We start from the raw sequence: 122314 nt of genomic DNA, 5'->3' as shown, positions 1-122314 counted from the left end.
CGGTGAAAGCCCTGTTTCACCTGTGGTGTTGCTGCTGTTTGGTGCAGGGGTTGTGGGACACTACAGGGGCCCACATACAGAGCCAGCGCTCTGTGCCAGTCCGGCAGGGAGGGTTTTGCTCGTGCTGTGGCGATTCCGAGATGTTGTGTACGTTGCTCTGTCTCTGATCTCTTGGCCCTGTTCGCAGGTGCCGTAAGTGTTCAGCAGGCACGTCCACCGGGAGCCCTACACTGGGCACGGGTGCTGCTTTTTTAACGATCACAGCCCTCCTGCCAGCCCCATCGCCTTCCCTGTACTCCCCTCACGCTTTCCATCCTGCAGACGCTAGTGACTCTCATGAGATCTCACTGATCAATAAACCATGTTTTTTTCTCAAAAGCTGTCTTCTCAGCCAAATGCTAGTGGGAGCCAGGTTCAGGAGAAGAGAAATAATGAAGGCCCGTACACCTGCTGTATTCCCGCAGCTGCATGTAGAGAGCTAGCTTAGCATTGACATATATATGCAAACCCCTCTGTATTTCCTGGACAAAATCAAGTATTTATTTAAACATAACACGTGTCAGAGCTAACCTTAGCCAGTGCGACAGAACCTATTTATTGGCTTGCTGTCCCTACTGGGGTTGTGAGGAGCATCCGTGCCCGCTGCCGGCAGCTCTGCAAGAGGCAGTGCCAGACCCGCCGCCCCCAGCCCCGCTGCCCGCCGCCCCGCAGCCCGCCCGGCGGCCCCGCAGTCCCCAGCCCCGCCGCCCCGCAGCCCGCCCGGCGACCCCGCAGCCCCCAGCCCCGCTGCCCGCCGCCCCGCAGCCCGCCCGGCGACCCCGCAGCCCCCGGCCCCGCCGCCCGCCGCCCCGCAGCCCGCCCGGCGACCCCGCAGCCCCCGGCCCCGCCGCCCGCCGCCCCGCAGCCCGCCCGGCGGCCCCTAGGGGGGGGCCTCTCCCCGCCGGAGCCGGGGCCCCGCTCTCGCAGCGCCGTTGGCGGCAGAGCTGCTTTCCGTGCAGATAGATGTACGGCTCTCCCCCAAAGGGGTGAAAACACCCTTATTTTAGTTACCTTAAAAATAGCGTGTCAACTGCGCAGCCGGGCTCGCTACTTTATCGCAGGCTGCAAAGTTAACTAAAAATAATGGGATTAGGAGTTCATGACTGACAGTGCCATCAATACAAACGTAACTCACATGAGGTTACTGATTTTTTAGTGTGCAAGTGTTACCCACATAAATCTGCTGTTGGTATGAAAGCAAATAACTTGACACTAGAAATGACAAATCAGGAAGATAAAGCTAAAAGAAATGGAAGAGGAATAAACACCGCGTCATCTAAGAATTGTATGGGTTTGCTTATTGCCTTCAATTTATAAATTAATTTCTATTATACATAAATAAAACTAATTTTCAGGTTTATAAAACCTGATTCACTGGAGGGATTTGCAAATAACATAAGTACTTTAGTATCTTCTCTTCTAGTACTTTGGTGTCTTTTCTTTTTCTTACTGTATGCGTGACACCTAAATAAGCAATCTAATGATTTTTAGTAACAAAGATTAGCAACTATCAAAAAGGTTTGGCAATGCAATTCAGATAAGCTAACCAAAATTCAAATTAATACCTGCATACTAAATCTATATTGCACAAGGTAATTCATACTGATATTGAATTTATCATTATTGCTTTAGCCCTGCTTTGGTTAGTGGATTGATCCTACTATTTTTTCAGGTCTGTTTGTTGTTATGAGAGAAAATTGGATGAAGAATCTTCAAGTCAGGATTGTTTGTGTGTAGGTCATTGGGCTGCTCGCCCTTCGCAATCCATGGCCCGTGATGTGCCCTCGGCCACCTCAGTCATCTCTAGCTGGATAACAGAAGCCTTCCAAGTAAGAGAACAGACAGCAAGAGAGAAAAAATTGTAATACACTTCTGGTGTGACTCTTTTTAAAATTTCTGTATTCCTTTGGTGCAATGTAATCAGTGCTTCCTAGAATTTTGAGATCAGCAGCTATTTCCGTGCATAATCACCAGTCTTTAATCAAAGACAGAACACCCTACATGTTTCCTATCTCAGCCCACTCTGTGTAAAATGAAGACAACAATACTCCCCTTCCCAATCTGTTGCTGTGCTCCAGTGACAGTGATTGTGGTCTCTCTCGGCGCAGTGTATTCAGGTCTCTCAGTCTATACGGGACCCTGTTGCAGTGGTCTGGCGTTGACACAAATTGCCACCTGCTGCAGGGGCAGCGGCACAGGTGTGTTTGGGTATGCCAAGGAGAGGTTGGAGCAGCATGTCTTTAGTTTCAGAGGGTTTCTTGCTTCCCAGAACACATAGGGTGGATGGGGATAAGTTCAGACAAAACTGCGCACTGGTATTCTCCTGGTCTCTATCCTGTGAGGCTGAGCCTTGTTGCAAGGGCACAGGATACCTTCAGTTGAAGTATGTCTGAAAAGTCCTCCGTGGGCTTCACCTGTGCACAGCCTATCCTTCCTCCCATAACCAGCTCGGTGTCCAGTGCTGAGGATGAGGTCAACTACTGATCAAGTGCATCGGTCCCTTATAAATTGCTAAAAGTGGTATGTCTGGAAGCCAAATAGCAGCCTAAGGACTGTGCTGCTAACCCTGTAAGATTCTGCAACCTTCCCGGCAGTTTGTGAGCAAGTGTGTCTTATATTTCTTCTGCATTTGTGGCAAAAGATCCATTAATTTGGAAAGAGGGTGCTGTGACCTTGCAAAAAAGATACTCATCCATACCTGACAAAAATAATTATATTAAGAGCCAATTTCCCCTGGCCTTTTGTTGTGCTTGTACCCAGCTAGTACTAAACAGCATCCTTGAGCTCTAGGTAGTTTGGCAAAATAAATGGGCTATCTCCAAAAACTGTATATACTGTTTTTTTTCAATTAGATGAGGAGTGAAAATATGCAATTTAGCAATTTATAACTTCTGGTTACAGCCTTGGAGAATGCAGTCACAGGCTTTCATAGTCTGTGTATGCAAGGACGTCCTCCTTTTTACTTCTTTTTCTTTCTGTTGTGTAATTATTAGCAACAATGCAAAGCCATATGTTAGTTGCCATGGTGGAGAGGCTGCTCCCATAACCATCTGAGCAGAGCACATTCTAAACATTGCAGTCTGGAGCCCAAAATACCACAGCAGTAACAGAATCCTTTCTCCAAATGGTTGCCAGCACTCTCTCCTCCTGAAGACCCCCAGGATGCAGTCCTTTTTAGCATACTTCCTTCAAACGCAGCCTCACATCCGTTGTTCAGATATCATGTGTTCACATTTGTCTTGAATTAGCCTGCACAGTGACTTTTTAGTGACTCAAAGAGAAAAAGAATCTGTCCTTCTGCCAATGGGAACCAAAAAGGAAGTTTTATATATATGTATTGGTAGGCTTCCAGTACTTCACGCTACCAAACCATGAGGACAGCTGATGTAGAGTCTAGATTAGGAATAAAAATAAACACGAAGATGTGCTGCCCTGCATAGTTTGGATGGCTCCAATTTTTGAAATATATATCTAAGAAACCCAACAGTTATCTCTGAATTCTTATTAAAGTCCCTGGGCAAAATTTAAATGTTGTTAAATGTTAGTTGTTAGACTAACTCAACAGCAGTGAAATTCTGCTAGTGCAGGCTTTACCCTCAAGAAAGCTTTCAAAACCCCAACTCCTCTGGTTATCTGTTAAGCTGAGCTGGAGATGGGAGGCTGGGTCAATAGTATTTAAATAGGCTTTGCAAAACTGTCGGGAAAAGTTACCAGCTCGGGTCCAAAACCTATTCATAAGTGCCCTTTACCACACTGACGGGGAGGGAATTGAAGAAATGAATGATTTGCTCCGAGAGCTGGATGGCCTTTGACATCATTCCCTCTCCCCTGGCTTTCCACGTGTGCTGCCGTGGAATTCCTCCCTCCCTGTGCGTGACCCGTCCTGGCGCTTCCCTTCCCGGGCACTCGTCTTCTCTGAGCTGGGGAAGTCAGGGCTGCATCCGTGAAAATATGTGTCATGCAAAGGAGAAACAGGCCCTGTGGGTACATTTGCTGCGTGAATCTTTCTGGTTCAAGTCTTTGTGCACATTCCTCTGGGTATTTTCTTTAGCTTGCCTCTCGTATCACTACTTACATTCAAGAGCTAGCATCCAATATCTTTGTTTTCTAAATAGAAAATAGCTCGTTACTTGTATTTTTGCCTCTGATTGCTAGTTAATGAAATTTGTTCCAGCATTAACATCACTGCAACGCGCTACAAAGAATCATTTGTTTCGACTGCCTGGGCCAGGCTCGCCTCTGCTGCAGTCACAGGCAGCACAGTTATCCAGGAGGCCGGAAGAATGCAGGCAAGAATAATGCAAAATTGGGTAAAAGCCAAGGCTCATCAATCTTTGGTGCTGTGCTATTACATCTGTATTGTACTCTGAGCCACGTAGCTCGAACATATTAGCATATGGAGCTGTTTGGTCGCTTTCTGATGTCTTGTTCCTTCGGAAAAGCAACTACAAACTTTAAGGTACTTGTGTCAAACAAAGAACTAGCGTAACACCAGCCTGTGCAGGCTGTGCTGCTAAACACGGTTGTATCCGAGGGGTCTGTGCTATATTTCTCTTCCATCCCACCAGTGTCCCTTCCCTGTGCTTTGAAGAGAGGGCCTTTCGGGTGAGATTCATGTCATCTGTCATCTGCTATGTAACTCAAAAAACTCCAAGGGCCCAGTTCAAGAACCCAAAGCAATTTAGCAGCACGTCCCCAATAACGTCAAACCAGTAACTGGTAAATGCTGGCACTAGCTTTCCTTGGCTTTAATATTGTGCTGCTTTACTTTTGGAAATTATAATCCAGCTATCCTCCACTGTGGCACATTAAATATCTGGGGTTTTGTTCTTAAGAGGTGGACTCAGGTTTCCTGTGGCTGTGGGTCTTAATTAGACCTGTAACTGTTAAATTGCAAATCTTATTGAATATGCTGATGGTTTTACTTTTCTCTTGTCTGAGTTCTGCCCCAGCCTCCATCGCATCCAGCCTTGTTCAAATCAAAAAGCTCTTTCATCTAGTGAGTTTTCTCCTTGGCTACCCTTTCCCACCAAACCACCTACCACGGTGTGCTGGTTTTGGCTGGGGTAGAGTTAATTTTCTTCAGAGTAGCTGGTATGGGGCTCTGTTTTGGATCTGTCCTGAAAACAGTGTTGATAACACAGAGATGTTTTGGTTACTGCTGAGCAGTGCTTACACAGAGTCAAGGCCTTTTCTGCTCCTCACCCCACCCCACCAGCGAGCAGGCTGGGGGTGCACAAGGAGTTGGGAGGGGACACGGCTGGGACAGCTGACCTCAACTGACCAAAGAGATATTCCATACCATGTGACGTCATGCTCAGCATATAAAGCCAGGGAAAGAAGAAGGAAGGGGGGGATGTTTGGAGTGATGGCATTTTTTCTTCCCAAGTCACCGTTACGCGTGATGGAGCCCTGCTTTCCTGACGATGGCTGAACACCTGCCTGCTGATGGGAAGGAGTGAATGAATCCCTTGTTTTGCTTTGCTTGTGTGCACGGCTTTTGCTTTACCTATGAAACTGTCTTTAGCTCAACCCATGAGTTTTCTCACTTTTACCCTTCCGATTCTCTTCCCATCCCACTGTGAGGGGGGTGAGCGAGCAGCTGTGTGGGGCTTAGTTGCCAGCCGGGGTTAAACCATGACACACAGATGCTCTCCTGCTGCTTTAGAAGTAACATTCAGCTTCCTTGCTGCTTTCAGTCCTCCGAGTAATATTTTGCAATAATATTAATTATACAGCGTGCCTAGATTTCTCATACCATTATTAACAAATACATGTTTACACTAGCTTTCCTCGTTTGAACTGAATCTGTTAGCTATATCCTGTGTGGTATCTTTGACTGAAAAATACTTGGATCATTCTGTGCAAAGGTGAAGTTTAATATCCTTTTTTGTGGATAGGGACAAACTGTTCTACAGCTTGAGGAGGGGCAAAAGCCCAACATGGTCTCAGTTTTCAGAGGACTACAGCCCCCATAATCCCCAAGAAGAATTGGACCTGAGCTTTGACAGTGATGCACTTTGGGAAAAAGAGGAGGTATACAAAAAATTTTCCTTGCTTAAGCAAGAGAAGTAAAGTTTGTAAGTAATTAGGGAGTGCTAAATAGAGAGTAGTAAACTCTCCTGGAAAATCCAGGTGGAAATCTGTGATAGTAATACGAGAGAGGTCAAAAGGGCTGAGAGAGGCGGCTGAGGAGCTCTAAGGAAACTCTGCAGATTTTTCAAGTAGAAGGGCTCTTAACCAGGAGTTTTTAAATGTCCAAGCAAGGATGGCAACGAATTAAAAGAATGTAAGTTCTAAGGCAGAAATTTAGATTCTAGTGAAGTGGAAGGAAAAGGAAGACTGAAAGAATGAAGTGCTTGCCACCGTGCCCAGTGTGTGCCCGTGGGTCTTTCAAGGCACAGTGGGATGAAGGCTCCTATTCCTCCTGCGCAGGGAAAAATGCCGTGATCAGGAGTGAGGAAGGCGATAGGTGCTTGTTGGTTGTTAGAGCAGCTTTATTTTTTGTAATGGGCTCTACAAGGGGTAAGGGCTTAACTGGAGAATTAAAGTGGCCCGCCTGTCTGTGGTAGGGTGAGTTGGTGGGATAAGAAACTCGGATACAGACTAGCTGGTAGCGAGTAGTAAGAGGCAGTTGAAGGTAGCCTTGTGTTTTCTGCATCTCCACCTACAACTGTAATCTCCTTTTTGATCTCTCCTTTCGAAACTGTAGGTGTTGGTGATGATCTAACTAGTACCTGACTCACCAGCCATTTGTCCTTGGAGGGCTGGGTAGGGATGAGGGCAGCTGCATCGTGTGATGGGGGAGTGGCTGTCACCCTGGCAAATCCCTTTGGAGGATTCCCCAAAAATCTCCATAATTTTCCTTTCAGCCTTAAACCACCCCCTCCATCCAATCAATGATGAACAAACTTGAAAGGCACAGTCTGTTGAGATGATGTGCAGAGCGGAGAAGAGCTCTACAGTACCAAGAAAACCTGAGGAATGATCCCTCCGATGCGCTTTCCGATGTTTTTTGTGTATTCTGTCTTCCCTGTGTATCTCTATACAATGAATTTATATTGTAATGCAGGAAGGTCCTTCCCCCACAAATCAGAACAATATAGCCAAAACAGCTAGCATTAGACGTTTAAAAAGATTCACCCCAAAATTTAAATTGTTGGTCTGACTTCTGCTGTGGCTGATTGCACTAATCCTCAGGAACAGAAAGTACCTTTCTGTAAACTAGCAATAGTAAAAAAACAAGTCTTACTAGGCCAGGTTAGCTACTGAAAATGCACTGCATCTTTTTGGTCTGTTTATACTGCACTGTAGCTACCCAATAGCTCTTACGGGTTAGTTCTGGGACAATAGCAAGTCTTTGCTCTGATTTTGGATTTGTGCTTGGTTTTGCACTGGTATGAATACTAGATATAATACAACTGAGATTTTGAGGGTTTTAATATTAAATGTGGAGCTACATATATTTGAGATCTCCAGAAATTCCCCTTGAGATTAATTTTTCCTCTGATAATTTGTTTTGCCAAACCCAGTGTTTTCCATTCTTGACTTAGACCATCTCGGTTTCATCAAAAATGGTTCTATATAGTGTGTTTTTGAGTGAGGCTAGGGAATAAACGTGTCTTTCTTATTTTAAGAATTATTTTGTTGAAAGGCTATTTTATTTAGAATAAGAACATGTATCTGTGCCTCTCTGTAGTTCACTTGAACTAGTTCTGCCCCAGCTGGATGAAGCAGTTTAGTTGTTACAAAGAACTTGACAAAGACTGTCAAAGCTGTCCAAGAAGCAGGATAAATAGCTTGAGCTCAGCTCTCGGCTGCTAGTAGGATCAGAATGGGCCAGTTAGTGTGCATGTGTCCCACGCTCCAGTGTAGATTTGTCACACACCCAGAAACTGGCATTATCCTCACGATGGACGTAGCAGAAAGCTGCCCAAAGCTGGACATGTCATTGGCCTTTTAAAAAATTGTTTGCAACTGCAGCTAACCCCTTACTGCTGTGTGGTGCCAGCTTTGCTCCTTTTTTTCCTGACCAGGACTGCTGCATTCACTGCTGAAAGCAAGGGAAATACAAGTCCTTGTCTTTCATGGAGGGGGAGAACAAGAGCTAGGGTGGGACACGGCTGTGGAATTAGTGAAGTGGGATGATGTGTATATGCACATGTAAAAAGGAGCTGTACTGTAATACGAATTACAGCTCAGAGGTGCAATGCTAACTTTGGCTGCATGGAATAATATGGAGACAGCAAACGCACTGTATTTTGCTTGTGTGGCCAGCAAGCACGCTGTAATTTGTGTGCATGCAACTGTTTCAAAGTGTGCAGGATCACACTGCTGTTGCAGTAATTTGCCCTCTCTGCTGCATGCACAGCAGTGCCTGCAGCCCCTCAAGGAGCGTGCTGTGGCTTTGCTCGCCTCCTTTGTTGCTGCTCAGCTAGTTTCCCCCTTTCTTTTCTCCCTTCTTTTTCCTACTCTGACGGAATAGCCTTCTGGGAAAGGGAAAGCGGAGTATTTCTGGAGCACTGCAATGCAAACAAACCAGCTCCAAATGAACCTTGACTGGGAAAATCTGTGCCACACAGCATAGCCATCACTGCGTGCAGTATTTGCGAGCTGCTAGAAAAGACTGCCAGGCTGGTGAGGAGCCCGAAGGACCAAGCACCCTCACAGTCCTCTGCCAGGAGCAGTGTTTGTGAGAAGTAGATTAAAACTAATTTGGAATTAGTTTTAAAATGTTAATTTATTTTTGTTTGATGGGCCTGTACATTGTATGAAGTAAACATCAGTTACCAGAGTATGCTGTACCACCTCTTCAAAGCCTCTTACACATGATACTTGTAATGCAGGTGAATGGTGGTGTCCACATTTTCCTAAGAGAAAACAGAAAAGCAGTGCAACGTGCGATGGGGTACAGGGGAGATGATCCAGCATATAACTCCAGACCTGCTGGCCATCAGATTTGGGACCTTCTTTTGTTAGCTAAAATAAGCAAGTACAAATGTAAAACTGGAGAGATGTGAGTTTCTAACTGAGAAGCAGAACCGCCAAGCAGCTAATTGGGAGGAGGCTAGCTCCAACTTGTCCAGCTCTTCTGTCCCAACAGCTTGCCTGGTGGTGTAATACATTAAAAACAACAGTAATCCTGCTGTCCAGTAACATGTATAGGCTAGTTACTATAATCTTAACTACAGCTGAAGGCAGAGATGCAGGAAAGAATATCACAGGTAAAGCCAACCCAAATCTATAGCAACAACTCTTTCATAGGATTGGCCATTGAGATGACAGTGTATACGTTGGCTTCCACTGCTTACCAGCCTCCCATTTGCTGCCCCTAAGCCAACAGCTTCATTCCTCATTTTGCCCTGTGGCAGCATCCAGCTACCAAAAATTGTAATGCAGTTTTATGTATGGTACTTGCTGGGGCTTCTAGGGCAACACGTCTTCTCTCGCCCCACCTGTAAGTATGGCCATTAGAAAGAAGATATCATTGCCTGCTTCCACACCTAACGTGAGGGAATTGTTAACTGGGTAAGAAATACTGGACTACCTTTTGAGGCTGTTTTTCTAATATAGGCTAACATCCTCAGCTATATGCCTTTGTTCCCGTGCTTTGGGGGTAAGAGATGTGAATAGCAATGGAATATTCTGATGCCAAAAGCGCCTGGCCCTGAGCAAGGTGGCTGCTGTCATGCAGGCTGCCCGGGCTTTGGGCTCTTCTGACAATTACTGCTTATGGCATAACTGTCTGGAAATCTGTCCCACGCTCAGGACTGTTCCTATGACCCCTGCCTCTTCTTGTGCATTGCAAGTATTTCCTTGCAATATGCTTAAACAAAGGGAAAATGAAGCAGAGCTGTTTGAACAGCCATCCAGCACCAGAGCACTTTGTGGTCAAAGTAATCCTGAAGAATCTTTCAAATCCATGCATGTCACCAAAATATAATTAAGACAAAGGATTACCCAACAGAGCTCTTGATTCATAGGACTAGGACTGATGAGCACCAGGAAAGTAATAGTTTTATTGGGTAATCTGTGTGTTTGGACGCACAATCTTTCAAGCCAAGTCATTCTCATAGACCTGGGAAATCCTTGAATGACAATTTCTGCCATTGCCACAGGTCTTCATTAAAACACTGAGCGAAATCCTCTGCATTCCACCCTTCGCGTAATACCAAGGAGAAAACACCGTGAGTAAAAATCCTGCTCTAATGGTTAAATTCCTGCCAACCTAAAGTAGACGTCTTTTTTCCTTATGGCTGCAGAAACGAGACCTTGGATGAAGTCCTGTCAGCAATGAGTCTGATCAAGCACTGTGTGCATCTGACAGCCAGCTTGGCACCGCCTCCCCCCATGCAGCAGCTGGGCTCCAATGGATTTCATGTGCAAGTAGGCCTGAAAGGCATATTAATTTTTAATTAAATGTTTAAGTTTCAAGTTTAGAAGGCCTCCTTAAGATATTTGTCGGTAATATGTATGCCACTATGAATGAGGAGGTAGGTCTTAAGCTAGTGTTGGCAAGCAAACTAAAAGTCTCTACTGAGAATAAAAAAATATATATATATATACACATGTATGTATGTGTGTGTGCATGTGTGTATATATAAGTATATTTTTGAAGACAGACATCTGGCACAAGTAACGGCTTTGCAGCAATGAGAGCCTCCTGCCTTGCTCCGGCTTGTGTTCAGCGCTGTGGCAGTTTCAAAGCCCTGGGTGGCTGGGGCAGCTGCGCCCAGGAGCAGCAGGTCACGGAGGCTGGTGCAAAGAGTTTCCATCAGAAGGGAAAATCCTAAAAATAATGTCGTAAAGTAATGCCGATACGTGTGGAAAAAGCTTGGCAGAGTTACGTAAAGGGTTGGTTGGCACGTTGTAGATTTCTATCTTCCCCGGCAGGGAAGGCCGGCTTGGATTTTTTTTTTGATGGCTAATATCTAGGAAAGAGAGGAGAAGTAGAAGAGGACATGGAGAGAGAGACAGAGAGTGTTAATGGTTTGGTTTCTGGAGAGATATGACTAGAAATTTAAGTTTTCCTATGGAAAGAATTGCATCTATTTCACCACATGTTTTTTTCAGCTATTTAGCCCCCTTCAGACCACACTGGCTTCCTAGTGAGTTTTTTAGGAGTTTGGCAGAAGGTATGGAGAGCCAGACTTTGATGTTCCTTTCTTCTTTCTGGATGCTTTCCTACAAATACTGAAAAGCAACTCTGGAATGTCATAGCATTTCTTCTCATAGGCATCTATACGTGTTTCCTTGTTAGTAAGCACCCTATGTCATTCTTGAAACAGCCCAATACTGTATTTACTGGGGCCCGAGTGTATGTGCTAAGTAACGCCACAGCTCCCGTATATGATGTACCAGCTATACATTACAGAAAACTTCAGTAAACAAGTCACTTTTAATCATTTCTTCCCCTTTCAGAAATGCATTTATATATGTGTTCTCTTACCCATGGTGAAGAAGTGTTTGGAATATGTTATTAAGGGTAACAGATGTATTTGAAGAAGAGCTTTTTTGGATGTCTGACTTCATTGGAGTAAGTCCTTAAAGTCAGGGCAGTTCTGAAATGTGAAAGCAGCATTAAATGAAAAATAAAATAAAAAAAACCCAAACCCATGCCACTCTCCCTGAGTGAAAATCTACAATGAAATGAATCACCATTTTAACTAATTGAAAAATTCTTTAGATGTGTTTCTGCTATGGCAACTGGGCCAGCATTAGGCTGATTGATGGGGCTTGTGAAATGATCTTTAGGACTTTCCACTCTGATCAAAAATCTTCCCAACTCCTAGTAGTCCAGCTGGCCCGCAGACAGAGCGAGGGATGTCTTCATAGGTCCTTGGGATGCGTTCAAAAATGCAGTCTTTCTTTTAGTGATGTAAGTATATATAAGTCTTTGGTACTTTTCCAGCCACTCACTTAAACTTGACCATGTATTGCGTGCTAGGTGTGAAAGAAATATACAAGTCTTTAAAAGTTAACAAGAAAAGGATTTTTGTTTGTTTAATTTAGAAGCTGGCATTCTGCCTCGTGCTTTTTCTAGTTGCTAATAGCAGGCGACTTCAATCTCCCCCAGGTCCTGAGAACGGCTGGAGGCACTGAGTACACAAGAGGACAGGATTTACACCTTTCCATTTAGCTGACTTCGCCTAATTTGGCAGAAGAAAAATCTTTGGCATTCCTGGTTTTAAAAAATCTGCAAACTAAGCGAGGTTTGCTGAACTGTTGCCTGATATCTAGGAGTTGCTAAACTGTGATAGCATTTCGACAATGAAATGGCTAAAATAGCACGAGCGTTGCTCCTGTTTTTTCTAAACCACCTTGGGACTATCCTAGAATTTACTTGCTTTTATTTTCCTGAACAATCTGGTACTAGAGACAAGGTTTGCAGTTAACATTCATCCCACATGTATTTCATTAATGCACACATTTGTTAAATTCTTGTTCTGCTAAGATGCCTACTTGATTTAAAAAAAAAAAAAAATTGGAAATCTTTGAGGAGGAGAATTCTTGAAGATCTTTAGCTAAGGTGAACCCAAACCCTTGCAAGTTAATTAAGAGCCTTCTTAGAGGCAGGTGGATTGATGGCAAGGTGACAAAAGGACACTGGCCTTTTTGGGGGGAACTCTGGGTGCCTAGATCAAAGATTCATTTCTAGAAAATGAAAGGAAAAAAAAAGAAAACCCTGCTCACTACCTGTGTGTACCTGGATAGTGCTCGGTGCCTGGGTCTGGCACTGGACATGCTCAAAAATGCTCAGGTCTGAGAGCTGGCTGCCAGGCTTGTCGGTCAGCCTGGTCTTGGCCGGACCTTCTAGCGAGCAGAGGCGGTGGCAGGCGAACTGGGCGCTGGCGTACCTCGGCCTCTCCCCACCGGCGGCTGCTGCTGCTGGTGCGTTGGCACGGGGCCGTGGGAAGGCGGAGGTGGCCCTTCCTCTGCCAACCTGCTGCTGAGAGACGGGGGGCTGGACCCCTCGCCCAGGGGTGCCAACCCGCCTTGCACCCCGCCGGGAGGACTCACGGCTCCAGGGGGAGAGGGGTGTCAGGGAGGAAGCCGCCGTCCCGGTACTCCCCGGCAGCCCTCCCGGGCTCAGTGACTCGGGGAACGGGGGCTGCAGCCTTAGCGATAAACGCTTTTTTTTTCACAGGCAAACGAATGGGAAGTGTTTCTAATATATGTGTATACATAACGTTGTCCTGCGTATTGGAGACGTCAGAAATATCCTTTACAATGGTCTTTAAAGTAAAATTGAAGGAAATGTTAAGTAATATTGATCAAAAAATTAAATTGTGTCATTCTGAAAATGCCAGAAGATTGTGAGTGTTTTGCATTTTCACCTCCTTTTTGTTTTTATACTACAGCCCTGAAACCAATAGAGAGTAATGAAGCATATAACTGAATCCATCTTACCGGTTGAAAAAGGGTTCTGATGATAGCACGTGCCTATCCCTAGTAGTTACAACTCCTCAATTAGAAGAAACAGAAAAGTGGGAAAGGGAGATTATAGTTAAGCAATTTGCAGGATTTTTTTATTCCTCCACTCCCAGCTAGACATGGCAGGATCCCATTGAACTGAGAAGAAGAAAATTATATTCCAGACATAATTCTTATTGCCTGTCCTAAATTTACTACTGGTATTCTCTCTCCATACTGAAACAGAAGTGTTTTACAGATTCAGATTTTCTTTATAGTGGTATCAAACTTGCTGTTTGCTCAAATTAAGGAATATCATGGGTATGTGCAATAAAAAATGATTTTCAAGAGTGCTAGGTGCAATGTAGCTCATTTGAGGAATATTGCTTGCCTTATGCTATACAGGCAGAATCTGCAGACTCTCTAACAGCATTTTAAATCAAAGTAGTGGTTTTAGTAATGACATGAATAAAACATCCCCTAGACAGGTAGCTGGAGCCAAATATGCCTTGAGATCTGGCCACAACTGATTTCAATCCCTAGAAAGAATTTGGGTCAGAAAGAGACACTAAGAAATGCATCTGCCAATCTGGAAGAGCTGTTACTCTTTGTTCAAATATCTTTTTTTTTTTTTTTTTAATCAGCACAGCAGGCTTGTGTAAAGTATGTCGGTAACAATGAACTTTTGTTAATATACACTGCATTTATATTAGGAAGATTTTGCCATACATCTGATACACCCATCCTGGGGAAAATGGTCTTGCATATAGATTTTTATTCTAGTGTGTGTAGCTCTTCATCCACTATGATCTTGTTTTTTTCTGCATTTTGTCTTTTCATGTCTTGAGAAACTGTAGGGAGTGGGTCTGTGCTACCAAGTATTAACACACCATGCCCTCTCACCAGGCACATTATTTATTTAGGTATTTCCTGAAGGTAAAACAAATAACTCATTGGCATCAAAAGCTTATCCTTACCTTGCATCCATGTCATGACTGTTCAAAAAGCCAGGCTCAGCACACGTGGGCCTGATTTACTAAGCCCACTGGACATATGCATACATAGGTGATCTCATGCATGTTCACTGCAGGTTCAAGATATCTAGTATGTGATTTTTTTTTTCTCATTTGCTTTAGGCCTCCTTTCAGACTGAAAGCCCAAGAATCATAATGCCATTCCTGAAAACACACCTTCCTTAACCTGCTGCACCTACACCATTTGCGAGCTTTTTTGTAGAAGACTGCCTATTTTTTTGTGCTTGTCTGGTGCCGGATACGAGTCTTGTTTGTTGGCCCTTAGATGACAGCACAGTAAAGATAGTAGCAATAATCTTACGGTTTAAAGAGGCATCTTGTCTGAATTTATTGTCATGGTATAAAATCTGTTAAAAGATCACTTTTTGCATTGAACTCAACCTTGTGAGTTGAGAGCTATTTAACGGCTGAAGGTCAGTTGTGTTTTTCATGGATGTTTCACATTTTTTACGCAGAACTAAAGAGATGGACAGCTGTACTATGCAACGTGCTTAAATACTTGGTGGTCATGTGCCATTACCTCTTCGCAAACACCTTTGACTGCTGAAAGTCTTGCTCCCTCTACCTCCAATTTTGCGTTTTCACCATAGCCAGGAGTTACCACTGGCACAACTCTAGCCAGGGGAGTAAATGCACGCTTCAGGCAAGTTCCGCTGGGTTAGTTCAAACAGCTGACAAAGGCAGGCTTGCAATCACCAGCATGCTTTGTCTCGGGCAGATTAGGAAAACAGCAGCACAATTCCAATTTATGGAGCTACGGGAAGAGCCCTAATTTCTGGGAATGTCCATTCCAGATGCCTGGCATCTTTAGCCTGCAGAGCCAGGTCTGGAAGAGGATGTTTACCAGCACCCTCTAAAATAATGACTGTTTTCTGAGCTACAGTCACACGGGCATTGTAGAAATGGCTTTGTGGCACTTGAAGACGTCCATTCCCACCCATAAACTGGAAATTGCCCTCTTCCTGGTACAGCTTAGATGTCAGAATAAATCGTCTGGGCACTCCTCGTGTGTTTCAGCGCAAAGGCAGTGGGTTAGTAAGTGCTGGTAGGAGTGATGTGAGTTTACCCACCTGACTTTCTGCTGGAATTTAAACATCGGTTTTTTTATGCAGTCTTCTCCACTACGCAATAGGGTTGACTGTACAGCTGCTGCGGAGAGATGACAAACATCTGGATGTCAGTCACATCTTAAACTGGCACAGCTGCTTGTCCAGTAAATACCTGACCTGAGACTGAAAATTAGTCACTTTGCTGCCCAAGGCTTTCTGTGGCAGTGTAAAGGACCTGGAAAGCATGCAAACTACAGCTGGCTAGAGACTTCTCCCATGCAGAAGTAACTTTTAAAATGATGCATATATTTTAGGAGGTGGAAATTCCCACGTGGGAAACCTAGAGTTTTTACCTGAATGTAAAAAGGCCACAAATGTACAGGCATTTTAAGTATGCAAGGCGACCAATTCTCTGTCACTTAGCTAACAGGAAACGTCAAAATAGCTGAGGCATGAAAGTCAGTAACAGCCACAAATAAAGTAATCTCTGGTGAGTGTAACCGTGAAAACTTTGAAACTGTTTCTCCCTCAACTTTCAAAGCAACTTCCTCCAGTCCCAAAGAAACTGAATTGGTACTGAGAAACTAGATCTCATAAGAATAAAAATTTGTCAACCGTCTCAGAGCACACATTCTCCACCAGCATCGTGTGTGACACAGCAAAGCGGTGGGTGAATGCTACCAAATAGCTCTATTACCCACCCCCATCTGTATACGGTGCCGAGAGCTGCTGATGGTATTACTACTGAAGTGAGCGCCTCAGTAAACCCGGAGCTTCTGTTTTGGAAGAAAGTGGCGTTAGCTAGTCCTGACAAAACTCGCCCCATTTGGACTCTGACTTGGTATTTAGCAAGTTACTGAGCTTCATTTGACAGCTCAGGTTGACTAATGAAGGATCTGTCGCATCTGTAGGTAAATAGTTTTAAGGAATAATTACCTTTGGTGTTGCATTGTTTTTGATCTTGCTTCACTTTCCAACCATTTTGTCGAGCTGTCTTTTCCTACTTGATTTAAATGGCAGTACTCTCAGAAACCACTTTCCCACGTGGGTGCTTTATACACCAAGATCAGGTCCCCCCTAACCTTTTGGTAGGTGTTTCTGTAGTATGATGGTACTGGTGCAACCTTTTAATTTTCACTTGGGTTTGTGCACAATATTTTCTTCCGTGGTTTGTAACAGAAACTTTTTTTTCCTGAAAATTTGCCTTGAGTGTTTTGAAGCATCTGGCTCTTTCAGACCATCTTCTGACACACTATGTGCACACTTGTTCCCCTCTAAAAGCAGATTGTTGTGATGCGGTAGGAAAAATTTCTGAACCTGAACCATTTGTCTAACCGCACCATTGCAGCTTTCACTGTTGGTTGCAACTGCTGTAGCATGAATTTTTTTTGTAATGTGAGCATTGCACAAAAGATTTGCTCCGACCAAATCTCCTGTCACAATACTGAAAGCCTGTAAAAACTCTCGACAGTGAGGCAGTGGTCTCACAGCTAGAAAATGGGGCTGTAACATAAAAGTCTGCTTTTTCTCAATGTGGTAGCATGCCCTATTCTAACAGTAGCAGTGTGGTGAGGACACAGGCATTTCTACAGTTACATTGTACTGCTGTAGTCCTTGTTTGACAGAGACCGAGGCAGGGTGTGAAAGAAGCCGATGGTACAGTAGTTACAGCAATTGCTGCCGTAAAAGAAGCTGCAGTGCTGGTGAATTACAGGCCATCAGTTTGCTGGTGTATTTTGCAGTCATATTGTGCAAGAGGACTGTCAAAGGCATGCATTAGAGATGTGAGTTTGCACGTGAACTGAGACTTGACTTAGTCTGTTAAGGACTTCACTATTATTCCACATATTATTCCAACAATCTTGAAGTGGGTCAGGTACTGAAAGGGAAGCCGGTGCTGGTTGGACAGCATTAATTTTGGTTATTATGTGCATTGTCTGGTTAGACCTGTTTTTAACATGTGCCACTACATGATGCGCTCATTACAGCAACCTCATCATCTCTCCTCAGCCAGTCCTCAGCACGCTGCCTGTAAACAGTCCACTCCGAGTCCGCCGGTGCTAGGGGCAGATCTTGTGCGACAAGTTGGTGGTGGAGTCTGCTGTTGGGTTGGCTGATGGGATGGAAAGAGATACACAGAGTTCCAAGGGAGAGCATGGGTTAAGCTGTGCCCATCAGCAAGGGTTTTGTCTGTTAAGGCAGGTCAGTAATAGAGAAAATAGGGTTGCGATAGTACCTCAACATCTCTTTTTCTTCCTGATTGCAAGAATACTTGAACGTACTTTAGCCTGTTTTAATTTTGAAACTGTTGAGCTGTTAGACTGTCATATTTTAGCATTTATGCTATTTGTGGTGGCATTTAAATGCAACAGAAATCAAATTTAAACACAGCCCAGCCAAATGTTCTAAGCAATGAGTTTCCATGAGGGAACAAGCAAATAACTTTATGCTGCCTGTTTTCCTTCTTGCCTTGCCACTCCACAGCCTTTCACTGCACCCCCAGGCCTCTCAGCCACCCCCTCTGCCTCCACCATGTCAAAAAAAAACCCAAACCAAACAAACAATAAAACCAAACTGTGCTCCTTTTTAAAGAAAATAAAAATAGTATTTACATTATTTCTGTAGAAGAAAGAAAGGAGAGAAAAAAACCCCTCCAAAATTACATGTCTACCTGATATGCTAGTAGCTTTATTATATTGAATTACACCTCTCCCTAAAGCCCTCTGAAGCAGTGATGGAAGAAGATAAAAACAAGATTTTTCTTCATCCAGAACATGCAGGAAAGAAAAGAAAAAGTCTCGAAGTGGATAGAAATGATGTGAAACAGTGTGCCTTCAAATTGTTCTGTTTCTTTGAAGAGAAATGTAATAGTGCCCCGGTAAATCATGTTTCTGAATATTTATCATGCTTTTACAGGACGCTATTGTCCCTGTACCTATTGTAATCTATGAACCTTGTACACAAATCAGTCAGTTATCGTTTTGATTTGCAGGGCACTGAAAGTATACATTTATCTGGTTGTCCTGACCTTTGCTGTTCTTTCAGTGATTTGGAGTAAGATTCTGCTTTTGGCAGAACTACTTTCGGCAGAATACTCGATACGATGTATTAAAAAACACCCTGTGGTTCATTCATTGGATGCTTGTTTTGCTGGTGCATATCTCTGTGTTGTTACAAAAAAATATACATTTTTTCCTTAGGTTGTAGAAATTGTGATGGAAAGAATTATCTGTTTACTGTGTCTCCCAAAATACTAACATGGGAAAGTAAGGGAACTGTCTTATACATGTGGTTACTGTGTCACATATCATTCATGCAAATCTGAACACAACCATCACATGCAAAGGATGGAGGCACTTACCGGAAAAAAACCCAAAAGGCAAAAAAAAAAAAGCCCTCCCCATGATTCTGGGCTTTAAAGGAGCGAACTCACTGTTTTTCCCACCACGACATACAAATGCTATTTTGTTTCTTTTTTTCTGCAGTAGGACCTTACAGGGAGGTCAAGCCCTCAAATGCTTACCCCTGTGTTTGCAGTCAGGCAGTCAGGTGCTCTGCGGACCAGGACGCGGTCATTCTGTTTCCTGCTGTGATAGAAATACTTTTTTTTCTTTATGCTTGTGTATTTCGATGGTCAAATATCACTGATGGTTGCGGGGGTGAGGGAATATGTAAGGAAGACCTGAAAATATGTATGTATGATTCCTTGGAAGTGATGTTTATTTTCAAAAAAAAAATCTTGGCTCCTGGCTTTGGTGGAGCACAATCAAGCCTTACCAAGGAAAAAGCCACCATTTGAAATAAAGAAATCATATTCTCATAGGTATATAGAGAATATTTTTCTCAAAGTTAAACAAAAGCCATGTTCTGCTTTTAAAGGCCTGATTATAAAAATGTAAATTTAGATTGATTTTAATGTAATGTACTCTTCACATTCTTCTAAAATTTCTGCTGCCCTTCACACGATTAAGATAAGTGCTAAATCAGATTATAAAAACAGTGTTTAAATAATTAAAGATTTGTTGCCACCTTCAAGATACACGTCAATGAAAAGGGTCATCCTTGTGCTGACAGAAAGACGGTGACATGTCATTCAGGTGGAAATATTCTGTATGGATTAGCGGGCACCCGAGCAACTTCCACTATTATTTAGCAATATCATCAATATCTAAAATCAGAGGACTGATAGGACCTCAGAAAAAAAAAAAACAGTAAATGCCTGCTTTGGATAATACTGAGCCCTTCTCTGCAGAGCCTTCATACCTCTGCATGTTGTTGTCGTTGGTGTAAGATGTGTTTAAGGCTGCTACAATGCACAGATGTGAACTTTCCAACAAGGGCGACCATTCTTCTGCACAAGAACCGTTACTTCACTGCTGGACTAACAGAAGATACCTAAGATATGTATGTGAGATAGCTGCTGAGATGACCCAGTTAAGCAATAGGGTGGCTAACTCTTCCTACGCTAATCTGTCCTTCTCCACCTGCCTGTCTTCCTTCTGGCTTTGACCCACCTAGAATTAACATTATAAGCGCTTAACAAACTTCTAAATTAGTTCTTTGTGTAAGCTCAAAGGCTAATTTTTAGTGAAACTTCATTTTGTACATTATGTATGGAAATAGAAAATTTGCACTAAAAAATAGTAATTGTTTCTACCTTGGACAGTCACGGAATAGACCTCAGACATGAAGGGAGGAGCTACGGGTGAATTTCTATATAGCAGATACCCCCACTGCGTTGTAAATCTGCACAAAAAGAAGGCCCAGACTGCAAATTCAGCTTTTAGTAATAAAGTTAGGACTAGCAATATATTTATGCTAGTGTGTTGTAGCTATAAGCTCACAGTGTAAAATAAAGCTACTTGACATGAGAATTGAGATCACTTGGTAGGAGAGTAATTTTATTTTTTGTTGAGCGTACTGTGCCAGACTGAACAGCAACTAAGAGTGAGTCAGCACTTTTCCGACTTTTAGATAAAATGTGCATTAGTAGCAACTTAGATGAAGAGAATGCAAGAGGCTGGTGTCCAAGGCTGCCATAAGCATAAGGCCAGTACCAGAGGAAGCACAAAAGCAGTAATTAGAGAAGTTAATCTAGAGCAATCTGTAGTAATGGATACAATAAAAGTCGTTCTTTTTCTTCTTTCTTGAAAGAAGAAATACCAGTTCCTCAAAAACTGTGTGGGGAAAGTTTTGGTTTCTGAAAACAGCACTAAATTTGTTGAAAAGTACTCTTGTAACATTTTCAAAATGAAAACTCCATGTTTCAGTACAAATTTATTTTTTACTTTAGTTTTGCAAACTGTTTTTACAAGAGTGAGAACTAAATCTTTTCAAACTACTTGATCTTAACGGTCACAGAATGGAAAAAAAAAACATATTAACATAAGAAGTTGTCCTCATTTGGCAAAGGAAGTATTTAGGAAGAGAAATAAGATTGAAATTATATTGAAACAATGTGGAAGCCATATTCTTCATATTAACAAATGGCAATCTTTCCCTTCTCATCTCATCTTTGTTTCATCTGCGTTTTGACTATACTGTAATTTTGAAAAGGACTGGTTTGTATTGCATAGTCATGTTGCAATCATTGTTTATTGTGTTGCTGTTATATAACATCTTCTCTAGGCGTATATACTTAATTCTGATCAGGAGATTAAAAAATATGTCATATATGAACATGCATAGTCCCAATGGGAAGCAGTTGTAACAAACTCAAAGAGACAAAACCGGTGAAATTAGTCTTACAGAAAAGGCAAACTAGCTCAGAGAAGGTATGTTGCTTCCGTGTCCTGAGGGCACATGCTGAGTAGAGGCACCTGTAGGAAAACAGTAATGATAGAGGTAAGTGGAGCTGGATGCAAAACATACATCACAAGATGCCCTGGTATTCAGAGTCCAGTTTAAGAGTCACCTAAAAGAAATGCTCTTCCTGGCTATGCCACGTACTTCCTCTGGGGGATCTTGAGCAAGGCATGTTTTGACCCAGATTTCAATTTCATCCACCAACTTCTCAGTTAGTCCCCTGGCAACTGGGGACTAGATTTTTTCTGGCTGACCAGCTTAACTTTCAGAGGTGCTACTAACTTGCAGAATGACATTTTCAAAACATTCTCCCCTTTTACAGCAACTGCCCTTTCCTGAATGACCTATATTTAACTCCGGGCTCATATAAGCATTGCCTCAGGTGGCACCCTCATTTCTCAGGCATCCATTGTGACGAAAACACCAAACATAAATAAATAAAAATGTCTTGCATCAAGCCATTCTGTGAGCCCCCGCAGAGGGATACGCCTACCGGTGACATGATTCAGAGGAGCAGAATTGGCATCCGTGAGACTTCAAAGGGTAAGGAATAGGACAGGGACCAAACTGCCTTTCCTTTTTTAGCTGCGCATAGCAATGTTAATAGCAGGTAGCCAAAACACGGGGTAGGTGCCGTCCGTCCGGGTACAGGGCTAGGGCGATGTCCCGTTTTCCACAGGCCGGTGGGGCTGCAGCAGCGCTCAAGCCATGCTTAATGCTGCGAGGCCCACTCACGCCTCCCTGAGTGGGTGCCAAAACCTGCGCTTTAACCCTCATGGAGCATCTGCCGCAAGCCCCAGAAGTGGGACATCGACGGGGCGGGAAACTCTGCCAATAAAACCCCAAAGGAAGCCCGCCGCGCCCCGCACAGCGCGCCCCGCGGCCAGGCCCCCGGCCGACCCCGGCCCCGCCGCCCCTGACGGGACCTGCCGCCCGCCTGCCTGCGCCCCGCCTCGCCTCCCCGCCGCGTCGCTCTCCGCCAATCAGCGGCGCCCTCTCCTCCCGCGCGCCTTCCCCGCCCTCCCCTCCCCGCCCGCCGCGACGGTGACAGCTCGGAGCCGCCCGGCCCCGCCCGCCGGAGAGGGCCGACCGGTCGTCTCGCGAGAGCGACGGAAGCCTCGCGAGAGCGGCGAGCCCCCCCACCCCCCCCGCAGGCGGCGCTCCGCCCCGCGGCCCTCCCGCCGCCGCCGCCCCCGCCCGCCGCTGCGGCCGGATCTGTCTCTCTCGCTGGCTGCTGGCTGGGCGGTGGGAAGGGAAGGGAGAGGAAGGGGGGGGGCGCTCGGCCCTGCGCACTGAGCGATGTTTGTCCGCCATCGCGGCGGAGGAGGAGGGTGAAGGAAGCGCCGCCGCCGGAGCGAGGGGCCTGCGCCGCCGCCTCGCCCCTCGCAGCCGCCTCCCCCGCCTCGGCCCGGCCCGGCTCGGCTCGGCCCTCTCCGGCCCTCCCGCCCTCCGCTCAGCCCCGGGGGCCGCAGCCCGGAGTGAAGGTCGCCAGCGGCCTCCCCCGCCCGGCCCCCGGCCCCGCTCCCGGGGTCTGCCGCCCCGCCGCGCGTCCCCCGGCGCCCCTCCGGACGGGAGGCGCCGCCGCCGCCGGGCCTGAAGATGTCGAACCTGAGTAAGGGGACGGGCAGCCGGAAGGACACCAAGATGCGGATCCGAGCCTTCCCTGTGAGTACCGGGCCTAGGCCGGGCTGAGCGGCCGCGCCAGGCCCCGGCCTCCGCCAGCCCGCAGGCCCCGCGGCCTCGCCGCCCTGTCAGCCGCGCCGAGTGCCCGGGGCCGGGGGGCGGTGAGCCGGGCCGGCCGCGGGCAGAGGCGGCCTCGGAGGGGGCCGCGGGTGCGAGCGGTGCGGGGTGAACTGTCAGCCGGCCGGCGGCCTCGGGCACCCCCTGTGCGAATTGCGGGCGGGGGGGGAAACGTGCGGGAGCTGCATCTCGGGGAGCAGTGCTACCTGCCGCACGGCGAGTGGGAGGTGGAGGAACTGGTCTCCGCGACTATCGTCTCCCTTATCAGTCAAGCAAATCAATTATGAAAATCCACGTACGGCATTGGGAGGGGGGGCTGGTTTCTTTGTTTTCAAGGAAGAGGACTCAAAGAAGGAGTCGAAGGTTATACGCCTACATCAACAAAATTAGTTAAACCCGGAAGGGGGGGGTATTTATTTATGTCTTCTGGAGAGTTTCCTGTTGGTGAATTTATTTCACTCTCCACTCCATAAAAGAGGCTGTAAGTCGTATGGTTATAAGATTTAGGTGGCACAATGCCAGCTGTTCAGAAGATGTTACTATAAACATCTAGGCATAGGTAACTTTCATGCAGGTTCGGTAGAGCCATGAGCATGCCATCCCATCGAGTTACAGAGGGCAGTGAGCCGGATTATTAATTTATACTGCCATAAAGCTTGCTGTGTTTTGACAGTTGGTTCAATTAAAGCTTACAACAAAATAACAACTACAGTATTATTAATGATGTTGAGGAATGAGAGAAATAGAAAAGCTTCAGTCTGCCAGAGGATGGCCAGGAAGTGTGTATGTGTTCATCGGTGTGTACGTTAAAAAGAAGATACTTAGTTGAGTCACTGGCTTTTAAGGTTTAGCGTTAACTTTTTGATGCTACGTCTGATCCCAGTAGGCAGTAGTGTAGAACTAATGCGCCTTGCCTTTATAGAGAAACTGGACATACCTGTTTATCTTATTTCAGTGGCAAGGAATATATCAATATATTTGCTTCATCAAAACTTTTGCTGATGAAATTATAGAATTCTTTATATTCTCAGCAGCTGGCTTAATCATAGCAATTTGATTTATACTGTTTTCCTCTTACTCTTTGCTCTACTTTTAATCATTGACAGTTGCATTTAGTGGTAAAAGTCAGAAGAAAAAAATGGGCTGTGAAATTATGAATTTTAGCTGATGAAAGGTTTTTGATCTCCAAATTGCATTTATTTCTTTAAACAGCCTTTTTCAAGAATGTCAATTTTGTTAGGACATGTTGGATTATAGAAATAAATAAAAAGACTTACTGCAATGTGGCCAGGGCTTTACTAACAAGTAGTAGGAAAACCTGTACAAAAATAAACCATGACAAAACCAATATATATGTTTTATAACAAACTACACCAAGAATATATCAGGCTTTTAATTTGATAAACAGATTCATGTATTCCAACTGTGAATGTGTAGATATGAGTCAGCCAACAAAGACAGACTTAACAATGGGGTAAACTTTAGTTTGTGTTTTATACTTTTTTCACCACTTTTGTAAATGAGCATGTGAAATTAGTTTGGGGGGTGAAGAATGCTCGTACACAGCTCTGCTCTTACATAAAGTTAAACATTGCCATCAGGTTTTTTCTTCTGAAACTGTTTTTGATAGCATTGTCTGTCTTTTCAGTTGCTTAAAGAACGTCTAAGTTAAAAGTTTAAAAAAAAAAAATCTTCTTCCTAAAATAATTCAAAAGTAAATAGACATCAAGGCCCACAGATCTTAAATGTTTGGTGACATCTGTTGACAGCAATTTTTCAGGTGTTCCCTTCAACAGATTTTCTTTTCTAAGACATCTTGTTGACAATCCTATTGATAAAGCATTTATAGAAAAGAAGCATGTACTTGGTTGAGAGATTTGGGGGGATTTCTCTTTGATAATTGCAGAAGGCAATAGCTGTAGTTCATGTAAAAATCTTAATGCGAATTTTGTGGAGGCTTAAGTGATTGTATAGTTTTGGTCCTGTGAATAGTGCCAGTGACTGCAGTGGGATTATTCATGTCAATGAGGTTGCATTTGTGTGTGGGATAGAGTCTATATTTAGAAAGTGTACTATTTGTACTTCAGCTGCTGATCTTCACTCTTTTATCTCAAATTTGGTGGTTCTGCTCTTCAGTTCTGAATCAAGAGTGCTTCCAGAGGTGACTTTGTAGGCTGCTTCGATTTGTCTTCTTATTGATCATCTTTCCTCAGCAGATCTACCTGTTTTAGATAGTTCGCTTCTTGCATGGAGGTAGCTATTTACTATTATTACTATTATTAAACTAGAAGTAGCCAAATTGGAGAGGTAAGATTCCTGGAACATAGCAATGTTATGGCAACTCCCTCCATGTAGGTTCTGTCTCTTTAATATTTTCTATTTTTCATAATATTTTTGATATTTCTGTTACTGCTATATTTTACAATAGATAAAGGAAAGGGGAAGCAGTAATTTGCAAAATATTACTACTCCCAAAGTTTTCTTTTTCTACCTTACAAGAAATTAAGTAGAAATTGACCAAAACATTTGAAAACCACCAATGTTGTACCTAGAGATCCTAATGTTTTGGAATTAGTTTTATTCTAGATTCCTTCTTTATTATTTCTTGTAATTGGTGGCAGATTATCTGTCATCCCAAGTGTCCGTTAATATTTGCTAGCTCCTGGTATGTGCTCTGATGTGCTTTTTCTTACTTCAAGGGCAATGACTTTGAGTATGGGGCGTACTGTTTTGCTGAAGAGGGTTGTAGAGTAATCAAAAGTAGTTGAGGAAAATAGTTTTCTATACATTTAACCAGTTTTTCTGTTCATGATAGAAGAAATGCATTTCTTTTCCTAATTTAAAAACTAACTTACTAAAAAGAAGTTTCTTGTGTTCTCTTGTTGGGCTTAACTTAAAGACAGTGATAATCTTTGCATCAGAAGTAGTCCAGATGAGGATCCATTCTTTTTTGAGACTTCAGACTTGGGTATTTTTTTAAATCTAGAAAGAATAATAGAAATAAATTTTTATGAAAGTTTACTGTAAATTCAGTAGAGCAAACTGATGAGGTCAAGCTTGTGCAGTTAAGTAATCTTATGTACTACTGTAGAAGACTTCCATTGTGCCACTTTCAGTAACCACTTATGGTACTTTTAACACCTTCATAATATATAGCTGTTCTATATTTGTATAAGGTCTATTCAGATAGCATTCAGAGTAGGGTTACAGTTAAAGCGAGAGATGGAATAGTGTAAGAGGGTTTTTGAGTGAGTGTAGGTTCTTTTTTCTTAAGCAGTCTTTAAACTTACTTGTTTCAAATTCGTACACAATGCAACAAGTAGGAATATGTTGTGGTTGGACACTAAAAATAATTTCTGACATGTTGAGTAATTGTCAGTGATATAAGTTGGATATAGTTTGTAAGTTTTCTTTTTTCTTAATTATTTGGAGGAGTGCAGTAGTATTTTTGCTGAACACACAGTATGTGCATTATGCGAAAATGCAGGTTTGATACTCCTACAAAACATGAATTAATTGCACCTGTTTTGGAGAAGTGTTGGGGGTTGTTTTCTTCCCTTCCCTGGTTTAAAGTACTCTCAGGGTCTTAAATTGGCTCTCGTTGCTTAACTCTCAGTGAGCCCGTTACTGCTGGCTAAAGGAATACTTTAAAAGCTCTCAAACAAGCTTGCAGCAAATCTAATTTTAAGATTATTTAGTTGATCTGTGAAAAGTGGTGCCAAAGAATGCTAGATTTGCACTTAAAACTTTCGGAGAGCTGAGATGTCTATAATGGAGATCTAGCATGTATAAATTACGTTTCCTGCAAGTGTATTTCAGCTGTTTTGCTGTGGCTTTAGCTAGTGGAAAATAGTAGCCTTAAATATGTTTTGATGGAAAAGTTGTACAAAGTAAAAAACGCACATTTCTTACAGAATCAGTAATATGTGAGAATTCAGAAAGTGTTTTGGGAATTCATTTTCAAAATTTATACAAGTAACATTAAGCTGTGTTGAATGAACTTTTTTGCAAGAACTCATCCTTCTCTCAATGCAATATGTCAGTTGTCACCACAAAATTGGTTGGACAGATCTTTCTGAAAACCAGTATGACCCGATGTAGGTTATTGGGTTTGATCTTTATAGTTTGGGGGGGGGGGATTTGAGTGCTTTTAATAATTTTCATTTCCTGCAGAGCTATCTCCTCTCCAGAGCAAGACTACAAAACAGTGTTTTCCCATTTCTCAGAACTATTCTGGTGGATCAGTATTATATGGTTACATTATGAATTCTGGAAAGCATTTAGCGGGATCCTACACATGCACTTGCGATAGAATGAGTCTTTCAAGTGTGTGTGTGTGTATATATATATATATACATAAGCTTCACTGATTCATTTTATCTAAAATACTTGTGCCCAAGAAAATTCTCGTTTTATCCGGTCTTGTGCAAAAAGGCAGACAGCCTTTTGTTTCTTTCAACTCCGTTTATCAATTGATGTTACTTCTTCCTCAAATAAAGCTCTGCAAACTTAGAAGTAAATGGCTTCAACTCTTCCATGAGAAAGTACTAAGGCTGATATTTTCATTGCCACTGCTCCTTTCTCCTCAGATCTAACAGCCACTTGTTTTAGGCTTTGTGTAGGCAGAAGGCATTTTTTTTTTTCTCAGGGAATGCTGACTGCTTCTGTGGTTTGTTTTGAATCTTGGGGAATTGATGATGCAAGTTGAGATGAGGTTTGTTAAATTTATGCTTCAACCTATAATGTGTAGATCTATCAATTCAAGAAGTTGATGTGAATTTTGTGTCTTACTTGAGCATCTTACAGCAGATAGAACATAGAAAATGCATTGAACTGCAGTTAAATTTTTAAGTGTTCAAATTATGTAAGCAATATGTGTATTTCTGCTTTGGCTTATAACCCTTAGAGCATGTGTGCTCTAAGTGTATTGGTGAGTGAATGGAGAGGCGTGCAGGATGGGATGAGAACATAATTGGAGGATGGTTTACTGCTGGCTTTTTCAGCTCCGATTAAAATAATGTAAATCCACTGAGTGCTGCAAGACCACCTAGTTAACTTAATGTTCTACGTGGTTGGCTTTGTGAATCTGGATTGCTTTATATTCTCAAATATATTTATAAGAGCATGTTAGCTATTAACCCGTATAGTGTATACAGTAGTAATAAACTAATGTTCGCAACTAAAATTTTAGTAGGTTTAAAACTTAGAAATAAAACAGACCAAAAGTCTAAAACATTATTTATCTTATTCAAAGGAAAACGGTGTTGTTTAGGTGTAAATTACAGAAAAATACAGAAATACTTGCTGTTTACTGGACAGTTAATCTTATGAAGGCCTTCCAGTTTTCACAGATTTCTTTTTTTTTTTTTTTAATGAAATGCTGTGAGCAGACTGAATGGCCTAATACTACATTTAGAATTTTTAAGAGATGATAACACTGATTGCAGGGTCGACTTTGAGTAGTTGTAGGTGGTTTTTTTGTTTGTTTGGGTTTTTTTAACACACTGTACTTATTATCTTATAGTTGTGGTCTAACCTAGTCTCATTAGAATTCCGGAGTTCTATAGATGTTTGGGGTTCAGTTGCAAATTCTCTTGGTTTTCCTTGTTAGTTGGGTCTTAAGTTCTGAGCAATCATCATTCCAGTTGGTCTGAGTTTTGAGTAAGGGGCTCTGCATAGCGTTGGAAAGAATACTGCTGTTTATGGATCTTGCCTGTATTTGAAATTTGCTTGCTTTTCGTGCAAGAGTATAAAGTTACGCTGCTAGCGTTCTGTTAAGATTTTTATACTGGCTAATTCAATCTGAGTTTTTTCAAGTGGCTTGATAGGTTTCTCCACCCCCTCATTCTTGTGTTGTATAGTAGTGTGTTATTAAAGAGGAATTACTATTTTTCCCTGGTAGTGGTGTAGGTAAAGGGGCTTTATGAGAGTTGCTGTAAAACTGATGAGTTTTTGGTATTCTATATAACAGTTATTCTACAAAAGAGTTATAATAATAGTGATAACATAAAAATAGAAGTTTTTTCTAGAAAAATAGTTACAATTTTTCAAAATGTTTCTTTTTTAATCTCTTCTGGGCATGTGTACACAGCATAAGTGGCAACATTTCTCAGAATTTCAAATATGTTTTCTGAAGTCTTTGGCTTTGATCTGTAGGACAGGTACTCTTAGTGCAGGTGCTTTTAAATTTTCATCACCACGACAGATCTGCAGTGTCTGATAATCTCTCTGTGTGTGGTGAAAACATTTTGTGATAGACTGGGACAGATTTTCTTAAGACAGTTCGATTGAGTCCATTCATAAAATGCACAGTGATTCTGTTACAGTCCAAAATAGGTTCTTGACCTTGTGCGTATGATCACTGGATGTTATCTTTGGTTTCTAGTAGCTATACATGCGGAAAAACAACTCTCGAGAAGGAGTGAGCTCGTATTTCTCATTCTGAGCCAGTTTTTGTGGAAACAAGGGGTAGGAAATACTGTAGTAAAAAACTATAGCATGGCTCAGCATAGTTTTTATCATATGATTATTTTCTTTTTCTGAAGTTCAGTTAAATCCAGTAGAATTTTTAATTCACTAATGGTTCTTTTGTGAAGGTGCAAGTACCTATATATCAGCAGAAGTAAATACTGTTAGATGACTTAACAAAAGAACTTCCACATCAACATTTTTAACATACGCATTTTAGAGAAGGAGAAAAGTGCATTTAATACCCGAGTACAGCAAGGAGGACAAAACTACAATAAACATTTACATTTGGATGGTGCTTACTGTGGAGTTGTCTAGATTCTTTAATTAGTTGTGCATAAAATTAGTGTTTGAGGGCTGAAACTGTCTTGCTTGTAGTTTAAATAAGATATAATAGTATGCAAAATGTACGCAGATAACTCGCTTTATTTGTTTATGGTTATGGATGAGGTGCATTTGTGGAAATGCCAATTTTTGGTTTAATACTAATGAGAATAAACATCAATGAAGACAATAATAATTTAAATTATACATGTGAATGATATAAAATTCGACTAGCTTATGTCATCAAAAATTCATAACATGCATTTCTTACACTACATGTAGTCTGAGTACAGGTTGTGCGTGTCTGTTCCTTACATCTTGTGTGTGAAGAATCTTTATTGAAATAAATATTTTCTTTTTACTTTCACACTACTTTTGTTTTTAAAGTGTTGGTAGCATCTGAGTGGACCTATTTTTTGATATTACATATGTGGATATAATTTCCATGTGTAGCTCTGGATTTGTTTTTCTGCTGCACTCGTTTCAGTCTTAGTCTTGCTCTTCCAGGCACTGCTGATTTGTGCATCCGATCATGGTGTATGCACTATATGGTGCAAAAATCCCCCAGAGAAAGGTTATTGTCAGCATGCAGCGGTATTGATTATCTGTAAATGTGTAAGTGATTTTATCTTCCTTCCCATCCCGAAGTAAGCTGAGGAAAAAAAATTATCCTCTGTTGGCCTCTGTCTGCCATAAAATTTTATCTTTTATTTAATATAAAAGTTCTCGAATTGTTACGCTGTTATCATTATGGAGGAGGAGTTGTCATCAAGCCCCAAAAGCCTCTAAAGGCCCTTCTGCATCCCCCCCCCGCCCCCTTCTTCCTTCATCCCCCTCAAATCGTTCATTGTGTTCCTTGTTTTGAAATGGCTTCGGGAAATGTGTCTACAATCTGTATAAATTGGTGTGTATTTCACAGATTTCCTCTTTAAATAGTGTTGATTTTTGAACAATTTGTAAAATATTGAACTACTTGTAGGTTAATTGAAAAAACCCAGAAATAATTCTTGTGGGATTTGCATTGAAGTTGAGCGGGCAAGGAGTGGGCCATTTGTGGTTCGGGGAAGCTTTCTGAATCCAGGTCATCGAGGCTGGGAAGTTAATGAACTAATGGATTTTTTCCCTTGGAGAGATGATACCCCTGAGGAGACTTGGTGCCTTCCACAGAAGGTACGGATGTGCAGAACAGCATTGCTCTTTCCCTTGGCAGTTCGTAACTGGGATTGAGGCACGCAGCATCTCTGTTATGCTTTAAAGTCATTATAATGTTAATTTTATACATGTCATCAGTATAAAAGATTTGCCAAAAAACCCCATGAATTTGCCTCTTACTAAATTAATGCTACTTATTTCTACTTTGTAGTGTTGTGATGATGGTCTTTAATAGAAGTAAGATCACATACTAAATCAAAGTTTTAAACCGTTTTGACCAAAGTTAAAAAAAAAAAAATTTCTGTTTGTTTAGAGTTAGGAGTGATGTGAGTAGCAGGCTGGGGTGTAACAGTGCTGCTTCTGCGGATAGAGTTAGGAGTGATGTGAGTAGCAGGCTGGGGTGTAACAGTGCTGCTTCTGCGGACAGTGACCTGTTGTCCGTTATGGTAGTTTCAAGACAACCTACTGCATGTTACCTGGAATGTTGCAGACCAGCACCTGGGTTTTAAAAGGAGATGAAGAGAGTCAGGGACCTAAATCCCATTGAAATTTGAGAGTTCCAGCAATTTTTAATCTTTGCTAGTAAATCTTGTTAGGTTATAGGTAAACAAACAACTTTCCTTTCTGCTTTTAAGTACTTACACTGGAGGAATGAGCCACCTTCCTTCTGCTGCGTAAGAGCCCGCACATGGCCAGTTATCCCAAGTAAGCTGCTTTGAGGAAATTTGCAGTCGAACTTACTTTGTGGTAGTTTGCTCATAGTCACACTGTCCTCAGATTTTGAAAAGCATGACCTTGGCTGTTCTAAGATTTTATTGCAGTGGAATGCTAAATGACTTGAATGAAATTTTTAGGATTTAGCCCTTGTTTGTAAATGGGGAAAGACATGCCCAGTAGTTTATACAATTTTGTGCCACTGTTTCCACTGTCTGTCATTTCACCTTTGACAAGAGCCTATTTGACAGCTACGGACACAGAGCTGAGCTCTTGAAATGCAGAACTACCTACCTGTCTCTCCCCGTGCCTTCTAGACCTCCAGGATCCTGCTGACAGATGAGAGGGATGATTCACTCCCAGAAATTCAGCTCTTCTTCATTCCATTTCTGCTGTTCTAATTAGGTTCAAATATTTTCTTTAACACTAACTTTATTTAGGATAGAAACCTTAAAGGTATTGTATTTCTTTCAGGAAGATATTTCCTGCTGTTACACAAGCCTTTCAGAATTTTTTTTCCATAACTTTAATTTGAGGAAACTTGTCTTAGTATTGCTACTTCTGAAGTGAGTCAAGAGGAGTCCAAACTTCTCATTGGTCTTCAAAATACTGATATTCATTTTTATTCCTTTGGACAGGAAAAAGGAAGTAGGCAGATTTTTGGTGTCAAAGCTTTGGATTTATTCTTCTATTTCATTCAGAATGGATTTTTTTTAAGTTAAGCAATCCTGACCTGATATACTCTCTTTTCCCACGCATGTTATTTGTACCTTAAGTAATCAATACAACTACTGAAATAAGCCAAAACCTTATTTCGTGTCTGAAAATGCTTCTGTTACCTTGCAAAGTTAAAATTGAAACATCAGATTTTTTGAAGTGTAAACTTAGATCTAGACTTCAGCTCTAACAGTTTTGAAATTAGTAACAGAAGTTTCAGAAGTATAGACAGTTCTTCCTTACTGTTGTTAGGTTGAAGTGTTCTTAGGAAATAAGTAGTTTTGCTATAGGTGTTTTATATCCTCCTCCATTTTCAGGAACTATAGTAATGAGCACTGTAGAAATGTCATTGAATGTTTTTAATGTCGCTATTTTGGCTGTATAAGCACTTGCATTCTATAGCAGTGACAACTATCTTTTGAACTTCCTATATTTAGCCTTTTACCAATTCAGTTCTTCTAGAAGCTTTAACAAAACCAGTTAATTGTTCTCTTTAAAATACAACTTTTTAAAAAACAGGTTTCATAACCTGATGGCAGGTGGGCAGAAGCTTGCACCGTGGCAGGGGGAGATTTACTCATTTACCGATAATGCCTTTTAGTATTTGAAAAGGCATTTATATTTGTCTGCAGATGCTGGGGGTGGGGGAAGGTAACTTAAAAACTTGGATTTCTGTGTTTTTAATTAAATACTGTTTTGCTATCCTCTTTGGGCAAAGCATGTAATTCTAGGATAAAGTCCCTAGTGTAATTAGTAGCATCTTTGTAAGCTTATGTTTAAAAGAAGTTAATTTTGGTCTGTTTTCTTTGGTTTTCCCCAGTATCCAGCCCTGCTGGAGAACAACATCCTTCAGTCCTTTGTGACTAAAGCATATGTGTATTTCAAGGGGTTTGGGTCTTGTGGAAAATAGTAAGACGGATGAGTGTGTAAGAGCAGAGTTAAGCTTTGTATAAGTGATCTTTGATACAGTATTTACTGACTTTGATAATCCTATGTTGTTACTTAACTTACTGATGTAGTTTTTATATAGAACCTTGAAGACTGGTCTGTGTGAATCCATATGTACCAATAAGTGAATGAAAAATGCATCTGGTGAGCTATCATTCATTTTTCATTGCCCCACTCAGACAAGTAATATTCTGCTTTTATCTGTATTAACGAGAGTGACTGACTGAAGGTGCATTTTGTAAGTTGAGCATCATAAATTGCGAATTAAACCCATAAGTTGATTTTTAGACAGTATAACATAGTTTGTGTTAGTCATGCTCAGACCTGCAGTAGAGCAAGAAGATAGGTAAGTCTTGTTGACGGACTTAAACATGTCATGCAAGAGTCTGCGTCTCTAACAGAAGAATTGAAAGAATTGGCAAATCAGAAAGTCTGAATGGTATTAGAGAGTAGTGAGTACACATGGACCTTTTTTTTGAATTAAATAGGTGCTGTTACATACTATGCTTCTGCTATTTATTGCTGACTAAATATGTTGTCTTTTACAGTTGGGATATGCTGTGAAACCATTTTATGATTGACCTTAGTTGACCAAGACTGTTGACCTTAGTCTTGGTGTATATGAGGCATTCTTATAGTTGCTCATTAGTAGTTGCAAACACTTAGTATGAGTTAGTGTTGGGAAAGTGTGCGAAGGTCTGTAAATGGAAAGATGTCTATGTTCACAGAATCAGCACTGTGTAATTTTGTGTTTCAGTTTATATTTAGCTGTCTGCCTCTCCAGATTGTCTCCATTGTTTCTGCATTTTTTGAAGAAATGAAACAAAAAGTTTTAGATTATCATTTGCCTTGTGTTTGTTCAGTAACTGATGCCTGCTCAAATTTACATAGTTCATAGTCACAGTTCAGATGAAACAGGTGTTTGGGAGGAGTTGTTTTTCTCATTTTTTGCCCTTTCCTCCAGGGTGTTATGTTCCACAGATTTGCAAGACTGAAGTTGAGGAGGGGCATTTGGGAAAAATAAAGCAATTGTATTAAAAGTTGTAATCTAGAATAACTGAGGTATATTGGCAGTTCAGGATTAGTCTCATTCTTCTGAATCGGTTCCTAAAATATGAAAGAGAAATGAGTCTCTGATCTTTCTTTAAATTTGTTCAGTCTCCTAAACATGTCAAAATTGTTGCTGCAGTATGACATTTTCTATTAAAGACTTGTTTTAAACTTTTCATATAGAGTGTTAAATTGCTATTGTGTGGTGAAGCGCCTGTAAGGTCTACGAATAATGCAGACAAATGTTAACCTTTTGAGAGGAGGAGCAAACCTTTTTTCCTGGGCTTTAGGTTTACTAGAAAAGGAAGTTCTTGGAGGATATTACGGTTTGCTGTAAAGCTTATCAAAACCAACTGACCAAACCCCTTCCTCTTCAAGCCCCCACCCCAAAGCAGCATTTATTTTGTGATGAGACCAGCAGTGCTTGAGACAATGCCTTGGAGGTAGACCAAATCTGTCAATCACTATGCAGGAGGTACGACTCTATCTTTTAAGGAACAATCACTTTTTATTCTACTTACCTCTTCTGCTCCATGCTGGCAGAATAAGTTTTCATTGCTGCAAAACCCATTTAAGGAAAGTGGAGAAGGAAAGGTTTTTGTCTGAAATCCTGCAGCTCTTGGGTGTTTCAATTGACAAAGATGATTCCCTTTTTTGACTTAATTGTGTGTTCTGCTTGCTTCTGCTGAGTAAAGGCTGACAGAGCTGTGAAGGAGAGGTGGATATTGTGATTCCTGCATTTCTACTACTGACTAAGTATTGTCATGAGCCCTGCCTATTCTACAGAGGCTCGAGCCTTTTTTGGGGTCAAACTGGAACTGATTTTTCTCTTGGCCTTTACGGGATTACTCTCAGCACTGGTTACTCAGCTCATCTTCTGAGTCTGGAATGGAGCACGATGTAGGCCATGAATATTCCTTGCAGGAGGAATCTGGAGTAGTTCAGTGTAGAGATTGCCCACCCAAATAAAGGTAAAGCTTGAATGTCAAGAGTGAAGAACAAAACACAGATGTTAAAAATGGTGTCAATATTTAATGTTGTAAATAACTGGCAGATGCCATAAGCAAACTATAGGCATAGATTCCCCACCACCACACACACCCTCTGAGGGAGTATAATAGTGTAGTAGGCACTTCCTGACACTCCTAGGAGATGTGGATAATACTGGATCGTCATCTCCAATTGTTGTTATAGGTCACCTAGGAGCAAAAGCCTAATTATTAGGACCTGTTTTGGTAGCACATTGCTATGACTTCCCTGTGACTCTTTCAGCAGATGGCCAAAGTGGAGTAGTAGCCCAGATGCAGGAGAACAGCAGTAGGTCAGAGTGCCCCATCATGCTCTTTCTCTTAGCTTCCAGTCATATTTTTTGGTGTGTAACAGTCAACCTGTTCAGATAACACTATTGGGGAATTTTGTGCCTGGTGTTTTTGGTTGTTCAGAGATTAGTTGTTTTTATTTGTGAGTGTGTGTTAGGTTTTTTGCTTCTTGACATACTGACGTTTCTCAGGCAATGAGGTGTAGCCAATGCATCCTCTTCCAGATACGTTCATCGCTACACAGTGATGAAAAGTTCAAAATTCAGAGAAGTGTGAATATTGAGCTCTCCATTTGTCATTAATAGGAGTACATTTTATCTGCTCTGTAGTTGAAGAATATGTAGTTCCATATCTTAATATGCCATTTTTCAGAGATACTCTTGGAGCAAACACTAGACAATATATCTCTGTCATTGTAAGTTCTTGTCTTTTAAATTAACAGTATTGGAAGGGTTTATAAAAATTCAAGTAGTGATTAGATTCTGAGGCTGGAAATGTGCTGCTCTTGCCCTTTTCTGGATAACCTCAGCCAAGCTTCATCCAGAGTGAAGGATCCAGGCTAAGAATGCTGAGTAATAACTGAGTGTAAAAGACTATTTAATACCATCTGGATGAATGCCTTGTCTTGAAATGGAAGTGAAGACCGTTAGTTTTGACAGCCTCCCTTGCCTCTTGGACTGTGGGTCAGGACCCCTGTGGTGGCAGTTTTAGATGGCAGCAGTCAGGCCTTGCTCATTTTGTCTGCTGAGGGATAGGAAATGGGGGAGTGAGAACAGGCTGCAATTACTGGGTGCAAATGTTTACTCCCAGAGCTGCTTACTAACTTTAATTGTCCGTATCCACTCACTTCCTTCCAAGTGTAGACAGCGTAAACACTTGCATTCTGTAATTTCAGTCGGTTCTCACTTCAGTGCTCTGGGGTATTAGACGTAAAGGATGTCATGGAAAGGAATGGGGCAGGTGATGATTGTGGTTTTTGAGAATTTTGAGAAACATTGCTCTGCAGTAATCATTTCCAAATTGATCTGTTTCACCTGGCAGTGTGTAGAATTGTGATAAACACTCTGGAGCTAGTCTGTAGAAAAATTGAGTAGTAATGTTTGCAACTTTTTAAAGGTAAATATGTGCTCCAAGTGTGTTTACTGTCTGTTAAAACTTCTGAGAATTAACAATGGCCTGTTTGGTCTGAGATCTTTGTGAGAACTTTATAGAACTTGTCTAGAAACTTCTTCTGCAGGAAGGATGAGCAGCTGTGTCTAGTCACTAGTCTTGTGAGTCACTAGTCTAGTTCATGTGCCTCCTGTTTTCTGCTGGTTGGTAAATACTGTGGATACTCCTACCGAGATCATAGGACATCTATTATCTCTTCCTCACTTCTTTCTTAACCATTCTAATTAGCTATTTCCAATAAGAGTAAGAAGGTGTAAACCATCAAGAATTCAGCAGGTTCTGAACAGTTTACTCCTGTAACTACCTTTCCTTACAATTCACAGCACTTCAAGCATGGTTGTCTAAGTAAGAGGAGCAAGTAGTGTTAAGGGCAAGATGACCAACTGACAAGAATATGAAAGGAAGTTGTGTTCAAAGGAAACAGTGTTGTAAAAGCTAAATTGTATAGAATGGAAGTTATACCCCAAAGCATTTATTTCTATACAAAGTAATCTAGATTTCTGGCAGTCGATCTGTTTGATGTTCTGTGTGAATCTGGGAGTTTTAGTGTTGTTCTTTGACTGTAGTTGGTGTAGGCTAGGGAACAAATGCCTGGTTCCAGTGGTGACCACAAGCATTTTGTCGCTCACGTTTGTTATCCTGCAATGCGTTTCGGTTGGAAGACTGGTACTGCCAGTTTTAATAGGTCACACTTACCCAGGGAGCCCTGGTTTTCTTGCTTCCTCAGTGTACAGCTGTTACGTGTATTACCGAATCGCAGAATGGATGAGGTTGGAAGGCACCTCTGGAGGTCATCTTGTCCAACCCTTCTGCTCAAGTGGGGTCACCTATAGCTGGTTGCTCAGGAGCGAATCCAGACGGCTTTTGAGTATCTCCAAGGATGGAGATTCCACAGTCTGTCTGGGCAACCTGTGTCAGTGCTTGGTCACCCTCACAGTAAAAAAAATTTTCCTCATGTTCAGAGGGAATCTCCTGTGTTTCAGTTTGTGCCCATTGCCACTGGTCCTGTCACTGGGCACCACTGAAGAGAGCCTGGCTTCCTCTTCTGTACACCGTCCCTTTAGGTATTTACACACATTGATTTGATTCCCCTCGAGGCTTCTCTAAGCTAAATAGACCCAACTCTCTCAGCCTTTCCTCATATGAGAGGTGCTCCAGTCAGTTATCTTAGTGGCCCTTCACTGGTCTTTCTCCAGTATGTCCATGTCTCTCTTGTACTGGGGAGCCCAGAGCTGGATCCAGTACTCCACATGTGTCTCACTAGTGCTGAGTAGAGCCCTCGACCTGCTCGCAGCACTCCTCCAAATGCAGCCCAGGGTACCATTAACCTTCTCTGCCTCAAGGGCCCATTGGCTCATGGTCAACTTGATGTCCACCAAGAGCCCTGGCTTCTTTTCTGCCAAGCTGCTTTCCAGCAATTGGCCCCAGCAGGTACTAATGCATGGGGTTGTTCCTCCCCAGGGACAGGATGTTGCACTTCCCTTTGAACTACATGACTAGAAGGGAGATGGTAATATTTTGTGAAGTTGTATGTTAATACCAAAGCTATTGGAGTTTAGCTGTTTGCCCCTTCTGATTTAAGGAATGCTGATAAAGTTATTCAAAAGAGGTGGTGTCCGTGGTGTTAGCTTCTAGGAGGGCGATGCTGAGAAGTATATTAAGGACTGTTACTAGCTTTACCTGCTGGTGTTGTGCTCTTCAGGTGATAATGGCAACAGATTGCTGACAGTGATTGTTTATTCGGTCTTGGAGATTTTTAATAGGATAGACAAACATTGTTAAAGAAAGGGCTTGCATGCATCTGATCCTGCACTGTGGTAGTACTGTGGAATAAAGGACCTTTTGAGTCCTTTGCAGACTTCTTTTTTTTTTGGTGGAACGATTGCACTTTCATGTACACTGATATTTTAGTCTAATTTCCTCAAGATGTACTTCTATGCTTTGAGTTCAGATGTTTGTGTTCAAGTTGCATCTTTGAATCATTAGCATTTGGGCAGCGGTTTGTGGAAGTTTTCCAACTAGCAGCTTCTTATAAACAGCTATCTCTCCTGCCAATAACAGACTTGATCTCTCTCCCATTCCCCAAGAAAGGTAATGTTCAGATAAACTGGAGTATATTAACACACTTCCTCTCTTTGGACATTGGCTTCTTACTATCTTGGTGAATCTGGGTGTAAACACTACTGAAATTACTGGGATTTTGCTTGTGAATGCTTTTCTGAACATGGGTGTTTGTGGTTTTGTTTTGGGGTTTTTTGTTGTTGTGTTTTTTTTCCCCAAAGCACCAGCAGAAGCAGTAATCTAGTTTCTGCTTAAATCTGCAAGAATAGAAGGCACAAGCAGGGCAACTGTATTACAACTGTGGAGTTCACTTTTAAAATATAACCATTAGAAGAAATCTGGGAATGAGCGTGGAAAAACATTTGGGCTCTGATCCTGTATTCATATTTGTGGATGTGGATCACTTATAGGCTTTGTTGTTGGTAGGGATCTAGAGAGTTGCATAAATCTTCACTATTGGGTCAGACTGGGGGATTAGGATCACGGTTCTCTAATAGTGTTTTTAGGGATGCTTTTGTACAGAATTCTGAAAGATGCAAAAATGTTATAGTAGCATCACAAACTTATTTATTGCTTAGTTGTTTGTTTGTTTTTTTTAAAATCTGCATACAAGCCTGACTTAAGGAAGGGGGCTGAAAAGACATGAACCTGTGAGTTAAATAATCCAAGGGTAGATTTAGTCATTGCAATTCTTACGTAACTTTGAGGATAGTGATACAGGAAGACCTCTTCTGCTCAAAAGCTAAACTACTTTTCAGCAGCGGAGAGGAAATAATAAATTTTTGCTAAAGTTTTACTGCAGTGACTTACTGTCCGGTAGAGTGGAGTTATTTAAAGTATTAGGAGTCTTTGTTAGAAAACACTGCTGCAAACAAGATAGCTGCGCTAGATCTTCTTTGGAAGACAGTGCTCTTTTGACTTGATATCCTAGAGCTTTAGGTTAGTATCTGTGAGGTTTTGTGGGAACAGGTTTGCTAAAGTGGGTCACTGTACTGAGAGGCTTAGTCTTAAAAGATAATAAGATAAGTTTATAATACAATTTAAAATATTTCTGTGTATTTATCCCATGGGCATGTGTACTCCTTAAAATTACGTTTTATGGATCTTTCTTGTGCTTCCAGAGCATCTCATGGTGTGTCAGTTGTTAAGTGGCAGAAAGCTCAGTATTCATGTTTGTATTCAGTGAGTTTGGAGCAAATCATGTTACAATCATTCCTTCATTTTTTTTATTGCATTTGGATTAAAAGTAGAAGAATTAAACAGTTCACTTTTAGCTTTTTCTTGAACAGATCCAAATTATTAAATGTACTGCTTATCTGTAACATACAGAAATGTTTACTGACTGACCAACCCAGAAACAGCAATGCTGTAATAACTCTTCAAACTAGCGGCTGGTGATTTGCCTGTTTTATACAGATCATACTTTTTTTTAAAGTACAGCGAGCAATTAAATTGTAGTTGAGATAAAAAGGGTTGTTATGTTGGCTAGGAGATTTTTGATTCGCAAGGGGAGAAAATGGCATTGGGAAGTGTTGGTTTGAGTCTATGCTTTGTTTGAAAACAAAACCTTGGGTTTTTTGAAAGAAAAACTGAAAAGCTTTTACTTGGATTGCTGTCTGCAATTCTAAATGGTTGCCTTCATTATCAGTACTTGTAAAATTGCTTGTTCAGGAAGGCTTTAGAAAATAATTTCCCTGAAGAGGCACCAATGTAGCAAATGCAAATTAAAAAGAAAATAACTGACCTTTTAATATTATACATAGCAGAATAAGCAAAAAGCAGGGGGAGGATGACATTCCACCATTTCTCTGTTACTTTGAGGTTTTGGTTTTGCGAGATAGGGAGCTAAGAATTTTTTAATGTGTTTGTGATTTTTTTGGTTTTACATGTACAATGATGTGTCTTTTAAGTTTTGGATACATACAGATTAGTAGGCTAGTGAATCTGGTATCAGGAGAGTGGAAAAAGTAGCGATAGGATTATTTTTATCATGAAAATCTTTGTATTTAACCAAAACTCCAAAAGACTAGAAGGATGAAAGAGTATGTGCCTTGTTTTGATTTTGTTCAGCAGCCCATTCCCTCCCAAGGCGGTGAATGGCTTATCCTTATTATGAGCTCTACTTTTATTTATAATGCCTAGAAAACCTGATATTTTGAAATTGCATGTAAATATATACTTTTAATGAAAAAAGTTCTGCTAATCATTCTGTGTGTTTGATTACAAATGCGGGCAGATCTAGTCTTCCATGTCTTTATTCACTTAGTGTTTTTTGGGTGGAAGGAAAGGGAGAAGAGAAGTAGACCAGAGTGGTTATGATTTTCCTCTATAATGTCATACCATTATTCTTTCCTCTTTTACTACTTTCAGCTCTTATTTTCAAGGCTGCTTTGACAGTATTGGTAGACTCAGGGATATTTTCTTTCTCCATAGTAATTCTGGGAATAGTGGCTTTTTTCCCTCTCTTCAGCCTTTTTCTTTAGATGTAAAATGCTAGATCAGTTCCTTTTTGTATAAACTGAACCAAATTGAACTTTAAACATTGTATTTTAAAATCGGTTCAGTTGAAAAGTGGTTGGTTTTTTTTCAGTTGGGTGATGAAACTTGGCCAAATCACAAACTTTAAGGAATACTGACATCTGATATTTTGTTGCTACACTTATTTGCCATCCCAGATACCACTTTATCTATAAAGCGTTGTATTTTGAAGCACCTTTTCATTGGTAAAGCACAATTGTAAACTGATTCACACTAAGCACTGGGTAGTAGAGGACAAAAGTTTGTTTGCTGTTATGTTGAGACTATTTCTTACAGGAGTTTCTCTCTTCCTCTGAATTTTTCTTTATTGCTGTAGTTTTTTTTTGGTGTATTTACTGAAGTATATAGTGTCTGAATAACAGATCAAGCAGATGCATATCTTGTAGCAAGTTATTTAACCATGTTTGTGCAATGGAAATATGTTCAATACAGATGTTAATTTTGGACATTTGTGGGGTTTTTCAACAACATGTGTAAGTATTTAAATTGTAGACACAATATTGTAGGCATGTAATTCTTTGGCCATTAGTACATTGCTCTAAATAAAGAATACCTAGTTAGCTTAAGCAGATGACTAAGTAAGTTTGCTAGCTCTGTGTTTGACATTATTATATTTTATTGTACAAGTTGATTTGGGGTCTGGTTAAGCAGATCAGTGTTGCAGTGTCACTTATGAGGTGCCAAGTAGCATGTTAATATGGGAGGAAAGTTAACTGACTGTTAACACTGTGGAGGAAGAGTAGGGAAGAGACCCATGTCCACGATTACCTGCCTTCCCACCTGCACAGGCTCTGGAGTTGGATTTTTTGGATTTGCAGCTCTGAAGGAGAAAAGCATTAAACTTTAGCAAATTGTAATTTTCATAACTATTTCTTGAAATCCCTACTAGTTTAATAAATACTGGTTTTCTTTTGATAAACTTTGAGAAACCTTGTGATAATGGAATCAACAAAATGTGGCAGAAGCAATTACTGCTCCTGGAGTTACAACTTCTAAAGATAACTTTCTGTAGTGATCTTTCTTGATTCTAAACAATAATGTTTTGTTTTATTTTTACAGATGACTATGGATGAGAAATATGTGAACAGCATTTGGGATCTTCTAAAAAATGCAATCCAAGAAATCCAGCGTAAGAACAATAGTGGTCTCAGTTTTGAGGAGCTGTATAGGAATGCATATACAATGGTGTTGCATAAACATGGTGAAAAACTCTACACTGGACTGAGAGAAGTGGTCACTGAGCATCTAATAAACAAGGTATGTCATTTTATGAACTAAAATTGAGGTGCCTCATATGAAAGAATTCTGAATAGTTATTTAAATGACAAAAAATCTAACTTTATTATGTTATTATGTTGCCTTGTGTTGAAATTGTATTGCTACCCTCAAAAATGGTAGCTTAGAGCTAACATCAAGCTTAAATGATTTCACATTCCAGATACTGTTTGTTGTAAGTTACTGATGGAGGGCGGATCATAGGAAGTATTTGGAAGTGTGTAACAGGAAACAACTTTAGCTGAAGCATAACTGTTGAGAGCTGGGAATTATTTAAAAAAGGTTTGTGGCCTTTTGGTGGCATTTTGTGACTTTCTCAGAACAAATTTTCATTTGTTTTCCAGTCAGTTTTTTCATCTGTGGACAAAATAAATACCAATGTAAGAACCTGTTTGTTATGGGCTAATGAACTAATTCACAAGTTAATGAGAAAGTTGTGCTAGGATTATGCTATTTAAAGAGGCGGTAGGCAATGTACAAAAACATCAGCTCAGCAACAACAAAAGTCCTGAGTAGTCTGCATTCTATCACTTCAGCCTTTTCAAAACCATGTAATTCAGTTAAAATGACATGCAGAAACTTCTTGTTTCTGAAGATGTATCATCTGAGAAAAGGGCTCTTCACATCTCGTGTTGAAACATGGAACCATCTCTTCAGTCTTTGTGAGGAAAGTTTAGGGTTGATTAATAAGTATGTCATTGGGAAAAAAAAAAGTTAAAACTCACTTTTTATGGGTCCAGATAATATTTAGTGGTAATAGGATCCTAAGTCTAGGGAAGATGGCTTACTTAATCCTTGCACTAACATCCATAGCTGCCTATCTTTGAAAAGAGACGCATGTCCACTTTGATCCCATATACTGGCTGTGGGTCCAAATGGAGTATCAGATTTTTGTCCTGTTACTACAAGATTTGAAAAAGAAAGTCATACACCATCATGTGTCTTGGATGATTACTTCTGGCTGGATGATTACTTACAGAGAGTGGATGGGAAGGTTATGTCTAAATAATGTATAATGCTTGGGGAACTTTTTGCGCATTCTAACTGGGGTTACTGCTGTGGCAGAGAATTGTGTTATTTCTTTTCTAAAATCTTAGTTTTCAAAGGTGTGGTCCAGACAAGTATAGTCTAAAACTGCTTTGAATATGGGGCTTTTTTACTATTTGCACGAGAGGCAACATCCTGTATGAAGTGGCTAAATAATTTATGGCTCTATTCTATAATTGTAGCACATCTGTGACTCTCAAACACTTCTGTTTTCATAATCTGTGCATTCATAATCTGTACTATTCATACAAAACGTGGCAAATGGCTGAGGCTTTTTGTGCCTTGTTCTTGTATATGCCTATGTTTACAGTCTGTACTTAATAATAATCATGACACTAAATTTTTATTCTTCCTAGGCTTTAGTTTATCCTGGTTTAATTTGAGGAAAGCTTCTTATCTGTGTTCCTAGCTATTCTGCATATTAAAAATTATCCATATGCAGAATTAATTATTCTGAAGTGCTGATCGTGGCAAACTGACAAAAGAGCAGAAGATCCTGTGAGTTTGTACTGTTACTGCACTGGCTGAGATGATTGCACAGATACCAGTGTAGAGAAATGCCTTTCTGACACTTAACGCTATTGTATCTGATGCTTAAAAAAAAAATCTTCTCCAATTATCTAGTATTCTGATTTTAATGTGATTAATCAGATTATATCTATGTGTACGGGTAACATAAAAATAGATGACCAAAAGTTTTTCAAATAAAAAGGCTAACTACTGACTTTTAGTAGTTAAATGCTGCGAATGTAAAAAGGCGAAATTATTCAGATGTCTGATAATGCTGTCCTGTAAGTCAAATAATCCCAGCAAAAGATTAAAAAAAAGAAAATGTGACTTCTGTCAAAAAGTTCTGAACAGTAAAGAAAACTTCTGTAGGCTCAAAGCTACTCCTTGTCCTTTTTGGTGGTTTGCTTAAAGATGTTATGTTGAGGCAGTTATAGGTGGAAGTATGGAAAAAATTGTGCATTGTTTATTAAGAATAGGATCAGTTCTATAATGGCATCTTATGATTGTGACATTAGTACTTGTTGAAAGATAGATTAAAAAGTTGTTTTTATTTAACCTCACACTTTATGTAACAGAAATTTTAGAGGAATCTTGTATTTTCAGTGTCTCTTTCCAGGAGCAGTTCTCTGTTAAATGTTAAGTAGCTAATTAACAATAAATGCTGTCATCACAAGTCTTTGTAAACTTCTATTCAGAGAATCACTGGTGGGTGCTAGAGTTTAGAAGAGGGGGATTTTGCCAACTGAAATGTTGTTCATGAAATCTGTTAACTTTTATCAAAATGAAAATGTGCAGAAATGAACAGATTTTAATAAAGGACTACACTCAGTTCAGGGAGTGCTTCTGAGGAGCCAAACCCAAATTTTGAATTGCTAGAATCCTTGAAACAGAACTGCCATTTGCTGTCCACACCTGCTGGTTATCTTTCTACAAAAATGTTACATTCCTGTAGTATTCCAGTCATGCTAGTTAATTAAGAATAGATGAAGAGACTATGTATTTGTTCACATGTTTTTACAAATAGTTTTCAAGCTTGGAAAGTGAAAGTTTTTATTTTTGCTGTGGCACAGTTAAGAGCTATATTTATACTTTATGCTTATTTAATTGCTAGATGAAAGTTGTGCTTACTCAGCATTTTTATTAGAAAGAAACCAAACACTTTAAGGAAGAAAATTATTTAACTTCTCAACAAGAAAACATAATACCACGTACTGTCTTTTCAGCCTGTTTAATTGTAAATAAAATGATAGGTGCAAACATGATCAATACAAGATACAAGCACCCAAGCAAGTTACTATAAAGGACTGTCATGGTTTAACCTGGCAGGCGGCCAAACACCACACAGCTGCTCGCTCACTCCCCTTCCCCCCCCCAGGGGGATGGGGGAGAGAATCGGGGGAAAAAAGTAAATTTCATGGATTGAGATAAAGACAGTTTAATGGAACAGAAAAGGAGGGGAAAATATTAATAATAATAATAATAATAATAATAATAATGGTGATGATAGAATATACAAAATAAGTGATGCATGATACAATTGCTCACCACCTGCTGACTGATGCCCAGCCAGTCCCTGAGCAGCGATCGCTGTTCCCCAGCCAACTCCCCCCAGTTTATATACTGAGCTTAACATCATATGGTATGGAATACTCCGTTGGCCAGTTTGGGTCACCTGTCCTGGCTATGCTCCCTCCCAGCTTCTTGTGCACCTGGCAGAGCATGGGAAGCTGAAAAGTCCTTGACGAGTGTAAACACTACTTAGCAACAACTAAAACATCAGTGTGTTATCAACATTATTCTCATGCTAAATCCCAAACACAGCACTATACCAGCTACTAAGAAGAAAATGAACTCTATCCCAGCCAAAACCAGGACAAGTATGCTTGGTTTTGAACTTGCAGACCCTAATGGCTTGTAGTTACAGTCACCAGGTTCTGTCTGTTTGGTGAAGGCAGTGGTAAGCCAGGTAGCTTACTCTACATCATTGACAGGAGTCAGCTGTCTTGAACTGCCTTGTTTTTACTACAGTAAGGACATGCTAAAACTTGTCTTTGCCTGTGTATTGACATCATTATTAAAGTATAGTATATGTAGAATTGAATTTAAAAATACCATTGAATAAAAAGTACTGAAACCTTTCATCTTAATTCAAGCTTTTAATTCTTGCGCATCTGGTACTTCACTGATTTCTCCCTTTTTTGTCCTTTGGCAATCTTGTAGCTTGATGTGGATGCTCTTCCTTTGCACATCTCGAGCCTCGTCTGTTACTTCTTCACACAAATGTTGTAAAAATGTTTTTAAAAAACAAACACACAAAGCTTAGTTTACAGCTTTCTAAACCATTTGATGGTAAGCAACATCACTTGTGTTAGAATAAAAAAATCTTGAAGTTAAAAAGTTTGCAGGATAAGATTTTTAAAGTTCCCTTCATTTTTATGAACACTTCATAGTCTAGTGAAATCTAAACCCATGACATGCAACATATCATACATTCTGTAAACTCTGTGTGTGTGTGACAAAGGAATTGACTGATTTGTTGGCCAAGCCCAATACAGTTTTGTTGGTTTTTCTATTCAGTGTATGTCAGAGATTCAGAGACGTAAAGAACTGTCCTAAACTTAAGTGGCTGAAATGTGCTGGTTTGGGGAGATACTAGAGCATTACTGAAAAGGAAGAGATGCTTGGGATATTCTCATGTCCTATAAGATTTCTTGATCTTACCAAACATTTCTGTTGCTGTCTGTTGCTGGCATGCCAGAATGCCTTATGACATGGTGGTCTTTGCTGATACAAGTGGTGGACTTAGGTAGCGACAGTGCATGCTATTTCAGAATAATAATAAAGGCAGGCATGCAAGAAAGCCTTCGGTAAGGGGCACACAGAGCCAGTCCTTGTGGCAGTGTTGTTAAGTGCAGAAGGAATTGTATGGGGCGCTGGTGCAGAAGGTATGGGGTGAAGGAAGCATGTCTACTCTGGGGCTTATAAAGGTATGTCTAGGATCCTTGGCAAGCTTTAAGATTTGCTATTGTGGTGTCGCAGAGAGAAGGGGAGAGAGAAGATAAGAATCTCCTACAGGGAGTTTGAAATTATTTCCATAACATCTGTGAAATAGGGAGGAATGACATGAGGAGTCATGTAGGAAACAATTAGTGAGCATTAGGGTGTACTGTAAGCCTGACTGACAATGTACGAAGTGTTACCTGCCTTTCTCTTTCCTTAATGATGTTTTAAGATGATCTTGTGCAAGTCTGCAATTATACGGAGGACAAAAGGATGTGAGGGAATTGCCAGAAAGTAAATGCAATTCAGAATCATCAATATTCTTCAGTGTATTTTTTCTTTCAGCAGAAGGATAGCAGCTGCAGGGGTGAACAGACACTTCTGGTAAAGTCACAGTTAATCTGTTAACTTAGTTAGAACTCTAAGATTTCGGAATACTATCTTTTGGACTACTTGGACTTTCGTAGAAGATGAAGAAACTCCGTAATAAAAGTTCTGAGACCTTGAGGCCTTAGTTCAGAAAGTGCTGTTCTGTACTGCTGCTCTCCACAGAAGGTTCTGGCTGTCCTTACAGTAGTGGAAATTACATAATTGAGCTATTCGTGCTGCTGCGTCAGGCCAGGCACTGTAAGAGAGAAAATACTAGGCTATAAGTCTGCTTTGTGTACACTTAATAGAGAGCTATTTAAAGGTATTGAAAGCTTATGCCAACAAACTGTTCTTAAGAGATTGGCGGGGGAGGGTGCTATATTTCCTTAAGAGCTGTATCCAGTATAAAATACAGTTGAGCCTGAAGTTATAGACAAGATTTCATCCTTGCAAATATACGAAGACCTTACGTAGATTGCAAAGCTGCTGATTTATTTTGAGACTGTATATGGACAGTCTTATTTAAGCTGGATATGCCTGCCAATTTACTCCATAACTGCAAAGATTGTCATAGAAATCACTACAATTAGCTCAGCTAATTGAAAGTAACATTCTGATGATAAAAATCTTTGAGGCTGAAATTTTCTTAAGGCTTTGGAAGAGCAGCAGCTGTGTCTCTGAATGGCTTCCTTCTCTATAGAAGAGCGTGGATATCCAGGTTTTTTTACTACAAGTCATTTATTCCACCAAAGTGGTTTGACTCTGCACCTTGCATGGCTAAGATGTTTTGTGCTTTATAGTAGTTTTCCTGTAATATTGTTGTATTCACGGCCCATACAAGGAATGTGTTCAATGCTTATTAACTAGACAGCTGTTGTAAGCAATAATTTGGTTGGCTTTTGTAGAAACTAAAAGAACAGCTTCCCAAACCTTTCTGCAGCTTAAAATAAACCTAGGAGAATGTCATTGAGAAGCTTCACAGAGAGAGTCTTCGAGTAGTTTTGTTGTACAGCACCCATTCCTGGACTTAAAACGCATTTCCAGAAAGCCACATGGTATACTGTATGGAGCAGAGGTGGTGCAGATCTGAGCGTTCCCATGTCTGCTTGGAAGCAAGTCGTCATTGCTGTCTGGTGGCAAGCTCCCCCTTTTGCTGCCAGTTAGTATGTGATTTGTTACTGGCTGGTCTAGTAGGATTATTGTGATGGATGTGTGTAATTATAAAAGCACATTGCCTCTGTGTTGTTAAAAAAAAAAAAAAAAAATCTTTGATCCTTGAAGAGTTCTGTGATGGCCTCGTACATACACTTGGGTAAAATTGATCAATCCCGACCTTGGTTATCTGTGCTTGTAAAAGTAATCATGCTTTCAGTTTTGCTTTGGTAAATTTTACTGGTTGGGTGATCTACCAAACAATGTTTCCAATGTTTTTCCATATTGACTAAAGAAGTGAAAGCAACCATGTCATGTTTGTTTCTCTTGTTCTGGGAGATTCTGCATACTCTTTACAAGTATGGCTGATGAAGTTTTTAATGCATATTTACATTTTAGCCTAAAAACTACATAGATTGGATGACAACAGGGCACACATTTGGGAGACCAAAGGGTAAATGATGATGACTATCAGAAAGGATGAGGCTAAGCAGTGCTGGTTGTGACTTAAAACTGCATATTGTGTTTTCCAAAAGCAAGGAGGAGACGCCTTGCTCAGGTCTGGGGAGTACATGTTTGAAGATTTCGGAAAGCTTTGAACAACCTACAAGCATACCTTTATTGCTTAGATTCAATAACAAGGTGAATATTATGGGGATAAGTTTCCACAGCTTCTTGAGAAGAGACCACTGTGTTCGTATGATATGCCATGCTATGTTTCTGGTGCTCATCTAAGTTTATGGAGTATATATAGTAGTGTGGCAGACTGAATTTTTTGTTATGCTGGTTTTGCCTAATAACTTCATAAAACTTGAATGACAGAATGAAGTCTGTCAGGTGGTTGCATCTGATGTTGGTGCAGCTTGTGGCTGCTTATCATGTGTGTTTTGTTTTCCTGTTTGAATTCTCTATACTGAAATTTACGCTATCACACAAATCTAAATGCAAATCTATAAATGTAAGAATATATTCTGCTTGGTTACAACAGAGGGCAGAATGTATTCTGCATGTTATGTCAAAAATCAAATCACAGGTTTTATTAACTCTGGAATATTTTTTTTTTTTTTGGACATTCCCTCAGGTTTCTCTTTCACCTGAGTAAAAGCATTATAGTGTATGCCTACTGCATGAAAATTAAAATGTTAAACTGGATGTTCTTTTTTATTAATAGGGAGTAGTACTGTCAAAAAGAAATAAAGCCTGAAGTTGATGGGACAAATGAATCAACTAGCAAATACATTCGTAAAAACAATGATGACTTTCTTTTGTTCTCTGGAGTCTTCTTGTTGGCGATTATAGGCTATTAGTATAAGAGTCTGGTCTTTACCAAGTGATTGTTTCCTTTTAGAACTGTTGTTTGCTGTAACTTTATGCTATCTCAGCATGTCTTTCTAAATGTCATCATGGCCAATTTTCCATCTGTACTTCTTCCTGTTTGTAACACTTACCGGTACTACCCAATACTCTGAAATTACTTGCGATAGTGAAGTTAACATTAACTGAAACACTACAGCATAGGAAATTAAACCTTTATGGAGCTGTAAAAAAATATTTTTAACATTTGAGATTTCAGGTATTCCTTTGAAATTTAATATCCATCTTTATTTTGTTGCTCTTGTTTTTAGCCTGATTTTTCTTAATTGTGTGAAGTCTTATTTTTCCACAGAAGTGAAATACAAGGTAGGGATGATCAGCACCCAGGAAAAGCAAGAACTTGTTTGTAATATTCAAGTTCATAGAGGAGCAAGAATTTTTTTTTTTTTGAAGCAAAGCTTGTTGAGATTTGAATGATGCAGGAGAAACTGACTTAGGTTTATGACAATTTTTTTTTTTTCTGCTTCAGGTGCGAGAAGATGTGTTAAACTCCTTGAATAACAACTTTCTACAAACATTAAACCAAGCATGGAATGATCATCAAACCGCAATGGTGATGATTAGAGACATTCTGATGTATATGGTGGGTATTCTGTTTTTTTCACACATTTAACTTGGTGCAGTAAATTGTCTTTCGACAAATGTAAACAAATGAGCTGGAGGGGTAAAAAGCAAGGTGTGCTTACCAGTTGTCTTCTGAAGACTACTGTCTGTCCCTTGTTTTGAATTCCCTGTATGCATGCAAGACTATTATGGGTGTGTGACAAATTATAATTGGATTCTTCTTTCAGGTTATCTCATTATCACTTGAAAAATGTCTGAAAAATGATTGAATTTTGCAATTCTTAAAAAATAAGCTAATCAGACCCATTCTGGCAGGTTATAGATGTTCCTTGCATGTTTTAGTTCACTTAGTGGTGGTTTCTTACTGTGGAAAGCATGATGGTGTAAAGCCTCCTCAAACTTCCAATGTAGTTGTTCTCTTGAGCTTAAGGGTTTGAAGAGGATAACTTTGCTTAGGTACAGACTGTGTCCTTGAATGTTAAATTCTAATTGAATCCGTTGCTGTTCATACAGAGCTTGGGTACAAGATTAAGCAGTGTACGTAGATGAGAATTTGATCTTTTGTTGCATGGTTGTAATTTTAAAAGAAAAAAGAAAACCATTCCTTACCTGATAACTAACGCAAAAGGCCTTTTTTGAAGAGAGGAGGCCTTACATCTTTGTGTCTGGATTGTGTTATGCTGTAGGTAGTTGGTATATGGTTAAATTCCTAGAATGGTGGGCATGCTCTGAGGATGCAGGAGAGTGTATTTTTGCATAGTTTCTAGCCAAAGGCTTTAACTTCAGAAGGAAAAGAAATACATGTTGAGACACTGGGTTTTTTATGTAAAATCTTTTCTTTCCAAAATATCATACTGAAGATAGTACTTCATGCAGTATTAGACAGTGAAGGACAGATAATAGTAGCGCCTTCCTCTCCCCCCACCTCCCCCCCCCCCCCCCCAAAAAAAAGATGATTAACGGAGATTGTACTCTTATCTGCTGAACAACTGGAGCTAAGATCTTATCTTGTAGCTGCTAAAGATCTCATGCTATGAAATTGAACCTGTTTGTATTAGCTGTGAAGAAATCCTGCTTGGTTAATAAACTACTAAAAGTTAAAGAATTTGGAGTAATTATTGTAGCCACATAGCTTAATTTTTAATTATTTTTTTACATGGATTTACTAGCTTTCGTGTTTTGGGTTTTGTGTGGTTGTTTTGGGGGTTTTGGGGGGGTTGGTTGGTTGTTTTTAAGTTGGGAAAAGACCACATATCTAAGGATAGAGGGCTGGATAAAATGCCTTCAGTGACAGTTAATAATCTGTGTATCTTATCTTGCCAAAAGGAAGATTGAGAGATTGTTTTGAAGATGTAGTATCTTCACTATGAGAAAACCTGGCATCTCTAATCTGTTTGTGAAGGACAGATACAAATCAATTGCTGCTAGCTGCATCTGGGCAAATTCAAGAATAGTTAACAATTAGAATAATCTACCAAAGCTAGTGGTGAACTTTCAGAAACGTTAGAAGATGGAATCCAGGGCTTTCTAGGGGAATAACTGTTGTGTTTTAGCCAAATATAGCCAAATACTATGTATTATTTCAGTGCAGGAGGTGCTGGATGCTCCAAGGTACCTAGGTGATCAGAGTGGATAATGCAATGTTATCTGCTGCTCTTAAATTGAATAAATCTTTGATTCCTCAATGTCAGAGAAAGCTGGTTTATCAGCTGTTCCTGTTTTAGTGTATTGACCAGTATATTGAGGACCAAGAAGTCCCCTCTTTGGGGAAGGGTTACATGCTTCAGTTAGCACTTTTGAGGGGAGATCAGAGCTGTTTCTTAAGTATTTTTTGTGCTCAGGAGAGCAATGCCTTGACTTTTGTTTGAAGCTTGTGAGTGCTGTTAAAATAGTAAGCCAGCCTTCTCTTTTCCACCAAAGCTTCAGAAGATGGAGACCTGCAGCATTCCTACAAGTGCAAATTGGACTTCATTGGGTTATATTTTCGATTCAGAACAGAATAATAAACAAATTAATTTGAATACCTCTGGAATGTATAGTCTTTCATATGCTGTTTGACAGCTCCTAATTATTTCAAGTGAATGTTCAGCTGAGGCCTCCACTTGACTAATTATTTGCCTCCCATAGGCTTTTTTCCTTGTATCAAAATGAGACCCAAAGAAACAGAACAGACACACCTACAATAAAATAGTAAACTTACAATAAGTTTTTCTTTCAAAATGCTTTTATAAACTTCTCAAACTTGAGCACCAATGTCTGTTTGTTAAACATCTATAATGTAACTTGGTTTTTATGATTATAAATTTAATCTTTATTAGATAGAACTATCTAATGCAAGGAGCTGGTACAATGGGCAGACTCCCTCCTTTTCTTTGACTTGGGGACAAATTGTCATTAGAAAATACATGCTTTGATTGCAAATTAAAGCATAAGCTATGGTTTAAAGTGGGACTAGTCTCAAAGATTGGCAGTTTCACCTTTGTCACTGAGGTATCCTGTTGAGTAAAACATAATTCTCTTCATTGGAAAGAGGCTAAGAGCAGGAAACTTCTAGTCTTAAGTATGTGTTCATTCAAAAAGCTTGAAAAAGCTGCTAGTACCACAAAATTGTAAAGTGGAGGAACATCTGTCAAAGATGAGACCTGACTGCTCTTCAAAGAAACGATTTTCAAGAACTTTCTAAAACAAGGAGTGATTTGTTCTTCTTTTATGACGTTGAGTCTGAACGAAATGTGGTTTTATAGTGATATGCTTATGTCAGAAGTTGTTTATACCTTTTTATTCAAGCACAGCTAATATAATATAATATAATTTACATAAAAAATATTTTATCTTTTAAAAAACCAAACGCTGTATAAACTCAGTCATCAGGCATTCTTAATTGGTATGCTTGTGCTCCATATACTTCCAGGAGAAGTATATGCAATTATAATATGTTATAAATGAAGGATAACCCTATCCTTCTCCTCTTATTTTGTAGGCCATCCCAACTACTTACCCATCAGTTTCGGGAAATGTGCCTATTAGTACCCAACAAGCCACAGTCTGGTGTTAGTGAAAGTGAAACATGTAACATCCTTTTGAATTCTGATCTTACTCTCTTAAATTCTTGCTTCAGCCTACTGATTATACATCTTAAACTAAACTAAATCTAAAAATAAATATAAATCTAAAACTATATCTAAAAATAAAAATAAAAGAACTAAATCTGTTTTAATGCCATGTTTGTTTTCCAGCTTATTTTCACCCATTAACTCCCATATGATCTAAGTCAAAACAAACACCTCTCCAACCCACCTTAATTTCTTTCCTCTGTTTAATTTTGCTACTTCTAAAATAGAAATTAATTCAATAGGATCTTTTTTAGAAATGTATATATTTCGTACAATGGGCTTTGTGCATTGTTATGATACCTAATGACTAGATTACTTGCTGTTTGAGGTTTATGACAGGATTTCATTTTATGTGCAGAACCTCTTCCGCAAGACAGTCTGTAAAGTTTACCTTATGCATTTTGTCTCTTGTGTTGTGGTGCTGTCTGGTAAAAGTCTGCTTGGTTTCAGGTCTGTTGTGCAATGTAGTTCTAGTGTAAGGTTTTGCAACCTGGAATTGCACAATAAAGGCAAATCTAACTTTCTTGAGATATTCCAGTTTCCACAACTGAATTTCAAGTTTACATAGTTCCACTGTATTTTGTAGTATATGTGCACTAGCTACAGTAATCAGTGCCAGAATAGATGTAATACTCTGCAAATTCATGGCACTGTCTGCAGCAAGCAGTGAGGCACTGAAGCGGTGAAGTCATGTCCTAAGTAGCATCTTCACTAGGTCAAGTCATGTACTAAGACATGTTCAAGTAGTGAAGTAACGTACTGTGTTTGGACATATCTGAAATTCAGTCTTGCTTATGGCTGCAGTGTAGGTAAGTGTACCTACAATAGTTTTTATTTAGCTACTGCATGTAACAGTAGCAGTGGGGGTGCAGTTGTTCGGTCTTCTCTTCAAGCTACATGAGCGTGAGTGTTCTTGGAACGTCTTATGGAAACTGGGCTAAACTGCATTCTGTGGTGTCCCTTCTTCACTACTTGCACTTGCTAAATTTAAAGCAATTTCAGGTATGCAAGCGCAGCAGTCACACCCCTGGCTGCATTATAGGCATATGGGTAGTGCCAGTTAAATAGTGTCAGAAATGAACAATTACTCTTGCGAATACAGCTGTGTATTTTGCAGAGGGCAGAGCATTCCCTTCTCATCCGTGCAGTGCACAAAGCCGGTGTCTTGATTTAGGCCAGCACTGACAGATCAGCTATGTGAGTTTTGGCTGTGGCGCATATGACTGTCATTGTTCATGGCTTACACACTAGGTAGTAGAGAGAAGTGTTGTTTTTATTTTCAGAACTAGGATCAAAGACACTTGCTATATATATACACAACGGTGTCTGAAGGCTACGTCATCCAGGTAGTGCATCCATGCAGAGATGGGCAAAATGTGGCTGGTGATACTTTACAGTAGGTAACTTGCTTTAGTTGAGATCAGAATTATTCTGCAGTGTAAGCAGCATTGTAGTTTGTGAATAATTGTTGGCTGAAACTCCACCCTTGTCTCCTGAGAGTTACTCTTACCTTTTAAGCACCTGCTGCTTCTCCCCGTGGGAAGTGATTGCTGTTCAGTAGCATGTCACCTTGTCAGTCAAACCTGTTCCCAAATGGGGCTTCCTGTGTTAAGATTATTCTTTTCAGGTTGCGAGAGCTTCCAGTAAACAGTAAAAGTGAAATGTTACTGAGGGTAAGCAAATCAGCAGTATCACAAACATTGCTGCTGCCACTCTAATTTGGGTATTGTAGAGTGGTCTGGCTTACTGAAGAGGCATTGCTGTTACATTGAGAAGAGTTTCTGGTGCAGTTACTATTTCATTTCATAATGGCAGTGTTTAGCACTGCTACAACAGAAACTCTGCAGATGAGTCATGACCATGGCTTTAATCCATTTTGATACCCTGCTGCCTGTGCTTCAGAGGCCTGAATATTCTTTGGAAAGAATACATATATTCTTTTCTCCTGAAGTTATATAGTGTATTAGACATTACTTTTTAATTTTCTCTTTCATCTCTTTGAAAGTGTATTTTAAGCTTGTCTTACTTTAGAATCACATTTACTTATGTTCTAGATGCAAGTGTGTAAATAAGAGAGTGAATAAATAACCCTGTTTCTAAATAACAGAAAAAAAAATAGAGTAACATATTCCAAAGATCTAGACCACCATGTGTTGCTAAACTGACTGCATAAGACCAATTAGTAAACTTTTTGGTTTGAGGCAGAACTGAGTTTGCTTCACGAGCCACAGCGTAGGCCTAGCTGACCTGTTCCCATCTTGTTTTTTCATTTAAATTAAGTGCTGTCTGTCTGAAGGGAGTAAGTGGGAAATCATTCCTGAGTTGTGGAACCTGGTGTTTCACTTTCCTCTGGTCATCAAGTGGCAATCTGGCATATAATTAGTATATGAGTAATTTTGCCATGTAAATTTAGCTGCTGAAATACTAAAGGGTGTGGTGTCTGTTCCTTCTGATTTCTTCTAATTGTGGAATTTATATAAACTTATAATTTTGTAATCTTTTTTCTGTAGTCTGAAGCATGATTTTTTTTAAAAAATAGTTTTCATTTTCTAGGTGTTTGAGTAACTTTACACTTCAATTCTTAGTGTGGTAAAGCACTTAAGATGGAACCAGTGGAGAAGCTACTCTTTATACTCAAACATTGACCTTTATCCTTAGAATTTGATTTTTTTTTTTATTTTGTTATAGCTATTAGTAAATTCTCAGAAAACCTTATCACAATCAGGTTTGTGAGTGGTACAGAACTCTTAACTTTTTCTAATAATATCATTCTGAGGTTTAAATGGTAGTAAAGCAGTATTTTTAGTAATTACCCGAACTGTTACATTACAGGAACAGATTATACCTTGACAGAAATGAAAAAAAAAAATAAAAATCATTGCTCATCTCAGTAGTAGTTTGTAAAAACTTAAATTTCCCTATTCTTAACGTTGGTTTAAACAGTCTGATCTTAGCCGGTACAGCACTACTGGATATTAAGTGAATACACTCATTTTCTGTCTGCTAGTAACTTTATTAATAGTTTTTCTTTTCTAGAGAGCTGATAAGTTGGGAGAGAGGAATAGAAAAGGGAAGACAAAATTTTGGAGCATTTCTGCAGGTAGCAGTAAGAAACTCAGGGTGTCTGCTCAGCAGTGTCTCAGTCAGCTCTGTATGGTGGTGTTTGGGCTATATGGACTTGGAATACTGTCCTGAGGATCAGCCTCGATTTGTCAATGTAGGTAGTATAGGGCTAGTGGATAGCTGAGGAGCTTGATCTTTCCTATAGACTGAGATTATGTAGGGAGATAGAATTTAAACCCAAATTGAAACATAAAAATTATTCTTTCTTCTCCCCCACTACTTTTCTTTTGTTTGGGGGTGTGTGTATGTGTGCACTATTAATGAAACATAACAAGGTTTCAAGATACTTGCTCAAGCTGAAGGAAAGTGAAATTTTTGGGGGGGGGTTCGACATAAGTCCTTATGTACAATTTTGCAGTACCAATCCCTAAATGTTTTGATTGTAACTGTTCTCATTTTGGCTTTACTTTTTCTTCTGTTCATCTAATGATGCTATTTCAGGAAATTTCACTGAATATTGAGGGGGAACTGTCTGCCTGAAAGGAGTGGTAGGAAGATGCATGGGAGATGGGGGAAAAATTAATCAATTTTTCTTAAAGAACAAAAAGGGGTGGACGAAAGGGGTTTGAGTAGATAAGTAAAACCTCTTTCAGATTGTGCCATTAATTTTGTCAGTATTTGGAGACTCCTCTGCCCCCAAACTAAAAAGTGGCACGGCTGTAGATTTGTTCTGGCATGCTTTAGTCATAAATGCTGTGCTTACACTCTTAAGCAAAGTACATTCTATGTAAATGAAGTTTTGGAAAATGGGACTGATTTTGAATTTTGAGGGTATACATAATTTCTTTTTATGAAGAAAGGAGAGAAGATTAATTTGATTATTTCTGTACAGTGCAAATATGACCAATCTCTTGACATTTTGAATAGCATGGGTGTACTGAATTTAAAATTTTATTGCTGTGTATGCCTTTGTTGTAGGACCGTGTGTATGTGCAACAAAATAACGTGGAGAATGTCTACAATTTGGGCTTGATTATTTTTCGAGATCAAGTTGTACGCTATGGCTGTATTAGGGATCACCTGCGGCAAACTCTGCTGGATATGATTGCAAGAGAAAGGAAAGGAGAAGTTGTAGACAGGTAAGATGTTTGTAAATACATCTTTTAAATTATACCTGTCAATTTTTAAGAGTGAATCAAGAACATACACAAATAAATCATTACTTAAGGCTGCACTTCTGATCACAAGTAAAATTTTTCCATAATCTGGAATAAAATATTTCTTTGTACATCAAGTTTTAGCATAATGATAAATGGGGAAGCTCATTAAGATATATTTTTTTAATATTTATCATGTGGTTTTTATTAAAACTTCCGTTAAATCTCTCCATTACTACCTTGTGCCAGAGCATTTGGTTATAAAGCGGATTTTTGACAATTTGTTGCCCTGTATTTCCTCTGTACTGAGAGATTGTTTAATTTTCTTGTACCTGTTTTTTTTATTGTTTTTGAAGTTTTCTTTTTCAATTCTATTTCCCTTCCTCATGTTTTGATCCATCTGTTTCTTCGTAGTTCAGTTGCATCTCTGAGCTTTTAAATCTGTTCCTCGGGTTTTCTGGCCAGTTTAGATGATGTGGAGTTTTTTGCCACACACTGCAGATACTGCAGCTGAAGTAACTTCAGATTTGCAAGTTTTCTTGTGCTTCTCCAGTGTCAGAGCAGCTGTTGGGTGTGGAGATACGTAAACTCCATGCTACTTTTACTGCAGTTCTGTGAGATTGCCCAACGCGCAATTTATGAAGGGAAAAATACTCCCTGGCAACAGCTGTGTATTGTCCCCTACTGCCAGAAAGTGGAATTTTTTCCTGGATGCATTTCTTTTGTTTTCACATTTTATTGATGTGTTTCTATGCCTAGCCAAATGCTTGACTGGCCGATACATTTTTATTTCATGTTGTTTTTTTAAAAAAAAAAAAAAAAAACAACAGACAACCAAACAAAAAAAACAAATTTTGCACAGCAACTTCCATCTGTGCAATTGTTTTGAATTGCTCAATTCCAACCTACATGTGCAGTTTTCAGTTTTCTTTGAAGTAGTATTTTTGGTTATTTTCTTGTGTGTTGAAATATATTCTTAATAGTTTTCCAAGTCAGTAGAATTTGAGACCTGCTTCCCTATCATTGTATTTAAAATAGTTGATAAACATTGCCAGCTCCTCAGTTTAGAACAGAAACAAAAAATCTTGCTCCTGTAATCATCTTGAAAACCTGTCATGTACCAAAGAGATTTAGGATGGATTTTCTATTACTATATTTTATTTAAGTCGATATTATGTTCTGAGTTGTTATTCTGCTGTGTACTCTGTCTTACAAGCATGAAGATTTCTCAAGTTGTTAACAACTTACTTTTTGGCAGAGGCGCAATAAGAAATGCTTGCCAGATGTTAATGATTCTAGGTCTTGAAGGAAGGTCAGTCTATGAAGAAGACTTTGAGGCTCCGTTTTTGGAGATGTCTGCAGAATTTTTTCAGGTACAGCAATGTTGTAATATCATTTTTGGAATGTTTTTATAACTGCTTGGAATTGTGAGAATTGGTGGTACTTAAAGTAATTGCTACTTATTTGATGAGTATGTCCATCTCATTAAATGAAATAAGAAAAAATTTTACTAACTTTGCAGAAAAAGTAACACAAATTTTACAGAATTACCATCATTTGAATGTAGTTTTGAAATATGAATGCTGATAGCATATAAAGTAATCACTGTGCTAATCTTGTGCCTGCTTTGGGCTATTTCATGCAACTTAGTCTATCCCTGCATTGCAGCCACAGTCTTTTTGAAATACCAGTAGCATGAAAGGTTCAAACTGATTCATGGTGGGAATGGAGAGGGGAGACTACTTGTCAAACTGCCTTTGAGTAAGCTTTGTTTCCTTCATAGTTTCTACATTCTGAGTTATATTTTGTAATAAAATGAACTGAGTCAAAGAATTAAGTGTATCCAAGTGGCTATCCAGTTGTTGACTAACCACCGAATAACACATTTTACATATTTCCTGAGTTTTTTTGTGAGAGAGTTTCAGGAAAAAAGCCAGTTGGATGGTTCTTGAGTGTAATCATGCTCCTCTATTGTTGGAAATTGATAGGAATTGTAAAACATGTTAAAAGATATCTAGATAAGATAATTTGTCAGTCTTCCAATTCTTATGCAGGATCAACTGTCTGTCATATCCTTTGATCTCCAAACTTCTTTGAAAATCAGAAGCATATGTTTCACAACCTTTTAAAAGTCATTGCATTCTGTTTTTCGTTGGTGCTGCGTAAAATTAAGAGAAATGATTACTTTCATTTAAGTTTTATTTCTTAGCTCTGCCTTTAAAAAAAAAAAAACTTTCCTCCAAAAGGCTATGCCAACCAGTATGGATAAAAACAGTTTGACATAATATGCTCAGCATTGTCACCAACGAGAATAACGAGAACTGTTGATCCTCACAACTCTCAGATATGCCATAAACTGGTATTTTGAAAAGAATCTTTGCCTCTTCCCTCTCCCCATCCTTCTGTTTTCTTTGGACCTGCGGCTAAAACTTTAGTTGGTAACTGGAAACTAGGTTGGCCTAGGTTGTTTTAGTATGAAAAATACCATGTTCATGTTGCATGTGTACCCCCTTATGTGTTTAACACTTTATTTTGTGTTAAGCATGCATGTAAATCTTGGGGGTATAATGATCTCATTTGCTGGACATGCTGGGTTTTATTTGAACTTGCTTATCAATGCTGATCTGAAATAACCAGTACGTTTCCTTTTTCCTGTTTAAAAAACAAAAAATCTAAAGTATTAATTTGTGTTAATCACAGATGGAAAGTCAGAAATTTTTAGCTGAAAACAGTGCTTCTGTATATATAAAGAAAGTAGAAGCTAGAATTAATGAAGAAATAGAACGGGTGATGCATTGTCTGGATAAATCAACAGAAGAACCAATTGTGAAAGTGGTTGAGAGGGAGCTTATTTCCAAGCATATGAAAACTATAGTGGAAATGGAGAACTCTGGGCTAGTTCATATGCTGAAAAATGGGAAGACAGAAGGTAAGACTGCATCGTATGGGAGACAGAAATGTTTACGATACTGCTTATTGTTTTTAAACATAGGATAAGTGGAGCTTAACGTTTGTCTTCCTGTGTAATTGTAAAAATGCTTTGGTGGCTCTGTTTTGGAAACATCTGAGAATATTACTTCAGAGACTGTTAGAGGTCTTTTAAAATAGAGCCCATATGTGTAACTTGTTTCTATTTAGTACCAGATACAGGTACTTTTTTTGTAAGCCAAGTATCTCTTAAGAAAAGTACAAATCTATTGTAGCGGTCTCTGTTACCTGTTTTCCATGAGCCATTTTATTACTTTCATTCCTCTAGTGTGTAGCTGTCAAAATGCATCGAAGTTTTTTGACCACAGGCAGTTATTTAAAAAGCGCTAGTGTAAATCACTTATTTAATAGAAGTATTGCAGGGCCAATTCTTGGGGAGATGGCTTTGTTGCAGAAAAAAAATTGGCTCTTTTTAAAGTTTAAGCAGCAGCTTATTGAAGTGGTTGAAAAAGAAGGGCTTGGCTTGATTTGGTTTTCCCTGATAGAGGTTAATGTGGGACAGAATGACTGAATGAAAGTTACTATGGAAAGAGATAGAGCATAAGTTTCTAAAGCAGCATGATGAAGAGAGTGATTGTAGTATCTATATTTAGAAATCGGTGCTCATGCTAAAGCTGTGAGAATGGGGAACACACTTGCTGCTTAGATTAATGGCCTTTGTTCATTAAAGCAGCTTCACAATTACTAGGTGATAGTGACAAAGTTAGCGAATTTCTTAGCTGTAAGAAAAGAGTATTACTGTATTGAAAAGAAAAGTGATGATACTATACTTAACCTTTTTTCTTTAATATCCAGTTAAGATAGCCTTCAGGCTGAGGATACAGTGATATTGAAGGGTATTCATAAGATACAGGAATTAGTTTAACTTTCAAACTTGGTTTGATTTAGTTAAATACTAGAGAGGAAATACTTGCTGTATTGTGAAGATAAGATTTCACATAAACGTACAAGGATGGATTGCTCTTTTGGAAAGCCATGTTTAAGCTAAGCCACTTCTCATTATTTTAGATGGATGAAACAAAGTAGTGTAAAATTATATGGCTGACTTTAAGACAAATATGAATTGAACTCCAATTTTTACCAGTTTTTGCTTTTAATATAGAAACAGGCATCTCATTAGTGTTGTCCTATTTGCTTTAACTTAAGATTTTTCTTATAACTTTTAATATAATATTTGATTTTTGGGAGGATGATCTTGGAAGCTACGTTCTTAAATACCACTAGAAAACACAATCTTACTGAAGCTTTAAGTGCACTATCCTTTAGTGCAAGCATCGACTTTTGCTGGCCTGGGGATCAGCAACAGCAGATTCCATGCTATGGACAACCTAGAATAATTGAATACAACCTTTGTTTTTAATTTTGTGGCTGCTGCGGTCAGCATGTCGTCAGGGGTAAAGGAAAGGGGACATCAGAAGATTGCAGTGCCTGAGCTGTTATGGGATGCTTTTTGTGGCTCAAGTGGCTAAACTTTTACTGTTGTCTTTTGCTATGAATGAGTTACAGAAGTGTAACAGACAGAGGGTGTCCTGCATAATATCTCCATTCTTGTTTCCAGACCTTGCTTGCATGTACAAGTTGTTTAGCCGTGTGCCAAATGGTCTGAAGACAATGTGCGAGTGCATGAGCTCATACCTGAGAGAGCAAGGCAAAGCACTAGTTTCTGAAGAGGGAGAAGGAAAGAATCCAGTTGACTACATTCAGGTAGTTAAATATTTTAACTTTCTTTTTTTCCATCTTTCCCACGTTCCCCAGAGTAGCAGTTCACTACATGATTGATAAGGTAAACCTTAATACTGATTCAGAAGGGATTATTATTAATAAGCTACATTTATAGTTCTGTTTAAAATGTACATTTTCTGAATTTTCTGACACGTTTAGAAATCTTTTACCTAAGTTGCTTGGAAAGTTACATGCTCAGTTTTTGTGCTTTTGGTAGCTGCTTTTATTAAACAACATATTCAGGCTAATTTATATAACTGCTGGGAACTTTTAGAGTTACCCTAAATGATATTTGTCTCCAAAGTGAGTTGTACGTCTGCTGGCAAATAGCTTTATAGAGTTTATTTTTTGTTTTATTTTATGAAATGTTAGCTATCAATGTTTATTGAGACAAAAATCACATGACAGTACTTCATGGCAAGATTAACTATGACTGAGAGGTGAATGTGTTATAGATCATAACAAATTACTTGCTTCATTCTTGGTCCCCCTGAGAAGCAGAATGCTTTTGCATGTTAGAAGACACAAGTGTTCATTCTTTTTCCCTATCTCTCACTAAGAAGTGATGTGTACCATTAATTTATCAAGATCACAAAATCTGCTTCAGGAGCGTTTGTCATCTTTTCTCTCCCATTGTCTCTGAGAAGATGGTTTTAAATTTGCACATAAAATCTTTAGAGTTCATTGAACTTTAAGGAAATGTTTTTATAGCTGGAAGATGTTTTATACTTAATGTGAAAATGAGTATTCATTAAATGTTAAGGTTTTTTTTTAAATGTGTAGTTGTCCTTGTGTCTGGTCTTTATGAGAAACATTTAATGCTGTATGTCTATTATCATCTCTGCTGTTTTGTTTGAAATCAATAATTTTGCTAGAACTGGTTACTATTATAAGAAGCCATTTGAGTATAAACACATTTTTGATTGGATTATTGATTTTTCTGGCAATGCCGAAGCAAACTTCTTACCAAGCTTGGACAAGAATCACCTTTCCAAGGGTTGTTAAAAAGAAGAGCCCTTTGAAATTTATTAGGTTTAATGATTAAGGGTTTTTGTGGGTTTTGTGGTGGTATGATTTTAAAACAAAAAAAAGGGGGGGAGGGGTAAGTCATGTGGAAAATAAGTCTCTGGATTACTTTGAAGTAATTTTCATTCATCTTGATGGACCTAAAGCGGTATCATAAAACAATTAACTGAGAAGCAGTTAAAAACTTAATTATAAAGTTACTATCGATGTTTCCTGCTACAAAGGCAAATAGCATAATGAAGCTGAAGAAGACTTACAGCCATACTGCATGTGCTTTGGCAGAGCTCATCCTCAGCCCATTACTGTGTACCCCAATCATCTCATGAAGATGTCCTAGGCAAGGGATTGGTATTTGATTACTGCTAAACTCATGAACAGGTTTATCCTCCACTTCCATTGACATGATGGAAGAAGAGAAAAAATGCCTATGAATTGAGAAACCACCTCACTCTTCTCATCTCAGCCATGTTCATCTGAATCTTTCAAGGACTTAAATAGCAGTAAGAAGACAGACAAGGAAGCTACATTATATCATCAAGAAAAAAACTTCATCATAGTCCAGCACTGCTTCTGCAATATGACATCACCAAACTCTGAGCATAAGTGGTGAGATGATTGCAAAAGCATTGCCAGGGGATTAGATTTAAAACTTCTTGTAATAATTTGAAGGGATGTTGAAATGCTGTTGTAATTTAAGGTACTAACAGTTTCTCCTGTTTAACACCAGGTTGTTCAGATGGTGTACTCCTGGAGAGGAGGCATAAGCTAACCTTGGTAAAAAGAGAGATAGTGGGATTTACTTTGAATTTAAAATTTCTAATACGCATTAATTAGCCTGTCTAAAGACCATTCCTTTAAGTGAGATGGTGAGTTCCTAAGAAACATTACTACTTCCTTGAGTAATTCTTGAATGGCTTCTTTAAGTAACCACATATAAATAATTTCTTAAGAAACCGAGGACTTTAAGATCATTTAACTTGAACAGTTTGTGGGCAGTAGTTATCCGTGATAAATTTAATTCTCGAGTGACATTTTCTCCCGCCCTCCCCCCTCCCCCCCGAATGCTGTGTTAGTTATGTCTAAACCCTGTGTGTATCATATATACTTAGCAAGGTGCCCAGGTGATCATAAGATGCTTCCTCCTCTGCACCCAGTTGTTTTAACTCTGGGTGAAGATGGTGCAAACCCTAAAAATGATGTCAAGAATCTAATGGTTTAGCTCAGAAGAAGTGGTTCAGTTCAGGTCTGTGAACTTCACACTGTGATAACAGGAGAGCTGTTTCTTGTTTCTAACTTTCATATGTTCACAGTGACTCTTAAAGATCACTAAGAAACGTGTGACTAAATAATGCAGAACATGTCCCTGGATTGAAATTAGAGGAGGGGGGACCTAACAAGATTAGGCCTGTTGTTGCAGTGTGCTTTGTCCTCAAACTTGCTTAGCAGCTCTAGGGATGCAGTTAATGGGTGCTTAATCTTCCTGTATCTTCCCGTATTTATGATAGTGACTTTGTCAACGCTATTTGAAATAGAAAAGGCTTAACAAGTACAACAAATACTTACTTTAAGTTGTGGATTTAAAAATACGGTAAATCAGCCTGTTTAACAAGGGTGATTAAAAAACTTTCTTAATCTTTGAGTAGCCTATTACAGCAAACTGCACCAGTGTTTGACACCAATATTTTAGCCAGTTTATCTGAAAATTGCTTCCATAAGAGATTTATGGCAGCTATAGGTATTTAAAAATGGAAATGAAATTTCAGATACTTTCTAACACAGAGAGCTTTGCAGAATCTCTGACTGTAGACGTGGTCTTCTCTACAACTTCATCTGTTATTACTGTTTTACAGCTTGCAACTTCAAATCAATGAAAATGTTTATACTTTTTTTTTTTAAAGGGTTTACTGGATTTGAAGAGTAGGTTTGACCGCTTTCTTCAAGAATCTTTCAATAATGATCGACTCTTCAAACAGACTATTGCGGGTGACTTTGAGTACTTCCTCAACCTCAACTCTAGGTCTCCAGAGTACCTCTCATTATTTATTGATGATAAGCTGAAAAAAGGAGTCAAGGGAGTAAGTATAAATTAAATTGAAAGATCATTCTCTTTTGTTAACTTGGATCAGATTAAACTAAGCTACTTTTCCAAGAATGATTTTCATGTTAAGGTAAATGGCAATACTGCCTTAAAAAAAAAAAGTATGTAATACATCTTTAGATCTAAACTTATAGAAATATAAGGCACAAGGAGATCTCAAGATCTTGTGTGGCTTGTCCCCCATCTCTGAAGCAGTATACCTGGATTACTTCTGGCAGATACCCCTGCAAAAAAAAAAAAAGATTGTAGTAGATTCTGCAGCTCCCTTCCTTTGAAACCTTAAATATCAGTTCCTTAAATGTCTTTATAGTTTGGCAGTTATTCTCAATATCTAATAATTTCTTTTGAATATTAGGTCACTTGGGTAGGGGAAACAGTTTGCTGCTTTTTACTGCTTTTACGTAACAGAGGACTATTACCACAGCTGTCTCTTCTAGCTTAAGTACAACTGTTTCCTTCAGTCTTACCTTATAGTTCCTTTCATGAAATTTTTTGAGGTACAGCACCTGGAACTGGACAGGATGGTTCAGCTGAGGCTTCAGTGGCTCTGAATAAAGCTGAATATTATTGCATGCATCTTATGCTTTGGGAATCAAATAGTAAATTCTATTTATTTATAAATTAAGTAATCATTTGTTGTGGCACTGGATGGGCTTTGCAAAAGAAGTCTTAACATTTAAAAGCTTTCATTCCAAGCTAACTTTTCATATTCCTAATATTGGTTTCCATCTGTCCTTTTTATAAAATACTTAAAAACTTATCCAGGAACTTTTACTATATTTACCAGGCATTCTACCTATCCATCATCTCCCTTCTCCCTCACAATTGCTTTTCCCTCCATTTTAGATCTATTTCTTTCTCTGCTCTATTGAGTTTGTGCACTGTTCTTTTGGCTCTATCGTTCACATGTTGGAACAGTTTTGTTGGCTTCTTTATAGGCTACTGTTAGACCATATGCTTGCTGTGAATTACTTTAAGTATTTAGGTTGTATAAGACACTTGTGCTGGAAGGTTAAAACTGGCAAATTATTTCTTTTACAGCTAACAGAGCAAGAAGTAGAAACTATATTGGATAAGGCAATGGTTTTATTTAGGTTTATGCAAGAGAAAGATGTTTTTGAACGCTATTACAAGCAGCACTTGGCACGAAGACTTCTCACAAACAAGAGTGTTTCAGACGATTCTGAGAAAAATATGATATCTAAATTAAAGGTAAGACAGTATCTACATTTTTACTTTTTTTTTTAATAAATATGGTTTCTTCTGTTTTTACATAAGGGATGTATAGATAACATACATCTTGATTGCTGTTAAATACAGATTTGATTTGAAAGCCCCAACAGAAAACATGAAAGGCTTTTCTGAATAATTTTGTGGAAATAAAAGGAAGGAAATTCTGGAAAGTACCTGTGATGAGAGAGCAATCTAGAAAACAAAACTTTTTTTTTTCCCCTCCAAAATTTGTTAAGACTTTCCAAATAAGAGGACAACTCCTGTTATCTAGTGACTGGATTTGAAGACAAGACTGTGTTTTATCCTAGATTTTCTGTTACTCACAGTAGAATTTTTTCTTGCATGCATTGTTGTTTTTTAGTTGCCTCCATCTGTAGACTGGTGAAAATGCGGAATTCCTTTTTGATTAAGTAGTTTGAGATAGATTGAAAAAAAAGATCTTCATATCAGTGTCTGGAAACACATTTTCCGTAGTTGGTTCAATTTACTGATTAAATAGGCCAAGAGATGAAGAAGAAAATAAAGCCTAAAGGTGAACAGTCCTTGAAGCAAGTTCTAATGCAGCTTGTTCCTAAGTGGCATGATAAATGGCTAGGGAACTTCCGAACCAGAGTGATTTGATCCTAAAATCAAACTTTACTGATCCTCATTTTTGACCTTCATATTCTATCAGTGAGTGAAGCCTGTTTGCATCAAATTTCTCCAAATTACCAGTATTAATTCCAAATTATCTGTATTAATTTCTTCCCAATTACCTCTCCACGTCTTCTAGCCTGGTGATTTAGAAGGCACAGGGCATACATTTGCAAGATGAATCAGTGGGCTTGAACTGCCCTCTTTTCTCATGTCTTTGCACAGTGATTAGGATGCTGAAACTAAACAAAATGCTTGCCTTTACCATATATGTCAAAGTATGTGTTAGAAATAGGCACCAAGTTCTGTATGTGCAACTGAAATGCATGTATTTGTTCATATGTATCTATATATGCATGTGTCCCTGATTCTCAAAAGGTCTAGTAATCTCACTTGGTAATCTGCAGTAAGCCTTTAAAATTAGACACTCTTAGGACAACAGGGGTTTTTTTCTGATAAAAATTAAGATTTTTATCTCCCTTTACAGTATCATGCTAAAAAGCAGGTGAAAGTGTATGCCTTGGTCTCATAAGCTTTCACAGATTTTTTTTTTTTTTTTTTTAATTTGAGATGAGATAAGAAGCTAAAAAGAAACCGAAAATACAGTAATGGAGAAAAGAGAAGAAAAGCAAGTTTAGATATGTATAGGGTTATGAAAATTTTTAAGTTCTGAAAGTAATGCAAATGGAAATCTCAGTAACCAAATGTACGGAAATATCATTTTAATGAGATTTATAAGCTAACTCTTAGTCTTGCAGTTCACATATCAGAAGCTCTGTTTTCATAGTGCTGGCACAAGAAGTTATTTTGTGTATTTTAGACTGAATGTGGATGTCAGTTCACGTCTAAACTGGAAGGAATGTTCAGGGACATGAGCATCTCAAACACGACGATGGATGAGTTCAGGCAACATCTTCAGGCAACCGGGGTAAGAGCGTGGCGGTCTGCGTGCTTGTACTTTTACCAGGATGTTGTTAGCATCCTCAAATTATATTTCTCTTTACCATGTTTTTCATCTTACAAACTTCGTTAGTATTTCCCGAAATACAAAAGTCAGTTCGAAGCCTGGTCCGCAGCTTGGGTAGTGCCAATTTCATTCCATAAAATCGTGTTTCAACTTCCATTGTATCCGCGTTCGTCTGAAAGAGCTCTGCCGCAAGCGCCCGAGTGCAGACCCGCTGCGGAGCGGCGCGCAGCTCAGCGGCTCTTCCCGCTCGCGGCCGCCAGGGGGCGGGCGGCGGCCGCCTTCCCTCCCGGCTCCGCCGGCTCTGGCGCCCGCCCCTGCCGCGCTGTGCCCGGCCCGCCCGCCCCTGCCCGGCCGTGCTGCCTGCCCGGCTCTTCCGGCCGCCCCTGCCCGGCTGTGCCTGGCCTGCCCTGCCTGTGCGGCTGTGCCGCCCGCCCCTGCCCACCTGAGCCTGCACTCCTGGGGCCATCTGCCTGTTCTCATGTGTGTTTCAGAAATGCCGTGTCACCAGCGCAGTCTTCCCTTTCTCATTCTGTAAAGGTAATCTTTGTTGCGACCCGTATTTTATGCTAACAGCAAGAAAAATATTCCATGCTGCAGGTATTTGACCAACATACCGTCTCATATTTAACCTTCCTGACACAGTTAATGCCTTTATTACAAACAGAAGTACAATTTTATTCAAATTGCCAAATATGGACTTAATTGTTCAATCAAGAAGTGTTACACCTTATTGTAAAAGGGAAACTCTGGAATATTGCATAATGGAGAGATCCCTTCTATTTTGAGATAGCTGTTTACTTGCTCTAAACACTTTTTTTCTATACTGATACTCAGTAGCGCTTAATAATATATCATAAACAGCGAAGTAGTTCCCTGTGTGCAGGTAAGTAAGTCTGTATATCAAGCATGTTTGAATCAGTTTCAGAAATCTGAATACCAGGAATATGTTCGTGGATGTACTCTGACCGATGTCCCTGGTTGTGCAAGGTGATCTGAAATCTTTGCTGTCTTGAAGGAAGTCGGCTGAAATCTTCCTCATCAGCATACTGTGAATCACCATGAGTGAAAGAACAGGATATTCTCAAAGTGGTTTCAGAAAAGGTTGTAGAGACACATCTGGATAAATATAAAGGTGTTTGTGGACAGGCAGCTTTACTACTGCTTTTTTTCTTTAGAGGCTAATCATGTTTTCTTTTTAGAGTGCTTGAAATACTAATTTCAAGCACTATTTGTTAGACCATTCCCATTTTTTAGGTAGCATGCGGGACTTGTACGTGGGGTTTTTTTTGTTAAAGATTCCTATACTTTTCATGAGAGTTTTACACTAAGTGAGTTAATAAATGATGTCTCTATCTTTTTTTTAGCTACGTACAGCTAATAAGATGAATTTAAAATGTTAACAGATATTCTGCTAGGCCTTATTTGAAACGTGATCTTTTTCTTGGCAAGGGACCAGCAGTTTCCCTGATGGTTGCCTTTTGGTCAGCCTAATCATGGCCTTTTAATGAAATTTCTGGAGTACTTATTTATGATGGAAGTGTATATATTTCTATTAGTGTCAATAATATTTGAGAAGAAATACAAACAGGAAGCTTTTTGGTTTTTTGTGTTACTGTTAACTTGCTGATGATACTGTGTTTTATATGAAATCGTCCATTCTACTCCTTTTTAAACAATTTGTGTACCTTGAATATATATAGTGCCTCCTAGAGGAGGCAGGCGTCTGCTCTTCTCTAAATAATCCTGCTTGCAAAGTCTCATGCTGAATCCTATATCCTGAGATACAGGTAGTGCCAAGGACTGCGTCGATGATGATTGGTTTGCTATCAGTAAGTGGAAAGCTCAGCACTAGGGAAAGTCCAAGCTAATAAGTCCAAGATACTGTGTTTTATATGAAATCGTCCATTCTACTCCTTTTTAAACAATTTGTGTACCTTGAATATATATAGTGCCTCCTAGAGGAGGCAGGCGTCTGCTCTTCTCTAAATAATCCTGCTTGCAAAGTCTCATGCTGAATCCTATATCCTGAGATACAGGTAGTGCCAAGGACTGCGTCGATGATGATTGGTTTGCTATCAGTAAGTGGAAAGCTCAGCACTAGGGAAAGTCCAAGCTAATAAGTCCAAGCTAATAGATCATGAGTAATTTCTACAACTGCGATCCTGAAACTTCAGTTTGTTAGAGTTTTTTAAAGATTAGATCACTTCAAGGCACTTTCCATTAGTTCATACCATTTTTATGCTGAAAAGACATCTTGTACAATAAAGTGCTTCCAAAACTTTTTTAAGTCACAAACTGCTCAGTGCTCTGTATAATGTATGATGTGAGGCATTCTAAATTAATGCTGTGTTCTGGTCTGGCTAAGACCAAAAAAAATGGGGAAACTGTTGGCATCTCAACTAAGATGTTTCAGTTCCAAATAAAGATATTTTCTGTATCCTTCTGTTTGCATTGATGTCCTTTCCCTACGTTTTGGCTGGAGGGAGAAAGCTGTTGAAGCTTTGGTTTTTTTATGGTTATTCACAGATTTACCTAGTTTTCTGTGCCCACATGGCTATTTGAATTTCTCTTGTGAGCCTCCTGACATTGATGATATGAAATTAGCAGCATGGCAGTAATGTTGCCTACAGAACAACCTTTATATGGGTCTTTACATACTTTAGCAAATTGTTCCTCTTAAACCTTAATGAAATTCAGTCAAAGGGATTTCTGTAGCCTGTCACCGGTCTGTCTAGATTTTTCAGACGTTTCCTAGGCGCATGTTTGTTGATGCACACAGGCATTCAACATGCACAATACAAAAACCCTTCTGTAGTGCAAGGAAATGCTACTCTGCTATTTAGTAGCGGAAGTTTCTGAGTTTATATGACAGTTTTTGACCTTCTAAAATATAACGTGCTCTATTTCTGTGCAGGAGGTTTATAACAAGTTGAATAAAATATGCTTTTGGTTTTTTTGTCCATAATGTGAGTTCTTTGAAGGTATTAGTTATTAGTTCTACTCCTAGAGCTGAAAGTAGTCAGTTTTAAGTTTAATAATGTTCAGCTTAGTTGAGATACCTAGTGAGGATTATGCCTCACTGGTAGCCAGATGTTTATCACCTACTAACAGCTATGTTATACATCAGTGCTTCAGTTGTAGAATGTTTCCTAACCAGAGCTGAATATTTATGGTAATGGCTGTCTTTAGGGAAAGTGGCTAGGTTGTGTGTGTAAAAGTGAGTAACTGTTTACATTGCAGTCCAGAGGTAAATTGCAGGAAAAGCTCCCTATGGTGTAAAATTAGATATTCAGTATTTACTTTCTGCTTCCAGAGAGTAAATCTATAAACAGTTATTTTGAAACGGATATGTTTAGCAACCTGGCTTTACTGCATGTTGTCAAAAACCTGTTTAGAAAGAATTGTTACATGTATTGTAAGTTCTGTTTATGATCACAGACATTTCATTTTTGGTTAAGAATTTATTTTGTTAAATTCTGTACACTCTTAAATGCTAGAGGGGAATAATGTGGAGGATTTTTGCGGTAACCATCAACTCTGATAGTGATGAATTAATTTGCCTTTGTAAAAATAATGTGAAAATTCTATACATTCTACACTGATACAGAAAAATGGTGAAACGTGATCCCGTTTTAAAATAGTGGATGTTTTCTTCCAATTGTCCTTAGGTCTCATTAGGTGGTGTTGATCTTACAGTGCGGGTCCTCACAACAGGTTACTGGCCTACTCAGTCAGCCACACCAAAGTGCAACATCCCTCCAGCTCCCAGACATGCTTTTGAAATATTTAGAAGGTATGTATGAAAACAGATTTTTAGGTAGAGGTTTTAAGAAGAAACTTTCTAAACTTAACGTACAGATATGTTTTAACATTAGAGTTAAATACATGCTAGCATACTGCTCTTCTTCAGTTCATGCGAAAATTAGGTCACGTTATGAGGCTTGAGTTTTTGGAAGCTTTTGCTTAGAATTCTAACGAGAGTTAATGTTTTGGAAAAGCAAAAGTTAGAAATTTCTTAGTGTCCTTAACGGCTGTGAAAAGTCTATGTAACTGTTTAAAGCAATTTCCTCTTAGGTATAAAATGTGAACTATGTATTAAGTTTTCGATTCAATTATATTACAGATTTTATTTAGCCAAACATAGTGGGCGACAGCTGACACTCCAGCATCATATGGGTTCTGCAGATCTCAATGCCACTTTCTACGGGCCTGTTAAAAAGGTAAAGTATCAAGATTATGAAAATATTGTATCTTTTTTTAAAAGCAAGCAAATGCACGTTTGTAATAACTTCAGAATTTTGTAAAATAAAAGCTTACCCATTGATAATAGAAGAGTAAGAAAAAGATGCCTTCATCAGCTTTATTAAGCTTTATTAAGTAAGATTAAGAATCGGTCTGATTCTTCCTTTGTAGCAGTTTTGTTTTGACTTTTTTCCCCCTCTAAATCCAATCTGAATGCATCACTCAGCATCATCTCTTTGTTACCTCATAGAAAAGTAATAATTTTGATCTTGAAGGGATCTCAATGTTTTGAGTGTTTTGGGTTTTTTTGACTGTGAATCAGTCAAAAGTGAAATGAAACCTGTTTCTCTTTAGAGTAATTCTTGTTAATGTGAAAAGGTGTTGTTAAGCCAAGTTTAGCCTGCTTTTCATATGCAGAGTGCTAGCAATGTAGACTATTTTTTTTCAGACTTGAGAATCTTAGTAGAGTTTATAGAAGTACAGTGCTTAATGTTTATGTATACAAGAAGATAATTTGCTAGTGATTTGGACGAGTTCTAAAATGCTAAGCTGGAGATAATAATGGCACGATGCTTGGGATCATAGAAGGCAATGCAAAATGAAAACAAAATTTTTATAACACAAAGTATTAATAATGTGCATTTGTGAGGATGTTAAAATTGTGTTACTGTAGAATAAATATTTTGATAATTTTAAAGATAAGAGTAAGAAAACTGGAGGATGGGCAAGTAGTGGAACAGGGGCCAGAGAGCTGGTGGAGTCTTCGTCCTTGGAGATGCTCGGTATTTGACTGGACACAGCCCTGAGCATCCTGCTCTAGATGGCCTGGCTTTGAGTGGTGGCCGGACTGTGGGACCTACAGAGGTGCTTCCAACCTCAATCACCTTGTGATTCTAAGACAGCTACTGGAGAGACTTTCTGCTTATGCCACCAGGTGTATGCTATTCTATCACTTGCATAGATGATCTCCTAGATAATTATTTCATCATATAACTTTCATTTTATCAAGGTAAAATATTTTGCAGTGGAGAATAATCTAATAGTAGTTTTGTAATTTTAAAACAGGAAGATGGCTCAGAGGTTGGCGTAGGAGGTGCCCAAGTAACTGGCTCAAATACTCGGAAGCACATATTGCAAGTCTCTACTTTCCAGATGACGATATTAATGCTCTTTAACAACAGAGAAAAATACACATTTGAGGTAAGTGTTGTGGTTTTCTCACCTGATTTTAAATAATTGTTTTAGGCACTTTCTTGACCTCTTGAATAGACCTTTGAAGATCAGGTGCCTCTTATTCTATTTGAGTGTGGATCAGGCCAATAAATACAGGAAGCAGATCATTAGCAATGCACTTGGGAAGCAATCCTAGGGGAGGAAATAATTTGGGAACAGACATTTTCACACATGTTGAAGGGAGTTGTGAGTGTAGTTATTCCTAGGCCAGAGAGCTATAGAAAATCTGAAGTTGGAATGCAGCAGGTGGCTCCATTTGCTCATTTTATCTTTGAGAAACTGGATTTAGAGGCCAAAGGGTGGAGAAGGGTTTGTATCCTGGCTTCTTAAACACTGAAGTGCTTAAATTGGCAGGCTGGACTGAGCTGTAGGACGAATCAAAACTTTCATTCCTTCTCTGAGCTGGTGAGCCAGAAAGGACAATGAAGAAGGTTCAGATAGATTCTTAACAAGGAGACTAGAGGGGCATTGCTGGGAAAGGTTGAAGTGATCAGCTGATAGACAATGATGAGGAAGCCTTTGGGAGTGGAGGAGGATCCTGTGCTATGAGATTTGAGCATTGTGTTGTTACTGTCAATTAATAGTTTCGGTTTAGACATTATCTTCTGTTTGAGAGAGCCTTGGCAGCCTTGAAAAGCAGTATGGGTACAGTTTGAAATGGCGTGGATTTCCAGGTTTTCTCATCTACTTTTGACTGTGCTATGCATAGTAATAATTTGCCTTTTTATTTGGATTTTGTTTTAAGCTTATTTGGCATACTCCTAGCCTGTTAATAAAGAATATTTCTTTGAAACGGTCTCAGTTGGGATTAAGGAATGCAGGGTTTGATAAGAGGCTCTTAATAAACTACTCATAGTTCAAAAAAATATTATTTTAGAGCACAGAAAGTCCTGTGTGTTCTGAAATCTATTGCAGGAGCTTTACAGCTTTTGGTACTTTCTCTGAAGAATACTTGGGGGGGTGAGGAAAAGAGGAGGACTTAACAGCTCTTTTTTGTCTTGAAGTTGGTGTTGAAATTGGGCTGGTGGTTACCTTATTCCACAAAGTGGTAGGCTTTATGAGTACTAGAGCCTCACCCGTATATGAATAAATAATACTTGGTAGAGCAGTGAAAAATACAATTCTTAATACGTGCTCTAAATTACAGTTTATTTTACTAAGACCAGATGATAGAGAAATATGTCCATGTGCTTTTAGGTTGTGTGTTTTGTTTATTTCTGGTTTGGGAGTTCTTAAACTCTTACTTCGTGTCCCACTGTAACTAAAACATTAAGAAGGCATATTTGTTTTGTTTGGTTTCTTTGGTGAAGTGTGTGGGAGTTGTCTTTAACTCCAGCCAGGAAAGCTTATGAAAACTTAAGAGCAGAATGAATTTTATCTCTGTTCATTGATTATTGAATACCATGATTAATTGCTGAGTGCTGGGCAACTGTTATTTCTCTGTCATATCAAATCAGTGTGTTTACTGCAACATAGCATGAGAGATGACTTGTGGTGTGTGCTTGTGTAAGCATAAAACTGTCTGATATACAAGTGTTTCTGCAGATTCACAGCTGAACAAATTAATTTGAAGTTGCCTTCACAGTTGAACAGACTTTGCTGTTTTGTTTTGCATTCAGTGTGATTATTAATTGCAAACTTGGCAAGATCCTCACAATAATCCTAATAGCCATTAAGCCATGGGATTGAGAGAAAAATGGGATAATGATGATGCAAACATTATGCATAAGATGCTACAGAAACTTAAAGGATTATTGTATAGCAAATTCCTTCACAAAAATGTATGAATTTATTGTATTCCTATACAGCAACGTTTTATTTATATATGCAAAAGAACTGGTGGCCATCAGGGTCTAGGTTAATGCTACTTGAATCTAAGAGGAAGGATCTTCATGCAGGCCTTCCAAGAATGCTAATTTTTTCAAAGAATTCAATTTCTTTTAATCAAGTGTCATCTAATACTCAACAGGTTTTTTTTCTGTTAGCTTGCAGTACATCTCAGTATTTTAAAAGGTGAAATGCACAATTTTTAAATGATGACATCAAAAATAAGGGGAAAATTTTTGGTTCTTTCTCTAGGCTGTAACAAACAAGAAATACAAATGCGACTGTAGTAGAAGTAAAGTTGTTGAATAATTCCACAAAAATGAGATATTAGAACTTAAAACTGGCTTATCTGTTTTCTCTTTTGCTCATCTCTGCTTTGGAAGATATAAAAGTTGAAGTCTGTAAATAAAAATAAAAATCTTCCTCTCCCTTTTTTTTGTCATTTCAACAAAATGACATAATGTTTTTCCTTCTAATTTCCTTCTGCACATTTTCCTTCTAATAAACTTTTTTCTTGTGTAGAACTGGACAGAGGCAGTTCCATGCCTAGAATGATCTCTTTTGTAGCCTCCAGACAGAGCTCACCTGGTAATATTTTTAGAACTGAGATTGTGTAATTGGTGCTGCTCTTGTGCACGACTCTAGTGTGGCCTTTAAAATAAGGCATTTTTGGAGATGGGGAAAAAACATATACATTTTTCACTATTACATTAAATGTCTATATAAAAATACGTTCTACAGACTGAAGGAAAAAGAGGGCACGGGAACATCTGTTATCCCCATTTACATTCATAGCTACACTTTTTAATCTAACTTGCAGTTTTTGCCTTCTTCTGAGGCAGCATATTGCAGTGCAGTTCTTTCTGTGGTTCTTATTTTAATGCTAGCTTATAAATTCTGAAACCCAAGTGGTTTGCATATGTTAGTGGCTGAATTGAAATGCTACAGAGTGAAGTAAAATCAACAGAAATATGTAGTGGTTATTATAAGGATGTTTAGCATCAAAAAAATTCGAATTCCATTTTAGCTCTTTGTTTCACTTTCATCAAAAGCAGAGTATATGTATTTCCTTGTAGAAGTGATTTAGTTTTGAAAGACTTAATTTTAGGTGTTGATAAAAAAAATCAAAGTTTGGGAGCCTGCATGTCACAGGCATTATATCATTAATAAGCTCGATTTGGTTTGTAGCATCGAGGCTTTACGTTTACCTAAGTCCGAAAATCTAAGTGTCACCTTCTTTTGGTTTGTTAAATTTATGCTGATCAATCCATTTCAGTAAGACTTTTTGTCTGTGACCATGTAAAGGATTATAGCGTTTTGGGGTTTTTTTCAATACATAGCGGTTTGGGGGTTTTTTTAATACTACTTTGTGCTGGATCTGGAAAAAAATGTCTGAAGGTGACAATTGTGTTTTAAATAAAGCAACAAATGAAGTAACTTTCTGTGAGCTGCTTGGGAAGAGGCATTTTGATATTAGCAAATAGTTAAAATATGTGGATACATATCACTTATTTCAAATACTATGAGTATTTCTGAATGCATATTTCTGAATGCATTACGCTAAGAATACTCTTAAGTTTAAGAACACTTTATTATTTCCCAATCATCCATAAGCAGTAGGTATCAAAAATTCTATTTTTTTTTAATTTTAGACTTACTGATTTTTTTTTTTTAATTTACATCATTCAAAGGAATTTGAACTCGTGTCAAAAACACAATTTCACATGATTTCACATAAAGACAACGTTGTACATGTAACGTTGGGTCTATAGTTGAAAAGTAAGTCATATTATGTCTGAGCCTTGGCATCACAAAGACCTGGTAGCAAGATGTGTATGAGATGCACTGTAATTAATGACAGAGTCCGAATAGAGGCCAGTACATCCAAATTATTTTTATTGCATGTTGTCAGTGGTGGGTGATCACATCTTTTTCTGGACTGATTTTAAAAAACTTGAGTACACTCAAGAAATAGCATTATTTAATAGAACTTAATTGTACGCTGAAGTTTGATTTTTCTGGTCACTGTTTAAAGAACTTTTAACAAGTTCTTCATAGTTCTTTACAGATCTTAGCATTTTGATCACTGGGAGTTGTTAGTACTGCTTTTAGCCTGAAGGTCATCAGTTTGACTTGTGTGCCATGAGCATTAGGAATTTATGGGGGCAGTGGAACAGCTCAATACTGCTCGTGGAACCGAAGGTGGGGAAGCTGGGAAAGTGACAGCTCTTGTGGACCGTTACATGTCTGTGAGGTTTATTTCTTCTACTTGGTAGTTTAATTTTTAGCTGCTAGAGGTCCCTCAAGAGTCTGACTGGGAATGTGAAATCCGAGATGTCTGCAGTTTCCTCCAAGTAGAAAAAGGAAGAAAATAGAGATAAGGCTAAAAAGAACTTCTCATGAATGGGAGCTCAGTAAACAAGTTAAATTTGAGGAAGCAGTAGTAGTTGGCCTACTCCTAGAGCATGTTAAGACATCGTTGTGCATCCAGTATAATTTGCTCACTAACTCATGATCACTGGTGACTCACCTAACATAGGGTTCTTACCTGAACTCTTAAGAATACCGGCAGAGGTGCAACAAGTTATGTACGTATTTTTACACACATTCTTCCTCAAAGTTCATACATTTGCTGCACTGTGATGGGTTTTTTTGTATTTCACGTGGAGAAGTCCTAGCCAAGGGCATCTGGGCTGTAAAAAAATTGTTTCAGGTTATTCAGAAAGCATTTGTAATTAATCTAGAGTATTTCTATGTTACGGTGAAACTAGACCTTGTTTGCTTCCATTTGTAAAGATCATATTTTCAACAGTGCTGCTGAATGCAAAAGCATTTACGCAGTTCTTTGTCAGGAATGCTCAGGAACATCATGGATATTTTCCATCACTGAGTTACTTGGAAGGTTTGGTTTCACTCTGTTCAGCAAATGTTGCAGACAGTGAAAAAATCCTTTCAGCCTTCTCAAAAATTTCAGTGAAATGAAACAGCTGATTATCCATTCTTCTATTTTCAGGTCATGGTGACTATTTACTTTACAGAATTCACTGTCTGTGCGTTGACCCAGGTGGATCATTTTGCACAGTACATATTGAGACTTTGCTACTGAATGAATTCTAACCTTTCAAGCCTCACAACTGTCAGTAGTAGTATTTTGCACACTTGAAGGTGGACACTTCAAGCAATCGGTGCTGTTGTTTGCAAAACATGATACTTACTTCTGCCATAGCCATAAACTAATTAAGATATTCTTTTTTAGGAAATTCAACAAGAAACTGATATCCCCGAAAGAGAACTGGTTAGAGCCCTACAGTCCCTTGCATGTGGCAAACCAACACAACGTGTTCTAACAAAAGAGCCTAAATCAAAAGAAATAGAAAATGGTCATATATTTACAGTGAATGATCAGTTCACATCTAAACTACACAGAGTCAAGATTCAGACGGGTAAGTGAGCTTTATATTCTACTGTCTTGCACTCCCAAAACTGCCTTAAAATGTCAAATTATCTTTTGCAGGATTGATGTCCATACAAATAAAAGGAAGAGAGTAATATATTTTTTTGTTGATGACTGGTTGCATCAAAATGGAAGTTTAAATACTGAGAAAAGTATGGAAGTCATAGTTAAGCCCTTTACTTTACAAAATTTGTAATTATCTCTTAAAAGGAAATGTTGAAAGAGAAATGAAATTCAAATTAAATAGTAAAATTAAAAATGTGCTACTGATTGATTCAGAAATAGGAAAATTGCCTCATAAGTTGCTGTACTGCTGTGAAATTGAGTGATGTTTTTAGCCCATGATACAACAGCCATTTCCAAGTGCCAGATAGCTATAATGTTTTGGGGCAATTATTTGGATTTAACAAATAAGAGAAGTTGGTCAGTACAAACCCACTTCATTAGCTCATCAAAGTGCTGGTTTGTGTTACGCATAAGTAATGTTGATACCTTTTGTCTAGAAAGCTCTCTGGAGGTAATTTCTGAGTTGTAGCATTGCTGTGGATACACTTCATAGTGTTTTGGAAGATTAGTTCTTAGTTTTAGTACATCTAAAAATATTTTCTGACTTTGCAGATCTCGGTACATAAAATATACAGCATCATTGGCAGTATTTTAAGTGCAACATTGCAATGCTGTTTGTTGCACGTAATATAACTTGTTGGCCTTCTGTGCGGCACGCCGTATCCAGGGATGTAAGCATGTAAAATCCAGTAGTACCTACATGCATTACAGTACACTTATCCCTCTGCATAAGCGAAAGCTAGACTGTCTTCATGCATATGCAGAGTGCTGTGGTGTCAACACGTTCGCCATGTCTGGAGAATTTTTCTGGTGAGCAGGAGCACAGCAGCCAAATGAGGATGTTGAGAACCCTCTGATCAGGACCCAAGGCACTTCCCTGGCATAATTAAAATAAATTCTGTGAAAACTGTTCGAGCTTTAGTGGAATTCTGCTTTTTCATTTCCACACCACAAATGTCTGTGAATGGGGAATATGATTCGGGGTTCAAGATGGTTTTAGAGCAAATCTGATACTTGTGGGTTTCTATTTCTGTCTTACACAGAAGACTTCTTATGTGTATCTCTTTAAAACCAATAAATACTTGGGGCTTTTGAGTGAAGAAGGGCAGGGGGAAAGTGGTATAGCAGTGTGGGAGGAGGGCTTGGTTATAATGATGCTTGGGTGAAAGGGTAAGAAAAGCTGGACATATGGGCAGAAATAAAACATAAATAGAAGAGCAGAACAGAATACAAAGAATATAATTGAGTTGGAGAGGATAAAGTTGGACTATTTCTTCTAACTGATGAACTTTCAAAGTATTTAACTAGCTTGTGAAGTAAACTCTCAATCTTTTTCTATTTTAATTAATGGATTATTTGCTATATTAAAGAGAAAAATATTTAATGGGAGCATTGGGGTTGGTGGTGCCTGTAAGCAGATTTGAGTACTGTTCAAATTTTAATAGCAATAATTAAATAACAGATTGTTACCTTGTCAGTTGCTATCAAAACATGCCAGAAAGTGTCAATATGTTCTTGTGGCCGCTTTTCATAAAAAAATCCAAGTTTGAGAATGTCAAAACTCAGGAAAATATAACTTGATGTCTAGATGAAATAAATAGTGAAGCTAACACTTACACAATGAAATTAATTTTAATTTTGCTAACATACTTTACATTCTCTTTCTTTTCTTTAAGTTGCTGCCAAACAAGGAGAATCTGATCCAGAAAGGAAAGAAACAAGGCAGAAAGTAGATGATGACAGAAAACATGAGATAGAAGCTGCTATAGTTCGGATAATGAAATCTAGGAAGAAGATGCAACACAATGTGCTAGTAGCAGAGGTATACTTGTACACAGTTTTGATACGGGCTTGGGAATTCCTTTTGCTTTTCCTATTAATTCATGAAAGTTACACAGCTCTCACTAACATGATTCTGAAAAAGGCTTTTGAGAGATGCTGTATTTAATCCATCCTTTTTTTTTTTCTCCCTGTCTATCTGAAGACATCTAAATCCTTACCCTTCAGTTTAGGATGTACTCATGGGTATATCTAATTTTCCTTCCTCCTTTTGGTGCTATTATGATGTTATCAAATTCCTTGAAATAACAGTTGGCAACAAAAAACAACCGTACTTAACATTAATTATTTTCTGCTTTGGTCTTGTTACTGCCTGTTGGGTCCAGGTTTGAGAGATTTGAGCTCTTAGCAGAGAGAGAAAGAGTCCTGCTGCTCTTAACTCCTAAGTTCTGACAGCTTCAGGAATAGTATGCTTTTTCCACTTTTGAACTCCCTTAGGGCTGTGAAATTGAGAGGATTTTCAGGTTGTGACCATGCCTCTGTAGAGGGTCAGTACTTTGAAACATACCCAAAAATGAACAAGCAACTGATGGGGGAAAAAACTGACAGAAGTTTGCAGACTGCTTCTTATGCTTCATGGTTGTAGCCAGCCCTGTCTAAATATATTTTTCTGATTATTTTGATCAGTTAGGGTACTTAATGACCTTACTTGCCCTGTGATCTTATATTATTGTATATATTATCTTATGTTTTAGGTAACTCAGCAGCTGAAGGCGCGATTCTTACCAAGTCCAGTTGTTATTAAAAAACGTATTGAAGGACTTATTGAGAGAGAATATTTGGCACGAACACCTGAGGATCGCAAAGTATACACTTACGTAGCATAAAATGCGTTCAGAAAATTTGATTTATTCTTGGACTATACTCTTCGCATGAACTGGGAAGTTCTTTTAAATCATTAATATTAAGATGACCATCTCTTCTATTAAATTACAATACATGTTCTAGACCATTCAGATCAAGCCTTTTACTCCTTTTGAGAGTTTTCAACATCAATTGATTGAGCTTCAGGCTTTTCAACGTTATCCCTGTAGAGATCATCCTTACAATTCTTCGGGAAAATGTGAATGTGCCGCGTTTGTTTTCAATACTGTATGAAAACAGAAAAATAAAAACAAATTTAGAAAATACAGCTCATTTAAAAAAATAAAATTGTTGGAATTTCATTTCCCCAGATCTTCAGTGTTGATGTAAATGTGTTTCTGTAGTGTTGCTTAGCACTTCGCGCATTGTATAAGTTGGGTTTAAAAGAAACCACGACTGGTAAGGCAAAATTCCCAGTTATATTGCTCTGCTTCAAATGTTTCTTTAACTAGCCATGTTTAATTTAAATATTTGGTAATTTTTTGAAGACCCAAGAAGACAACTTGAGCATGTTTCACTCTTCCAGCTGCACTCACTGTTCCAACAACAGGAATCAGGAACTTCTCGGGGCTCAGAAAAGACCGTAATAATTTTGGCTTTCCCTTCTGTAATTTGAGAAGTTCTTCTAAATTAAACTCTATATTGATTAGGTTTGTTCTGGTTTCTTTATAGGAAAAAGGAAAACATTTTAGTGTGTATAAACTGTATAATAATTTTTGCTGTTGTACTCACTGCTGATGGTGGATTGTACAGGGCGATGTTTTTATTTCACTAAATGTAGACAAAATAAATTTAAAATAAATGGATTTAGTGTACACAAACAACTAATTCAAGTGTGTTAGAGTACAGGGTTGACAATCTTTTGGAACTAAATACTGTCCCCTGGGGAAACATACCGGGATTATATTTTGTTAATAAACATCATAGATGGATCTGTAGCCCCAGGGTTTCCCATCATAAGCGCATATTTCAGGAGATTAAAGTGAAGCCAGTGTGCACTATTTGTTTTTAAAAATGCATTTTAAACATGCAATAAAAAATTGTTACTGTAATGAAATTTTCAGTTCTTACCCTGGAACTTTTTTCTTCTTGTCAGTATGCTGCAAAAATAGATTAAAAATTGCAGTTTAGTGGCATCATTATTCTCATAGTTAGAAATTGTTTGAAGCGTGCATAGTACGGCAGAGTTTTTATTAAACAGTATTTCTGACATTCCAGTGCACATATTACATGGTTTCTCTGCCATAGCTATTTTTCTGTTTTAATTCAAAATGGTTTTTTTTTTTTTCTTGGTTCACATTGGTTTCATCCATAGATACTGAAAAATATAGTTGGGATGGGCTGGAGTTGAAACAAAAAGAAAAACTTGGTTGTAGAGCATTAGGATACTGCCAGAGCATTTCTTGATTAGCTGTATTAAACAAATTGGTGGTGGTGGTGTAATGTAGCAATGCAATTGGAGAGTATTTTTCTTAATGCGTCCCCAATTTCACCCCTCTCCAGCCTGTTAAGCTACAAATCCTGGCTATTGTTCAGTAGTAGGATGTTTCTTCTAAAGAGTGGGACTGGAATTGGGGTGATATTTTAGCTTGACTATTCTGAAGCTTTTTTTAAGAAGCTTAAATTTACTGTGCATACACACACATACTAGCTTTTCAGTTATCAGAGGGGAGGTGGCTGAGGGACTTTCCTGCCATTGTTCATCAAGAATTTAGACCCAAAAGAAAACAGCTAGTCCACAGCTGGCCATCCTAAAAATATATTTGCTGACTGTTACTAAAACACCTGTGTGTCTCTCTACAGTATATGCAGAACTTCAATAGAAATCATTGTTTAGCCATAGAACAATACTAAATACAGGTTGGATGAGATCAGGGTTTTGGATTGTGTCATCAGAAGCATCTTCCTTAAAATGTAACTCACTCTTCCATGTATCAGTATGAAGGTTTTCTTTTATGCATATCCTGTTCTTTAATAGCATGAATGTTGTGATAATTGCATGTTGATACTTTTCCGTGTGCTTTTCAAGGAGAAATGGGTTCACGTCCTTTTTCGCTGTGAAGCTTATAGAGATGTTAATGTTGCTATCCGTGACAGGAGGACTTTGTCCTTAGTGTTGCAGTTGTACTTTTGCTGTGCATCAGCCAAATCTTTCTGTCTCTGGTGGCTTTTGGAAGTGCTGAGCCTGAATGTTACATGAATGACTGTACAAGTATGTGCTTAAGGGTGGGTTTTTTACAAGCTATGTGGGCAAGAGTGTTTGCGAAAAGAGTAACAGGTGGTGATGGCTATCCTCAGAAACTAAGAGTATAGTTTCCGTTTTAAATTTAATAGAATTTTAAAGACACTAATTATTCAGGAAGGGGCTTTTGCTGAAGTCACCTTTTGGATATGTGCCCTTTACCATTGAATGACGAGATCATGATACTGAGGATTTAAAGATGGAGAATGTGAGAACTCTGGTCAGAGAGAACAAGACATCAGTAGGACTCTGCTTAAGGTGAGTTTGATGTTTATGCCTTTATGCTGTTCATGTACATTAGTGAGATTTCTTTTACAGTCCATAGTAGAATTCTGCTATGCCTTATCTAATTTCATTTTTGCTTCCTTTCTTAATTTCCACTTAAAACTTATTTGTAATTTTGTTAAAATTTCATCAGTAGGATTGTAGTTACGTGTATGAGTGTAATTATTAGTAAGTTTGGTTTCTTTGCATTAATGTGCAGTTGAATGCAGTAATAAGACATAATAAACATGGAGTTTAATTCTTCAGAATTTCTAAAATTAAAAGTAGGTTTTGAGTTTTATAGCTATTTGAAGATATATAGGCATATACTTTCCTTGTAGACAAGTTTATTTTAAAGGGTCGAGAGTACACTTCATTTACCATCATAATGAATAAGATTATCCTATGTATCCCTGATTTAGTCCCTGTTCTTTTCAGTCTTAGCTACCTTTACAGCTTTGATTTGCTCTTTTTCTCTCCTAGAATTAATCTGTACAATTTCCCCATTTGCTACAGAACAAATGCATGTTAAGCATGTCTGCAAAGCAGACTGAGTCTTGGATGCTAAGCTACTTCTGAATGAAATGTCTCTTCTCGCCCCCTTTCCTAAAGGCAAACTTTGCCCTGTCGACGCTAAAGCTTTCAAAGTAATACTGGTTGTTCTTGTTACCTTTGCTTATTGAGAATTGGTAGCTGCCGTAAGATTTGCTTTTCTGGACCTGTAAAAACGGAAGCATTGCACTAAATATTCTGGATGACTGAAGTATTTTTATTCACATGTATTGTAATTAAATTGTACAGTACCTGATAGGTGGTGCATATATATCTATATAAAGTAATGGAACCTGTCATGATGCATGGTTTAGGGGATAGGCTTGCACAGAGATGGGGTTCCTGTTTTGTCAAAGGTAGCAAAAACTGGAACTACTTGTGGCCTCCAGTTGTATGTCCAAAACTAGCCAGAACCTTTATAGCTCAGTCTAAAACTCCTTAACTCTGCTTTATTCATCACGGTGGTTAGAGGCGAGGTGGGCTCTGATCATTAGCTCCCGGTTCCTCGCAGCCCCTGTAGATTAGAGCGAGGATTTAACAGTCTAGGACTAGGCTCACACTAGTGTGTAGGGCTGGTAAGAGGCATCATCTTGTTTGTGTTTGTACCAAAGTCCAATTTCTGTTAATACTCATTTTGATATCTTGAATAGTAAATGAAATAACCAATATGCTCAGTCTGAAGCATGAGTTTCATGGATCCTCTGTCTTCTGGAATGTGTTATGCGAAAAGTTTGTAAAATGCAGAACTTTATCTAACTGAAAGCTGGATAAAAGAACAGAATAATTTACCTGTCTTTCTGGCCTTTTGTATGTAGGGAAGTGTTCATAGAGTATGCCCACAAACTGGATTGAATGTTCTGAATCTTTCAGCTGGCTTTATGCATGTTTTAACCCTGTATGGCAGAAGTGAATCTAAAATGTAAAGATGCTGTTTTAAATGAAAATAATGATACACCTTTACTTGCCTAACAAACAGCTGTGATAAACGGGCAGCGTGCAACACCACCCACATCAGTGCAACCTGGCTTGCATTTTGTGGGTATGGTGGTCTCCTCCAGAGCAGCAGGTCTCCCCAGACGCGCTGCGGTTCGTATGTTGGCGACATGACCGGACCTCTCACTGCAGTAAGCTGCTGCTGTGTTGGCATTAGTACGTGCCAAGTTTATAGAACTGCTTCACTCTGTCAGGGTCTTGCTCTTTTCTTCATTTCTCCTCCAGAACTGGAACTTTGATGGGGAGTGAGTTCTTGGGAGCTAACGCGTTCAGTATCTCTGACACGAACATGAAGTTTATGGCTAGGAAAAGAAATAACATTGGAAGTTACAGCAGTGATGTTTTATTAATTATTCTTTCTCCTGCAGCTCAAAACTTAGCTTTAATTCTAGGTACAACAGATGCTGAGGAACCCTCCAATCTTAATGACTGCTATTCTGCTCCTCTTTGAATAACATACTGCTGCGGTTCACTTCATTTTGTACGCCTTATCCTTCAAGTGCTGGCAAAGCGTTGAGGTTTGATCTGTCAGAAGCTGAAGCTGAAGTGAAGGTGGTGGTGTACATGCTCAGGAAAGAAATGTTTAGGCAGCGGAGTGACGTGTGTTTGCAGCGAGGGGCTGTTCTGCTGTCATCGCAGCGTGTCAGCTGTCGTGCAAGGAGGAAGGCGCATCTCTGGGGAGAGCAAGGGAGGTGCGTGGAGCAAAACCTGTTCTGAGATTGTGGTGGGTATTGTGGGGCCGGTGGTGGTCAAACCTTGTGCAAAATGTCGTTTTAGTAACTTCTATTCATCCTGTGTTAAAACGGTAAGATATGCCAGTAGCTCTGTGGCATCCTGGATGACTTCCAGGAAGAAGTATTACTAGAGATGCCATTTAACAAAAAAAGCAGGGTCTGCACTGCAAAACTGCTTTGAACATCGGGAGTTGTGGCACCGTGACAGCGCCAACAACGTAGCCGAGACTGCCCCAGGGACACGAGCGGGCCCTGCCGCGCCCCGAAGGCGCCGCTGCGGAGCCGCGCGGGTGCGCCGAGCACGGCAGCGTGGCCCCGGCAGGGCCCATCTGAAGCCGGCGGGGGCGCAGGCCCCGCTGCCGCCGCGGGCGGGGAGCAAGCCGTCAGACGCCGCCGCCGGCCCGGCCTGGGAGCGGGGCCCCTGGCTCGGGCGGTGGGAGGCGGGGGCAGCCCCCTCCTGCGGAGAGCGGCGCCGCAGCCGTGCGGCAGGGCCTGCAGGCGGGGGCCGGGTGCCCCCGGTAACCGGCCGTGCGGGGACGGGGCGCGCCGTGCGCGGTCTGCGCCCCGCGGCGGCGGGGGGGGCTCCGACTGCCCGGTGCTCGGGTGCCAGCCGCCGCTTTCCCGTGCGCGGAAGGGCTAGATAAGCTCTCCTCCTTTCTCCCCGTTCTTTTGGTCTCCTTGCCTTGACTGAGGCTCTGCGAAACAGCCCGTGGCGTCTTCAACGAGCTGCGCTTGCAGTTTGCGACTGGAAACTTTTTAAGAACATGGTTTGAAATGGCAGGGATGGGGCGGGAACCGCGACTTCCCACGTCGTGTGACGCGTTTGGGGATGAGGCAAACGGGGACTGAGAGTTACGTACGTCAGGTGATGAAACGAAATAGTGTTAGGTCTGGAAATCGAGTCTGAAAATCGTGAGATTTCACTGTAGTCATGGGACATGTTCCTTTTCAAGTTATAGTGCCAGATTTTATTTCTTTAATGTTTCTTGCAAGCTGAAAAAAGAGACTTCTAAAGGCCACAGAAAGTGTTTGGATTATTTGGCAGTGATAAATATGTTGGTTATGCTTATTATTTATTATCTACTTATTTTCCCTTCTCCCTAGTGTAACCTTCTCTTTGGGTGAGTTACAGGGTTGGGGTATCATATGACATACAGCATGTACCCTGAGTCTTGTGCATCATGAACTTGGAGTGGGTTTTAAGGAAATGAATAGAAAAATACTAACAAACCCTGTCTAGACTGAAATCCCGGTGTCTTGAGCGCTGTTGTTCCAGCAGTTGGTCTGCAGCTATGTGATATGACAGCATTTGGGCTCGCTAGTAATAGCATTCATAAGGAAACGTATTACGGAAATCAGGGAGGGATTTAGCCTCCCGAAAGGAATATTTCCCGAGCTCTTGGAAGCACACGGTATGTCCTGTGCGTGTTTCATGTTCTTTGAGTGATGTGTTTTAATAATGAACTACAATTTTGCAGTTTATAGAGGCTCTTAACGTCAAGCACTGCATTGTGCAGACTCGCACTGATGCTGCGGTTTTGTTGGAGTGGGGTGGCATCAGGCAGCAGTAAGCAACTGCGCGGTGCCTTTGGGAAACTCACCCGGTGGTGTGTGAAAAATGGGCAGCACGAATAAGCTAAACAAAGGTGCTGAGAACAAAGGTATGCACTGGTTTCTTTTGTAAGAACCCTGTTTATGCGTATTCACTGGGTGCTTTTCTCCTGCTGACACTGTAGAACGCTAAAGTTTCATGTGAACAGTGCTATACTCGCAGCATGTTGACCAACACCGTTGCTGTGGTTCGATTTACGGGTCATGGCCTCAACCGGGCAAAATGCCTGCTGAAATCTCTAGGAATTCATCCCAATTCCCAGGCTGCATGATTTAGTGCTGGATGCTCGGCGAAGAGAGAGAACTCGGTTGCTTGTTCCCTTGAAGGAATTGCTACTCGTTGCACTCTTGGGTGAAGCTGGGAGTTGCATTCCTCCAGGGAAGCCCCTTTCACAAAGAAGCGAGTATAAACTCTAGTTCTAGGAAGTCTTGATTCAGATTAAGCCTACTGTTAGTCTTTTCTGAGCTGGAACCGAGGTGAGGGAGTAATGTCTGAAACTGCACTGCTCTGCACTTGGCTGTCCGTTTGGTCTGAGTGTTGTGATAAAGAATAATATCAGCATGGAATAATATTTTACACTCAATCTGCTGAGGTAATAATGGCATCTTAAAATGAAGAGCAACAGAAGAATGAGGTTTTAGTAGGAACTGGTGAATAATAGACACAAAAGAGTGAGAATACCATTCCAAAGGGTAGGAGATATGCTCCAGGTTCTCAAATCACTGTGCTTCTACACTTTAAGCATCTTTAGCTTCTTTGGCATCTTCTGCACTTTAGCTGGAGTAACGATTGTGCCCTGAAAATCTGGTGTAGATGTGGTCTTATTACCCGGGGACAATTGTGCTTTCTTTCCAGGTGGGCTGTTAAGATCATCTTTAGTCTGGTGGGTTTTTTACCCTTTTGTTTTTAATCTCAGTTATTTATTATTCTCATTAGGTTAGTACCTGGAGCCTCAGTTGCGATCAATTGTATTTATCCTGTATGTGGAAAGCAACAGCATTGGTTCTTGCTTCAAGGAGCTTATCATTGTATTTACATCTAATGTGAATTTCTTTATTTTTACAACCTTTGAAATTAAGCCAAGTTTTTTTCAAGGACAGCTCGGCTGTTTTAGGGAAGTAACTCACAAACTGTGGTTCTGCAGCGTAATATTTCTGCCTCATTCCACACTAAGGCTGTGAGGTTCAGGCAGGTATTTCTGGTCCTTCGGTCTTCTCATACCAAACACAATCTGACCTTTGTTTTCACAGTTTTTGCCTGCAAAGAAAAATCTTGCAAATGTGGTGTGACTGTAACTAACACAGCAATACCTGCCTGGGTTGCCAGACAGCCTGAGAGTCTGCCTGCTCTCAGCAGCTGTTTATCCTAAAGCAAGAAGGCGTATTGCTGTTCAGGAGAGATGGGCCTGTTTCACCTCCTCGAGTCCTGGAACTGCTGACCTGGATTAGCTGTGGGCAAGAGGAGGAAATTGTCTGCAGAGATGATGGTCTGGGAGCCGTGTGCCCCTGTTTGTCTGAGCAGAAGCTGGGAGGGAAGGGGGATCCACCAGTAAGTGTGACTTCCATTCACTGGACAGCCTTTAGCAGTCCTGTTCTTGGAAGGGAAAGATCACAATGGGAAGGGAAGTCCTGAAGTCCTCAAAGTGAAGCCGCATTAGGGCCTGATAGTGCCTTACTACGGCCTTTGAGTCCATGTGCAGCTTTTTCTTTGCAGAGGTTGCTAGAGCATGCCCCAAATCCCGGTAACGCCTGAGTTTCTTAGACCTTGCAAGCCATTTCTGCTAATACTTGTTCGATGTTTGGATATTGCTTCTTTTGAAATTCTGTTGAAGATGAGGCTAATAATCTGCAGCTTGTCTGTCACAGCATTTGTTACCAATTTAATTATGCAAATCTGCAATTCTAACATAATGTGGGATCCGGGCCAAGACTTTGGTTTGTTTTTTTTTTAAATTAGAATTTAGGATGTATTATTCTGTATCTCAGGAGGGTTGTCCTCAGGAAAGGGAGTAATTAGAAGCCTTCACACCACCTAGGTCTGACTTGTTCCTTAGCTGGCTCGGACTCGTTGGCAAGCTCACCATCTCATGGTGACTTGCGCTTATTAATGCTCGGTAGGGTGCAGCTTCTCTCGGCATCTGCTGCTGGCCTTCCAAGAATTTTTCCTTGAGTTGTCTTCAGCAATGCTAAATGTAAGCTGATTAAATAAACACTTCACTGGGCCCTGCAAATCTCAGTTTTGTTTAGATGTGCCTGTTTTCTTTTTCTAGAAGGTTTTTAATTGAAGTGTAATTTATATAAAAATTGCTAGCTTAAATCTTTCAGAAATGAGTCCCTGAAGCTAGGCACCTAAATTCACATGTAGGCAAGCTGACTCCCCTCTCGTCCCACACTGACCTGGGTGGGAGTGAGGTTGATGCTGGGGATGTGGGCAGAGGGATCCCAAAGATACCATCTTGGGTCGGTGCTAGATTTTGGCTCTGTGTTTTCTAGTATTTTCTAATACTAATTTCTGATATAACCTCCTATAGGCTCATTATGTTTAGTGGATCTTGATTGGTGTGTATGGAGTGCTTTGGGGGTTTTTTGAAATATTTTAACCAAACTAAAAACTGAGGAAGAAGCTATCTGACTGGAAGGGCCCCATAACTTGCTGAGGACACGTAGCCCAGATTTGGTTGGAGCTGAATACAAAAGCTGCCTCAGTCAGGTTCTGTAAATCCAATTCTCACAAACTTTGTGTTTGTGGCTGCTGTGGGATGTCTGTGGCCAGGCAAGGACAGGCTGTGCCTTTTTATGACATACTTGTTACTAATAGGAAGCTATAAAGGGCAAAGCATATTTCACAGCTTTTTGGGGCCCATTGCTGCGAGCCAGGGCACGCCGCTGGTAGCAGTCAGTACGGGATCCTGACTGCCGGGACCTCATCCATGTAGGGTTGCTGTGAAGAAACTTATGCATCTTTGGTTACCTGCGCTTATTTGGAAGGCTTTCTACTTTTCCCTGTGTTCAAACCGCTTGGGAAGTGCAGCTCAAGAAGGCAGTCCATCGACCGTCCTTCTGCTGTTCATTCTTCAAGATTTCCTTTGCGTGTGGCTGTGTGGCATCAGCTGTGGGACTGGAGGTAGGCCAGTGTATGTCACAGGCATCTACATAACCACGTATGTCTCGGGCGTCCTAGGGCATCAGGAGTGGGAGAGCTGACTCAGGCTTCAGGTACAAGAGGTTCTTTGTTCCTCTCCCTGACCCTTGTCGTGCCGCTGGATCTGGGGCACCCCGCAGGGCACGGAAGAGGGGCTGGAGGGAGGGCGGGCGGCATTGCTGCACAGTCGGTGCTATCGGCTCTCGCCCGACACCGTTATGGACTGCAGCAACATCCTCTCTCCCCATTGCCTTTCGCTTTGCTTAAGCAGAACAGGAGCTGGTTTGGGGTTGGCAGCTGTGATATCCGCCTGGTTTATGTCACTGCAATAATTCTGGTTTAATGCGAGGTTTCCAAGATCCTGTTGAAATCAATATGTATCTGGAAACTCGGTCCTCAGTCTAGGCTCTTCTTTTCCTGAGAGATCATTCAGGTACCAATGGTAAACGCTTGATTGCCTCAAAGTCTATGGCAGTTCTAACATGGGCTTTGGCAGGGTCATGGTTCGGTCCATTGCCAGTGACTCCCTCGTTTCAGTGTCTCAGTGCTGCTCTCCCAGCCTTGCGCTTGCACCAAAGTCCCTGTTGCTTGAGGATAACTTACTTGCTTTACTTTCATAAATACAGTCAGTAGGTGTACAGGGAAAATGTGGTTTGATCCTCGTTGTCCCTCTGACAGTGCACCGTACAGCTGTGAGGATGCCCGTTTCCCCAACCGCTGTGGCCGAGTGTCAGGAGAAACCTCTCCATTTTAGTTTGCATTTTGTCTCCCGTGAGTCTTGAAACCCTGTCTTGCCTGTGCATCTCCTAGCGTAGTGTTTCTCACGGCAGGAGTCTCAAGTGGCGGTGTCCCGTCAATGGGAGGAGTTGCAGCCTCCGCGCCGATGCTGCTGCCAGGTCGGAGCTGCGACTCCCAGCCGCAGCCGAGGGTCAGCCCGCCTGGTAGCTCCGTGAGGTAAGACAGGCTGCAGCCTGCAGCGAGCTTCCCCCTCCCTCTCCTCTTTCTAACTGTATTTTTCCTTTTTTCTTTTTTTTTTTTTTTTTGGTTTGTTTTGTGTGTGTACGTGCTTGGATCCTGATTTGCTGTATGTGGTGGAGCTCTCTGTATTTTCTGTGTCTGCTGACAGACTGTTGCTGGATTCCTACTCTTTGTTAGCTGGTTAAAAAGAAGAAACAAGAACCATTCAGGAGGGAAGTCTACTTAAATAAATGCAACAGGTTAGATGATTTTTTCCTCTTTTGGTCATTGGGTCACTTTCCTCTGAAGTGATGATGAATTGGAGTCACAAGGTTTGGAGCAAGAGACAAACTCTTTGAAAAGGTTATTGTGTTCAAGAAAGACCTTAATCCTGATTTTTGTCTCTGCACTGTCTATGCTGTAGATAATTGTTGTCGAGCAGGTTAACTTAGTATTTTTCTCCATGTTATAGGAAGAACTTGAGATTGGCATAAAACAAAAAAAAAAGTCTTTTAAAAGTTAGTAAGCCCAAGATATTGCATGGATTTAATGAGGCCTGCTCCCGAGATGCCTAGGTCATGCACACCCAGTCTCCCTGAAGTTGATTATGTGCTAGTATACAAAGCCTAAATCCTTATAAAGCAACTTCCTTAGAGATGTTGCTATGAACTTATAAAATCCTGTGACGCATCATCAGTCTTGTTGGTGTCAGCTAGGGCGAAGTGCTCTGGGCACCGCAGAGGACTAGGCACACCTTAAGAATTCATTATGAAAAGGAATTTTTAATTATTTTGCTGTGCCTTTCCACCGTAAGATTTTAAACATATAGCAGCTAATATTCTCTGAGGCTTCACACAATGAAGTGTTTGCTAGTTGTTTATGTTTGGACTTTATTTTATGTGGGGCTTACTCTCGCGTATATATTGGTGGTAGATACAAATACTCGTATTTCAGATGCTCTGACACAAAGCTGGACTCCCCCCGCAGCCTGCTGTACGTTCTGCTGTGTGGCCAGTCACTGTCACAGGGAATGGTGCTCTGATGTATTTTTTTGAGTACCATATCAGAATATTTTTTTTTCCCGTCCCCTCAGCAGAGTGACTCTTCACATAAGATTGAACTGCTATTTTTCTAATCTTTTCAGGAAATCTTTCTTGGCGTGTTCAGTAGGTCACTATGAATAATGTGCTTTTCCGTTTGGCAGCCAGACTGGAAAGCTGGGGGAAGGGGAAGGGGAAGCAGAGAAGGCGGCAAGGACTCATTATATTCAGGGGTCGGAGTGAAATCAGCACTTTCGTTTTCTTACGAGATCCAGCAAAAGCCAGCACTTTGTTCTGGTGACAGTCATCCCTTCCCAACCCGAGAACTTCTTGGTTCCTCTGAGAAAAGCAGTGGATGAGGAGGTCTAAACTCACCAGGCTGCAGCAGCGAGGGAAGGGATGGTTGTGGCATCCTGGCTTTACCCCAGGGCTCAGAGGGGCAATAGGCTGGAGACAAAGTGAGGGCATGAGAATACCCTTGTCCGAGGTTGGGGAGCCTGGGTTTGAGCCCTTCCCCGTGGACATTTGGATGTCAAAGCGAAGTGGAAGAGGAGCAGAGCGCTCCTCTGCTGGATGGTGCTTAGCCGAGGTGGTGGGGCTGCCCTCCGAAGGAGGGGTTCAGGCAAGGCTGGTGCTTGATCATCTCGTGCTCCTCATGGTAGGAGTGGTGGGTACCCCTGACCTGGAGCTGCCGGAGAGTTATGGGTCTGAGAACCAGGCTTAAAACTGTTCTCCAGGCAGCTCCATCAGGTAGAGCTCACAGGTGAGACTGCTTCCCCGTCCCACCCCAGCAAGCGCGCTGCTCAGGAGGAGACGCAGCGTGGTGGCAGCGTTCAGGATTTGGCCCTTTTTGTGCCTAGGCTCAGTTTCTTGGCTGTTGTAAAACCTGGTGGCACTTGAAATGGATGGCAGCTACGTCAGATCCCCGCTCTGCAGCAGTCTCTGTGGGAGGCACCTGCCCATGTGGAAACCAGTTTGGGTCCCACTGCCTGCAGTGGGAGCTGGAGGGAGATGTGGTGTCTGCATCGTTTCCTGACCCCCACTCCTCCCGGCCCACCAGCCCTTACGCTGTGCAGCTGCTTTGAGAGAGTTCACGTTACTGGTACTTCACCTTCATCGCTGCGACGCTGAAGGCTTTAAACAGCCTGACGTGATGCGAGTGGGGATGGGGGCCGAGAGCTGCACGAGCCTGCGGCCATCGATGGGGCGGCGCGAGGAAAGCGGTGCCAGCCCGCGCTCGCCCCTCTCCCGGCGCCTGGAGGTGACAGTTCACTGGTGGAGGAGTGACCGGGTCCGCTGCTCCGTGGGAGGGGGGGAGACGGAGGGCAGGTACCAGGCCTGCGGCGTAGGAGCGGCCCGGGGGTGATGGTCCAGAGCGGGAGCCAGCGCAGTGCGCGGGGGGAGCACGCGGGGGGCTGAGCCTGCTCGCGGGAGGGGGGCACGATGGAGCGAGCGCTGGCAGGCGAGGGGTGGCTGGTTCAGGTAGCGCCGCAGTTGAGAAAATGCAGCTGCTCTGCATCCCTGAACTCATCACCAGCCCCTGGCAGCCTGGTAAATCTGTGTACTCGGTCCCCTTCTGAATCCCTAAAAACTTCTGCTATCACGTTGCCTTGTGGCCGCCTCAATGACACACTGTGCGGAGAAGCGTTTCCTCACTTGTTTGGAAATGGGTGTTGCTAGCTGCAGTTTATCCCCCCGCTGCTTTTTTGGAGGGTACTTTAGCCTATGACTGCCCTTTTACCCTCCTGATGCCATTCATGACCTTATAGATCTATAGCATATTCTGCCGTGGTTCCTTCTCCCCGCTGAAAGTCCTCGTCTGCTCGCTCCTCTCACTGAAGCAGCTTCTTTCATTACTCTTGTCTTCTCCTGCTTTCTCCCTACATCTCCGCATCCATTTTATTCAAGGGCAGCTGGACCAGCACACGCTACTCAAGATACGGATGTGCTATGGATTTATAAGTTGCTGTACAATATTTTCTGTTTCCTTCGCTAATCCTTCCCTAGTAATACGGTTGTTTCAGGCCAGGCTGCTGCTGGCCCCAAAGCTGCCGCTTTCACCCAGCTGCCTGCTCAGCCCCTGGTAGCTTGCTGGGCTGTACGCCAGCCCGCCGTCCCACCGCTGTGCGCGCAGGGTGAGGATGGCTTTCCCCCCGCACCGTGTCTATGTTCACTCATATTTACCCACTTTGACTTTTACCGGTCTCTGCTTTTTTGCCTGACCCTAAGGCAGCACCGCAGGGGTGGTGCTTTGCTTCGGCACGCTGCCGCTGTGGCCGTGCCGGGCATCTCTGCCGTGCCCAGCGCCGTTGCCTCCTACCAGAACAGAAATGCAGACCCTGAAATGCAGCTCGTGCTTCCAGCTACAGACCGAGCCCCCGTGACCTTTCTTAGTTTCAGTGTTTTCCTGTACAGGCCAAATTCCCCTTTTCCTCACATGCAGGAAGGCAGATGACTGCTTGCCCCTGCCCTGTAGCAAAGAGCTGATGCATCATTTCCTTTTCCATATTTCAGTAAAATTGTGGTGTTCAGAGCTCATCTAGAGAGTTCTAATGTTTTGAGCACTTGCACTCTTCTCTTCACTCTCTTCCTGCAATTGTCCGAAGGCTGGGTTTTTTTTGTCTCCCTCCCAACAGTTGTTGTTACTTGCTTGGAAGTGTTGCGGGTGGGTTTGTCTCTACCAGTGCAAATCAATTTTTTCCTCATTTTCTAGTCAGCCTTTGTATTTTTATTGTACACTGGTGTCAGTGGGGTTTTAAAGCATGAATGTGTATTTCTACCAGTTGAGAGTGATCTTCTACATCAAGGAAACCAAGGCACCGCGACTTGTACCTCTAGACCTTGGAGATTTTGCTCAGTTGAATATAACACTAGGGTTGTATTTAAAAAAAAAAATAGTTCAGAGTTGTAAATAACGGATTGTTATTAATGCTGGGATTTCTGCACGGTGAACCACTGCTTTCTGTGCTTGGCTGTTTGAGAGGGAAATTGGTATGTCAGCAGAGAGGGATGTGTTGCTCTTCGTTAGATGGAGCTGAATGCATCGTCGGAGGCCCCAGTTTTGTTTTAAATACTGGTTGTGGTGAGGGCAGTTCTGTATAGAAAAGGGGGTTGGCTTGACTTGTATGTATTGCTCCTGGGTTGGCAAAATAAGAGATGAAGGGACAGTGTGATTTATTGGCTAGACGCTAGAAGAGGCCTGGAAAGAGGTGTGTTTTCAGCATTCCTATTGTAGTCCACACAATAAGCTAAATTAAATACCAATATGTAAACCCAAGGAGCAAGGAAAAAAACCTGGAATTTGCTTAAGAGTGCTGATTACATGGGTATCTCAGCATTAAAAAAAAAAAAAAAAGAGGAGGAAAAAGAGGCACACAGGGCACTGAAAGGGGGAAGCCTGGCACCCAGCTTTTAAGGGCTGTGTATAATAACCCAGGACCTGGGTTCCAGCTAGGCAGTCAGCTACCTGTGTTGTGAAGCGCGTAACTACGGTTGAGGTTTTTTCCCAAAGCTCCTCTTTCCTGAGGCTGATTCATATCTGCCCGTATTGTTATCTGTTGTGTTCACATGGGTTTTTTTTCTTTTGTTAGTCTGTTTTCCTTCCTTGTTTTTAAAGAATAGCTTATCTGTACGCTCCAGAAGGGTGTGACTCACAAAGATCATAAGCTTTTTACAACGAGCTAAAGCCCAGCCTGCTGACTACAGGGAAATATGCTGAGGTTTTCAAACACGAGTGCCACATCGCCTTTGCAAAAGGTGGCGATCGCACGGAGATGCGCACCGGAGGGACTCGGCCGGATCCGGAGCACGCGTTTCCACTGCTGACAGGCAAGTGTTCTTACAAAGTCATCTCATCTCGGAGAATTACCGCTTTTGTGCTTCAGTGCTCTTCACCTCTGCTGCCCTGTCCTGTGAAGGACAGGAGCTGTAGGACACAGAGGTGTTTCTGGACACGTCGGTTGCAGATACATGGTGACCAGAGCTCAAGTTGGAAAATGAGCCTTCATCTGAGCTCTGCTGCGATGTGAGTGACCTGGGACCGGTCACGTAATCCTCGTCACTCTTCACCTGCCTCGCGTACATTAACTGTGCAGACCTGCGTATTTCATCGGGCTATTGCAAAGCTTATAGAAGATTGAATTCATTCTGCCTGTCTTACAGTACACCCCTCCATGTTACTGAGGCTGCAGTAGTAGGAGAAAGAAAGGGAAGGCACCAATTTGTCTGGTTTTATTTCTTGTCAGGAACCTTTGCGATGGATGACAGAGCAGACTCTCTGATGACTGTGCATCTTCTTGCCAATTCGGGACACTCGTCGCTTCTGCAGCAAACTCTGGATCGGCTTTTGGAGTGGATCTGCCCAGACGTTCGACTTTTCCTGGTGTCTGAGCGAGTTACTCCATTGAATTACTACGAGAGATACCGTAAGAGAAGCTGTGGCTTTCCTGGAATATCTGTTCTCCTTTTTCTACATGAGGACTTGGGAGAAGAACGGATTTTCCAGGTCCATGAGCTCTTCCAGCATCCACCCTGGCGCTACCAGTGTGCCCAGATTGCTAATGGGCAAAGCCACCTCTATGCTCCAGCTCACCAGGACTTCTATGGCTTGGACGACCAGATGCCTGTGTGGGGCGTCAGGCGGGTGCACTGTGGCCCCGAAATCCTGCGCGTCACCCTCTACTGCAGTTTCGATAACTATGAGGATGCAGTGAGACTCTACGAGATGATCCTACAGAAAGAAGCGACTATGCAGAAAAGCAACTTCTGTGTCTTTGTGCTGTACGCAACCCAAAATACTGCTGTGCAGCTCTGCTTGAAGCAGCTGCCCATCGGGGTGGCTGCCGAGCCGAAGGAGTCATCAGCCTTGCAGTTCAAGGTGCGAGAAATCGGGCAGCTGGTGCCTCTCCTGCCTAACCCGTGTATTCCTATCAGTAGCACCAGGTGGCAAACACAAGACTATGAAGGAAATACAATTCTGCTTCAGGTATGTGGCCGTGGTGCTCCGAGAGGAGGCGTTTTATTTTTTTTTCTTTTCGAGGGAAGCAGGACTGGTTAAAAATGGAATTTAAGATTTGGCTTGTTTATGTTTGCTTTTGAGTTTGTGAATGCAGTAATTGGTATCTGCCAGTGCTGTGATGCCATTGATAAATATAAGCACAGATCCTTGGAATATTTTTATATTGTTAAATTAACATCATTACTGCTTGCCTGAAATGGAAAATATTAATGCTGTTTTTTGAGCAGGCTACTTTAACATCTTCCCTTTCCTGCCTGAATCAAATGATTGTAGCAGCCTATTCTTTTTCTGATAAGTCGTTATGTTATAAATGTTTTTGAAAGCAGATTTTTAGCATCCAAAACCAGATGTATTGTAAGTATAGTATTGATACATCATCGCCTGCAATAGATTTTGTGAGCTCTTGAGTGAGTTGCAGTTGGGCAAACGTGCCAGAGAAATGTGTCATAGGAGATCTCTGCCTTTTCTGTTCAAGTGTGCAGTCCGGAGGCTGTGTGGATACAAATAAATAAAAACCAACAAAGACGACTGTGCCGAGATGATCCATAGTGGGAATTACACGTGTGAGCAGGGGGCCAGTTTAGCTCAGTGTGCTTTCTTCCTGCTCTAACAGCCCCTCCTCCCTCTGATTATTTTTTGTTGTAATTTGGATATTTAAATTTGCCCATCCTGTGGTTTTTCATTTTCCTTCCAGAGCTCATTTGCTACAAGTCTGCTTAATTATTCTGTATGGCCTATTTTTATGCTACTCTGAACAATCCTCAGGGCAGCCTTTGCATACTTCTCATTCAGTATCACTTTATAAACTGGTTTGCCACCCACATGAACTGGACAAGGCCCTGAGCATCTTCACGTAGCTTTGAAGTTGGTCCTGCATGGTTTGATAAAGAAGTAAATAAACCACATCCTCTCCTTTTTTTTCCTGAAGTTGCTCACTGAAGTTGTTCCAGTCCATGTCCTTTCTGTGAGTGTTTACAGGAGATCCCTAGTACTCAAATTTTACAAGTTTAGCCTTGACTCAAGTAGGAGTCTTAAGTAGGAGAGTAGGACCATCTCCATGTGCCGTTTCATAAATAAAGACATGAAATGTGTCTCTAGTCTTGCAGAGGGCTGGCGAGGCGGGTGCCTTGCTCTGGGCTGGTGTCCCCGGGGGTGGCACGCTCTGCAGGAACAAGTGGGACGTGCTTAGCAGGTCCTGGTCCCATTGGCCTTGCTGGTCTGGTGGGTATCTTCTCCTTGGGTAAGTGTTGGTCCATGTGTTGTCCAGCCGTCGGAGGAATGCCACTTGATCCAGAGCTTCCTGGAGAAGTTTCTTTCCAAAAGCAGCTGGTCAGGATTTGCAGATGTGAAGGAGCTCCAGTAGATCTGGTGCCTCCAAGGAGGTTTTGGGACAGGCACAGCTATTTGTGTGCTGTGTTTAGGTCACCTGCAGCAAATCTGTCGTGTGTGTGCACTAGTCCTGAGAGCCCTCTGAAAGCTGTCCATGAGTTGGGAGAAACTAAATTCAAGTGTAACTTTCTTGTTTCTTTCTCAAAATAGTAAGGTTTATGACTGGTTATTTCAGTTTTATAATTTATTAAAAGACAGATGAGCCTACGGGATTGTTTCACTCAAGCATAGTGTCGCTGCTCAGCCGAGTGCTGGTGGTGACCACAGAAAGTCCTGAGACCATCAGCCTGTCTGCAGGGGCCAGGGGGGTCAGACCAAGGCTTCATCCTGCCCAGCCTCTGTCCCCAGCAGCTGGTCACAGGCGGCTGCCATGGGAGGAACAGCAAGAGGACAAGTGCAAGTGTTACACCCCACCAATATGCTCCTGAGCTGCCCGTTTTAAACTCAAGGGTCTTCTGAAGCCAGCTGTGGTAACTTGCAGTGACTCTCCTTTCCAAGGGTTTATCTCCCCTTGTGAGACTAGATAAATAATCCACGTGAACTTTTTGTATCCGCAAGATACCTTGGCAGGGACCTTCTCAGGTCTACTGTCACCTTCTCTTATTTGAAATTGGCTCCACCTGGCTTCATTTGATGGCCTCTGCTTCTTGCATTGCAAATGGCAGGGAATGGACAATACCTATCTGTTTCTCCAGGTGGCTCATGGTTTTATAGCCTCTTACCCTCTCCCTCCCAAACTGTTTTTTTTTTTTTCCCCAGGCTTAAGATTCCCAGCATACGTGGTTGTTCCTTTACTGTACTTGCAGTTGTCCTCATTGTCCACTTCTGAGCCTTTCCAGCCCCATGATACTCTGTTGTGCGCTGCGGTTGAGGGACAAACGCCATGGTCCAGCTGGGGGACCAGAGCTGCACCGTGCATAACAACAATTTCCGTTTTGTTTGGAATAATTCTTAAGATTTCATTTGTTTTCTAGACTGCTGTCAGGCACTGAACTGATGCTAACTCGGTGCTGTCTGTCACAGAAATGAGACCCTGGGGTTATGGTCAACTCACAGCCTAGCATTTTGTATGTGGAGCTGGGATGGTTTTTCTCCGTGTGCATCACGTTATCTACACTGTTCCATCTGCCACGGCTCAGGCTTGTGCGAGCCCCGTGCTGTTCTCTGGGGCTGACGGACTCACGCTGCAGGTGACTTCAGCACAGCGAGGCTAGGTGAGAGCATCACCTAGTAAAGCTAGAACGGTATGTTAATGGGGTTCTCTCCAAATTTTATTCAACAGGTTCAAGACAGCTCAAAGCCCCATGAAACAAATATTGGGCTTTCCCATCGGCATAATAATGCAGGCAACGAAAAAATCCTGCAGGACTGTGTCCCAGCCCCTCTGCCTGTAAAGTGGGGTAATCCTGGGCAGAGAAGCCGGGAGGTCAGAGCCACGAAGGGTAAAACAAAATCTGACCAAAGCGAAGCCCCTACTCATGAGCAAGCCAGCAGTGACCTCCACAGGCACTTCTGCTCTTCTCACAGTGGTCCGGTGGCCCCGTCGTGGTGGGATGCCACCTCCCTCCGCAGACAGGCGAGCAGCAAGCTGCAGGCTTCTCTGCGGGAGAGCCGTGTTCGTCGGCAGGCAGCAGAGACCAACGTCGACACTGGGCTCGCTGTGGCGAACCCTGCGAGTGGCCGCTGCCCGCTGAACCGCTTCTCCAGGGACCTGCGGAGCAGCCTCCTCCAGCCACGAGCACCCACGGATGGGGCTGGCAGTGCCTTGCCCTCCCAGGACAGGACCCAGCTGCTGTTTGCTGCAGCCAAAAGGAGTAAAGGAGCAGGGCAAAGAGCTTTGGGCTTCCACTCGCAAACACCGCGAGCCAGCGCTGCAAACAGAGCGGAGGAGGAGGAGGAGGAATTCTTTATATGACTGAAAACAAACGTGCCAGATGGACTCATCATTTCCAAATGACAGCGGAGCGCGTTTGTGTGTGTGTTGTGCCTCCTCGTGCTGTGACCGCTGATGCTCAGCTTACCTCCGTAGCTGCGACAACATTTCAGTAGTGGGTTCACCGAGGCAGGCGCTTACTTCCCATGGAGCGATGCTAAGGAGGCTGCAGGCAAAGCGGGGAAAAATAACAGTGTATGTACAGAAAGGTTTATTTTTTTTAATGCAGAGTAGATTGGAGGATTATTGTGCAATGTATAGGAATAAGCCATATGACTCCTAGAGCTGTTCTGAGATGCTAAAAAATAGCCAGTGACATCTTCAGATGGGGTTAGAAGGTGCAGTTTGCCTAAGCTGCCCAAGCAGCTGGATGCCCCCAGCCATGGGGGCTCATCGTCCCTCGCCGGGACGTATTGGAACAAGGCAGTGGCATGGTCACACTGGTTACGCCGATTTTCCGCTGTGTTCCTTCTCGCTTCCCCTGTTGTTGGTATTTAAAACCTATCGATGTTGTCAATTTTATGCAAGATGTGAAACATAAGAATGTTCTTTTAAAATATTTTTGAAGAAAAAAATTTCTAGAGAGACCTTTTCCCCAAATTAGCACAGTACACACAAAAAGCAAACATTTGCAGAGAATAGTTGAGCTATGTTTATGCTCAGTAAGACCTGCTGTTGCCTATTCATATGACACTTAACAAAATAAACCCAGCAACAGGCCAGGCTTTGTTAGACCAGTGTGCAGTTATCAGCAGGCAATCCTAATTGGGTTTTAATTAACAGAAGACAAGAGAAGTTAAGAGTCTTGGAGGGAACTGCTGAATGCTGGAGAGTAAAAAGGACAGGAGAAATGACGTAATGTTTCAGCAACAGATGCTGGAATAACTCCCATCTTGATCAGCAGTTTTCTTTTCTCGAGTAGGATTAAGTAAATCTCAAAGGGAAAGAGATGGGAAGGGCATGACAGAGGAATGACATTACTAAAAGAAAAGCCAAATCTGATCCTACTTACCTTCCAAACAGCACAACAAAGAGGTATTTTCTCTGTAAATATATCTGAATTCTGCTTTACACAAAAGCGTGAATTTGTTTGGAGAGTGCCTTCTCATTGCCTCTTCTTAGTTCATAACTGAGGTTTGACAGGCGATGGCTTCTTGCAGCCCAAGGAGAGGCAGAGGCTGATGGGCAGCAGCAGAGCCTTCCGGGGGGGCGGGGGGGTCTGCACAATTCTCTGGGTATTTACCTGTACCTGTGCCGGCTGAAGACAGCCCACGCTGCGCTGCACGAGCTTCGTTACCCGGGGAAGTCCAAACCCCCCCGCTGCTGCCGGTGGGCCGTGCAGCCCAGCGGGACTGGGGAGCGATGCCATTGCTGGATGTTAGCTCGGGCTTTGCGAAGGGCCAGCATTTTCGGGAAGTTTGAAGGCGCAGCCGAGTTGGTCTGAAGAGCTGCGGGCGGGAATCGGGCTGTCCCCGCTCTGCGCCTCCGCGCCCTGACGGCTGGGGTTGCCCTGGAAGCGATGCTCAGGTACCCTTCGGTTCAGGGACCAGAAAGCTGACCAGGACACTTCTTTCACTCGACGCTTACCAACCGCCCCCTGTTTTCATCAGCTCCGTAAAAATTTTGGACTTTTTAATAAATCATACTGACATATTTTACATCTATGAGGGTGATTATTTAATCTTACCTAGCATGCTAGAAGCTTAGCCAGTCATTTCAGAGCTGGAGAAAATGTTTGGTCAACTGGGTAAGCAGCGAAGAGGAGAGCCTGCCGGCAGGTTCGCTCTCCGGGTTCGCTGTGGTGTGTGCGAGGGTGGGCTGGGAGGGATGGGGAGAGAGGAGGGGGATCGGGGTAGGGCAGCCGTCTATAAACACAGAGTTACAGCCCCGGCAGTGGGCATGGATGGGATAGGCGTGAACCCAGGAGTAAAGCCAGAAGTGGGATTCCTGGGAGAAACGGCTTTAAAAAGAGATTTCATGGCCTTCTCTCTTCTCTCTCATGCCAAAGGTACTTGAGTGTGATTATTTAGCATAATCTCATTTTACCTGAGAGAAAGAAGGTGCTTAAGAGGTAGAAGGTCAGTATCTAGCATGGGGAAATGCTCCATCATTTAAAACCAAAAAGAGAAGAAAATGATACATGAGGTTCACCTGCTTGCAATAGATCACAGAAGAGAAGAACTTCAAGTCAAAGGAAAACTGCTCTGAAAATACTGCTTGTAACAGTGAGTATATAAAATACATGTATTTTAAGTGCAGATACACTTAGTGTAAATGCTGTATTACACAGGCAGCTGTTGGGTCAGAGGGTGCAGCAGTGGAAGGCAAAGATTCACATTTTCCATAGACTGTTCGTATCTCAGATGGTAAAAACCTTTATTTTACATTTCTTCCTTGCATACTGTGCCATTTCTTTCAGGTTTTTAAAAAAAGGGTAATAAGAGAGAGCGCAGGTTGACGGAGGTCTGCTGAAGCTCTGCCCAAACAACACGTGAGGAGCTCACAGGTGAGCAGCCAGACCCAGCGGCCTCTTGGGGACAGGCGGACGTGCGAGGTGTGGGGGGTTGGCAAGGCTGGCGGCGGGCTGAGCCGGGGGCTTCTCTCTCCCCCAGCTCCCATCCCGCGTGCTGGTCCCAGCAGAGCAGGCAGGGGAAAACAGTCTTGGTAGAAAACTGTAGAGGGAGTTTTGAAGTTATTAGAGGTATGATGGCATTGCAACCCTGAATGAAGGGGGATGAGGTGGGGTTTTTTTTCACCATTTGTATGTGTCATGCTTGGTATAAATGATTTAGTCTGGTGGAAATGGTTCTGACCTAGCCGTGACCATCAGGGGTGATGGTGCTGTGGATACCGAGCTGCTGATTCCTCTGATGGACACCTTGATGGACAGCAGCCAAGGTGGTCAGCATGGGTTGGCACCCACTAACCAAGATTTTAATTTTGAGATGTGCACTTTTTGAGGGTGGTGGGCATCCTGCGTTGTGGGCTTCTGTCTGTCAGGCAGTGTCACACCTGGGAGCAGGAGCATGGAGGAGAGGGGACTCCAGCAAGCCACGCTGTTGGGTGACCCCGTTCCCAGGAGGCAGCAGAGATGCTGCTGTGGCTCTGCTCACAAGGGCTGATGGTGAACAGCCGAGCCCGAAGGGAAAGGCTTTTCTCCTGGGCCAGTTGCACAGTCTGGGTGATGGAGGGGGGAAATCTGTTCTAGCAGGAGCAGGGTGCGTGCTGACCGTGGGAGCTGCTGGCAGTGGGAGTCGGGCGAAGCAGGAGAGCTCGCTCTGGAGTCACCTTAACCCAACCTGCAGAGGCGGCTGCTGTTGCTTTTGTTGTTTTAGCCCCTGGCTACAGAAATGGTGTCTTTTGTCTCCTCTGAAGTGAGCACAGTGGTATTTCTGAGGGATGAGTTGCTGGGGAGGAGTGGGAGCACTCCCTGATGCCTGGATACGGGCACAAAGGCAGGGGGTGCTCCCCCCGCTCCCCGTGCCTGGCACCCTGCCGCGGTGCAGGCGGGCACCCAGGCAACCTTGGCCTTGGCACGCGGCTGCTGGAATCAGCAGTGATGCCGCAGGCTTGGCCTCTCGTATTAACGAGAAGTTGGCAAGCTTGATTCTTTCGGGGAAGCAAATGCTGAATGCACTCTTCTTTCCTGACTTTTGGGCCAAATTCAGCTTTCGTGAATGCCTTCGTAAATCCTGAGGTAGTCCAGCGAGCACAGCCGAGCTTTCCAGATTTACACTGGTGGGTCTGGGGTTTTTCTTCTCTCAGCTCAGGCAGGGTATTCTTCCTCTGTGTTGGTGCTGTGCTCTGTGCCCAGGACAGACAAAGCTTCACAGCCACTTGGTGGAGGAAAAAAATGTTGCATGTATCAGAAATCCTGTGTTTGTAACGGGGACGCAAACCAGAAATTGTCTCATTAGCCAAAGACGAGTGCGGCAGCTCCAGCTCCGCCACGGGCCGTGCCAGGGTGTGCTCCAGGCACCTATGCTCAGCGCACCCACAGCCTGGGCATTGGGTCTCTGTTGCTGTAACGTTGCATGGGCAGGGTGCAGAGTCGCTGACGGATGGGTGCCTCCGTTAACCTGCACATAGCTGTAGCAGTAATGTAAATTTTCCGCTGTTGCCTCTCTGCTGTATTACTGGAGTCCAGCCAGGCGCCCTGACCCCTCACCTCTTGGTCTTTTCAGTTTGCCAGATCCCCTCCTTTATTTATTTTTTTTTTTTAAATGATTATTCTTTCGTTTGTTTGTTTGTTTTCTCTTGTTTCCGCCTGGCTGTCGCGGCTGAGCTGCCCGGCCGGGGCGTGCGCTGGGTCGGGCCCCGGGGCTGCGGGGCCGGGGTGCGGGCGGCCGGCGGCGGGCCCAGCGCCGCCCGTCCCCGACGCACCAGCTCCGCCTGGTGCCCGCAAAGGGCATCTTTCCTCCCGCGGGCCCCGCGCCCGTGGGAGCTGCCTGCCCCGGGCTTCCCCCTCCGGCGGTGTGTCCCCCCGCCTCGGCAGCGGCAGCGGCAGGGAGCGCGGGGACTGCGGGCAGGCTGCAGCTGCGATCTGCGGTCAGGTCTTCGTCAGCCTCGTAATTTAGTCCCGGCATCAATCCTGCCCCGTATTCACAGACTTTCATGAAGCCGCCCGGAGGACCCACCCCAGGCCGTTATCCCCGCGGCAGTTCCCGGGCTCACAGCGATGTCCGTACGGGCACCGCTGCACCAGCGGGGAGGTGGGCAGCTGCCTGCGGCCAGGGCCCCCCCACCAGGCTCTGCCTTTCTGCAGCATCGGGTCTCCAGGCCCGGCTGTGGTCCGGTGCAGCTGAGCTCCTTACGGAGCTTCTTGTAAGCGTCTTCGGCCCCCCCGCCGAAGTTCTGGTAACTGAGGCTTTTGATCCTGACTTTCATTAACATTAAATTAACCTGATGTGTAAGAAAACAATAGAGACACTAATAACAAAGAAAGCCAATTTATCTCTCATTCATTCATTTTCTCTGCCAGCAAACTGGTTAATTAAGGAGATCTCTGTAAGTGACAGGGAAAAATAGAGCCTGCCCTTAACATGTTTTATTGTTTTGATGGCAGCCTCAGACATTGATGCTCTGCAATTTCATATGCAGTTGTTGCTGTGTATCTGCTGAGTGTGCAGAAAATTAAGATATGTTACTGACATGCTTATTACAAAGATGTTTTGCTAAAAAATACTACAGCAGATCAACTCTTTAGCTGTAATAACAGAAAAAAGTAAATCATTAGTTTTAACTGGGGGTAGTTTAATTTCAAAGGTTAAAAAACCTCTCCGTTTTCATCAATAGTCGAGCACCAAAGGATTGCTCTTGGGTTGTTGTGAATTAATCCCATTCCCCTTGACAGAGGCGATAGGTCGTTGTGCGGCGGAGCGGGGCGGGAAGCAGGACCTTTGCTTTGGCGGGGCAGAGGGGAGGAGATGCAGAGCGCTCCTGGGTCCTGGCTGCGGTCGCTCTGTGCCCCGAGGCTCGCTTGCAAAGTGAATTATGAAGCTCAGAGGCCCTTAGGCTTTGCTTTTCTTTAATAATGAGGAACAGGAAACTTCTGCTGAAACCAAAGTGAAGCCAAGGAGAGGTCTGGGCTGTGAGAGGGAGGCAGAGGGCTCAGGGGTCCCCGTGGCACCCTCTGCGTGTGGCACATATCCTTCTCTCCCCCCACCATGCCATGCAGATCAGCGGTTCACCCCTCTCAGCACAGGAGCAATGAAGGGGTGATTCAGGATCAGGGGGATTCCCTGTGGCCCCTTTTGCCCTCAGTGCTGCAGACACTGCTGCGGGGAGGAAGGCTACTGCCCTCGTGCACGCCGGCATCTCCCTGCCCGTCCCTCCTGGCACCTCCTGCAGACAGGCCGGCTTTGCAGCAGCTGCTTGGGCCTGCGTGGCGGAGGTGGGACGTCTTGCTGCTGGATTTTGCTAGTGAACCCTGAGTAAACCTCCAAATATTAGTCATGTCAGTCTGACAGGCCGGCTGGCATGGGACATGCGGGAGTGGAGGAGCGTGCACGCGTCAGGGCTGGGGGCTCAGCTTGCGCAGAGTTCCTCACGAGGTTTCACTTTTGTTCTCTTCTCCAGTAAGTGTTTTCATGCAAGGCTCACCTGGACCTTTTGTTTGTCCTCAGGGAGGTGAAAACTCGTTTTTCCTTCACTCTTGTGGGCCCTGGTACAGTAAGTGCAAGAGGCGCATCCCTGCCTTGGGGCACTGCTCACTAGCAGGCATCGGGGACTTGGCAGCAGGAGCTTCCCAAGGACGGGGTGGGATGTACGGGAACGACCCGAGTGCTCCATCTGGGCCTCGGTAAGAAACCTGGAGGGAGTACGATGCGTCCCCATTCAGCAAAGTGCCGATCTGGCTGTGGACTGTCTCCCAGCGCGAGGCTGGTTCATCCCTGCGGTGGCTCAGTGCCACGGAGGTGCTCTGCTGCTTTGTAACCCCTGCGGCCAAACACGCGGTGGGGGAAAAACTAACAAGAGAGAACAAAATGCCTTTGAAAAAACCTGCCTGACACCTGCAGTATATTCCTCAGGGTAATAACTCGTAGTCAGGCACCTCTTCTGCCAAAGGCTTCAGCAGCAAGTGGTGTCCTGGATCTGCCCCCCTCTCGGCATCAGGCGTTCCCCATCAGCTTTATTTCCAGGAAGAGCTGCTCGTTTTCAGTGCCATATCTCAAGCTGAACACCCCAAATCCTTCGTACCTCATTGAAAAGAAGTGTCAGAGGTATTTCCTTGCCCCCAAAACATAACAGCAGTTATATAGAATAACAACATACAACAACTGGCACAATAAGCGATTTTTTTCCTGTTCCCATGAAGTGGGTTTCATTAAGCACAGAGGATGTGCCTGATCAATCCAGGATTAAAAATTCAGTTATCTCTTTTACAGGAGAAACAGGGATTGCACCCAGGTTTTGAGGGTGTCTAGAGGGAAAAATCGATGTGTTGGGTAGGGGTCTGCAATCCTGGCCACTACCAGGAGGCAGTGATACTTCCACTGAATTTCTCAACCTCCTCCTTCAGCAGACTCCTTCCGACACTACAACTGCATTGCAGTTTGCTGTGCTACTCTTCTAATGTTTAATTCTCGTAATTTGAGAGAGGTTTTGAGAGGCTTCCATCTCCCATGGAGCACTTGCATTAATATTCCAGTTCAGGATCTCAGTTCTGCTACTGATTACAGGCAAGGACAGATCCGATTCCTATTAGTGTGAATTAATATTCTTTAAGAGTCCCAAAAGCTTTCTTCTCCCCTATCACCCTCCTTCAGGCACTGGCAGCCCAGCTATGCTGGGAGGTGATTAGGTTTGTAAATTTGTTCCTGAAGACACTTGGTGACACCATTAGTTTTCTCATCTCACTTGTGCAGCTGAAATTGTGACAGCCTCACTTCTTTAATTGGGATCATCTCGAGTTGCATCTCAGCATCAGAAGGAGCCTTGTAGCGAGCAGGTCTCGGTAGGCACGGAGCAGACAGGAGCCGGTGGGCTTTTAGCTGTCACAGCTGCTAAAAAGATTGATCCTCGCTTTCCAAAACTTGAAGATAGGATAAGAGATGCCCTGACAACTGACTGGAGGTAGGAAGAGGTCCTTTGCTCTGAAGCAACCCCCCTCCTGTTGGCATAGCTGGGATTCAGCACCTTCGCATGGAGGAAGAAGAGAAAATCCCTCCTCCTCTTCTTGCCTTAGGTTTGGCTCACTAAGAGACGGGAGGAGGTGATGTCCAGGGGCATCCCAGCCCTTGCGCACGTAACTGGCTGTGACGTGCTGATGGCTGGGATCGTCCCTGATGGGTGCGGTGATGGGGACGAGTGCAGGTCCTGCATCATCTCTCTGCACTTGGGCGTTTGAGGTGGCAAGGGGCATAGTTCGATGGTGGCTTGCCCCGTGCCTGGGCTACCTTTGTCTCTTTCTTCACGTGGTGGCAGCGAGCACTCCCGCTGGGCTGGGGGGACCAAAGGTCTCTGCAGAGCTCCACGCAGTCCTGAGCCACCCTCGGTCCCTGCATGGCAGGGAAACACCCTGCCACCGCTGCAGGCAGCCCAAGCGGCTGCCTTTGCTCTGCCTCAGGAGAGGGCTCTTGCGCAATGCCGGGCTGCCCTCACTGCAGAGTGCCATCAGAGCATCTCTTCTTGGCCCCAACTTCGTATTCCAGCATCACCACTTCTCCCCTGTTCCCTCCCGCTGTTCCACAGATGATGCTCATCAGGTCTCGCAGCTGATGTGCAGGAGGAGGGTCCACCCAGGACCTGCGGTGTGGGGGCAGGAGGGCGTGCGGGCAGCTCCGTGCCTCTGCTGTGGGCAAAGGGCTGTGCCCTGCCACTGCTGCGGTGTTCCCAGGGGGAGGAACGGGGTGACCTGCTTGGGGGGAGCTCAGCCTTAAATCCCAGCGTTTGTTTGAGCACCAGTAAGGAAAAACCTTGGGGTAAGCAGCAGCCCCTGCAGTGCCCCTTTTGAACTAGATGGAAGAGTTTTTCTGGGGCCTGAGAATTACCGGCTGGTGGGATGAGTGACTGCAGCTTAGAGTGATACTATATTTACATGAAAGAAAACATTAAACTTCAGCCTAATCTCCCCTTGGATCTCATGGTTTGTCCGTTCCCATCCACCGGTGTTGTGCTGCTTGGTCGGAGGCTGCAGGCACGGGAGGGCTGTCATCGGCATCCAGCTGGAGTCCTCCACGCTCATGGCCTTCGCAGGAATGACTGAATCAGGTGCCTGGGCCATAAATGCTCGTCCATGGTCCTTTTTCCAGGCTGGCTGGGAACCCCATCCTCCCGCTGGCCTCCCGAGGGCTGCCCCCGGCTGTCCCCTGCCCGGAGCTGCCCTACCGCAGCTGGAGCCTCCCTGCGCCATCTGTCCCCGAGTCCGTCGGCTGCGGGGGGACTCAAGGCTGCTTTGGGGGAAAGAGGGAGGGCTGGGAGCAGGGAGGCCGCGGAGGACAGCCCCACAGTGCCGGGAGCAGGGCTGCTGGAGCTGGGCTCCTCCGGGGACGCGGCTGCCGGCGAGCCAGGGCGAGCACACCGGGTCTCGTGGGCGCAGCGCGTGTGCCCGCCGGCTCATTGACCCCGCCGGCAGCGTGCGCCCGGCCTGGGCCTGGGCTGTCATTAAACACCTGCCTGTTCCCGTGGACTGGTCTTTCACCTCACGGCGGAGGGAAGGCTTCCCTCCTCTGCGTTTATTGTTGCTGAAAACCGGAGCTGGGAGAGCACGTATCAGGGTGAGAGTGGCCAGGACGCAGTAGCGGTTATTGCCTGCCCTAGATTTTGGCAATGAGCCCGCCTGGCTCGCGGGACTTCCCTCTTCAGCTAGATACCGCGGCTGAGCAAAGGCCGCTGCCGGCAGTGTGCTGTGTGCTGGCCGTTTTCTCCAGCGGTGCTCCGAGCAGGGAGCGCAAACCCCGGCGGGCCCCGGGGAGCACGGCTGCCCGCTCTGCCCTGCCCCCTGCGCCGGCAGCTGCCCGCTCCGTGCAGCGCCTGAGCTGCCCGCTGGCTGGTGGGGGGAGATACCTGAGCGTGGTGTTCCCGTGTTGCTTTTTGAGTCTGAAGCTTCACGGGCGTATGATTGGAGTGGAAGCGTGGTTTGTGTTTGTGTTTTTGCTTTTGCTTTACCAGAATTGGCTTAAAATGCCCCAGGGATTCTCAATTAAAACAAACAAAGGAGATTATACTCAAGGAAACTCCCAGGACAACACGAGAGATGTAGTTCTGAGTGTGCAGTGAGTACAAAGGGAACATGTTTTCACCATCCCAGCAGCTGGAAGTTTTGTTTCCAGCCTGGCAGCGGATCTAAGCAAGCAGATCTTGGTTGTGTTCCTCTCCCTCCCTTGTTTGTTGGTTGTGTTAGATGGAAGCATCTTCACAGGGCGACCACATGTGTTAGGAACGGCACAAGAGCTTCCTTTGAACGCAACTGTGGGAAATCGGTAATGGTCGCTGGGATGGGTGTAAGTAACTGAGATGAAGTAAATGAGTGTTATGAAACCTTGTGCTGTAGATCAAATGCAGTACTTCACGGCATTGATATCCCACTTCCCAGGGGCTTCCTTACCCGGCGGGTACAGTGGTGGTTGTGTTGGCCTATGTGGCCTCCTGCCAGTCCAGCCAGTGCTTAAAAATGTAGATGCACTTTCCAGAAGCGAGTTGAGTCATTGGAAGACAACTAATCAAATTGGTTCTGGCACCGCCAGAAGTGTCTTGGTGGATCAGCTGCCGAACGCCGATGCCTGGGCTCTGCGGAGGTCCTGCTGGGTTCCCACTGGCCTCGGTGGGGGCCGTTTGGCCACCAGCTGGTTTCACCTGTAGGTTCAGTGGCTTCACACTGAGGAGGGCGCTGGGCTCCCAGCCCTGCAGCCCGGCTCCCCAAAACCTACAACCCCGACCCGAGTAGGCTGTGAGGGTTTCCAGCCTGTTCGTGTGAGCTGGGAGACCACGGGAAGGGGTGGGAAGGGAGCAGAGGTTCCCTGACAATTTCACTGTGGTTTTTCATCTTGATTTAATTCAGAGCTACTGGGCTTTGTAGAGGGAATAGCTGATTGCAGAAATGCCTCATGCTGATGTTTACCAGATATTCTTTTTAGATGGGAAAATCATTCTGTGTCACGAGAAATTTTGCAAATGTTAGTTTTTGTTGCAAATCAGAGTGAAACCAGATTTCAAGAGGTTTAGACTTCTCACAAACTTGGAGTTTTGGCCACCCTTAGCTGCAGCTTTCTGACAGCCTGCTTGAGCTGCTGAGCCACCTCGTTCTGTAGCACATGGCACAAGGTGTTAAAACAGTTGAGACAAGATATGTGCCGTGGGAAGCCAAGCGTTTTTTATTAAGGAAGAGCAAAACTTTTACTTCTTGTAGCTGTTTTGATTCAGCAATTGTCTTAGTGGAGACTTCTTTTTCTCTAGTTTCATTGTTCAACTCTGGTAATAACCACTGTTGTGTTTGCAAGTTTTAAGTGATGACAGGCCAAATGCCTCCCCAGCATTTCATTTCTTCCTGTGTCAGTGTGCTGGCTTTGCCTGCCTTCATCAGCACCAAGGGCTTTCTCTCCCCTGCTCTGCTTGACATGGAACCGAGCTGTGGACAGGCCCTATCTTGCACCATGCTGGCATGGGATATGCGGTCCCTGTGCCTCCCCAAACGATCAATGTCTCGAGGCGCCTCTCATTCAAAGAGATTACATTCGGTCTGTAATTTGCTGGCATCAGTAAGGCGGGTACTCGATGTGGGGCCTTCATGCTCCTTCTGTGCCCTGTGTTGTATTTGGTTCCTGGGTTTAGTTTGGAAAAAAAGAAGTGCTGCCAGGGCGTGGGTGGGAGCAGGAGGTGTGCCGGGCAGAGGTGCAGTAGACTTGGCAGGCGGGCTCACGCGGAGGGGTCACCAGGAGCAGGGGTGGTGGTGGGAGGACGTGCCAGGGGCTGAAACTGGCCCCTCTCCATGCACCAGGGCAGGCTGGCCACGGCACGTGCCAGGAACGGCTCCTTCTCCTCCTCGTTGTCCACATGTGCTGCCAGCACAGCCCGTCCCCACTGAATCCGGCCGGGGGAGCGCGGCACAAACCAGCCCAGCAGCAGCAGCCAGCGCGACCCAAGCGGCAGCACATGTGGTAGCGGGGGGCAGAGAGCTCCCGGGGCCCGGTGGGAGCTGCCGAGTCACAGGCTGGCGTCAGCCCGGCGGCCCCCCGCAATACCAGACAGCCCTGTCACCGCCCGGCGCTTGGCCGCTTGCACGAGCTGGGTTACTTAAGCTCACAAGCGATGTGGAAAGCCATGTCCCAAAGAAGACCTTGTGCGTTTAGCCAAAAAAAAAAAAAGGGAGGAGAGGAAGGAAGGAGGACCTGTAAAACACTCTCCTCCAATGTCTCGCAGATTCACAGCCCTTGCCCCACTTACCTGGCTGCTGGGTTTTATTTTCAGCTGTTTGATTCATGAGAGTGTGTCTCGGAGCGTTTGGAAGTATGCGGACTACTACTGCTCATCCGCAGTGAGCCAGCCAGGTAGTGCTTCCGCAGCCTTGCTCCCCGGGGCGGGGAGGAAGGGGTGCTGGAACCCCGGGGGCTGCCCGCGCCCCAGAGCCACTGCAGCGCTGCCTCGTGAGGCACCCGTGCAGTTTGCTGCAGTTGGATAGCACGCAACTTAGCAAAAACAGAGTGGGATGGGATTTTTCCAGGTTTAATTTGAGCTTTTCTTGATTCTGGTGTGACTGTGAGATTTGATGGACTCCTGTATTTTCCATGTTCTGCTGTGCTTTTATGGCAGGAGCAATGACAAGCCTCAGACCGTTTTTAAGTTGTTTGTGAAGGAAACTGTATTGACAATGAAAATACTTGGGAAGTATGCAAGGCCGAGGTTGAATGCAGATCTCCTCCCTCCGCACCCACCACAGCGATTTTGGACCTCCGAGAGGCAGGTGAAGACGGCAGTGATGGCCGCCCACGAGCAGCTGACCCACGCTGCATGGAGCGGGTGGCCTCCTGGATACTTGTCTGGATTTCTCAGTTGCTATTCTGGGTAGGATTTGTCTGCAAGAGAATCTATCATGGTTTTGATTCAATACACAGTTACTGCTTGGAGAGTGATTATTTGAGAGCATTTGTTCTATACGTTTCTCCTTTGTGTTCTGTCTTGCTTGACCTACACACAGAAATGCACGTTGGCAACCTCAGCCTATCCATCTATTATCATTAATGCTCCAGCATGTGTTTTTACTTTACGGAGGATTGCATGGTGTTGCTGATGGTAATGGGAAAGGAGATGTTATGGGCATGCAGCAGCCCCTTTTAACATCTACAACATCTTGGCCAATTTTTAAAAGCCAAAGCAGTCACCCGTTGTATGTTCTAAAAGCTGTAATTTGTCTGTAATCTTAAATTGTAATAATAATAATAACCTTGCTGATGCAGAGGATGTGTGGGAGAAACAGCCCTCCTTGAAAATTTCCTACAAGGCTTTGCCAAACTTGAAGTGATTTTTTTTTTTCCCTTATTTTTCTTTTTTTATGACTGAAAGCCATTTCTCTCAGCAGTGGGTAGCAGTTCCAGCTGCGACATGTCAGAGCTGAGCACAGGATCAGGCCCTGGAGGCAGTGCAGCTCTGTGCTTATCCTTTTGCAAAGTGTGTAGGAGGCAGCACAGTAATTTCCACAGAAATGTAGGAAACGAAGCCCTTGACGCGATTGCCCTTCGGTCCGGCAAGACGTCAGCAGAGCGGTCCCGTCCCCTGCCAGCCCAGCTGTGCCCAGCTCCTGCACATCTGCAGCTCGCGGAACTCAGACTCGGGCTCAGGCTTTCCTCAGAACCCCCTCGTTCATCCAGCATCGTGACTGAAAAGCCGCTCATCTGGCTGGGAAGGATGCAACGCACCAGCTTGCTCCAAAGGGGCGGCAGGTTAAAACTTGGTTACCTCTGGGGGACTGTGGAGGTCTCAGCTGCATAAATGCAATTTAATGCCTTGACACCCAGCACGCGCGTGGGCGTGCGGGGCAGGAGAGCTGGCGGGGTGCAGAGCGCGCCCCGGGCTCCAGCCGCCCCGGGGACGCTGTGCCGCGGCGCAGAATTGATGAGATTGTCATAGGCGCAGCCGCGCGGTTACGGTTGAGGAGGTGCTCTCATCCCCAGCCCCGCTCCCGGGGCTTCCAACCTCTCCAGAAAATTACCCTGTGGAGTGTCGTTTCTCATGCTTATTCTTAGCCTAATGGTGTGTAGTCGGTTTGGGTTTTGGAAGTTGGATGAAAGTCAATTCATTTGAGTTTAAAAATTCAGTCAATCAGATGTGGTTGGTTGAGTTGTTTTTTTCTTTCACCTCGTGCTTCGTGGACATTTTGGTGGTGGGCATTGTGAGCATTAGGGCCGAAGTGATCTAAACCTCTCCACTGGGTAGGAAAACAGTATTATTCCCATTTTATTCAGAGGGAAATGAAAATAAAGGGATTTTATACAGCTTGCCCAACATCACAGGGAGAGTCCCTTTAATAAAAACCAGATTTCTCATCTCTTAATCTTACACATTAACTGCAACAACATCCTTCTTCCTTAATCCTCCTTTCATACACTTCAAAACGTTGCACTAACAGTTTGTTTTTATTGGGCATGGCCTTGATAAGTGATTTCTTTGAACAATAGCCAATTCACTGGCTATTGTTCAGCAGTAATGAGCTGGCTTAACATAAATTCAACAGTATGCCAAGACTTTACACCTGAATAGGCATCCAGAGGTCTGAGCCCTATGTCTGATATTTGAAAAAAAATCCCCATTATTGTTTGGAAAGAAGGATGAGAATAATTAGGAAGAGGATGAATGCAGATGTATGGCATAAATGCAGACTGCAGTGATCTTAGGTACTCAGGCTGATTTCTCTGTTTTCTCATGCTGTACCATCACTCCCTGTTTCAGTCTTTATAATTCCTCTTTGTCAGAGGGATGGTGAGACGATGATGTTGCCTTTAATCAGGGCTGCTGAGGGCTGAGAACGGCTCCATGAAGGCTGGTCAGTGGTGGGCGGAAGGGAAGGAAGTTGTGGCATCTGTAGGAGGAGAAGGGGCTTTTGGATGACAGTGAAGAAGTCCTTCTCCTTGCTTGGAGGAATGATGAGCTATTTGGTGCGTCTTTCTTCCATTTAAAGTAGGAGTTGGAGGCCAGCTAGACTACAGTTAAGGCACTTCTTGGTGAGTCTGGGCATTCCCAGACAGCGGGGTATCTCAGAGGGATGTGAATGGTGGGATCAGAAAAAACTCATGATGCTCCTTACGTGTTTACATGTGTTAATGGAACTATTTCTGTCTTTACATGCTCCTTACGTGTTTACATGTGTTAATGGAACTATTTCTGTCTTTTTCCTGCCTCTGGAGGTTCTTATTACTACAGGCTGCTGGAAGATCCTGGGGAGTGGATGGTCCTACTTTGGCAGGAGCATTGATTGTGCTTGGAAATTAAGTTCTAGCAGCACTTGGAGGTTTCACCCTTCTCCTAGTCAAGAAGCGCTTGTTACGGTTGTGTAGTGTACAGTGATTTGGATACTAGGGAGGTAGATCCTAAGATATCTTTGCTGTGCTCGTCTCGTGTGTGTTTAGGTCAGTCAGCTAACGTGTTGTTGATGTTGCCTTTTAGAAGTTATACAACTGCAGTAGGCTTGCCTCCTCCTTCAGGTGCTCTGGTGCTGAAGAAGCCCCACGTCCACCCCTGGGTGCTCTCCTCGGCGTGCAGGTGGGGAGTGCTCATTCCCAGGCTCCCACCTGCCGGTGGCAGAAAACAGATTCTGATCCAGCAGCGCTGGGTATTGGGAATTTTGGGACTGCTCCCGCTCACTATTACCCTGCAGAGTTGTGTTGCACTGCTAGTTCTGCAAAGCATTACTGTAACTGATTTTGTTTGTTGTTCGCAATCATTTTCTCCTGGGGTCATAGATTAGGCAGTTTTGGTTTGCTCTTTTTTCGGTTTGGTCTTAATTACTATTTGACCTCCTTGCTGCTGGTTCTCTTCTGCACTTGCTGTATTGTAGTCATTTTGCTCTGGGCTGTATTCTGAGAAAAACTAGGACATACTCAGTGCCTTTGGTAGATGTTATGCCTGGAAGGTGGCCCAGTGCTGTAAGAAATGCTCCTGACTGAGTAATAGAAGCCAAGAAATAAAAAGTTATGATAGCGTTCCAGTTAAAACATGGGAGTACCTCATACAATTTCGAAGTGGCTTAGCCTGTGTCATCACAGTACCAAAAGAAAGGTGGGCCCAAAGTACTGCTGTTCCCAGGAGATCGTTGGTTGTATAAATAATCACTCGAATTAGGAGTTTTCGGTGATAGCCTAAAACCACACCTTCTGTCTTGCCTATGTCCTTTCCTAGTCTAGCTGGCAGACAGGTCATCCCTCCTCTATAGGACTTATGTGCAAAGGACGTTGCTGCAGGCTCAGTATTTATCAAGAGACAAGGCATTGCTGGACTTTCTCTAATGGGTGTAGTTTTAGATCTAATGTTCTGCTCTGCTTTCTGTGTCTGTATTTGTTTAAATCTCTTCCATGTGTGTTTCCCAGAGTGATAAGCTCTCAGCGGCACAACCTCAGCAACAACAGTTGAATTTAGCCCATCATCTTTCAAAAGCCTCTGCTGTCAGCAGCGGCCAGCGGTTCCTCCTCGCCGGGTGGAGGAGCTCCCTGGGAGAGCTGCCCGCAGCGACAGGCTCCGCAGGGTTCGCGCTCAAGCAGCAAAGCTGGAACGGGCCATCCGTGAAGGCAAACAGCTGAGAGCGAGTGGTGGAAATGTTAAATGAGATATGGTTGCGCCTTTTAAACCCTCATCTGGGTTACGTAGAAGGTCAAATGTTTGTACAAGGTAAACAAATACCATTTTTCTCAGCCCATGTTCAGAGGTGGGATGGTCATTACCTCCAAATCAGAGTTATGGGATATGCTGCAACTTACTCCAACTTGACCCAAGAGCTGGAAATATCCACCTGGAATAATAAGGATCTAGGTGGGTAAAGGCAACACTGAGAGAACCTTTGGTGGAGATGCCCAGTTTAATTGGGATTTACTATAGGTAACTTTATTGCCTAAATCAGCCAGGCTTCAGTGTGCTTTTGTCAGCGTGACTTCTCTTGGCAAGAACTGGGTCTTCTGCTATATGTTTGTAAGGTTCTCCATCTAACAGGGCTCTGACCTGCTGGTGATATTGCTATGTGAAAGGTGAGTAGTGAAATTTTATTGTCTAGTACTGAACAGACATAAACTTGCTATTTTATCATCCCTACTGAATTATTCGTAGAATGTTGTTGAATAAAATACTAACATGTCAGCATGACTTCATTTTTATTGTATTTGAGCATTGAATCTAACCTACAGACAATGGTGAACTTCGCACTGTGCTGTGGAAATGCTCCTATTCTTTGTCTCGTGCTCTTTTAAACAAAGCAATCTGTGAAGTCTTTATCTAGAGGCATAAAAGCCCCCCTACAAATTGATGCATATCCCAACTTCATGAGACTTGCATATTAATTTGCTTATTTTCCATCTGAACAAAGGATCTCAGGAACCCACAAACATGGTCAGAATCATCTTGATCCAATTTGCTACATAGTTTTGCTTCACTGCGCAGATGTTTTCTGTGTGTTTGGCAAAAGAGGGGTCAACCCTGTATCTGGGCCTACTATTTCTGGCAAAAACCCTGATGTTTTTAATCCTTTTTGAACACGAATCTTCTGAGAGCTTATTTTGATTTATTAACCTGATTGTTTGAACACGGAGAAACAATCTGGAACCGCGACCTCCGTTCGGGAAAGTGCATGCTCAAGTATTTTTGCTCTGAATCCCTCCAAGGTCAGTGAAAATTGTGTGAAGGACCCTGATGTGCACAACAAGGCTCTTCAGAGACACAGGTAAGCGTATGCATCTCCCTCTGCAAGGTTTGGGTATGGTTGGCTCTTGTGGTCTGCATGGGGTAGTGCGTTCTGCACCATCCAGTTGTCTGATGGAGGGCTCTGGTTGTATGGACAGACCTCTCCGTGGCTGAGGAACCCCAGCCCGGCCAGCGTCGCGTGGGGCTCTCTGCTCTGGAGCAACGCTGGCACGGGCTGAGCTCGCCTGGAGACCGCGACAGGGCGCTGCGCTGCACGTACCCACGGGCCCTTGGCGGGGTTGCTGTCTTACTGAGAACAGCCAGGTTTCGGGGGATGTCACCCCACGCAGTTTCATTAAATAATCCTCTCCCTCTCTCCAAAGAAGACCTGGAGATCACCTCTTCCTACGTGCTTTGGGAATGTGTGGTGTCTTAGCATCAGGACAGGTCCCATTCCCCATTTGCCCCGTGGCGGTATTGGAGGGGTCCCCAGCACAGGCGCCATACGGACACGGCACAGAGAGGCGGACGCCGTCCCCCAGAGCCTTGCAGTGAAAGTGTATTTCCCCAGCGAGTGGCAGGATGAATAATGCTCTTAACATTTTCTGCGGAGCTCCGCAGCCTGTGTGACGAGGCAGCAGTCGTCTGGGTCGTTATACCTCCCTTCCTGTTACTCACAGCGGTACTGACTAATTCACACATTTCTGGCCAACGGTTTTCCGACTTGGCTGCCTAAAAGAAGGCACCTCTGACGAGAGCGGCTGGGTTTCAGAAGGTGCTGGTGAGTCCCTGCTGCCAAGCAGAGTCAAATTTGCAATTGCTGGCCTACATTTTCTTTATAATTGCAAACTCTGTAAGAGTTATCATTGCAATTGGAACTGGGTTGGTTTTTTTAATCTCATGGAGCTGATCTGAGTGTGCTGCAAAGGGCCTGGACGGACGGCGGAGCCGCGCGGATGCACGGCAGGACGGTTCCCAGCCCATGGCAGAGCTGTCTCTGCGGTGCAGACCGCAGTGCAACTGCTGCTGACAGCGTAAAGTACGCGGTGGATGTCTGGGGAGGTGTCTGCTGGATGTGATTAGTGCTTCTTCTGCAAGCTGGGTGTTGGAAAAGGAAACCGATGGAAACAATAACGGAAGCCAATAAACAGCCTTGTATACAGCAAACTTTTAAATTCTCCATTTCGTAAGAAATAGCAATTGCTCAGGGCCAATATCGTAAACGCCCATCTCGGAGTGCTGCTCTCCACACTGACGATGACCAGATGTTTAGTCAAATCTGACTAACCTCTGTTTCACAAGTTCAGGCTTTTCCTGTGCTCTGGGCCAAACCCAAAGCTCACGGGTGTGATGGAGGGCCTCCGTGGGAAGCGGGGGCTTTGAGATGTTTTCAAAGCTCTGAGGTTGTTTGTATAAATATTGGAAAGCGGTCCTCAAGCAGCTCTCACTGTCTTTTGAGCACTGTTCGCTTCTGGGCTTTGAAAATGCGTCAGATGTAGACACCAGTAAAAACCCCGGCGTTGTGAGTGACACTGGAGTGAAACCTGGGGATGGGGAAAGAGAGAATTAAAACAGCTTAGCTCACGCTACTTGCGTTACGTCTTGAATACATTTCTCTCCATCTCTTCTCCAGAGAAATCCCAGTGGGCATCACGGAGGCAGCTGTGTTTCAGACATTAGCCAAAGATTTTATGTGCTGACTTAAGGAAAATTAAATTTTGGCCCTTTGTGCTCTTTCCCAAAGCACATGCTGTAACTATATTTTTGATTTAGGGATGATTTGCTGTGGCTTTTAATTATCAGTCTTGACGGAACCTAATGTGTCTTTGTTACCTCAAGAAAGCCCTTTTCATCACAAGAGCTGTCTCCAAGGCGAGCTCTGTGGGCCTGCGGGTGAAGTTCAGAGAGGCAGCAGGTCTCGTGGTCTTTCCTTCTCATTTCTAACCGAGAAGAGTGGAGCCGGCGGGACGGCGGCACGGGGACGATCGCCGCCTTTGGCTCCCAGTGACAATGAGTTATCACGCAGGTAAGGGTTTCTGAAAATCCCTTTTCACCCAGCAACGCTCTGGCTGCTGGAAGTGGCTCTGAAGGAGGTTCCATACCCAGACTTGGATTCATCTCTGTTACAGTCTGATCTGCCTAACGGCCAGGACTGAGAGATCCTCAGCTGGATCGAGACTGAAAAGGTCTGGGACAGACGTTGCATTTCACGCCTCAGTTGCCTCCTAGTCAGCATACAGCAGCACAGCGCGATTGGCTTGGGCTCAGAGCTTGTCAGGGAAATTTCTCTTTTAATCCATAAATGTAGGGCATCTGTCAGATTTATTCTGTTTTCACTTATCTCAAGGTGCCTACTGTGGCCTCTTTGAAGTGATAGTGTGGCTTGGTGTCCCTTTGACAATTGTCCACTGCGCAGGTGCCTCCTGGACACGCACAGTGAAAAAACGGGATATTTTAGCGCAAAACTCCAATGCATAAATTTCTCCTATAACTCATCACATAATCATCTATAAAATCCTCAAATATTTCCACTTTATTCTACCCCCTCTCCTGCCCACCACATTTGTATCTTTTGCTCCCTATTGTATCAACGCTCAGAAGAGTCAGTGGAAGGCTGGTCTGTAGCCTCTGCAAGGTCTGGGTCTGCAAGCGTACCTGAATTATTCTTCACCCATCTAGGGAGTCCTTAAACTCTTAGATATTGCATACGCATACCAAACAGCACCTGAAATGACTTCCTTTTCTATTAAGCTCCGATAGAGACAAT

General features: G+C 42.3%; 2 protein-coding genes and 1 long non-coding RNA gene across 5 annotated transcripts; 2 read left to right on the top strand and 1 right to left on the bottom strand.

Annotated features, from left to right (window-relative positions):
- Window positions 1-20800: 20800 nt before the first annotated feature.
- Window positions 20801-22184, bottom strand: LOC142085569 (uncharacterized). The gene is made up of 2 exons (XR_012674766.1): window positions 21834-22184; window positions 20801-21354 (listed from the first exon to the last, which is right to left on the bottom strand). It is a non-coding gene; the product is annotated as an uncharacterized LOC142085569 (long non-coding RNA).
- Window positions 22185-22517: 333 nt separating this feature from the next.
- Window positions 22518-83181, top strand: CUL3 (cullin 3). 3 transcript variants are annotated; one of them, XM_075158199.1, is made up of 16 exons: window positions 22523-23005; window positions 42601-42798; window positions 50738-50851; window positions 57987-58147; window positions 59382-59538; window positions 60866-61094; window positions 62712-62857; window positions 65800-65976; window positions 67041-67211; window positions 68686-68793; window positions 72501-72625; window positions 72956-73052; window positions 74140-74274; window positions 79391-79577; window positions 81331-81476; window positions 82189-83181. In XM_075158199.1, exons 1-16 carry the CDS (start codon window positions 22940-22942, stop codon window positions 82318-82320), a joined length of 2349 nt encoding a protein of 782 aa, XP_075014300.1. In that variant the 5' UTR covers window positions 22523-22939; the 3' UTR covers window positions 82321-83181. The 3 variants fall into 3 exon arrangements, with proteins under 3 accessions (XP_075014302.1, XP_075014300.1, XP_075014301.1); XM_075158200.1 differs by having other exon boundaries at window positions 22525-23005; window positions 59424-59538; XM_075158201.1 differs by lacking the exons at window positions 74140-74274; window positions 79391-79577; window positions 81331-81476; window positions 82189-83181 and adding an exon at window positions 73773-74021 and having other exon boundaries at window positions 22518-23005.
- A 12198-nt stretch (window positions 83182-95379) lies between these two features.
- On the top strand, window positions 95380-103889 carry FAM124B (family with sequence similarity 124 member B). Its single transcript, XM_075158198.1, has 2 exons — window positions 95380-98876; window positions 101581-103889. The coding sequence occupies exons 1-2, from the start codon at window positions 98148-98150 to the stop codon at window positions 102211-102213; spliced, it is 1362 nt and encodes a 453-aa protein (XP_075014299.1). The 5' UTR covers window positions 95380-98147; the 3' UTR covers window positions 102214-103889.
- Window positions 103890-122314: the final 18425 nt, after the last annotated feature.

This window comes from Calonectris borealis, chromosome 9 (assembly GCF_964195595.1).
Source record: "Calonectris borealis chromosome 9, bCalBor7.hap1.2, whole genome shotgun sequence".
Lineage (NCBI taxonomy): Eukaryota > Metazoa > Chordata > Aves > Procellariiformes > Procellariidae > Calonectris > Calonectris borealis.
This window is presented reverse-complemented; position numbering and strand designations above follow the sequence as displayed.

Excerpts from the sequence above, each read along its gene's own strand:
- FAM124B (XM_075158198.1), top strand. The coding sequence starts at position 98,148 with ATGGATGACAGAGCAGACTCTCTGATGACTGTGCATCTTCTTGCCAAT. Across the intron at positions 98,877-101,580 it reads GAAATACAATTCTGCTTCAG|GTTCAAGACAGCTCAAAGCC; the intron begins GTATGTGGCCGT and ends TTTATTCAACAG.
- CUL3 (XM_075158199.1), top strand. The coding sequence starts at position 22,940 with ATGTCGAACCTGAGTAAGGGGACGGGCAGCCGGAAGGACACCAAGATG. Across the intron at positions 59,539-60,865 it reads TGTCTGCAGAATTTTTTCAG|ATGGAAAGTCAGAAATTTTT; the intron begins GTACAGCAATGT and ends TGTTAATCACAG. Across the intron at positions 79,578-81,330 it reads CAGAGTCAAGATTCAGACGG|TTGCTGCCAAACAAGGAGAA; the intron begins GTAAGTGAGCTT and ends CTTTTCTTTAAG.